Source organism: Xyrauchen texanus, chromosome 37 (assembly GCF_025860055.1).
Source record: "Xyrauchen texanus isolate HMW12.3.18 chromosome 37, RBS_HiC_50CHRs, whole genome shotgun sequence".
In the NCBI taxonomy this organism is placed as follows: domain Eukaryota; kingdom Metazoa; phylum Chordata; class Actinopteri; order Cypriniformes; family Catostomidae; genus Xyrauchen; species Xyrauchen texanus.
Window position 1 is genome coordinate 638456 of NC_068312.1, and position 131813 is coordinate 770268.

At 42.1% G+C, this 131813-nt stretch overlaps 2 protein-coding genes and 1 long non-coding RNA gene across 4 annotated transcripts; 1 reads left to right on the plus strand and 2 right to left on the minus strand.

Moving 5' to 3' along the window:
- Positions 1-40494: 40494 nt before the first annotated feature.
- On the minus strand, positions 40495-46243 carry LOC127630952 (ubiA prenyltransferase domain-containing protein 1-like). Its single transcript, XM_052108854.1, has 3 exons — positions 46123-46243; positions 44505-45103; positions 40495-41541 (listed from the first exon to the last, which is right to left on the minus strand). The coding sequence occupies exons 2-3, from the start codon at positions 45055-45057 to the stop codon at positions 41054-41056; spliced, it is 1041 nt and encodes a 346-aa protein (XP_051964814.1). The 5' UTR covers positions 45058-45103; positions 46123-46243; the 3' UTR covers positions 40495-41053.
- Positions 46244-49586: 3343 nt separating this feature from the next.
- Positions 49587-110152, plus strand: LOC127630625 (matrix metalloproteinase-23-like). 2 transcript variants are annotated; one of them, XM_052108249.1, is made up of 8 exons: positions 49587-49830; positions 77000-77139; positions 77814-77953; positions 80733-80900; positions 86022-86186; positions 86629-86739; positions 105398-105524; positions 109755-110152. In XM_052108249.1, the coding sequence occupies exons 1-8, from the start codon at positions 49705-49707 to the stop codon at positions 109927-109929; spliced, it is 1152 nt and encodes a 383-aa protein (XP_051964209.1). In that variant the 5' UTR covers positions 49587-49704; the 3' UTR covers positions 109930-110152. The 2 variants fall into 2 exon arrangements, with proteins under 2 accessions (XP_051964209.1, XP_051964210.1); XM_052108250.1 differs by having other exon boundaries at positions 49715-49830; positions 77004-77139.
- LOC127630626 (uncharacterized) lies at positions 100044-101393 on the minus strand. The gene is made up of 5 exons (XR_007968887.1): positions 101287-101393; positions 101104-101171; positions 100787-100876; positions 100501-100701; positions 100044-100412 (listed from the first exon to the last, which is right to left on the minus strand). It is a non-coding gene; the product is annotated as an uncharacterized LOC127630626 (long non-coding RNA).
- Positions 110153-131813: the final 21661 nt, after the last annotated feature.

Below are 131813 nucleotides of genomic sequence, written 5' to 3' on the forward strand. Positions count from 1 at the left end.
CCAATGGCGGACATTTTTGTATACGCGACTGTTCACATGGTCAGTGATGGCAACTTCACAGACACTGTATACAATATTTTGAAGTCAATTGGACCAATGGTTCCGTAGTTAAAGCCGCTTTCACATTTTTTCCTGTTATAGTGTGCTTCCAAGTGTGCAAGCCCTGCAACTTATTCTATCTGTTCTCAGATTGAGCTCTTATATAAGTGTGTCAAATTTGGTGAAAATAACTCATTCTGTTTAAGAGTTATATCCATTTACGTAAAAGCGGAGGCAACTTTTAAAACCTTTGGCCTGTTTTTTGGCCATTCGAATTGAAATTTTGCCATTCCTCCACATCAAAGAACTTGCTTACAGCTATTCTACTGGTGATGTTTTCATTCTGATCGGACGAACAGCCTAAAAGCAATTAGCTAAAGTAGATTTGGAACTAATTTTAAAATGGCAAGAGGCCATAAGGCGAAACATAGCAAATGTGGTATTGTTACATTCAGCAAGTCCTCAGGAACATAACAAGACCATACTCATGACAATAGAGCAGTGCCATTAAAAGTTATAAGCTCACAAAGTTATATTATTATATTTTTTGACCACTAGGTCCACCAGACCCAAACTTCTTAGACACCTTCAGGGAATGGTATTGATAACACATGCAAAGTTTCGTTATTATAGGCGATACCCAAAAATAGGGTATCGTTTGACTCTGTATGTAGCACTGAATGTAAACAGACAAGTTTCATGATTTTCGGCCAAACTATTCTAAAGTCATAAGCAAAAATATCATTTATCTCCTGACCCATAGGGGGGACTGCGCCGAAATGCTGCAGGTCACCTCAAGGCATTATGGCTATGACACATACCAAGGTGAGTGAAAAGTTTTGACTGTTGGTGGTGCTAGAGGGTTTGAGATAATGACTCCAAATATGCTATGGTATCACATCAGACTGTCCTCTACATGTATTTAAAATGTTTATAATTTTCCAGCCAATAATTCTTTGGGCTGCCATAGGAACCATATACAGAATAATAATAATAATAAATCTAGCCACAAGAGACTATTGTTGGGGGCCAAGCACATATGGCGAGATTACCAAAATAAAAAAATTTGACAGGAAAGATCCTGTGGATGCTGTGGACAGCTATTTTGGTGTGACATTTCACCTGCTTTGAGCACAGTTGCAAAAATTGTTTTTCTTAAGTTATAGCACCCCCAGCATCAAAAATGAATGAAACTCTGCATGTTACCTCTGACCTGCATGGAAGAGTGTTCTCTTGTCTAGGTGTACAAATTTTGTTAAGTTTGAAAATTACACTCACAAGATACAGTCTAATTAGTCATTATAGGCCATGCCCAAAACATATTTGCTTCTATCTTTGGAACGATTTGATGCATCATTCTTTTGATAACTTTTTGTCAGGAGGGTCTGTAGATGATATATACTAAGTTGTGTGATAATCGGGCAAATTGCCTAGGACGAGTTAGAAAAAGTACATTATGCAAATAAATCGAAATTGTAAAAAAAGCTTATTGTGGAAATGGAAAAGAAATTGATCATATGGTTGTGGGGCACTGGTGGATTCATAGAAGCTACAAATTTGTATTGTAGCCTATATGGTTCTGGAGTTATAAGAAAAAACATGAATAAGCTAATTATACCGCCACCTTGTGGCCATTCCTAATACGAGTTATAAGGTGCTGAGATGTGATTGGCCATTTTTCGAATCGATTTTTTAAAAGTATGTTAGCATTTGAACCAAAGAAGATGCATATTTAATTTGAACTTTTTTTATTGATCAAGAAGGAATTGTATCATTAATATCTTCCGAACGATTTGATGTATCAAAATTATTTTGATAGCTTTTTGTCAGGATGGCCTGTAGATGATGTATACAAAATTGCCAATTGGACTAATGGTCTAGGAGTTTGAAAAAGTATGTTTTTCCAAAAATTACAAATTACATTACAGTTTTATCTTCTGTTAATGCCTGATCTTCTGTAAAGCTGCTTTGAAATGTGTGTTGAGAAAAGTGCCATACAAATTAAAAAAAATACGTATGGCTTCAACAGAAGTATATACTAGGGATGTAAGTAATCGAGTAATAGGGTTCTTGTTCTGCACCAGCTGCTGGAGTGTTAAAAAATAAATTTTCCTTTCCCCATTTCTCTGCCATGAGTAGCACTGAATTGGACTGTTCTCCCTCTGAATCTCTCGCCAAATGTCATTGTTACATTTGAGTCCACTGGATGGGTTGTCAAGGTGCTGAATGAGAAGATGTGTAATGCCGTCTGTGCTTCTGAAGCAAAGTCAAGTTATTCTGTAATACTTTGATTTTGATTCTTTTTGAATTCTACTCTATTTGTATTTGGTTCATGTTGGAGTCATGCAAACCAACAGACTATGATCAGATTTTATTGTTGGAAAGGAAATGCAAGGTGGACTCAGAAGCGGATCAGACCAGTATGTGTGTTAAATCGCTTACCTTCATGCCGTCAGTATTGGTTTCTATGTAAGATATGGGTGAGCATATATTTTGAACTGTTATTTTTAAATATTTTTTGTTTTCCAATTTTATTATTGTTCATTTAATTTTTTTCTCAAAAGAAAAGTTTGTTGAAGTTGTCTTATTTTGAAACTGTACTTGGTCATGTTAGTGAATTAAACTAAATATAATATTCACGTATAGGAGTCATATGTTTTTATTTTATCATGCTTTTTAACTTCTGATCAATTTTACACACAAATATTAGGTAAATTGGTATATTATGCATTAGACTTAAGAAATCCTCAATATCTTTTCAATAGAATGAAATGTAAAATATTTATGTTTTTAGTAACTTTGAACTTTGATAATTATTTTCCCATTTATACATGTATTTTTCATCATTAGTGATGTTTTTTGCATTATAGTTATTAAAATACATATTATTAATATTACAGACCTGCAGTTCCAGACATTGACAAGAGAAGAGTATGTGTGTTCATGGAACATCTTTAAGCTAGCACAAGAACAGAGAACGGCGATACTATTGCACTTGTGGGCTGACATTACTGATACAGCTAAGAATAGGTGAGCCTTGGACAACAAATATTCATATATGTCCACTGAACAGTGCAAACAAAGAATGATGAATGGGTGTTTGGGAGATAACACAGCTCAATGGAAAGAGCAAACACACTACCCACAACTCCACTGCTTTAGCAACATGCAACACAGAAAGAGGTAAGAGTAAGTGAGTAAAAGAGTAAAAGTCCTTGTTCTCATAGCCGCAGGACTCAAACTGCATTAGGACATATTAACTGTCTTCGATTTGGCAACAATTTCATGAGCTGACCATTCATGAAAAATGGCCTGGCTGACCTTCTGCTACAAAACTGCTGTCCTTTCATTGGATGATTTGAAATTAAAAATGAAACAGACAAACACAAGGAACTGAAAGTGACAAAAATGCCCCATAATGAGTGTTATTCACAATATCTGATATAATTCATCTAGGCCTACAGCAGGTGCACATATTACTGCATTCAACATAAATACAGTATTTGACATTACTTTTTATATGATTAGGAAAAGGCATTTAAATCATATTTATCATTTTTAAAACTATACCAACTTAATACTAGTTAGTAGTTAAAACTCCCATTTGAACCTAGAAGTTCCCATTTTTCAAGAAACCAGATGCTAACAAACTTTAGGTCAAAGTGCCTTGGTAATACCATGCTTTATTGGACAGGTACATGGTAATACTATGGTATTCTTCGCAGTAACATGGAGAGCACTAGAAATGCCCCATATGTAGATATGATAATCAATCAGTAGCATGTTACAAATCAAAATACAGTATTAGCATCATCCATGTAATGTACCATGGTAACAACATACGTTTACCATAACATTAATATCTGATCCCATCACAAGAGAATTATCCATATGTGCTGCATAAATAAATAAACATAAAGATGTGAATGTGCATAGTGATATTCAGTAATGCGTTCATTATTAAAATGATTTACTGGCTGGCCGTGTGAGACCCGATCAAAATGTGCATGTTTAATATACTTCTTGGGAAGGAAAACATGCAAATCTATATGAATAATATCCACACAAAATAAACAGTCTGTCCTCACGGCCGCGACGGAATCAGACATCGGCCAAACACACGCACACATTCACCGTGTGGATCAGACTGAGATCGGTGCTTACCTGTCGACAACATTAATCCACCGGTAACCGATTAACGACGTTATACTGTGTTATTACGAGCGATTCTGCGACGCGCTGCGAGTGACAGACGCGCATGTGTCACCGCGAGCGTCAGACTAGCGCCATCGGACATCCATCACATCAGCGCTTCACGAACATTCCAAGCAAGCTCGCCACATTAGGTCTAAAACTAATTCCACAAAACGATAAAGAACTATAAATACGACATCGTGTTTCTGTGGACGGACATGAAAACAGAAGCCCTAGTTCTTGTGCTAGGAGGAGTGAGGGAAGTTCGTCTGGACACGCCCACTCTACGTCGCGTCACCGCCGCTGCAGCGCTTCAAAACTGCAGTGTATGTGTGTGTGTGTGTGTGTGTGTGTGTGTGTGTGTGTGTGTGTGTGTGTGTGTGTGCGTGCGTGTGCGTGTGGGTGGGTGCGTGAGTGTGCGTGAGTGTGCGTGTGTGTGCGTGTGCGTGTTACTGTGTATGCGCATGATTGCGTGTGTGGGTGCGTGAGTGTGTGTGTGTGTGTGTGTGTGTGTGTGTGTGTGTGTGTGTGTGTGTGTGTGTGCGTGTTACTGTGTATGCGCATGATTGCGTGTGTGTGTTTACGTGTGTGTTGTGTGCGTGTGTGTGTGGCTGTTTGTGTGGTTAGTTGTGTGTTTGTGTCATATTGAATTCCGAGTTTCCCACTTGAACTTCGCTAGGTCATTCATGTGCTAAGAACAAAATTTTCCGAATTCACTTGAAGGGCACATTAATGCTGCCTTCACCTGCTATCAAAATTACTGTAAATACAAGTTTATCATTCGGAAGTTGCACAAGAATACAGTAGGCCTAAATACAGTAGGCCTATGTATGAATGAACCTGGCGTCGTCCATGTTTGCTGTTCTTTCTGACAACAAAGCACTTGAACACGATGTACTCGCAATTACCAGTAACCTTTTTCCTGAATGCGGAATTGTTCCATGGTTAGCCTGTTTTCAATGTCCGGTCTCCAGTGTTTTCACCCACATCAGCGTTTATTATTAGCAGGTTCATTTGTGGGGGGTTCCTGGACACCATGCGAGAATTAGATGTGTGAACGGTGAGCTCTGTGTATGAAGAAGGCAGAGATATGGTGAAATTCCTTGACAAGCTCTTACCGAGTCTGCTCTAATAACAGGCCATAAACTGGAAATTGAGCGAGCTCACAGAGTCCCGGCTCGCAGATCTGCTGAGGGAGACAGGACCTGATCAATTCTGGCCAAATTTCTGAGATCCGATAAAGGTCTTGTGTTGCACCAGGCGAGGAGCAAAGGAAAGCTTTCTTGGAAGAATTCAAGAATTCTTGTTCTGGACTTTGCGAATTGGACAAGAGAGAAACGCGATCGGTTCAAGGAATGTAAGAATCTCTTACATCAACAGAAGGTCGCTTTTGCACTTATGTTTTTGGCCAAACTGAGAATAAGCACCAAGGACATCAGCAATGTATTAACATGTCCTAAACTAGCAATCTCCTTCATAAATACATTTGAGTGAGCAATTTGATGTTTCAATTTGATGACTCGCTGTTCAGTGACTCGATTGTCTGAGGTAGCTGGGCGCCATTTATGTTTCTTATTGCGTTGGCTCCACCAGGCAGCTGGAGTTTATTTTGTGGAATGACACTTTTGCATTGACATTGCATGCCTCCGGGATAAAGGTCGACTGCAGGGGATCGACCTTTATCCGAGAGACTCTCCCGCACGATCTCGCATAATTAGCCTAATACGGGACCGGGTGTGTAGGATCACGACCCGGCCCCGCCCTCCACCCTGCCACAGTAAGTTATGGTGTATTTTATATTTTTTGCACGGCCACCGAGTGAGTTTGGCTCATGATCATCAGAGGAACCGGGATGCCTGTTTTGTTTCTTTTTGTGATGGTTACGCTTAGTGGATGGAGCTTGTTTTGTGGAATTACACTGCTTTGGGACAGTTGTGGATGAATCTGTTTGATCTTTGTGCTTATGACTCATGTTGGCTGGAGTTGGTTTTTATTAAATATTTTTAAGGGACATTAGAATGATTTCATTATCTGCTGCACTCATACTGGCCGGCTCACTGAACAATTGTTTGTCTGTCCGAGGAAACTGAATGGCTTCATATCAGCTGGAGTTTGTTTTGTGGAGGAACACACCTTCGAGACAGTTCTGTAATTTTGACTCACAAAATTTGTATAGAAACTTGAGCAATCCGATGGGAAATTGTCTGGAGGGATCTAGTAGGCGCACATGGACCTTTTGAGTTTAGAGGGATTTACGCCGGTTGGAGTTGTCGTTCACAGGGTTAATGCACACGTTTTTCTTTTTTCTGTTAGTTTTGTATGTAATGTGAATGATTTGGGGCACCCCATAAAAAGAAGGAAGGTTATTCTTTTATTAAGCATATGAAATATGATATTGTGTTTCTTCAAGAAACACATCTTTCCCCACAGGAAGCTGAAAAATGTGGGAAGATATGGGGTGGACATGTTTTTTTTTTAGTGCTGGCTGAAGTGGGGAGTCATTAAACTGATAAGTAAACTTCTACAATTCAAATGTCTCAAACTAATTAAAGATAAAATAGGAAGAGTCATTAGTGTTTTAGGAGAAATTCATGGGGTTAGGTTGATTTTGGCTAATATTTACACACCTAACACTGATGATCAGGGCTTGGTAACATCTGAGCCTCAGATCACTCCCTGGTGAGTTTAGATGTGTTGTCACATATAGAGAAAAATGAATAACATAGTTGGCACTTTAATGTATCCCTTTTGCAAAATCCTGATTTCCAACAAATGTTAAATACTGAAATCAGTGTTTATTTGGAGATCAACTGGTCCTCAGTATCCTCTGTGGGCGTGGCTTGGGAAGCACTTAATAGGCACTTCGGATCATTCAGTGTGCCTCATTCACCAAAAAATCCAAAGCATAAGAACTTGTGGAGTTGAAAGGGAATATTAAAAGTGTCAAAGCAGAGCTAAAGCACAAAATGCCTTCTGATGGATTAAAATACAGATAGAGTCAGGTCCATAAATATTGGGACATGGACACAATTCTAATCTTTTTGGCTCTATACACCACCACAATGGATTTGAAATGAAACAGGTGAACGGTGTAGGAATTACAACAGTTTGTATATGTGCCTCCCACTTTTTAAGGGACCAAAAGTAATAGGACAATTGACTGCTCAGCTGTTCCATGGCCAGGTGTGTGTTATTCCCTCATTATCCCATTTACAAGGAGCAGATAAAAGGTCCAGAGTCCATTTCAAGTGTGCTATTTGCATTTGGAACCTGTTGCTGTCAACTCTCAATATGAGATCCAAAGAGCTGTCACTATCAGTGAAGCAAGCCATCATTAGGCTGAAAAATCAAAACAAACCCATCAGAGAGATAGCAAAAACATTAGTTGTGGCCAAATCAACTGTTTGGAACATTCTTAAAAAGATAGAACGCACCGGTGAGCTCAGCAACACCAAAAGACCCGGAAGACCACGGAAAACAACTTTGATGGATGACCAAAGAATTCTTTCCCTGGTGAAGAAAACACCCTTCACAACAGTTGGCCAGATCAAGAACACTCTCCAGGAGGTAGGTGTATGTGTCTCAAAGTCAACAATCAAGAGAATACTTCACCAGAGTGAATACAGAGGGTTCACCACAAGATGTAAACCATTGGTGAGCCTCAAAAACAGGAAGGCCAGATCAGAGTTTTCCAAACAACATCTAAAAAAGCCTTCACAGTTCTGGAACAACATCCTATGGACAGATGAGACAAAGATCAACTTGTACCAGAGTGATGGGAAAAGAAGAGTATGGAGAAGGAAAGGAACTGCTCATGATCCAAAGCATACCACCTCATCAGTGAAGCATGGTGGTGGTAGTGTCATGGCGTGGGCATGTATGGCTGCCAATGGAACTGGTTCTGTTCTATTTATTGATGATGTGACTGCTGACAAAAGCAGCAGGATGAATTCTGAAGTGTTTCGGGCAATATTATCTGCTCATATTCAGCCAAATGCTTCAAAACTCATTGGATGGCGCTTCACAGTACAGATGGACAATGACCCGAAGCATACTGCGAAAGCAACCAAAGAGTTTTTTAAGGGAAAGAAGTGGAATGTTATGCAATGGCCAAGTCAATCACCTGACCTGAATCTGATTGAGCATGCATTTCACTTGCTGAAGACAAAACTGAAGGGAAAATGCCCCAAGAACAAGCAGGAACTGAAAACAGTTGCAGTAGAGGCCTGGCAGAGCATCACCAGGGATGAAACCCAGACTTCAGGGTGTAATTGACTGCAAAGGATTTGCAACCAAGTATTAAAAAGTGAAAGTTTGATTTATGATTGTTAATCTGTCCCATTACTTTTGGTCCCTTAAAAAGTGGGAGGCACATATACAAACTGTTGTAATTCCTACACCTTTCACCTGATTTGGATGTAAATACCCTCACATTAAAGCTGAAAGTCTGCAGTTAAAGCACATCTTGTTCGTTTCATTTCAAATCCATTGTGGTGGTGTATAGAGCCAAAAAGATTAGAATTGTGTCGATGTCCCAATATTTATGGACATGACTGTATAAAGCTATTTAGTAGTGGAAGGTGGAGTTTTGGTTATTTAGGGGAAGACAGTCATACTTTGAAGCAGGGAAGCGTTTGGCTAGATATACAGGTGAAACTCGAAAAATTAGAATATCGTCCAAAAGTTCATTAATTTCAGTAATTCAACTTAAAAGGTGAAACTAATATATTATATAGACTCATTACAAGCAAAGTAAGATATTTCAAGCCTTTATTTGATATAATTTTGATGATTATGGCTTACAGCTTATGAAAACCCCAAATTCAGAATCTCAGAAAATTAGAATATTACATGAAATCAATAAAAAAAAAAGGATTTTAAATACAGAAATGTCGGCCCTCTGAAAAGTATAATCATGCATATGTACTCAGTACTTGGTTTGGGCCCCTTTTGCATTAATTACTGCCTCAATGCTGCGTGGCATGGATGCTATCAGCCTGTGGCACTGCTGAGGTGTTATGGAAGATCAAGATGCTTCAATAGCGGCCTTCAGCTCTTCTGCATTGTTTGGTCTCATGTCTCTCATCTTTCTCTTGGCAATGCCCCATAGATTCTCTATGGGGTTCAGGTCAGGCGAGTTTGCTGGCCAATCAAGCACAGTAATACCATGGTCATTGAACCAGGTTTTGGTACTTTTGGCAGTGTGGGCAGGTGCCAAGTCCTGCTGGAAAATGAAGTCAGCATCTCCATAAAGCTTGTCTGCTGAAGGAAGCATGAAGTGCTCTAATATGTCCCGGTAGATGGCTGCGTTGACTCTGGACTTAATAAAGCACAGTGGACCAACACCAGCCGATGACATGGCTCCCCAAACCAACACAGACTGTGGAAACTTCACACTGGACTTCAAGCATCTTGGATTGTGTGCCTCTCCATTCTTCCTCCAGACTCTGGGACCTTGGTTTCCAAATGAGATGCAAAATCTGCTCTCATCAGAAAAGAGGACTTTGGACCACTGAGCAACAGACCAGTTCTTTTTTTCTTTAGCCCAGGTAAGACGTTTGACATTTGAAGCCCATGTCCAGGACCCGTCTGTGTGTGGTGGCTCTTGATGCATAGATTCTCTATGGGGTTCAGGTCAGGTGAGTTTGCTGGCCAATCAAGCACAGTAATACCATGGTCATTGAACCAGGTTTTGCCTGGTCATCCCTGCTGCTTGTGCACCTTTTACTTCCACACTTTTCCCTTCCACTTAACTTTCTATTAATGTGTTTTGATACAGCACTTTGAGAACATCCAACTTCTTTTGCAATTACCTTTTGAGGCTTTCCCTCCTTGTGGAGCGTGTTAATGATGGTTTTCTGCACAACTGTCAGGTCAGCAGTCTTCCCCATGATTGTGAATTCAACTGAACCAGACTGAGAGACCATTTAAAGGCTCAGGAACCCTTTGCAGGTGTTTAGCTGATTAGAGTGTGACACTTTGAGCCTACAATACTGAACCTTTTCACAATATTCTAATTTTCTGAGATTCTGAATTTGGGGTTTTCATAAGCTGTAAGCCATAATCATCAAAATTATATCAAATAAAGGCTTGACATATCTTACTTTGCTTGTAATGAGTCTATATAATATATTAGTTTCACCTTTTAAGTTGAATTACTGAAATTAATGAACTTTTGCACGATATTCAAATTTTTCGAGTTTCACCTGTATAAAGCAGAGAGAGTCTTTTTCTACCATTCCCTCAGTGAAATCTGCTGGTGGTGAAATTTTCACCTCGGCCACTGATATTAATAATACTTTAATAAATTCTCTTGATTCTGAGATAACCTTGGAGGAGCTTGGCGAGGTAATTAAGGCCTTGCCTACAGGCAAGGCTCCAGGGCCAGATGGCTTTGCAGTTGAACTGGCTCCACTTTTGCCAGAAATTCATATGGAATCCGGAGCCCGAATCAATCTGATTCCTTAAAAAGGACAAAAATCCAAGCGAGTGTAAAAGTTATTATCCAATTTCCCTGATCCAACTAGATGTTAAAATGTTGTCACAAATTTTGGCTAACCAGTTAAGTAAAGTTATGACACCTCTTATACATATAGATCAGGTAGGGTTTATTTGGGGCCGCAGCTCTACTGATAACATTAGGTGTTTCATCAATATCATGTGATCAGTGGCAAATGATCAGACTCCGGTCGCTGCCATCTCTCTTGATGCCGAAAAGGCATTTGATATGGTAGAATGGGTTTATCTTTTTAAGATTTTGGAAATATACGGGTTTGGGAATACTTTTATTGTACGGATTAAGTTACTTTATAGACACCTGGTAGCAGCGGTACAAACAAATTGATTCATTTCAGATTATTTTACTCTGGATAGGGGCACTCAGCAGGGTTGCCCTCATTCACCATTATTGTTCTGTCTTGACCTGGAACCATTAACAGCCGTGATAAGAAAGGAGGATGATTTTCCAGGGGTGGTGGTGGGAGGTGTGGCTCATAACCTTTTGATTTTACGCAGATGATATTTTATTATTTGTCTCCGACCCTACTAGATCTATGCCTTGCCTCCACAGAATTATTAATTTATTTTCCAAGCTCTCAGGATATGTCAATTGGTCTATATCTGAAGTTTTAGCTCTGACAGCATACTACCCGGTAACAGCTTTTCAGCCAGGTTCATTTTGACCCCTTTATAAAAAAAGGTTTTTGAGTGATGTGGGCAGGTGAGCTTCATTACATTTATCTATGATTGGAAGGTTAATGTTATTAAAATGTATTGTATTCCAAAATTCAACAACCTGCTACAGTCACTCCCTATAGATCTCCCTCTCTCTTATTACAAGCAATTTGATAGCATAGCAAAGACCTTCATTTGGAATGGTAAGCATCCCAGACTACATTTCAACAAACTACATAGGCCTATTGTCAAAGGTGGGCTAGGCCTACCCAAGATTTTATTTATTATTATGTGTTTGGTCTCAGGCATTTGGCTCATTGGTCACTTCCACCTGAAAGAGCCCCTCCCTGGTTTTCCATTGAACAGGTTTTTCAATGAAACCCTATTTTTCCACTGCAAAGACTTTCTATCAAACTAACAGAAGTTAAATCACACCCTGTTATTTCACATTTGAATGTGATTTGGACAAGAATGGCCAGAGTATTTAATTCAGACATTTATTTAAATGTTTTCTCGAGCTTATGGCTGAACCCCAAATGATGTATCAACAAGTCCCCTTTCTGCTGGTCAGAGTGGATTGTGAGGGGGGTTTACTACACTCAGTGACCTACCTGTATGAGAGAGTGGAGACTTGAGATCTTTTGAGAATTTGGGTCATCATATTGGGATTTCCAGATCTTAGTTTTATAGGTATTTACAGCTGCGCCACATTCTCTGTACTGTTTTTGGGAGTAGCACACACACCCCTATGGTGGCAGGTGCTTTGGGATTGGTGATGGCTGCTTTTGGAAAAGGTCATGATTTATCAGTGTATTACTCCCTGCTAATTCAGAGTCTGGGGAACTTAAACTTCTATCAAGAGATTATGGGAGAAAGATTTTAATTTGGTATTGGAGGAGGAAGTGTGGATTAAGATTCTGAAAAATGTCAAATCTGCATTTAGAGATGCAAGGGTTCATTTTATGCCATTTAAGATCTTATAGGCTTGGTCTTAAAGACACACCACCTGCTGGCGATGCCAATCAGAATTTGGATACACTACCCATGTCTTTTTGGGATGTGTGATCCAATATTTTTGGTTAAAGGTTCAGAATTATTTGTGTGATGTTTTGAACTTTCAAATATTGCTTTGTCCCAGACTCTGTATTTTGGGTGATGTGGCATTCATGAATTTGGGGGATAATCACATACAAAATTGGGTTCTGACCAGTCTCATGATTGTCAGGCAAGTTATTTTAAGGGGTTGTAAGTCAAGTGGAGCACCCTCTTTTTCAGAGTGGTGTGTGGAAATGGGGAGGGTAGCTGCGTTTGAGGAAGCGGTAAGGAGAAGGCTGGGGTTTAGGGACTTGGGGTAAATATTTAGTTTTTTGGGGGACTCTCAGAGAGGAGACATGGTGTGTGTAGTTTAATTTAATCATGTATGTTTATTATTATTTTATTTTATTTATATCTTTTTTGTTTTATTTATTTTTATTGGATTGTGTGTGTTATTATGTTGGACCACAGGGGTGTTTCTTTGTGGGTCAGGGTGGTATTGTATTAGTGGGGTTTAAATATAAAATGTTGATTCTTTGTATATGTGTTGAGTTTTACTCAATAAAAATGTTAATTACAAAAAGTATAAAATTTGTAGTTGTCAAAAAACTTGTGGCTTTAAAGTGCCGATATTTAACAGAGTTGAGATGACTGTTTTTTTTGACAGTGCCTCACCTGAGTGTGTAGATATCATGAAGCGATGGTCTGAGGTTAATTATGTTGATAGTAGTTGACATTCACTACTTTGAGTTGTCATTTGAGTTGCCAATAACTGCACAAGTTGAGCATGAAATACATTTTTACTCCAAATAACACTTAAATGGTTGTTGTTCTCCGTCTATATCGCACATTTCGGTAGTTTTTACATAGTGTCTCGAGACCAGATACACAAAACATGCAATTAGAATCAACCTGGTGCCACGCAGTGGTTGCAGATAGATAGTGTGACCCTCTGGTTGCTAATGCAACAGATAAAGAGAGATTTTCAAATATATTAATAAAATCTAAATTGTTGAAGGATCGTAAATGAAAGACTGAACAGGGTCATATATTAATGTAACTCAGTGAAGGAGCGGAGGGGTGGAGTTGCTGTATTTGATAGTATTTCAGATGGAATGACTCAGATTCAATGATTAAATAGCTGCATCCAAAACAAAGTTCCTTTAAGGAAAGTCAGGTCAGTTGGCAGCAATGTTTGTAAGGCCTCTGGGCCGTCTATTTCTTATGGATGTAACTCCAGATTTCTTAGATGGGGAAATACACTACATACAATGGCAGCCAAAAGTTTGGAAAAATGTACAGATTTCTTATGGAAATATATTGGTACTTTTATTCACCAAAGCTGAATAAACATTCAACTGATCACAAAGTATAGTCAGGACATTAATAATGTGAAAAATTACTTTTACAATTAAATTCTTTTTTTTGTAAATTCTTTTTTTTTTAAATTCTTCTTAAACTACTTCAGAGAGTTCTCATCAAAAATCCTCCAAGTGCAGCAATGACAGCTTTGCAGATCCTTCATTATTCTAGCTGTTAGTTTGTCCAGATACTCAGGTGACCTTTCACCCCACACTTCCTGTAGCACTTGTCATAGATGTGTCTGTCTTGATGGGCACTTCTCATGCACCTTACAGTCTAACTGATCCCACAAAAACTCAATGGAGTTAAGATCCATAACACTCTTTTCCAATTATCTGTTGTCCCGTGTCTGTTTCTTTGCCCACTCGAACCTTTTCTTTTTGTTTTTCTGTTTCAAAAGTGTCTTTTTCTTTGCGATTCTTCCCATAAGGCCTGCACCCCTGAGTCTTCTCTTTACTGTTGTACATGAAACTGGTGTTGAGCGGGTAGAATTCAATGAAGCTGTCAGCTGAGGACATGTGAGGTGTCTATTTCTCAAACTGTAATTCTCCTCTTGTTTAGTTGTACATCTGGTCTTCCACATCTCTTTCTGTCCTTGTTAGAGACAGTTGTCCTTTGTCTTTGAAGACTGTAGTGAACATCTTTGTATGAAATCTTCAGTTTTTTGCAATTTCAAGCATTGTATAGCCTTCATTCCTCAAAACAATGATTGACTGATGAGTTTCTAGAGAAAGCTGTTTCTTTTTGCCATTTTTGATCTAATATTGAGCTTAAGACGTGCCAGTCTATTGCATACTGTGGCAACTCAAAAACAAACACAAAGACAATGTTAAGCATAATTTAATGAATCAAATATCTTTCAGCTGTGTTTGATATAATGGCAAGGGATTTTCTAGTACCAAATTATCAATTTAGATGATTACTTAATGAAAAGGTGTTGGAGTGAAGCTGCTGGCTAGATTTGATCAAAAATGACTTTTTTCAAATAGTGATGGTGCTGTTTTTTACATCAGTAATGTCCTGACTATACTTTGTGTTCAGTTGAATGACACTTTGATGAAAAAAGCACCAATTTCCTTCCGAAACAGCAAAATCTGTACATTATTCCAAACTTTTGGCCGTCAGTGTATGTTCACTCTTGCTTACAAACATGCAGAAACTATATTGTCTATAATCCTACACGGGAGGATTAAAGAGCTGCGAGAGATAGGATGTGTGAGACAGACAGAGCTCCATTTAACACATTTTACCATGTTTAAATACCTACTGCAGATTTTCCATCATAAAATGCAGAAAAATAAATTCAGCATATTACATTTGGGCCACCTGTAGGTAACATTCTCATCTAATCCAGGATTATTCTAATCCAAGTGACCCTCGGCAGACCGTGGCAGTACTGCAAGGTGTCCACCAATTATTGTTAATCTGAAATATGTCTTCAACAAAAATACTTCAACCAAAGATTAATGTTTCATTGTTCCTCCCACATTAAAGTGTATTAAACTTACAATGTAATGCACAAGTAGGGACGTCAAAAGTGGTCGGTACCACTTTGAAATAAAAATAAATAAATACAACACTACTGGTGCACGTGCACAGATGGATGCTTTCAAATGCTTTTTTGCACTGAAATGCTGCTGGTTCTCATGAAAGAGTTATCAATTGAGAAACAATCTCAGAAAAGATCGCTTGCACTGCAGCCATATGGAGTACTTTTATTTACCTTTTATGTGCTTTTTGGAGCTTCAAATTCTAGACACCATTCACTTGCATTGTATGGACCTACAGAGCTGAAATATCCTTCTAAAAATCTTCTTTTGTGTTCTGCTGAAGAAAGAAAGTCACACACATCTGTGATGGCATGAGGATGAATAAATGATGAGAGAATTTTCAGTTTTGGGTGAATTATGCCATTAAATTTAACTGAAACTGGGCAGAGGGTAAATGTTCAAATGAAGTGTTATATAATGTGTTTTTGTGCAAGATGAACTTAAAAGGGGATTTTAAGTTCTATAATCTTAAACTTGGGAGTTTATTAACCTATATTAACTTATATCAAATGATTGCCTCAAATTTTTTGAGTTCTGCTACTTACAGTAATAAGGTTTACAATGAGGTTTAACATGCAACACATTTTATACACATGTAATAGTGGGTCCCTTCTCCGTCTCTCTTTTCTCTAAAAAGAAAAGGAAACCTTGGCCTGAAAAACACTGAAGACCTCAATGAATGTTATTCTGTTATTTTATACTTATTACTATTGAACGTTATTAATACTTCAGTAGGGTAAAACGGGTCTTTTCTACACTTTTTTTGCCCAGAAATAGTAATTTTTTCCTTAAAATGCCCTTAACCCCATTGTACCCTGCTGTCGGAAGAGGGCGCTGTGTGCACATGGTCGTCTCTTCTTTGCCCATTGGATAGGCCATTACTAAACACTTTAATACACAATTAAAATAATATATGCTTATTCATGTTTATTCTTGTAGCAGTTTTTAATATAAACATGACAAACAGAATGAGATTTATTAAAGGCTATAAATATATCATTTAAATGAATTTCAATAACTTTTTAAAATAGCAACATTTCCACTTTGAAATAAATTCATAAAATGTTCTTGTAATTACATTTTTTTTATTGATTCGAAGATATATAACAAAGAAAAACACAACATATATACATTGAATCAACATTTATATTTAACCCCCACCATTACCTCTCCCCAAACACCAACCCCACCCTGACCCCATGAACACCCCTGTGGTCACATATAAGAACACACACACAAAAAAACAAAAAAGAAAATATAATAATCATAGTTAATTAAAACTAAAATTTTCTCTCCACAGCCCCTCCCCGAGAGTCCCCCAAACTTCTACTTAACACCTCCTTGAAAGCTGCCACCCTCCCAGTCTCCGCACACCACTCCAGAAATGATGGCACTCCATCTGATTTCCATCCCCTTTAAATAACTAGCCTACCAATCATAACACTGGTCAGAACCCAATTTGTTATGTGTTTATCAACCTATAGTGATGACCACGACATCTCCCAAAATATAGAGTCTGGAGCTTAATGAAATTTAAGTGCCCAAAATGTCCCAAATAAAACCCTGAACCTTCAACCAAAATTCTTGAACCTTAACACCCCCAAAAGTCATGGTTATGTCTCCATCTTCTGATTGGCATTGCCAGCAGGTGGGTGTGTCTTTAAGACCAAGCCTATATAAGCTAGAGGGGGTCCAATAGAATCTATGTAAAATCTTGAATTGCATAAAACGCACCCTTGCATCTCTAGATGCAGACTTGACGTTTTTTAGAATCCTAGACCACACTCCCTCCTCTAAAACCAAGTTGAAATATTTCTCCCATAATCTCTTAACACAAAGTCCCCCAGACTCTGAATTAGCAGGGAGAAATAAATACACTGATGAGCATTTCCAAAAGCAGTAATAACCTCTCCCAGAGTCTCTGCCGCTTTAGGCAGTGTATGCTACAATAAAGAGCAGGTAGTACAGCTATAAATACCTATCTTAAACATAAGATCTGGGAATCCCAAATGTTGAACCAAATTTTCAGAGGATCTCAACACTCCACTCTCATATAGGTCACAGACTGTATTAACCTCCCTCACAATCCACTCTGACCAGCAAAAAGGGGACTTGTCAATACGTAATTTGGGGTTCAGCCATGTGCTTGAGGCAACATTTAAATAAATGTCTGAATTAAACACTCTGGACACTTTTGTCCATACTGAGTGCAAATGCGAGATAACAGGGTGTAACTTAACTTTTCCAATTAGTATGATAGAAAGGCTTTGCAATGGTGAAATAGGGTCAAGTACTTCCTGTTCAATACAAAACCAGGGAGGGGCTCTCTCAGGTGGAAGTGACCAATGAGCCAAATGTCTGAGACCGAAAATCTTGTGTAGGCCTAGCCCACCTTTGTCAGTCGACCTATGCGTTTTACTGAAATGTAATCTGGGACACTTACCATTCCAAATGAAGGATTCACTATGCTATCAAATTGCTTGAAATAAGAGAGGGGAGAGATTTTAACAGGTAGTTACATTTGGAATACAATAAATTTTAATAACATTAACCTTCCCAATCATAGATAAATGTAATGAAGACCACATCGCTCGAAAAAGAAAAAAAAACTCTCAGAATTAACTCTCAGAATTATTAAATAATAATTCTGTTGAGGCAAGGCATAGACCTAGAAATGTTGGAGACAAATAATAAAATATCATCACCCCTGGAAACTCATCCTCCTTTCTCATCGCAGCTGCTAATGGTTCCAGGGTAAGACAGAACAATAATGGGGAAAGAGGGCAATTCTAACGGGTGCCACAATCCAGAGTAAAATAATCTGAAATTAATCAATTTGTTTGTACTGCTGCTACCAGGTGTCTATAAAGTAACTTAATCCATCCAATAAAATTATTCCCGAACCCATATATTTCCAAAATCTTAAAAAGATAAACCCATTCTACCTTATCAAATGCCTTTTCAGCATCAAGTGAGATGGCAGTGACCTGAGTCTGATCATTCGCCACTGATCACATGATATTGATGAAACACCTAATGTTATCAGAAGAGCTGCGGCCCCAAATAAACCCCACCTGATCTATATGTATAAGAGATGTCTTAACTTTACTCAATCAGTTTGAGTAAAAATTTACTCAATTTTTGACAATATTTTAACATCTAGCTGGATCAGGGAAATTGGACGGTAACACTTACACTCGCTTGAATCTTTTCCCTTTTTAAAAATCAGACTGATCCGGGCTCATGTCATGGTTGGCGGAAGCTTTCCATACTTTAATGATTTCGTATAAACTTCTAACAAAAGTGGAGCCAGTTCTGTAGCATAAGATCTTAAACATTCAGCAGCAAAGCCATCTAGCCCCGGAGGCATGCCTGTAGACAAGACCTTAATTACCTCACCAAGCTCCTCCAACGTTATCTCAGAATCAAGAGAATTTCTTTGCTCAGTTGTCAGTTTAGGGAGTTCTAATGTTTGCACACATTTTTGAATGTCTTCATCAGTAGACAAAGACATGGAACAATAGAGATCAAGATAGAATTCTTTAAAGGCATTATTAATATTAGTGGCTGAGGTAAAAATTTCACCACCAGCAGATTTCACTGAGGGAATGGTAGAAAAAGACTCTCTCTGCTTTATATATCTAGCCAAAAGCTTTGTCCCCCGACTCAAAGTATGACTGTTTTGCCCTGAATAACTAAAACTCCACCTTCCACTACAAAATAGCTAAAACTGCCTTAAGTGCCTCCCAAGCCACGCCCACAGAGGATATTGAGGACCAGTTGATCTCCATATAAACATTGATTTCAGCCTTTAACATTTGTTGGAATTCAGGATTTTGCAACAGGGATACATTAAAGCACCAACTATATGATTTATTTTTCTCCATATGTGGCAAAACCTCTAAACTCACCAGGGCATGATGTGAGACTAAAATGTTTCCAATTGAACAACACAACAGATGAAATGAGGGATTTAGATATTTAAAAAAAATGATTCTAGAATAAATCTTATGGACTGATGAATAAAATGTATAGTCCCTACCAGATTTATTCAAAAGTCTCCAAATATCTGTAAGATCAAGATGCTAATGTTGCTTTAGGGGGCTTAAACACTTTTGCTTCACTATGATCAAGGACTGAATCCATCAACAGATTAAAGTCTCCTTCCAATATTATATCATGAGGGGTGCCATCGGCTTGCAATATCCCTTCAAGATTTATAAAAAAGCCCTGATAATCAATGTTAGGTGTGTAAATATCAGCCTAAATCAACCTTTGCCCCTGAATTTTTGCTAAAACAATATTGAATCGTTCTAATTTATCATTAATATGTTTGAGACATTTGAATTGTAGATGTTTACTTATCAATGTAATGACTAACCTGCTCTTTCTTGAGCCAGCACTAAAGAAAACATGTCCACCCCATATCTTACGAAATTTTTCAGCTTCCTGCAGTGAAAGATGCGTTTCTTGAAGAAACACTATATAATATTTCTTACGTCTAAGAAAATAAATAACCTTTTTATGGTGTGCCCCAACCCATTCACATTCCACGTGAAGAGAGACAATCTACTCATATTAACATTTGACATTTTGACATATGTAGCGAACACACACACACAAGATGAGACAGTCACAATGTCGGATGAAACTGCTTTATTGATAGAAAGCAGTGCAGGCAAAAGTACAAAGGGCAAATCCAGTGAAGAGTTGTCGAGGGAAGCGTAGGGTCAAAAGCCGGGGAATCAAAGTATCGTAAGGGGCAAATCCGGGAGAGAGTGGGAAACGAGAGCGGGAGGTCGAAGCCGGTAAAACAGTTAACAATTAGGGCGAAGAACTAGACGGGACTAGCGGGATCAAAGACAGGGGAACAAGGGGAGCTGGCAAGCTAAGAGGTAAACAAGAGGAGGTCAGAACTAGACGAGACTAGCGGGGGGGTCAGAACTAGACAAGACTAGCGGGGGGCAAAGATACAGGAAACTAAACACAATAACAACACCCGTGAAACGGAAGTGCTGTGGTATTTATAGTGACGAGTGCAGGTGTAAACAATGAACAGGTGATGAGACTAGTGCAGGTGAAACTAATGTGCAGGAGGATTGGAAGCGCGTGAGAAACTCGAGGAAGGGAGATAACCTACGAGCATGTGAGCGAGTAGGAGCAAAGTGGGCGTGAGGGCTCGAGCGAGCAAAAAGAGCGTGAAAAGCCTCGAGGGGCGGAGTGAGGGAGTGTGCGTGTGTGTGCTAGACGATCGCGGGGAGAAGCAGAGGAGCGGGGTTCAGTGACAGTACTCCCCTCTGAATAGGACGGCTCCTGACGGCCGCGGGAGGCGGTGCAGGATGATCGGGGACAGACAAAGGGAAGTGAGACAGTCCATGGGCAGTTCAAGGTAAGGGGGAACATAGTGGACAGGCGGGTGGTCGGGAGATCTAGGGGGCAGCCATAGGGCAGAGACTGGGTCAGGGGGTCTGGAAGGCGACTGGAGGACAGGGACTGGGTCCGGGGGTCTGGAAGGTGACCACCGGACAGGAACAGGGTCAGGAGGCCAGGGAAGAGGCCACAGGACAGGGAGAGTGTCAGGGGGCCACCGGACAGGGTCAGGGGGCCAGGGAAGAGCCGTGAAAGGTGGAGCCGTGGAGGACTTGGGAGACGGAGCCTTGGAAGACGGAGCCGTGAGAGACTCGGCAGGCGGGGTACTGAGAGGCTGAGGTGGCGCCATGGGGAGCCCAAGAGACAGGGCAGAGGGAGGTGGTGCCACAGGAGGCTCTAGAGGCGGAGGCCTGGAAGGCTCCGGAGGTGGAGCCGAAGGAGGCTTTAGGGGCGAAGGCCTGGAAGGCTCAGGAGGCGGAGCCAATGACGGTGGCGCCGTGGGCGGCTCCAGCGAGGTAGGCCTGGAAGGCTCTGGAGGTGGAGCCGAAGGAGGCTTTGGGGTGAAGGCCTGGAAGGCTCAGGAGGTGGAGCCAAAGACGGTGGCGCCGTGGGAGGCTCTAGCGAGGTAGGCCTGGAAGGCTCTGGAGGTGGAGCCGAAGGAGGCTTTAGGGGCGAAGGCCTGGAAGGCTCAGGAGGCGGAGCCAATGACGGTGGCGCCATGGGCGGCTCCAGCGAGGTAGGCCTGGAAGGCTCTGGAGGTGGAGCCGAAGGAGGCTTTAGGGGCGAAGGCCTGGAAGGCTCAGGAGGTGGAGCCGATGACGGTGGCGCCGTGGGAGGCTCTAGCAAGGTAGGCCTGGAAGGCTCTGGAGGTGGAGCCAAGGGAGGTGGCGCCGTGGGAGGTCCCTGAGGCGACGACCTGGCAGGCCCTGTAGTCTCGGGGGGGTAGAGCCGTAGCAGACTCGAGGGGCGGAGCTCTAGAAAGCTCTGGAGTCTTTGGGATCAGAGCCGTGAGAGGCTCGGGAGGTGGAGCCGTGGGAGGCTCTGGAGGGGGAGCCGTAGGAGGCCCGAGAGGCAGAGCCGTAGAAAGCTCTGGAGTCTTTGGGAGCAGAGCCGTGGGAGGCTCTGGAGGGGGAGCCGTAGGAGGCCCGAGAGGCGGAGCCGTAGAAAGCTCTGGAGTCTTTGGGAGCAGAGCCGTGAGAGGCTCGGGAGGTGGAGCCGTGGGAGGCTCTGGAGGGGGAGCCGTAGGAGGCCCGGGAGGCGGAGCCGTAGGAGGCTCGGGAGGCGGAGCCGTAGGAGGCTCGGGAGGCGGAGCCGTAGGAAGCTCAGGAGTCTCTGGGAGTAGAGCCGTGAGAGGCTCGGGGAAAAAGGTCGTGGAAGACTCGAGAGGCTCCAGAGGTGGGGCCCTGGAAGGCTCGAGAGGCTCGAGGGGGGGAGCCATGAAAGACTCGAGAGACGAAGCCCTGAGAGGCTTGGAAGGGGGTGGAACCCTGAAAGACTCGAGAGGAGAAGCCCTGAGAGACTCGAGAGGGGAAGCCCTGAGAGGCTTGAGAGGGGGAGGAGCCCTGAGAGACTCGAGAGGCGAAGCCGTGAGAGGCTTGAGGGGTGGAGCCATGAAAGACTCAAGGGACGGAGCCCTGAGAGGCTCGAGGGGAGGAGGAGCCCTGAGAGGCTCGAGGGGAGGAGGAGCCCTGAAAGACTCGAGAGGGGAAGCCCTGAGAGGCTTGAGAGGGGGAGGAGCCCTGAGAGACTCGAGAGGCAAAGCCGTGAGAGGCTTGAGGGGTGGAGCCATGAAAGACTCGTGAGGAGAAGCCCTGGGAGGCTTGAGGGGAGGAGGAGCCCTGAAAGACTCGAGAGGGGAAGCCCTGAGAGGCTTGAGAGGGGGAGGAGCCCTGAGAGACTCGAGAGGCGAAGCCGTGAGAGGCTTGAGGGGTGGAGCCATGAAAGACTCGTGAGGAGAAGCCGTGAGAGGCTTGAGGGGTGGAGCCATGAAAGACTCGTGAGGAGAAGCCCTGGGAGGCTTGAGGGGTGGAGCCATGAAAGACTCGAGGGGAGAAGCCCTGAGAGGCGGCACTCTGGGAGGCTCGAGAGGAAGAGCTGTGGAAGACTCTGGGGGCGGAGCAGAACCCGGCAGAGCCGTGGAAGACTCTGGGGGCAGAGCAGAACCCGGCAGAGCCGTGGAAGACTCTGGGGGCGGAGCAGAACCCGGCAGAGCCGTGGAAGACTCTGGGGGCGGAGCAGAACCCGGCAGAGCCGTGGAAGACTCTGGGGGCGGAGCAGAACCCGGCAGAGCCGTGGAAGACTCTGGGGGCGGAGCAGAACCCGGCAGAGCCGTGGAAGACTCTGGGGGCGGAGCAGAACCCGGCAGAGCCGTGGAAGACTCTGGGGGCGGAGCAGAGGTCGGTAGAGCTGTGGAAGACTCTGAGGGAACCTCTGCGGTCTTGAGCACAAGACGAGACTGGGGAAAGGGGCCCTCTTCCTTCTCTTATGTCTTCGGCCAACAGGGGACGTGGCCATGGGGACGGTCGAGGCTACAGGCGCTGGCTCTGGCGCGGTCGAGGCTACAGGAGCTGGCTCGCTGACCGTGGCGGACATGGGCGCTGGCTCGTTGGCCGTGGCGGGCATGGGCGCTGGCTCGTTGGCCGTGGCGGGCATGGGCGCTGGCTCGTTGGCCGTGGCGGGCATGGGCGCTGGCTCGTGGGCGCTGGCTCGTTGGCAGTAGCAGGCATGGGCGTTGACTCGGTGGCCGTGCCAGGCTTCGAGGCTGGGGCCGCGACAGGCCTCGGGACTGGGGCCGTGTCTGGCTTCAAGACGGGGGCTGTGTCAGGCTTCAAAACGGGGGCCGTGGTAGGGAACGCTGGTTCAGTGTCTGCCTCCCCTACAGTAAACGAGGAACCAGCGTACAGTAGGGCGAGGTAAATAAACTGAGCCAGGTTAAGGGAGCAGCGACCACCAGGCATGAATGATGAGGCTGGCTCATTCAGTCCATGTTGAAAAATGGTTTTCAGAGCCACCTCATTAAAATTCACCTGGTTGGCCAGGGCACAAAAATCCACAACATAAACCTCCAAGGGTTGACTCCCCTGACGCAACCCCACGAGTCGGGCCGCTGGCTCCATAATGTCGAGGGCGGGGTTATGAGTTACACAACCGCTGCCTCGCATAAAAAACCCTTGGTCAGCGTCCGAAGAGCCATAAAACCTCTCCGGGGGTGGAGAGTGCACGGCGCTCAGAAATGCACTGGAGGCATAAACGGGCTCAGGGGCAGACACAGGAGAAATAGGGTGAAACAAATCAGAAATAGAGCATACCTGCTGCCCCTGGGCCGTGAGCGCGTGGTCATCTCTCCACACTGTAGCTCCTCGCGCCGAATGTGACGTGCTTCTCCGCTCTAGTGAGCTGCACGAATCCTTAGCGCAGGGCATTGTGACTGTCAACGGTGAGGTTGGTTATTCTGTAGCGAACACACACACACAAGATGAGACAGTCACAATGTCGGATGAAACTGCTTTATTGATAGAAAGCAGTGCAGGCAAAAGTACAAAGGGCAAATCCAGTGAAGAGTTGTCGAGGGAAGCGTAGGATCAAAAGCCGGGGAATCAAAGTATCGTAAGGGGCAAATCCGGGAGAGAGTGGGAAACGAGAGTGGGAGGTCGAAGCCGGGAAAACAGTTAACAATTAGGGCGAAGAGAGGACTTCCGGTTTGGCAATGTGAAGTACAGACGCGTGTCGGCAGAGCTCCCGACAGTTTCTGATAAAGTACACTTTAATATCGCAATATAAGAAGTCTAAATCGTTTTCATAAGTGTTGAAGTGGTGCTTATGACAATCGTACTGATACAGCAAGATGAATAAGAACAAAACGGCTTCAAATGCCCCACCAACAACGAGAACCAGTTTAGCTAGCAAGTTAGCTATGATAGCTAGCACAGAGAAATCTGAAGAAGCTCTTCCAGATAATGGCGGTGTCTCCATGAGCCAGCTAGTAACGGAGCTAACAAAGCAACGAGCTTCGATAAAAGAGGACATCTCCGCTCTGATCCAAGAGGCAATGGCGCCGCTTCAGGCATCGGTGAATGCTTTAACTGAGACTTTGGCAAGTTTCCAGTCTCGCTTGTGTGCTACTGAGACACTTGCGGGCGATAACTTCGCTGCGCTGACTGCGGCCGAAACAACTATCAAAACTCTGAAAGAGCAAAACGCAACACTTCTGGATCGAGTTGATGACTTGGAAAACCGGTCGCGGAGAGCAAACCTCAGGATCTTAAACGTCCCGGAGAACAGCGAGAAAGGCCAACCCACAATCAAGTTCGTGTCCGAGATGTTAATGGAAGTCATGGGTCCCGAAGTTTTTGAAAAGCCTCCTGAATTGGAACGAGCACACCGATCTTTGGGGCCAAAACCACAGGAAGTTCGGCATCCTCGCCCACTGGTTGTGTGTTTTCACAGATTCCAGGAGAAGGAAAAAGCGCTAAGATGGGCCAGACAAAATGAGGCAAAGTATAAGGATTCTACTTTGAGGATCTATCCTGACATCTCCGCCGATCTCGCCAGAAAACGCGCCGCTTTTAAAAACGTCAAACAGTTGCTGTATCAGAAGGATGTACGATTCCAGTTGCTTCATCCAGCTCGACTACGAGTTCGTTTTGAGGACGAAACACTGCTTTTCAATACACCTGATGAAGCTCAGCAGTTCTACGATCAGCGGATCACCAGACGTGAATAAACCTTTATATTATAGCAGCAATATTGCGAACTACAGAAGAGACATGTTGACTAGCTACATTATGTCGGGAGCTCTGGGAAATAACGGAAAAGGATATGGACTTGGATCATCGGGAGTTGAGGGATAGTTGTGAGCTGCGGTTTGTCTTTGTTCAACAGACAGATCTAGAATGTATTATAGTTTGGTTGGGTTTGTCAAAATGTACCATTTGCTGGGTTTTTTTTTTTTTTTTCTTCCCCTGCATTTTCCATGGGACGTCAACCACAGACAGAATATACATCTTTACGAGGGTATACGATATTTGGGCACACAGACAATTATTGATAAATAATGGTAATTACTGGTAATAAGGTGACAAATACTGGAGGGTCAGCTGTGCGCTTGGTTAGTTGGAATGTTAGAGGTTTAAACGAACCAGTGAAAAGAACTCGCATATTTACGCATTTGAAGAGATTAAATACAGAAATAGCCTTTCTACAAGAAATGCACCTACGTACTGAAGATCATAACCGACTGAGGAAAACTTGGGTCAGCCAGGTCTACCACTCGAATTTTAACCATAGGGCTAGGGGAGCAGCAATCATTATTCACAAAAGAATACAGTTTACTGCATCGGGAACGATTTCAGATCCCCAAGGACGGTACATTATTGTATCTGGCCATCTCTTCAATATTCCAGTAGTGCTGGTCAGTGTTTACGCACCCAATTGGGATGACGTTAACTTTGTTAAAAAAATATTTTCCTTGTTACCGGATTTAAACACTTACCATCTTATATTTGGTGGAGATATGAATTGTGTGATGGATACAACTATGGATCGTTCCAACCCTAAAACAATACCCCTTTTAAAAATGTCTCAGATTCTTGCGGGTTATATGACACAAATTGGTTGTGTGGATCCATGGAGGTTTTTATTTCCTGATAAAAAATAATTCTCATGCTTTTCACATGTCCACCAGACTTATTCAAGGATAGATTATTTTTTTACTGATAAAAGACTTATCCCCTCAATAAAAAAGGTAGAATACTCTGCTATTGTTGAATCAGACCATGCCCCATCATTCTTGATATTTGTTTTTCTTATAATTACCCATCGCAGCCTGTGTGGAGACTGAACACAACTTTAATTTCAGATGCAACCTTTTGCGAATTCATATCTAACGCGATTGACAACTTTCTACTAGTTAATAAAACAGACTCTATATCACCATCATTATTATGGGAGACATTCAAGGTTGTAACAAGGGGAGAAATAATATCGTACTCTGCCTCACGTAATAAAGTAAAGAAACAAACACAGGAGAAACTTATTGAATCTATACAGAAAATTGATCACCAATATGCTATGGCTCCAACACCAGAATTACATAGAGAAAAACTGAGCCTTAAGACACGATATGATTTATTATCAACAGAAAAAACAGAGCGTGATTTGGTTTTTGCCCATGCTAGGTTTTATGAACATGGAGAAAAGGCAGGTCGTCTTCTCGCCCAACAGTTAAAAATTAAATCAGCATCCCAGCTTATTCCCAAGATTAGGAAAACTTGCCAAGAAATTACATTGGATCCTCAAGAAATTAATTCTACTTTTCAAAAATTCTATTCAGATTTGTATACTTCCGAATTTCTACAGGACGACACTCTTATGTCAACATTCCTGGCTAATGTAAACTTACCTTCAGTTAAACAAGATCAAAAGAGTAATCTGGATAAACATTTACAACTTCAAGAGATAGAAGACTCAATCAAAGCCATGCAGAGCGGTAAAGCCCCGGGACCAGACGGATTTCCCGTCGAGTTTTATAAAAAATTCTCTTCAAAATTTTCTCTACTTCTCAGTATGTTCAATAATTCTCTCGAACAGTCAACATTGCCATCAAGTCTTACACAGGCCCATATCACAGTGCTCCTGAAACCAGATAAAGACCCCCTGGATTGTAGTTCCTATAGACCGATTTCCTTATTAAATGTGGATGTAAAAATTTTATCTAAAGTATTGGCCTCTAGAATAGAGCATATAATTCCAGACGTTATTTCACAAGAACAGACGGGCTTCATTAAGGGACGTCACTCTTTCATTAATATTCGAAAACTTCTTAATGTTGTGCATTCATCTGCATCGGAGGAAAGTCCTGAAGTGATTATTTCTCTGGACGCAGAGAAAGCATTTGATAGAGTTGAATGGAACTATCTATTTGCAGTATTAGACAAATTTGGATTCGGTTCAAAATTCACTTCTTGGATTCGCCTGCTTTATCATCAACCAAGGGCAGCTGTAGTCACAAATAAAATACGCTCACAATATTTCTCTCTGTCTAGAGGTACACGGCAAGGTTGTCCCCTTAGCCCTTTACTATTTGTTTTGGCTATAGAGCCACTATCATCAGTACTCAAAACCTCACAGTCTATTAGTGGTATTAAAAGAATGAATGTCGAGTATAAAGTTTCTTTATATGCTGACGATCTATTGTTATATATAACTAACCCGCTGTCATGTGCCTCTCAGATTGTGAAGATATTTAAAGACTACGGGGTCTTTTCAGGTTATAAACTAAACTTTTCTAAAAGTATATGCTTCCCTATAAACCATTTGGCAGATCAGATTATGGATACAGACTTGCCCTTTTGCATATCAAAATCAGGATTTAAATACTTAGGAATTAATATTACTCGTTCATACACTGATCTGTTTAAAGCAAATTACAGTCCCATACTTAAAAAACTTGAATCTGACTTCCAACGATGGAGTGTTATATATTTGTCTCTAGCTGGTAAAACCAATTGTGTTAAAATGAATGTGCTACCCAGATTATTGTATTTGTTTCAGAGTCTTCCAATTTTCCTGCCAAAATCCTTTTTTCAGTCAACTAATAGGTTGCTGTCTTCCTTTATTTGGGGTGGCAAAAACCAAGAATACGTAGAGAGCTTCTTGAGAGACCAAAAAGGATGGAGGATTGGCTCTCCGAATTTGTTAAATTATTATTGGGCAGCAAATTTACAAAAAGTCGTTTATTGGTTCCAGTCTCCATATACAGACTGGTGTGCAGCAGAAGCTAAATCATGCGAGTCAACATCACTTGCTGTGCTGATTACAATGAAGTTACCATTCTCACCATCCCAATTCTCCTCAAGTCCAGTTGTAATTTCGACTCTCAAAATATATAACCAGTTTAGACAAGCATTTCAACTCACAGATTTTTCCTTGGAAAGCCCCATATGTAATAATCATCTTTTCCCAGCTGCCAAGCTGGATTCTACTTTCAAGCAATGGCAGCACCTAGGCCTAGTTAAATGTAGTGACTTTTTTATTGATAATAATTTTGCTAGTTACAATGATCTTGTTAAAAAATGTAGTCTTCAAAACTCCGATTTTTTCGATTTCTTCAGGTTCGTCACTTTATCCAAGCCCACTGCTCTGTGTTTCCACAATTGCCCTCTGAGTCGCGTTTAGATTTAGTTCTGAGGGTCCCTTCACACCTTAAGGGATCCATTTCAAAAATATACAACCTGATCATGTCGTTCCAAAATGTATCAATAGAAAAGATCAAAACAGAATGGATAGGAGAGTTAGGAATCGACATATCTGAAGACACCTGGGTTAGAGCTGTTGATCGAGTAAATGGGACTTCATCTTGTGCAAGACTCAATCTGATTCAAATGAAAGTTCTCTACCGTATTCATTATAGTAAAACAAAATTGGCTAAAATGTACCCAAATATAGATGAAACGTGTGACCGCTGCAAGGCATCAAAGGGAGATCTAACCCATATGTTTTGGTCATGTCCTAAACTGAGACAATTTTGGATTTCAGTCTTTGAGATTTTAAACTCAGCTTTTAAATTAAAAATTCACCCTAACCCAATAATGGCTTTGTTTGGAGTTAGAGGCGACCACTTCCAAATAGCTAAAAATAAAGAGAATGCCCTGGCTTTTGCCACATTAATAGCTAGAAGAAGAATTCTCCTAGAGTGGAAATCACACAATCCACCTACTATGTCAGCATGGCTTAGTGATCTAATGATGTTTCTAAAAACTGAAAAAATTTAATATTTTCTCAGGGGATCAACCAGAACATTTTACAAAACATGGGACCCTTTAATAAACTATTTTGAGAAGAATATACTCCTCCCTCTTTAAAATAATTTGATTATTAAACAAACCCCCCTTTATTGATTTATTTTATTTTTTTATTTTTTTGGGGGGGGGGGAAGTTGTGTTGGGATGGGAATTTGTGGGTGAAAAATTTGAAAAAGCAAGGCCTTCAATAGTGTTTATGTCACTGTATACTTTCAGTGTACCTTGTTCTGATAAAAATAATTAAAAAAAAACAAAAAAACAATTAGGGCGAAGAACTAGACGGGACTAGCGGGATCAAAGACAGGGGAACAAGGGGAGCTGGCAAGCTAAGGGGTAAACAAGAGGAGGTCAGAACTAGACGAGACTAGCGGGGGGGTCAGAACTAGACGAGACTAGCGGGGGGCAAAGATACGGGAAACTAAACACAATAACCAACACCCGTGAAACGGATGTGCTGTGGTATTTATAGGGGAAGGTGCAGGTGTAAACAATGAAAGGTGATGAGACGAGTGCAGGTGAAACTAATGTGCAGGAGGATTGGAAGCGCGTGAGAAACTCCAGGTAGGGAGATAACCTACGAGCATGTGAGCGAGTAGAAGCAAAGTGGGCGTGAGGGCTCGAGCGAGCAAAAAGAGCGTGAAAAGCTCGAGGGGGCGGAGTGAGGGAGTGTGCGTGTGTGTGCTAGACGATGCGGGGAGAAGCAGAGGAGCGGGGTTCGTGACAACATATTAGAAAAAATAGATTGTGTAAAAATTTTTATTTTAACGACCACATTAGTGCAACAATCAAACCCCGAACCAAACAAACAGAAAAACGAAAAATGTGTGCATTAACCCTGCCAACGACAGCGCCAACTGGCGTCCATCCCTCTAAACTCAAACAGTCCATGCATGCCTACTAGAGCCCCCGTGACAACTTTGCCTTCGGATTGCTCAAGTCCGGTGCTTCTATACAAATTTTGTGAGACAGAATTACACAACAGAAAATAATCTATAAAACAAACTCCAGCCATAGGAGGAATAAGCACAAAGAACGTGTCGATTCATCCACATAACTTTTCCAAAGCAGAGGGGTTACCAGGATATCATGTTTGGGGGGGCATTTGACTTGTTTGGGGGGCAACATAAACAATTGAAAAAATCAGCGCAAAATTAAGCTATACTACACACAATCTGTTTTAGTGCATATCTTTTTCTAAGCCAGGAACCCAGAGATAGGCACAGGGCCCCTATTAGACTATAGGGCTTAAACTGGATTTTTGTTGTGTCAGACCTCACTCATCTGCTAGCGATGGAAAAATATGCACAAAACAATCCACTTTTAAATTGTAATTTATCATCAGATGCAGAGGCGTTTCCAGCATTGAAGGACATCCGGGGCTTAGCCCAGACAATTTTATTTTCACACTAGCAACCACTTCCCTGTAGTCCAAAGCTGGTGAGAGGGTATTCTTTGAGTTTTCCTCTGGCTGGGCCTGTTTCTACAGTTCCTAAATCTTCCACTCTAGTACTATCCTCGACTCATTCTCTCTCCTCCCCGAATCATCTGTGATGCAAAAGAACAGATACAGCACATAACTTATTGCAAATCAGCTTCAAACAACTAATTCATCAAGTGCTGCATATGTCAAATTGTAGACCAATACCATTGAAGTTCATTGACACACCATGGCATCGAACTGTATATAATTCTCATCATCTCTATGAGAATAATTCATCTGTCAAAATCCTTTCATTAGGATCATTGAGATAAACAATGTTTCACTTTTAACTTTCTCTAAAGTAAAGTGACTTACAGTTTTTTTTCAATCATTTACACGCAATTTTGAAAACCGGGTTCTTTTTTTCAAAATATAAGCACAATTATCAAAACACCACACTCAATTTGCATAATTCCTAGATTGTTTGCAAAATGACATACTTCAGTCAAAACATATACACATATTTGTGAAAAGGCTATTAGTTTTTATTTAACCAACACAGTCCTCAATGATCAGACACTATTGTAGCCAGTTTCACACTGCTGTGATAAATAAAAAACACATTTGTAAAAAACGAATTTTAGGAAATAGCATGTGCTAGATTTTTGGCCAGACATTGTTATGTAAGGGATAATTTAGATTGGAAAAAAATTGTGACAAACCCACAACATTCTTCATGATTAGTTTGAGATATAGGGAGAATGTACACAAATAGGCCTACTATAAACTGACCATGCACTGCACAACACTGATGCTGCTGACTGAACATTTCAAGTATTTATTTAAATACTTACAATATTTCTTACCATAATCAGTTACAGTAATCAACCTACAATGAAATCAATGAAACATAAAATCTGTAGACAAATAAAAATTACAGTACATACACTTTGACTCTGAAGAAAAGTAAAGTAAACAGAAATGACAGAAAACAACTGTCAAACCAACAAGAATACTGTAACTATTCATCTCTCCATCTGGCTGGATCAGGCCATAAGATTTCATCCACATCACAGGCTATGTCTTCATTGGCAAGGCACCGTTGGAAGAATCGCCTTGTGTGACGAATCCACCCCTGCACAGAAGCTGCTTCAATAAGATCACAGGCCTGCTCCATGGCCTGAATGAGGAGCAAGCGGTCATAGGGCCGCAGGTCGTATACCTTCCACCGCCACGCTGAAAAAAACTCTTCTATAGGATTCAGGAAGGGGGAGTATGGGGGAAGGTATAAGACTTCAAAATCAGGGTGATCATGGAACCAATTCTGGACCAGAGCAGCCCGATGGAATGAGACATTGTCCCAAACGACAATGTACCACATCTGGTCCACTTGGTGTAATGCTGTGACAATCTCATGCAATCGGTCAAGAAATGCAAGAATTAGATTTGCATTATAGGGTCCCAGATTTGCATGGTGGTGGAGGACCCCATTTTGTGTGATAGCAGCGCAAATGGTGATGTTACCCCCTCGCTGCCCTGGCACATTGGTGATTGCCCTGTGTCCAATTACATTTCTCCCTCTTGTTTTCGCAAGGTTAAATCCAGCCTCATCCACATATATAAATTCATGTTGAATTTCTGCTGCATCCATTTGCAAGACTCTCTGAAACACATTAAAGACAATAAGATGCTATTCAATATCTATTGCACAGTATTATTTTTTTGTGACAGAACATTATGAGCAGTGCACAATACCACACCATAGTAAGATGAACAATACATACCTCCACATACTCATTGCGCAGATGTTTCACTCTCTCTGAATTTCTGTCAAATGGTACCCGATACACTTGCTTCATGTATATTTGATTTTTCTTTAGGATTCAACCTAATGTTGACAGAGACTCGTTGGATGTTATTTAAAATATTGTCATCATTGATGATATTGGCTTGGATTTCTCGCAGCCTGATACAATTATTGGCCAAAACCACGTTCACAATGGCAGCCTTTTGTGCACGAGTGAACAGGGCCCCTTCCACCTTGGTGTCCTCTACCCTCAATCCTATGTAAAAAATACATATGCAGCCTACTGTCAAATGTCACAGTAAACATTATTGATGACAAGTACAGCAAGCTTCAGTTTCAATGTACTGTGTGGTTAGCTTACCCGTTTTCTCTATGAAATGTCCGAATTACTGACGCAACAGTATTTCTGCTGAGATTTGGTTGAACTCTTTGTCCAGCTTCCATCAGTGTCAGTCCATGGTTGATAACATGGTCAATAAGTGTTGCACGGATTTCTCGAGTCAAATTTGGTCCTCGTCTTCTTTGTTCAGGTTCTATCAACCCTTCAAGTCCTTCTCTACCTCTATCTCCTTCTCCTCTTCCTCTACCTCCTCCTTCTCTTCTTCTACCAAGGCCTCTTCCTCTATCTCCTTCTCTTCCTCGATCTCCTTCTCCTCTTCCTCTACCTACTTCTTCTCCTCTTCCTCTACCGCCTTCATCTCCTCTTTGAGCTCCCCCTCTCATTCTCACTCTTCTTCTTCTTCTAACTCCTTCCATTTTTGTTGAAGACAGGTGTACTCACTTGCTGCCTTTTATAGCACAACTGTGTGCTGCGTTTTCAAATTAGCACATGTGTGCTTCCACACCTGGTGGTTGTGATTATCCAATTCGTTCATTAGTGTGGTCATTGGCAATCCAGTGCTTTGTAATGACAAGGAAGTAACCTCACAATCCTTATCTGTGTCTAAGGTGTGAAAATGTGTTTAGAGTTTTACAAATCACTGTGTATAATGTTTTGCAAAAAGGGTGAAGCAGACATTGTGTGTAATGTTGTGCAAATCTGTGGAGGTGTTTTGCTCATTGGAGTAGAATTTTGCAAATTGTGTGGACATTTTTATTTTAGTGTGTAAACAATCGTAAAAAACTGTAATTGTTACCAGTTTCCATGCCTGATTCTGGCACAGCTGCTGCTCCTCAGTCTGTTGCTCATCTTTGCTACACTCTACAAAACCATTTAATCAAATCAAAGTGTATATTACCTACAAACTAATATCACAAAACAAGTCACACGTACATTTTATGTTAATGCTTATTGGTTATCCTTAGCGAAAACAACACCTGATAAACAAGAAAATTACACGTTAAACGGGGCTCGAACCGCAGTCTCCGGCGTGAGAGGCGACTGCGTTAACTCAGAGCTACCAAGCTGCGTCAATCTAAACAAGGAAGTTAGAGGCTACAACTCTTGAGGTTTAGCCTACTGTGGGTGAAAGCCAGCTAGATGATGATCTTAAGACTTTAAGGACAAAAACAAATGTGAATTCTTACCCACTGACTTCTTTCGGAAAAATCCCCAAAGCCTCATTTGCTTCATTTTTGCTGTCTTTCCTGCTAATTGCCGTTAACTCGCCACTAAGAAACGTTAGTTGATGTCAACAACTGTGCAAGCTCCTCCTCTACCTGCTGCATATTCAACAGAGAGGAAGAAACGGAGTCGCCCATAGGCTACCGACAGCAAAGGAACTTATTCTATAGGCTAGATTATGCCTATGTCTATTTTTACAGGCTGTATGCAGTATGTGCAAAGCCAAAGCACAATGAAATAAGGCAACTTATGATTTCGGGGGTTTACATAGGCTTTTCTCCGGTTTCATATTTGTCAGTCAACTATTCAAAATACATTCGGGGCTACACTCAAAACATTCGGGGCTGAAGCCCCGGCAAAATCGGCTGCCACCGCCTCTGATCAGATGGACAGATTATTTCTCAAATTCTCAGGGGAGGCAGAGCTTATGCTAGGGGAGGCACTGCCTCCCCCAGCCTCCCCCTAGACACGCCCCTGTTCCAAAGGTGTGTTTTTCCACAAAACAAATTCCAGCTGCTAGTGGTACCAGCACAAAAAGAAACACAAAAGGTGCTCAGCATCCTCGAACAGTCAAACAAATGTTCAGTGAGTCAGGCTCACTCGGCTGCATCGAAAGCATCACACAATTACTTACTCAGTCATTGACTTTATGAAGGACATTGCTTGATGTGGACATGTAAATATTTTATTGCCAACCTTAGTATCTATTCTCAATTTGATCAGGAATATCAGTGCAAATGTGACCTTCTGTTGACGTAAGAGTTTCTTGCATTCCTTGAATCGATCACGGTTCTCTCTTGTCGAATTCACGAAGTTGGGAACAAGAAAATGCTGTGGTTCTTCCAAGAAAGCCTTCCTTTACTCCTTGCCTCATGTAACACAAGATCTTTATTGGATGATCTCAGAAATTTGGCCAGAATTGATCAGGGCCTGTCTCTGTCCAAAGATGTCCGAGCCGGAACTCTGTTTGCTCACTCGATTTCCAGCTTATGGCCTGCTATGTTGAGCAGACTCGGAAAGAGCTCATCTAGGAATTTCACCTTATCTCGGCCTTCTTAATCCTTAGGAATTCCAACAATCCAGACATTGTTTCGCTGGTTACGATTCTCCATATCTTCCAACTTTCCCAGATGCACTCCAAGCCTGCCTTGGTCGCTAATGGGTTAACAGCTAATTCCCTCTCCGATACTCCAGATAATCGTTCCGTTTCTCAATATCCGTCATTCTTGTAACCAACTCAGTGAATTTTGTCACTATAGCAGTGATCGATTGACATATCACAGCAATATCTTCCAAGTCAGCAATGACCTTTGTCAGCATTGCCGACACGTTCATCAATTCACGATAAATTTCCTGCACTTCACTGTCCAAACTGACTCCCGGGCTTCTCAGGGTTATCAGCTTGAGCACGTAAGTGTCTTTTAATATCTCCAAAGCCCGAGGATTTTTAATTCTTTGACATATTCTCTTCCTAGAACATTTAAGAATCAGGGTGTATTGAATCTTTTTTGACACAAAAAGCATTAAAAAGTGCACAGAGCTCGCCATTCACACGTCCGAACCTCGCATGGCTACACGCGACTTCTAGTAGTAAAATGTTAATTTCATTCCATTTTTACTTTGTTCATCAAAATTATGACTTAAATTATTTTATTGGAAACTTTTATAATAAACCTCTATTTTTTTCAGTTTTGTAGTCCGTTTTGTCCCAGTACTTAAAAATATATGCCGCTTTTTTTTTTAAATAGCACACACATACAAGCACTTTGTTCCATTTGAAGCCAGAAAATTATAGAGGTGAAGTTGCTTTGTGCTGTTATTGATCTAACCTTGAAAAGAAAAATAGTCTTTCAGTTGTCTAAATTAGAGGCACATAGAACCACAATAAAAACATCACATTAGAAGTTCATTATAAACAATTTTGTAATAATATTTTGTAATAGATCACTAGTGATACTCATAATGTTTTTTATTTTCATAAAGCCTTGTCTTGAAGACTGTTCTGATAACCCTCCACACACAGTTCAGTACTGAAGGGCTGCTGTGAATGCAAAGGAGAGCAAAGTCATTGTTCACCCTATTTAAGAAGACAAATTAAGAAGAAATTACCATGTGTTCTTACAAACTGTGCAAATCAGGGGCATAACTACAGGGAGGGGAGCAGCTCAATGGCCCAGGCTGAGGAGAGATCTACCAAAAGTAACCATACAAATGACAGCGGGCCCGACAGGTGATGAAGAACAACAGAGGTCCCTCTTGGAGGGGGCCCAACAGGTTCTTTGCACTGGGGCGCGGAAGATCCAAGTTACACCACTGGTGCAACTCAAAAAGATTTACAACCTACATCACAGAAATAGGTCAGACTCTTTGAAAAAAAAAAAAAAAAAGTGATGTACAGGTCCTTCTCAAAAAATTAGCATATTGTGATAAAGGTCATTATTTTCCATAATGTCATGATAAAAATTAAACTTTCATATATTTTAGATTCATTGCACACCAACTGAAATATTTCAGGTCTTTTATTGTTTTAATACTGATGATTTTGGCATACAGCTCATGAAAACCCAAAATTCCTATCTCAAAAAATTAGCATATTTCATCCGACCAATAAAAGAAGTGTTTTTAATACCAAAAAAAAGTCAACCTTCAAATAATTATGTTATGCACTCAACACACAGTTATGCACTCAATACTTGGTCGGGAATCCTTTTGCAGAAATGACTGCTTCAATGCGGCGTGGCATGGAGGCAATCAGCCTGTGGCACTGCTGAGGTGTTATGGAGGCCCAGAATGCTTCGATAGCGGCCTTAAGCTCATCCAGAGTGTTGGGTCTTGCGTCTCTCAACTTTCTCTTCACAATATCCCACAGATTCTCTATGGGGTTCAGGTCAGGAGAGTTGGCAGGCCAATTGAGCACAGTAATACCATGGCCAGTAAACCATTTACCAGTGGTTTTGGCACTGTGAGCAGGTGCCAGGTCGTGCTGAAAAATGAAATCTTCATCTCCATAAAGCTTTTCAGCAGATGGAAGCATGAAGTGCTCCAAAATCTCCTGATAGCTAGCTGCATTGACCCTGCCCTTGATAAAACACAGTGGACCAACACCAGCAGCTGACATGGCACCCCAGACCATCACTGACTGTGGGTACTTGACACTGGACTTCAGGCATTTTGGCATTTCCTTCTCCCCAGTCTTCCTCCAGACTCTGGCACCTTGATTTCGAATGACATGCAAAATTTGCTTTCATCCGAAAAAAGTACTTTGGACCACTGAGCAACAGTCCAGTGCTGCTTCTCTGTAGCCCAGGTCAGGCGCTTCTGCCGCTGTTTCTGGTGCCTGTGCACGGTGGCTCTGGATGTTTCTACTCCAGACTCAGTCCACTGCTTCCGCAGGTCCCCAAGGTCTGGAATCGGTCCTTCTCCACAATCTTCCTCAGGGTCCGGTCACCTCTTCTCGTTGTGCAGCGTTTTTGCCACACTTTTTCCTTCCCACAGACTTCCCACTGAGGTGCCTTGATACAGCACTCTGGGAACAGCCTATTTGTTCAGAAATTTCTTTCTGTGTCTTACCCTCTTGCTTGAGGGTGTCAGTGATGGCCTTCTGGACAGCAGTCAGGTCGGCAGTCTTACCCATGATTGCGGTTTTGAGTAATGAAACAGGCTGGGAGTTTTTAAAAGCCTCAGGAATCTTTTGCAGGTGTTTAGAGTTAATTAGTTGATTCAGATGATTAGGTTAATAGCTCGTTTAGAGACCCTTTTCATGATATGCTAATTTTTTGAGATAGGAATTTTGGGTTTTCATGAGCTGTATGCCAAAATCATCAGTATTAAAACAATAAAAGACCTGAAATATTTCAGTTGGTGTGCAATGAATCTAAAATATATGAAAGTTTAATTTTTATCATTACATTATGGAAAATAATGAACTTTATCACAATATGCAAATTTTTTGAGAAGGACCTGTATGTGTGTTCTGTACTACAGTGTTATGCAATGTATTACTGGTCATTTGGTGGTAGTGGTGAATCCAGACCAATGCATACAAAGCATTTAATTCTATTATTTTAACACAGGGATGAAAAACATGAAAAATGAATAAGTACTATAAAAAAGTAATTGTAATTAATAAGATAAAATTAATTTTATTTAAAAAATGCAATCGATTGACATCCCTATGATATGTGATCATATGTAATACAGAAAGTATCTAATGTATCCTTAAGGCAGCAAATTCTGATGATCAGTTCTTTGTTTGTTGGAAACCTTGACATTATAAAATGGAAGAAAAAAATTTATTTGTTTGGAAAAAACGATAAATAAAAACTTCTTTCCCGTGGCTTTATTTTACTTGAGGTGCAGTAAACTGAAGGAGAACACACAGTAGTTGGTTTGGTATTTCCTATATTTGAAACTGTAAAAAGTATGTGGCCCTAAAATACATCTTTAAACATGAGATCCGGCTGAAAAGCATTCTACACTATCCTTTAAACTCTGCAAACTCATGAATCACAGACATGTTTTAAAGAATAACCTAAAAGCACCAACTCAGCCATTTTTAATTATTCAATTACAGAACATTTTGGAGTATTTTGGTGTGGCTTCCTTCCGTTTCACAAATTGAACCTGTTTTTCGTCTGCTTAGTTCAGTGACCACTTCTGGAGATGTCAAATGATTGTCTTCTGTGCTATGAGCGAGACATTCAATCATTTTGAGTCGTTCACAACTGAAAACTATCAAGAGATCTATCCTTTTCCATGACTTTTATCAGACAAGACAACAATAATATAATATGTCTAATATTAACAAGTATCAATAACGTCTTTACCTTTGTCACGTCTAGATGTGTTTTTGTTCATGTTTTGTGTTAATGTTATTATTTTGAAAGTGTTTCCATGTCATGTGATTATCCTGTTCCTATTGTTATTAGTTCTGTTATGTCATTGGTTCATGGTCATTGTCTTGTTATATTGTTTATTAGTTCAGTCTCGTGATTGGTTGTCTTGTTTACTTCTTACACATGTATCTGTATTTAAGCCCTCATGTTTGCCATTGTCGCTTGTCAGGTATAAAGTCAAGTTTATGTTTCGTTCATGTTTGGATTTCACGTTGGTAATAACTGCACTTTGGTTCTTCACATCATCTCATCTTCATCTGCTTGTCATTGCCAGCACATCGTAACAACCTTCTAAATGATAAAAATGACTTCAGTAGAATGTTTAAGCATTATAAGAACAAAGCAGATGTACTGTATCATGTTCCTACAGTATTTAAACTGCTGAGCACGACTTTTATCAGAAAAGACAACAATAATAGCATAATAATAATAATTTTGAATTTCAATAATGTCTTTCCTCATTGTAAAGTGCATTTCACATGAGTTGAACGCCAGGGTCAAGTGGCGCTTTGCCCTTCACATGACAAGCATGAGGAGATGTGCACAATAAACACTGAAACGTTCGATCTCTCTTAATAAATTTGGACAGTTTTGAAATAATTCTTGTAGATTTGCACTCTCAAAGACATAATTTGTGAGAGGTAAAACTGTGTGTGAAAAACACTTTGGTGTGAAGTCGGAGCCGTGGTTGTGCTGACACGTCACTTCATAGATTTTAATGTATTTGGCAAGTGAAAGCCCCTCAACGTGTAGAAGTATCAGTCACTTTCACACATTAATAGCTTTTCCGCTCTTTTTTTTCTCCGTGATGAACAACGTAGACTCGCATGTCGATGCTGAAGTAAATTGACAACATGCATCTCTCATTCTGTTGGTCAGTATTTTACTGAATGTCATGCAGTTGTTTCACGCTCAATTCCTGTCAGATGCAGATTCACTGTGCATGCGCTGCTGTAGTCAAGCACGCGATTGGCCGTAGCTGTTATCAAACACAAAGAAGTCCGACCCCTCCCTCTCCCCCAAAAACTCATCGGATCTGCATGAATCACAATGGTGACCAATTTTGGTTTCAAAATGGGAAATTATGCAGAAAGATTGAGGAGTTATCTCTGATTTACACATTAATTTTGTGAAAGGTTTTGGCAAAATGCAGCACTTAGTCAACGGCACTTAAACTAAATACTTCTGTACTGATAACGCTTCATCATGACGATACTAAGCAGACACCAATTATACTCCATACACTCTGGACCCTTTATTGTACACTGAGGCCGCATCCGTACTAATCCGTTAAAGTCTGACACCTCTGTTTTCAGTTTCCTAAAGCAATCATTTTTAAACTCTGAATATGGAAAGCATTTTTGAAATTCTCTGCTTTCTGTGGAGGAAAACCTCATTCTAGTGTGCATTAGAGGCATTAATGTAGAGGAATGAATGTGTTTTCCAAAGAAATGTATTAATGTCCACATAGACTTACACAGAACTCAAGGTTTGGTACTTGACATGAAATACGCTCTTCTTGGTGATTTTGTAAAATTACAAACCAATCATTAAAAAACATGTTCATGTTTAAAAACATAAAACAGGAAATAATGAGAAATGTCCTGAATATCTCTGAAACTGTTTATCACTAGTAAATTAGTTGTGAAAGCACAGATATCATTGTGTTTGTCTTTCACAATACTGATGATCTTGCTCACTCTGAAACATAAATAAAACAACAATAAATTCAAGTCTCAAAACTTTAGATCAAGATTTCTAAAATACAAAAAATGTTTTGAACAATCTAAACAAACAGATTGAAACAAACAGGACAAATGTTTTAAAAGAACTGAAAAAGTTCTCACAATAACGGCAAGCTCCCCTGTGGCGCCAATATAATCCCAAAAACGTAAAAGAGTCCCATGAGCAAATTGAGCTTTGCGGTGGACTGAGGGATCTTGGCGTAACACTGCCGGCGGAACTGCCTCTCCAGAGGGAAGGCCATGGGCAGCGTTAACAGCGGAAGAGCCATGCTAATTGTATAGTGTGTGGCTAAGATACAGAAAAGCAGATACGGTACAAAAAGCAGCAGATTGAAGATGACGTAAGACAGCGTGGGCCCCACCAGTATAGCCAGGGTGACGATGCCCGCCTGCTTGTCCGAGTCCAAGTCTCGGGTGTTGTTGCTGTGCAGGATGGCTTCAGTATTGAGCGCCAGCGGTATGGCATAGACCAGCGGCAAAACGGACAAGTAGCCCACCTGCACGGAGTGAGCAAACATGACGGCCAGAGGACCGAAGGTGATGAGGATGACCACGTCGCCCAGGGCAACATACTTCAGTCCTATACCTAGAATTAACACGCAAGAGAAACATGTGAGAATTCACAGCAATAAAACCAGAATCCATATTGCCATGAAACCTCGGGCTGGGTGCGGATCCAGATTTCCTGATTCTATTCAAATCTGATTCACAAGCTCATGATTCAATTCAATATTTCAGATACATTGTCCATTTTGCTCACATATGAAAGTAACTGTCTCTCAGCTACTGCAGTTAATTATACGAGGGACCTTTTAAATATATACATAATGAAAATATTTATTTGACTAATTTTCTTTTATCATTACCCGTAGTTTTTCATTATTTATCACGTTTGCTTTTTTAAAATAAACAAATCCATGTATTCCATCAATAAATATGATGTCTTGAAATTGCATATATGATATTGCATCATGTATACATATAATGAACATGTTTACTGTTTACATGCATAATTTGCAAGTATATTGATTTGTAGAACAAGTGCAGAACTGTCTCTTTAAGAACAGACTGAGTTCAGCGAGCGTCTCACAGAAGTGTTTTGGTTGAGCTCATATTAACAACTGGGGAGTCGAACGGCTTTACCGCATCTGCGCTATTTGTGATCAGAATGACATTTCTAATCTTAATGGTCATAATTGTAGGCCTTATTTTCTTATGACTCTTTTAAACCGGGTTAAAGAGATCCAGCTTTGTACACAACTATTTACACAAATTCGTCACTGATGCTCAAGAAGGCAACATGACTATATGATACTATAATTGATGTAATTATCTGTAATGTAGATTCTGAGGGGCAGTACTAAATAAATGAAAGGGGTGTGAACATTTATGAATGAATATTCTCAACTTATTAAACCTCTGATTAATGGGTTATTATCGGCTGTCTTTTCTATCTAAACAAAGCAAATATATGATTTGGCTCCGTAATGTTTCAGTTTAGGAGCCAATGGCACCCAATTCATTTTTTTAATCTGGAGCCCTGAAAATCAATGATTTAAACAACTGCAAATTATACACGAGTTTTAACAGAAGAATTAACGGAAGTACGTCTATAAAATTATAAACTTCACATTTCTGCATTTAAACCCTCCAAAAATTGACCCCATTGTCTTCCATTGTATGTGTCTCACTGGAACACACATTTGTGCTTTGTTTTTAAGAACAGGAGGAACAAAATTGTGCCTTTAATCAAAATAATTTTTTGGTAATCAACATTATGACACAAATGCTGTTGACTGAGCTTAACTTGCATTGAACCCGGGTATTCTTTAAGGTATTATGATTTTGTTTAATTTTACATTTTCAGTAAAAATGTTTCATCAGGTGTCTGCAGGTATCAGCATTTCAAATTGAACACTTTTAATTCCACTTTCAAGACCTTTTCAGAGAGGTTTAAGACCTGCAAAATATATCTATCAAATCTCAATATTTTCCAGGTTTTGATGATATATATATATATATATATATATATATATATACACAGTATATTTCTTAAAACTATGTATTTGCTCTGAAAAAGATTTGTTTTTGTTTTAAATCAGTGGAACCATTTCAACCAAAGCAACTTTTAATGCAAAAGTATATTAAATAAGTGACCGGACTGTGACAGCTATAGACAAACATGTGTCCACAGACTTCAGACATTGACGCTTTTCAACTGTCAATCATTGTGCTTGTTCTCATAGTGTTGTATTTGAAGCGGATCATTGAGGCTGTGATTCATAATGTTTGTCAGTTAAGGGCGCTATTGTGCCACTGATGAATTTGGCAGCCACAGAAACCAACAATGCTGCTCTTTTGCCTGGTTTGGTCTCCAAATGATCATTCGAGGGTGGGGTTTTGGAATGAGGGGGCATGGCTAATTCAACTGCACACTCACATGAAAACTTCAGAATGATAAAATCACTAACAGCACCTTTAATGCATGAACTAAAAATCGAGTTTTCACAACATGAACAAGAATAATATTTAATCATTTTCATTTAGATGCTCCCATACAACCATAAGGTAATACAAAGCAATGGAGGCCAGTAGAATTTGTATAATAATACAAAATTATACGGAATAATAATAATAATTTTTGGTGTAAAATAGTAAGATATTTATGTAGTTATGGTTTTAGATTTGTATGAGTTGTAGCAGTTACAGATGTTTGGAATTATGCTAATGTGAAAACCTGCAGCACTTTCTCAATGCATGTGAACCGCTGTGAGACACTTGAAGCATGCATGTACACCTGTTCACAAGGACTTGTCAATTGGGCAGAGAAACTCAATTTGGATTTTTACCTTTAAAATTTGAACTTAATTTGAATTTAGAAAATGTTTAAGTCAACTGATTTTTTAAATTGACGTTACTTCATTAGTCCACAAGTATATAGAATACATTTAACCAACAAGCGCTTCAATAGACAGTTTTGCGTTAACATAGTTTTACACAGTATATTTATACTACGACAGACTCAAACTTAATAATAACAGCGATACACCACAGTGATTCTCATGAAATACTGCTGTATGTAGGGTAGAAACCTCCACCTACTGTGAGGGGCTGTTCACACCGAACGCTTTTGCAAACATCCAATTTAAAATGTGTTTTTCTACATAAACACGCTAGAGGAACGTCTTTGCTTCTGTTTATTCAATGTCTTCATGCAGGAGCACTGTTTTTAGATGTCATGTCAAGTAAATTTCTAAGAGATCTTACATTACCCCATGTTGTCACAGTCCTTCTTGTCTAAATCGAAAGAGTGACATCAAATTTAAGCATGATCCTACGCAAACACTTGAAATCACGTTGTGCATCAGAGATCGCCAAATGAACAATTTCATTCAACTTTATGATTTAAAAAAACATGAATATCTCATGAAATGTAATTTAAGACTGTATCATGCTTTTTAATAACCCGTGGACACCCTGTTCATGGATTTTTGATAGCTCACCCAGCCCTAATATCCACATACTCACTAAACGGATTGCTATATTCACCTCCAGTATACAAAAATGAACTGGACAGTCCTCCAAAATAAATCAGAGCTAAATGCTCCAATTTCAGTGTGGAGAGGAAGTACAACAGAGTGGCACACAGACATCCGGCCGAGTACAACACCGCCCCGAACATCACCACGTCTTGTGGCTTCAAGATCTGATCAACTAAAGTCCTGTCATCACTCTTCTTATGGTCGATTCCCTTCGAGAAATCGTAGTAGGTGTTCACCAGGTTTCCCGCCCCATGGACCACCAGAACGGCCACAGCACAGACCAGCAGGACAAGGAGGTCCACGGAGCCCTCCAGTTTGTACGCCAGAGCGCTGCCCAGAGCCACAGGTGTGAGCGAGGCACTAAAACTCCATGGCCTCAAGGCAAACACATACGCCGCACATTTGTCCTGCACTTCCGAAGCCATCCTGGCCACTCGGGACAGCCAGCTGGTATGATTTCTCCACACGGCTGCAGCTCCGGCCGACTTCCCTCCATTCAGCACATTTGAACCTGAAAGCACGAAGGTCTCTCCGCTCGTCTGCATCAGGTCAGATGCCATCGTCACCCCAATCTACCCACAATTCAGAAAGATCAGGACGACACACCTGTTAAAGCACATGTGCACATGAGTGAAATGCATCAGAGAAGTTTGTCTTTAAATATTCACATGATTCAAAAATTAAACTATGATTAATATATGATTATCAACCAATAACTAAATAACTAAAGCAGTTTTTACACTGCTCAACATTGAATTGCTATTGGCTAGACTATAGACATGACATGTAAATTTTACACAACTAAAGACTGAAAAAATGATTAAACCGGACCTGGGGTGTGTTCACAGTATTCATATATTCAAACATGTACACAGAACTTCACACATTACATTTATAATATGTGATAGTGTCCGTTTCATTTTAAAATGATTATTCTTTTTTATCATTTTAAATCAAATATTTTTAAATGTACAGTTCCACATAATATTCATTTATATGCTAGTATGCGCACTAAAACACAAGGACATGCCACTAATAAAAAGTGCAATGTTATTTCAAGGTAAATCTCACGAAAAATGTCTGGGTCATTAAACTCCGAAATACAATTATATTTCTATATTTCATTTAGAGAATGTCTGCAGTATTTCAGGCTTATGAAGACTGTAACAGTATATTCATTTAAAACATCATTAAACAACAGTATTTTTTACAGTAATAAGAGTGGAAAAATACTGCATTGCTGTAATGAGTATCATTATTGAATATAATATGTAATTATTGACATGAAAATAATGCCACAATGTAAACGCACAACTGTCCCAACATTTTTTTTTGGATGAAAAAAAAAACCATGACAGATGAATGTCTCCCTAACACAGGTGTGTTGCCTCATACTATACATCCCATATAAATCATCAAAAACATGGTATAAAGTGTCGATCTGATACCAGAACAGCTGTAAAGAATCTAGAAGAATACCACTCGCCTTTAACCCCAAGCTGTTGATTTAAGACACGTGTACAGAGCATTATGAATGTATCTGTGTGCAGATAATTCAGCTGGACGCGCTGGACGCGTGAATGTAATGCAGAGATTGTGAAAGTGTGTGTGAGGTTCATATATACCGGCAGTGACACATCGTGATCTTCAGAAGGAGCCCCAGCGACACCTCAGAGGATTGTTCCCCGACATTATCTTCCGTCATTTCCGTCCAGCGCTTCGCATTCACGTCACAGCGCAACAGCATCTCCTGCACGGACAGAAACCAGCAGCAGCACATATTCATTCCGCCTCACAAACCACTCATGTATTCACCCCGTGCACACATCTCATCATATAATTATACTTCATGTACATCAAACAGATCTCTGATGTGTGTGTTTACATCTGGACACGTATTTCTGGGGCGCTTTCTCATCTGCAATACGACTACAAGACGTTTCCTCTCGGATAATTCAGAAGATTACTTTCAGAAGTTAATGATTTATAATGTAAATGGGATCTTTTTAACTCTTTAACTGACTTATCAATCGTACCGTTGACCTTAGAGGTAAAACAAGTTTTAAAGGATTCACCCCAAAATTAATATTCTCTCATAATTTATTCACCCTCATGCCATCTCAGATGTGTGTGACTTACTTTCTTCTGCTGAACTCAAATGAAGATTTTTAGAAGAATATTTAATCTCTGTAGATCCATACAATGCAATTGAATGGTGGCTAGAACTTTGAAGCTCTAAAAAGCACATAAAGGCATCGTAAAAGTAACTCATATGGTTTAATCCGAGTCTTCTGAAGCAATTCAATCAGTTTTGAGTGAGAACAGACCAAAATATAACTCCTTTTTCACTATACATCTGGCCATTGCAGTCTCTAGACACAATCAGTGTTGGGTAAGTTACTCTAAAAAGTAATTCATTACTAACTACTAATTACATCTTCTACAGTGTAATAAGATCAGTGTTGTAATTACTGTCTGAAAAGTAATTGCATTGCTTATTACTAATTACTTTCTAAGATCCTTATCAACCTCGACCAGATGAAAAATACAAGGATAGACATGAAACTGTTCTTTTAATTCTTTAAAATAAATAATATAAAATCAAATAAATTATTCATGAACTGGCCAAGGCGGCGTTAAATTTACTAAACATATATTTTACCATTAGATGTTACATTTCGATTTTAAATTCACTATTGTTTTATATAGAATTGTTCTATACAGTATTTAACGCAATTACATCAGAAGTAACTGTATTTAAATTACTGAAAAATTAAGTAATCCCTTACTTGACTTTTATCATTTAATTACAGTAATGAATTGCTTAGTAATGCATTACACCCACACTGGACACAGTCATGATTTCAAGATAGATGGCACTAAAGGAAGTGTAATCAAACTCGAGATCATGATCAGCAAGGAGACTGCCGTAGAGATTTATAGTGAAAATGAGTTATATTTTGGTCTGTTCTCACCCAAAACCGACTAGATCTGAGTTGGATTTGTCAGATTTGAGTTGAAATAATTTTATTAGCATACTTGTAGAGATCACACAGTGATCTGAGAAGCAGGAAAGATGGCTCGTAGAACATGGATGAGTGATCTGATAGGTGGAAGTGCGGTTGTTAAAGAGAAATATCAGACTGCCAGATAACGGCGTTGACCAATCAGAATCCAGTATTTCAGAGAGCCATGTAATAAAACATATATTTCTAATTCTGGCAGAAAATACAACAGCAGAGAGTTACAGTTTTTGTAGTACATTTCTCAAATGTATCTATTGCCTTGTGCAGCAGTCAAAATGGGCCCACTTTGCACATTCATCGCAACCAATCCATTCCAATGCAGTAATATCAAACAATTAGTGTGCCATTACAGTGTTACAGTGTTACAGTTTTCAGTGTTAAAGCCATGTAATGTTTTAGGAGTGAACTATATTCAGAAGGTCTTTTACATTAGGTGACTTTAGCCCCATTTTAAAATCATGAGATTCAACTTATTTAATAACATATAAGCTGTTCAAAACACTTTGTGTGTGTGAGTGTGTGTGTGTGTGTGTGTGTGTGTGTGTGTGTGTGTGGCGTGCGTGTGTATGTGTGCGTGCGTGTGTGTCTGTGTGTGTGCGTGCGTGTGTGTGTGTGCGTGCGCGTGTGTGTGTGTGCGTGCGTGTGTGTGAGCGTGTATTTATCACTTTGTGGGGACCAAATGTCCCCATAAGGATAGTAAAACCCGAAATTTTTGACCTTGTGGGGACATTTTGTCGGTCCCCATGAGGAAAACAGCTTATAAATCATACTAAATTATGTTTTTTGAAAAGGTAAAAATGCAGAAAGTTTTCTGTGAGGGTTAGGTTTAGGGGTAGGGTTAGGTTTAGGGGATAGAATATAAAGTTTGTACAGTATAAAAACCATTATGTCTATGGAAAGTCCCCATAAAACATGGAAACACAACATGTGTGTGTGTGTGTGTGTGTGTGTGCGCGCGTGCGTATGTGTGTGTGCTAGAGAACTGTATGGGATTTTAGGGGCTACATTTGAGAAAATTTTAAATATTTGATCATAAGTTTAAAAGCTCTTATAATAAGAAGTCTACATGAACATATAGTTGGGTAAACCTAGACTCTTAGGGTTAAAAAAAACTGAAAAGCATTTGTTGGCATGGCACAAAAATTACATTAAAAACATGTTTGTTTGTTTTTGAAATGAACAGTCAAACCATTCTTTCATTTTATAGTTGAAACATGTTATTTCACATTACATTTTAATCATGTTTTTATCAACTCACAGTGTTAACACACTCATTTGAATTGATATATTAAAGGGACAGTTCACCCAAAAATAAAAATTCTGTCATCATTTATGATGCCATCATGACTTTCTTTCTTCTACAGAACACAAATGAAGATTTTAAGAAGAATATTTCAGCTCTGTCGATCCATACAATACAGTGAATGGTGACCAGACATCCAGAATGGTGAGAAACAGAACAATATTTAAGTTTTAATATTTAAATGTATTTCAGTATTTTACCATCAATCTCAACTTTCACTTCCACTTTCTCCTTCTTGTGCAGGGAGCAGGGAGAAGATTCATAAATATGAATCTATTTCTCGTATTGTGTCTAAACACTGATTTAACCACTGGCGTCTACTTTTATGTTTCCTTTATGTCCTTTTTTCACCTTCAAAGTTCTGGTCACCATTCACTTGCATTGTGATGATCTGATCTACAGAGCTGAAATATTCTTCCGAAACTCTTCATTTGTGTTCTGCAGAAATTTTTTATTAAATTACTATTGTTGTATTCAGTTAGTAGAAAATGAGTTTGTATAGTTGAAGTGCAATAAAAATGATAATGCTCATGAACATTGCAAACAACTGTTCTTGATCTGATGTCGCAAAGAGTCAAATGTGTGTGTTAAAACAGAGGAATATTTACTTTTATTTTCAAGAATGCATTCAGAAGGCAAATCAAAAGCAGATGTTTAAAAGGATGATTAATGCTAGAAAAATGACAATGAAACGGTTAGTGTGTTGTACAATGTGTGCCGCTTGAGTGTTCAGAAGTGCAGTGCTCTTCATTGACGCTGCGAGACAGACTCTCTGTGCATCTGTCAAGCAGTGGCAGGACACTAACACAGAGGAAATCAATGGTGAGCTTTGTCACTACTATTTAAAGGGCAGATATTTCGACGGCGACGTCGCGAAGATGATGCGTGAAGTTGACAGCAGTGTGCGGAAGGAAGAGCACCTCGCGCGGCTTCTCCTGCTCGCGGTGGCGGCGTTTGTGCTCTTCGTGCATGAGGTCATGACTTTTCCTGCCGGGAGATTTGAGGTATGTTATTAGTTTTACATCTGAAAGGTTATTTCAGCAGCTTTTAGTCCTGTGGATAACTGTGTCCTTGCGTAACTAAAGACGCGCGTCAAAGCGGCTCAGGAGCGGCATGCATGGAGAAGAGTTATGAAACTAAAAGCGCCCGTTCACACGTGACGCGTTCTTGCGTTCACTGCTGGACGGAGCGCAAAGGAATAAAGGCGCAGTGCCCTCCAGACGCGACGCGACGGTGAAAGACGTCCGTCTGACGTATACACAAGAACACACGAATGGCCCCTAACATTTTCTCGTTTATCGTGTGCTAGTTTAGGTGTTTTTGTCTCGCATAATGTCATTTTGTGACCTTTGAGGATGCAGCTTTTGACATTTTCCAAATTAATTGATTACATTTGATTTTAAAAGACATGAAAACAAAATTGGAGTTTGTTTATTTTATTTGTTATAGACCGGTGTACTGCAAAAAGTAGACAAAATTGACTTTCAGCAAAGATACAAGACTGTGTATTTAACGTCTTTAATGACGGAATGAAGCATTGCATGACATAATTGAAGAAGGGAAAAAAAACAATGGAAATAAATAAACCTATGAAAATATTTGAGTATAATTGCAAACTATTTAGATAAATACCATCCATCAATCTTGAACCGCTTATCCGAAGTCGGGTTGCGGGGGCAGCTGCTCCAGCAGGGGGCCCCAAACTTCCCTATCCCGAGCCACATTAACCAGCTCTGACTGGGGGACCAGTCAGACCCGAGGCGTTCCCAGGCCAGTGTGGAGATGTAATCTCTCCACCTAATCCTGGGTCTTCCCCGAAGCCTCCTCCCAGCTGGACGTGCCTGAAACACCTCCCTAGGGAGGCGGCCAGGGGGCATCCTTACCAGATGCCCAAACCACCTCAACTGACTCCTTACGACGCAAAGGAGCAGCGGCTCTACTCCAAGCTCCTCATGGATGACTGAGCTCCTCACCCTATCTCTAAGGGAGAAGCCCGCCACCCTTCTGAGGAAGCCCATTTCGGCCGCTTGTACTCGCGACCTAGTTCTTTCGGTCATGACCCAACCTTCATGACCATAGGTGAGGGTAGGAACAAAAATTGACCAGTAGATCGAGAGCTTTGCCTTTCGGCTCAGCTCTCTTTTCGTGACAACGGTGCGGTAGAGCGAGTGCAATACCGCCCCCGCTGCCCCGATTCTCCGGCCAACCTCCCGCTCCATTGTCCCCTCACTCGTGAACAAGACCCCGAGGTACTTGAACTCCTTCACTTGGGGCAAAACCTCATTCCCTACCTGGAGTACGCACTCCATCGGTTTCCTGCTGAGAACCATGGCCTCAGATTTAGAGGTGCTAATCCTCATCCCAGCTGCTTCACACTCGACTGCCAAGCGATCCAGTGAGAGCTGAAGGTCACAGACCGATGATGACATGAAGACAACATCATCTGCAAAAAGCAGCGATGAGATCCCCAGCCCACTGAACCGCACACCTTCCCTACCCCGACTACGCCTCGATATCCTGTCCATGAATATCACAAACAGGATTGGTGACAAAGCGCAGCCTTGGCGGAGACCAACCCCCACATGGAATGAACTCGACTTCGTGCCGAGGATCCGGACACAGCTCTCGCTTTGGACGTACAGGGATTGGATCGCCCTAAGAAGGAACCCCCCCCACCCTGTACTCCCGCAGCACCTCCCACAGTCTCTCCCATACGCCTTCTCCAGATCCACAAAACACATGTAGACCGGATGGGCATACTCCCAGGCCCCCTCCAGGATCCTTGCGGGAGTAAAGATCTGGTCCGTCGTTCCACGGCCAGGACGAAAACCGCATTGTTCCTCTTCAATCCGAGGTTCGACAATCGGCCGAACCCTCCTCTCCAGCACCTTGGAGTAAACTTTACCAGGGAGGCTGAGAAGTGTGATACCCCTGTAGTTGGCACACACTCTCTGATCCCCCTTTTTGAAGAGAACGGGGTGTTCTGCCACTCCTTATGCACTGACCCAGATTTCCACGCAATGTTGAAGAGGCGTGTCATCCATGACACCCCCTCCACATCCAAAGCTTTCAGCATTTCTGGTCGGATCTCATCAATCTCTGGGGCTTTGCCACTGCGGAGTTGTTTGACTACCTCAGTGACCTCCCCCAGGGAAATAGAATCTGATCCCCCATCAGCCTCCGGCTCTGCCTCTAGCATAGAGGGCGTGTTAGATAAATACATACAAATAAATAAGTAGTCAGAGTGAAGGGATGTGACTGGATCCCATAATTCATACTGTTTTATGGCAGTGGGTGGAGCTGCAGAGCTCTTTTGGGGTGCTTTGTTTAATGTCATTCTCAGATTGGTGGATCTTTCTCTTCAGGATCATGGGTAGTGTAGATCTTCACCTGTAAATCTGCTATTAAAGATTTTCTTTTTTTTAAATGAAGTTGAAATAATGCTGACTGATGTCTTCAACAGAAGCATATACTCTCGATTAACAACTCAGAGCTCAAGGTATAGGTCTGTCTTTCAAGGTTTACGAGTTAGCGTTAGAAATCAATTTGTCTATGGAAAAAATTAATGGGATTTTTACTTCTAGAGCCGGACCGTTGCATCCTTCACTAGTGACTATCCTCAGCTGTGACCAGGGTGTCAAGAATTGGCTGGTTAGCAGGTCCCTGTTAGCACCTGCTGGTAGGTGCTAGACATTTCGTTCATTTGAGCAGAATTAAATTACAATTTTACATTTTCAATAGCCAAACCCCCCCAACATGTCTACTTATGCAAACTTTGATTATAGTCCCAATAAGGAAAATGAGAAAGAGAAATGATTAATTCACATCTTGATTCATCTTGTCCGAGTCATTCTTTCTTTTGGCGAAATATGCTATGTGCATAGCGTATACGGCTGTCACGTGACAAAAGAACGAAGGACTCGGACCAAAAGAGTTGAAAGGTGAACTAATCGTTTCTGTTTCCTGTACAGCGCCTATGTGGTTTTCACGTAACAAATGAATGGAGGTTGCGCAATGCACATGTGCGGCAAAATGAACGACCCATCACTAATGGACACTGGACACTGTTGCTCTCTATTAGGGATACACCGATCTTCAATATTGAAGTTTTTACCCAGATCGGGTATTGATCCGACAAGCCTGATGCTACATGTTGGTTTTAGTCATTACTATCAAGCTCAAAGAATAACATAAAAGAACCTTTAAAGGACCATTAAAGTGGTCCAAATAACTTGTGCATTTTGTTCAAAGACTCTTCGATAGCTCTGTGTAAAACCAAAGGCTGTGTTTAATAAAGAAATGCGCACCACACAAACTTAATCTGAGATGTAGATGCTCAGTAGTTCTGTTTGCTTATAACATGCATTGAGAATGGCACCGGATGCACATTTCACTGGATGTTGAATGAGAAGCGAATTAAACTAATACGAACTAGCGTACCAACAGACACTCTTCTGGAGTCTTCCTAGAGAGGTCCGTCAAAATAAAAGCCCAATTATATTACAACCGAAATGTATTTAATGATATATTTTCAATATTCTACAAATTGCAATAATCACAAATTACATTTGTAATTTAACAAATAATAAACAAATATATATATTAAGTTGACTGGGTTCCAAAAAAATGACTATGTGGTTTAAATGTTGGCTGATATTCTATTACAACTATGTATATGCCTACTGTCACGATGCCCTGTTGTCTGCCCTGTGTTTCTCACTTGTCATCTGTCCCGGGCTACACTTCCCATAATTCCCTGCCCTCATCACTGCCAGTTTCATTGTCCTCACCTGTGTTTAATTTACTCATCATCCCTGCATATTTAAGCCCTGTTGTTTGTTCATTTCTTGTCGGTTGTTAAATGTAATTGTTGTCCTTGACTGTGGTCCTGCCGTGCCCTCCGTGGATGTTTCTCTTGTTTATATTTTGGTTTTCCCCTCGTGGATGTTTTATTTGTTCCCTGTGTTGTTTTGTTATTTTGAGTTATCCTGTTCACCTTTTGTTCTTCCATTAAAAACTGCATTGAGATCCTCACTCCTCGTCTGGTCCATTACACCTACCATAGTAAGGAAAAAATAAGAAATTATTTTGACATTGAATAAATCAATTATAAAAACGATTGGCCGATTAATAGGTTATCGGACTTGCCGCACTATCTTAGATATATCGGCAAAATCCACTATCGGTCGACCACTAATATTTGAGGAGTTTGCATTTTTGCTGTTAGTTCACTTATTCTTTCACATTATTTACATTTACATTTATTCATTTGGCAGACGTTTTTATCCAAAGCGACTTACAAAAGAGGAGGAACATCAGCGAATCATCTTAGGGAGACAGTGGTACAAAAAGTGCCATTTTTTTTTTTTGGTGACCGGTTAAGTGCTTTTGAAAAAGATGTGTTTTTAGCCGTTTTATGAAGATAGAGAGTGAGTTAGCTTCCCGGATTGAGTTGGGAAGGTCATTCCACCACCGTGGTATGATGAAACTGAAAGTCCGGGAAAGTGTTTTGGTGCCTCTTTGTTTTGGTACGACAAGGCGACGTTCCTTAGCCGACCGCAGGCTTCTGGTGGGAACGTAGCTCTGCATAAATGTTTTTAGGTATGCTGGAGCAGACCCAGTGACTGTTTTATATGCCAGCATCAGGGCCTTGAATTGAATACGTGCATGAACCGGCAGCCAGTGGAGAGAGACAAAGAGTGGTGTAACATGTGCTCTCTTAGGTTCATTAAAGACCAGACGTGCTGCTGCATTCTGGATCATTTGGAGAGGTCTAATAGCACATGCAGGAAGGCCTGCAATGAGAGCGTTACAGTAGTCCAGTCTAGTTATGACAAGGGACTGAACGAGCAGTTGTGTGGCATGTACAGAGAGGAAGGGTCTTATCTTCCTGATATTGTAGAGTGTAAATCTACAAGATCTTGCAGTTTTTGAAATGTGGTCTGTGAAATTTAGCTCATCATCAATGGTTACCCCTAGATTTCTGACCGTTTTGGAAGGCGAAACTGTAGTTGGACCCAGCTGCACGGTGATGTTGTGTTCAACAGCCGGGTTGTGTTCAACAGACAAGGAGTTCGGTCTTGGCAGGGTTGAGTTGAAGGTGGTGTTCCTTCATCCAGGCTGAGATGTCTGCCAGAAAGGAAGCGATTCGAGCGGACACTGTGGTGTCGTTGGGCTGGAAAGACAAGTAGAGTTGCGTGTCATCAGCATAGCAGTGGTAAGAGAAACCATGTGACTGAATGATGGGTCCCAGTGATGTTGTGTATATGGAGAAGAGAAGTGGCCCAAGCACTGATCCCTGAGGTACCCCAGTAAGTAACTGGTGTGGCTTGGATACTTCCCCTCTCCATGCTACCTCAAAGGACCTTTCTGAGAGATAAGAGTTGAACCAGTCAAGCACAGTTCCAGTGATGCCCAGTTTAGAGAGGGTGGAGAGTAGGATCTGATGGTTGACTGTGTCAAAGGCAGCAGAAAGGTCCAGCAGAATCAGAACGGATGATCTGGATTCAGCTTTTGCCTGTCTCAGCGACTCGATGACAGACAGCAGGGCAGTCTCAGTGGAGTGTCCACTTTTGAAGCCTGACTGATTGTCATCCAGCAGCTTGTTCTGTGAGAGATAGGCAGAGATCTGATTGAAAACTGCCCTTTCAAGTGTTTTTGCCATGAATGGGATGAGAGAGACTGGTCTGTAGTGTTCTATCTGTGTGGGGTTAAGTGCAGGTTTTTTCAGCAGTGGGGTTACTCGAGCCTGCTTAAATGTAGTGGGAAAAGTGCCTGCAAGAAGGGATGTGTTAATTATGTGTGTAAGTGCCGGTAGGTTGGACGGAGAGATGGCCTGGAGAAGGTGTGATGGAATGGGGTCAAGGGAACAGGTTGTGGGGTGGTTGGAGAGGAGGAGTTTAGAGACCTCAGTGTTAGTTAAAGGAGAGAACATAGGGAAAGAAGGGTTGCATACAGGAGCCAGGTGTTTGACAGGGTGTGGTGCTGTGAATGTATTGCTGATGGCTGTAACCTTATCAGTAAAAAATGTGGCTAATATATCTGCTGTCAGTGATGTGTCAGGTGGTGGAGGGGGAGGGCAGAGAAGTGTGTTAAATGTTCTAAACAAGCTACGAGTGTCTGTGGTGCTGTTGATCTTGGTCTGGTAATATGAAGTTTTTGCAGTTTTAACGTTATTTGAAAAAGTTGCAAGCAGAAGCTTATATTTACCTAGATCAGCTGGATCTTTAGATTTCCGCCATCTCCTCTCAGCTGCCCTGAGATCAGTCCGATGTTCACGAAGGACGTCAGACAGCCAGGGGCTGGGTGATGTAGTCCGTGCTGGTCTAGAGGAGAGAGGACAGATGTTGTCTAGACAGGTTGTTAAAGTAGAGCTAAGTGTGTCTGTGGCAGTGTTTACATCAAGCATGGAAAATACATTTATTGTGGGAAGAGAGGCAGAGACATCAGTGGAAAGGCGAGAGGGTGAGAGGGAACGGAGGTTACGGCGAAAGGAAACCAAAGGTGGGGTCGGTTTTACAATGGATGGGAGAATAATGTTGAATTGAACAAAGTAGTGATCAGAGACATGTAAAGGTGTAACAAGAATATTAGAGGTGGTACAGTTACGTGTAAAAATGAGGTCCAGCTGGTTGCCCGACCTGTGAGTTGCTGTGGTGTGTAGTCTTTCCAAGTCGAATGATGCCAGAAGAGTATTCAGTTCAATGGCCTGGGGTTTGTCTTGGTGTATTTTGAAATCACCAAGAACCACAAGTGGCCTGCCATCCTCTGGCAAGGAGGACAGCAGGACATCCAATTCCTCAAAAAGCTTGTCAGCTGACCTGGAGGGCGATAGATGACAACAACATGTAATTTTGTGGGTTGCATTGTAGTAATAGCATGGAATTCAAAAGATGTATTGTTACATAGTGAAGCCTGTGGTGAAAAAGTCCAGTTATTATGAATGAGCAAACCTGCTCCCCCACCCCTACCAGTATGTCGAGGGGTGTGGGAGAAGGAGAAGTTGTTAGAGAGAGCAGCAGGTGTTGCTGTATCCTCAGGACGTATCCATGTCTCTGTCAGTGCCAGGATGCTGAGGGTGGACTGCGTGGCAAAAGCTGGAATGAAGGCAGCTTTGTCACAGCAGACTGGCAGTTCCAGAGTCCCACTGAGACCGAGAGTGGAGCAGGTGTTGGAGTGCAAAGCGGCCGTAGGTTGTGTTGGTTGCGTTTTGTCTTGCATCTGTATCTTGTGAACGGTCTACAACAGATAACAGGGATGTGCTTGAAGGCATGTGTTATTAGTAAACTAGACATGTTAGTATGTATGTATAAGTAAAATAATAAAAGATATAGAATAGAAAAATACTTAAGTGCTTTGGTGAGTGGCACCTTGTCAGTGTCCTTGCTCGGTGGACTCGCACAGGTAGACTCGCTGGTCTTTACCCAAGTAGGTCTTCACACGAGGAGGGCTTGACACGAGGGCCACCACTTCCGCTGCCGCTTCCGCGTCAGCATTAAGTCCAATAAATAACCACTTTTACGAATCCTGTGAGGATACAGTCTCACCATTTCCCAAATACACTGAATGCATTTCAAAGTCTATTTCCTTCTTAAAGTGATAGTTCACCTATAAATGAAAATTCTCTTGATATCCCAGATGTGTATGCCTTTATTTCTTCACCAGAACACAAATGAAGATTTTTTAGTAAAATATCTCAGCTCATTAGGTCCTTAAAATTCAAGTGAATGAAAATTTCTCAATTGAAGCTCCAAAAATCACCGACAGTCAGCATAAACGTCATCCATACGACTCCAGCGGTTCTAAGGTGTCTTCTAAAGCGACACGATTGTTTTTGATGTGAAAAAGATCAATATTTAAGTACTTTTTAACTATAAATCGTCGCTGGGTGCACATTCACGAGAGGGCGTAGTTGAAGCGGTCTCTCGTGAGACGTATTGGTGTTAAGTATATTTATGAGGAATGGGAACTGAATTTAGGAAGAAAACACTATGTTACGCAGCATCTGTAGTTCTTATAATTGATCATTTGTCCATCGTTGGGGACAGTGCTGAAATATTTGGGTTGGCAAGGACACTATGAATTTGCTCCTGTCTGGTCGGTTAACTCTTTCATGTGTTATTGACCCCTCAACTGTCTATGGGATTTGAACTCTTGCATTCCCAATTGTTTTCCCAGACTATTTCTGTTGGCATGGTTTGTGGAACTTGGCACTGTTTCGACTACGGCTCCAATATTCCTGTAGTTACTTTGGCATATTACTGCACTGCCATAATAAATCTGCATGTTACCAGATCCTCCTCACATCTTAGACTTTTCTATGTCACAGAAGACTTTGCCATCTCTGGATCCAGTAGTATCAACTCCTGACCTAGTGTTAAAATCAGTTCAAAAGCTGACAGAGGCCATGGAAGAATAGGTTCAAGTTGTTGAAACACTTTCTGTGTTGTATGAAAGATTTGATCATTCGGTCAGCACGAAGGATACTGGTGGTGAGTTGCTCAGATTCTCTGCAATATCAAATTTTCGCAACAGAAAGAGGCTGAAATGAGGCAGAACTGAAACCATGTATAGAGTAGGAATAAATAATACTTTGCCTGTAGGGATGTAAATCTGTCTTGAATGTTGCAGTAGATTCCTGTTAGAGCACAGAATCAGATTTGAGCCTGAAAGGGGGAATTAACAGTCTCACTTCATCCATGAAGTCTACAGGAGGGATCATGCCTGTACTAAGGTTAACGCTTGTCAAAAACATGTGTGTGTCCTCTAGGGTTGGGAAAGGATATTCAGTTTTTATTCAGAACCTGTTCCTTTTTATTTGACTTTTTTTTATTTGAACCAAATGATTTTGCATGACTTTCGGTTTCTTTAGTGGTTTTTGAACGTGAATTCTTCCTCTGATGTGGAAAGAAATACTCTGACAGTGTATCCTGCGCTACCATTTAGAGGCAGTGCAACACCGCTTCTGTAGTGTGTAGTCTGATTCCTGAACAACTGACTCTTGTGGGTCAGTGCAACTTAAAGTGACCTTATTAAAAAGTGTGTTTAAACAGACATTTTGCAAGAATCTGTTCTTTTAAAATATGAAATTATCATTTGGTAACAGGCTGCTGAGGGCAGTGAGTCCAATAAGAATTGCAGGATTTGTGAGCAGATAATCCACTGGATAGATGCTTCCTAATTTAGTAAGGACAAGGATAATTATCTTAAGACAAGGATGTGGCAGAATATGTACAAGAATTGCCTGTCTGTGATTAAAATCATCAAACTCCTGCCAAGCCATTGCTACTTCTCCAAGGCCCATGGTCAAACATTACTCTGGATTTCATGCACACATGCCAAAATCACAAGGAAGCAGTGCTTTCTTTGTATTCATGGACTGGCCTTCTAAAGAATCTTTATCTTTGGACCCTGTATTTGTAGACAAACCTGGGAGGCTCCATGTGTCAGATCCAGAAGGTCACAGAAAATCTGTTTGATGTTGACATCGGCAACCAACATCAAACCTCCTCAGCAAATTGTGTGGCTTCATGCCAGTCTGAGAAAATAAAACATTCTTCACAGGCTGGTCGCATATAATCATGTTACTATACCTGCATTTTTGCAAATTGATTTTGTTCATTTCTGTTGTAGGTACAACAATTAATTTTATTAACTTTCACACAAATCACGAGTGAAACGGCAGATTATCAGTTCATAAACACTTACTTATCACCCTGTTCCACACAGAATGTTATCTTATGATATCTGAACACTTTTACTAAAGCGCATGACTCATTTTAACATTTGCATTGCATAATCAACTACATATACAAGCTTGTTCGAGTGTGATTAAATTGTGTGTTAGCTCGACTGATGGATCGTTGCAATTGTGATGTAAAGGAGCGGGGTATGAGTCCTGAAGAACACGCCAGTCCACACGTGAACTCAAAGTGTCATAGAAGCAGCACAAAATGATGCAGTTGTGTTTTTCATCTCTCATTTGCTTTAATGACACTATTGGTTAGGTTTAGGTTTAAGGTTTAGGGTAGGGAGGATGGTTTATTTGAGCATTAATCTTAATCTCATCTGTTTGGAAGAACATTTAACTTTTAGTGCCACACAGTGGACATTTCACCTCAGAACTGCTGTGATACTGTATGTGTAATGAACCACGTAATGATGGGTTGCAAAATGTCGCCACAGTCACGTTATTTTCTTGAGATCAAGCTGATTCTTCAATGCCTTTAAAATGAGATTACACAACCAAACCTACTGTGTCTGCAGTTTTACATACCTCCATTAATATATTTTCATGTACTGTTGTTGAAACCTCACTAGATATCTATATTTAAATTTTCACTTGTTAAAAAAGTCGTCATGGTTACTGTTGTAACCTCTATTCTCCGATGGAAGGAACGAGACGTTTTGTCGATAGTAGTGACACAAGGGGTCTCTTCTGAGAGCATCGCGTACCTCTGAACTTGAGAAAAGGCCAATGTCAAGTTGGCAGACAGAATTTGCATGCCCCGCCCCCAGACATACAGGTATAAAGGGGAGCGGGCGAGCAAATGTCAGACAGGTTTTCACTGAGGAGCCGAGAATAAGGTTACGGAGCATTACAATGGTAGGGATAGTGACGTGGCAAGGGGAACACAATGTCTCGTTCCTTCCATCGGGGAACGGAGGTTACAACAGTAACCATTACATTCCCCTTTTGTCACTCACTCAACGTTGTGTCGATTGTAGTGACACAAGGGGTCCCACTTGAAAACGCCATGCACTACCCATCCAGGAAGTGAGAGCTTAGTGACTAACCTGGGAAAGAAGGTGCACTGGATCAACTTGGTGAAGGGCGCAAGGTGTAAGCGGAACACCTGGTCGGCGGTTCCGTATTACCGAGTTCTACCGGCTCGGACCTGACAAAACACGAGACGAGACCGACTCAACCCTGAGGTTGTAGAATCTAGCAAAGGTGTTGGGTGTTGCCCAGCCCGCTGTCTGCTAGGGAGGTGTCAGTGCCCATGAGGATGCCACACTTCTCATAGAGTGTGCTCGAACCCAAAGGGGGGTGTTACGGCTTGGGTGTGATAGGCTAGGGGATAGCATCAACAACCCAATGAGCTAACCTCTGTTTGGAGACGGCGTTCCCTTTCTGCTGTCCAACAAACCAGACAAAGAGCTGCTCAGAGCATCTAAAGCCCAGCATGCAGTCCACATGGATACGCAAAGCATGTACTGGACACAGCAACGAAGAGGCTGGGTCTGCCTCCTCCCGGAGCAGCTTCGCTTGCAGGTTCACGACCTAAACCCTGAATGGGGTCATAGGAACCTTGGGCACATAGACCGGTCATGGTATTAGGATGAGGTGAGTTAGGGAGTACCAGAGCAGGCAGTGGGAGTTGTCTTGGGAGGCAAAGAGATCTATCTGTGACCTGCCGAAGCGGCCCCAAATCAGCTGGAACACCTGGGGGTGGAGCCTCCACTCTCAGCTGAGGGAGATCTATCGCGACAGCGTTTCCGCCGCCATGTTGCGGTCGCCTGGGAAATGAGTGGCGAGCAGCGACCAGAGTCGCAGCTGACTCCAAAGGAGGAGATGGCGGGCAAGTTGTGACATGTGACGGGAGCATACGGCGACTTGGCGATTTATGTACGCTACCATGGCAGTGCTGTCTGAACGGATCAAGACGTGCTTGCCCTAAATCAGCGGGAGAGACCCCCGCAGGGCAAGGAGTACAGCCAACAACTCTACCCTGTCCAGGAGCCAGCGGTTGCATACCCGTAGCACACGGCACCCCAACACAGTTGAGAGGCATCTGTGGTGACCATGACACGTATGGACACCTGCTGTAGGGGGACTCCTGTCCGCAGAAAACAGAGGTCTGTCCAAGGGTTGAAAGTCTGATGGCAGGAAGGGGTGATTAACACACAGTATGTGCCGCAGCATCATGCCCATCTCGGGACTCGAGTCTGAAGCCAGTGCTGAAGCGGTCTCATATGCATCAACCTGAGCGGCGCGACCACGGCCGAGTATGCCATATGCCCCAGGAGCCTCTGGAACTGTTTGAAAGGAGCCGCTGTGTCTGGCTTGAAGCGAGCGAGCCACCTGAGCACTGACCATGCGTGCTCAGTTGTAAGGCATGCTGATATTGAGACTGAGTCTAACACCAAGCCAGGAAAAGAGATGCTCTGAACCGGAGAGAGCTTTCTTTTTTCCCAGTTAACCTGAAACGAGCACCTGGTCCCTGTGGGTGCATAGTAACTCTCAAGAGTGTGCTAGGATGAGCCAGGATGATATTTGTGTTTTTAATTGAACTGCATTGCTTTTACAAGCGTTTATTGAGTGGGTTACTGTGTTGCATTTAGATAGATCCATTTCTTTTTTTCCTGGGATTATCAATCTAAATGAATGCACTGAGAAATAAAGTAAATTGTTAAAAATCAAACTTGAGCATTTACTGGGGCACAGCAGATTTATATTTATATTGTTCAATAAAAGGGGTCTAGTGACACGCCTGCGCAGAGACTTAAAGGAATATTCCGGGTTCAATACAAGTTGAGCTCAATCGACAGCATTTGTGACATAATGTTGATTACCACAAACATTTATTTTGACTCGTTCCTCCTTTTCTTTAAAAGCACAAATGTGTGATCCAGTGAGACACTTCCAATGGAAGTCAATGGGGTTTAATCTGTAAACAATAAAATACTATAGTATTGTGTCTATACTATAATAAAAATTATAGTATAGACACAAGACATAAACAATATGTGTGTTAACATGATTTTACTGCAGTGTTTCCCAACCACTGAAATGAAAGATTGTCAGGTGTGCCATGGAAAATTATCAATTTCCACAAAATAAATACATTTTGAAAAAAAAAAGAAAACAAAATGTCAGGGATCCAAACTCTTCCAAAATATCCAGAATCCAAAATATTATCATACACTCCATGGTATTTATACACGTAAAGGGTCATCACATGACTCGCGTCAGCGCTGCAGAATACTTTGAAGTCTATGAAGTGAGTGACAGAGGTCGACCGATTAATCGGCCGGCCGATTTTTAGCATTTTTTAACATAATCGGCATCGGCCAATATCCAAGTATATCAAGCCGATTATTAGGCAGGCGCATCTGTGGGCAGCCTAGTGTTGTTGTGGAACACGTGTTGAACACGACGCATGCTGCCCCTAGAGTCATTTTCCAGCAGAGTGAGCAGACCTTATCCAGTGCCTAAGGAAGGAGCTAAGCTCCTTGGAGAAAATGGTAAGGATTACATTTGTATAACTTATTTATATTTAATTAAAAACTTTTGATATGTTACTGCCAACTTTGAGAAAAAACACGACATGACGTTCGGCTACTTTGGATATTGATAGGGTAGTTGAAGTTGCATTATCACAGCAGAAGGGTTGCTATCATGTCACAATAAGCAAGAATTTTGCAATTACAGACAGTGAATCTGAGACTTTTATTTGTTCTGTTTGTGTGTCTTATATTTGAGAGGGTTGTCACTCAATGCAGAGAAATAAGTAATAAAAAAGATACCAACGCAATATAGGCTAGTGAAGGACTGGCTTTGGTAAGCTTGAACGTTATCGGTTCTGCTGTCGGTACTGGAGAAATATACATTTATTATAATTTATTATAAGAAAATACATTTATTATTGCTATAAAGAGAAAGTTATTTTATCGCTGCAGAATACATTGAAGTCTATGAAGTGAGTGATATTTATACGTTTAAAGGGTCATCACATGACTCGCGTCAGCGCTGCAGAATACATTGAAGTCTATGAAGTGAGTGATATTTATACGTGTAAAGGGTCATCACATGACTCACGTCAGCGCTGCAGAATACATTGAAGTCTATGAAGTGAGTGATATTTATACGGGTAAAGGGTCATCACATGATTCGCGTCAGGGCTGCAGAATACATTGAAGTCTATGAAGTGAGTGATATTTATACGAGTAAAGGGTCATCACATGACTCGTGTCAGCGCTGCAGAATACATTGAAGTCTATGAAGTGAGTGATATTTATACGTTTAAAGGGTCATCACATGACTCGCGTCAGGGCTGCAGAATACATTGAAGTCTATGAAGTGAGTGATATTTATACGTTTAAAGGGTCATCACATGACTCGCGTCAGCGCTGCAGAATACACTGAAGTCTATGAAGTGAGTGATATTTATACGTTTAAAGGGTCATCACATGACTCGCGTCAGCGCTGCAGAATACATTGAAGTCTATGAAGCGAGTGATATTTATACGTGTAAAGGGTCATCACGTGACTCGCGTCAGCGCTGCAGAATACATTGAAGTCTATGAAGCGAGTGATATTTATACGTGTAAAGGGTCATCACGTGACTCGCGTCAGCGCTGAAGAACACATTGAAGTCTATGAAGCGAGTGATATTTATACGTGTAAAGGGTCATCACGTGACTCGCGTCAGCGCTGAAGAACACATTGAAGTCTATGAAGCGAGTGATATTTATACGTGTAAAGGGTCATCACGTGACTCGCGTCAGCGCTGCAGAATACATTGAAGTCTATGAAGTGAGTGATATTTATACGTGTGAAGGGTCATCACGTGACTCGCGTCAGCGCTGCAGAATACATTGAAGTCTATGAAGTGAGTGATATTTATACGTGTGAAGGGTCATCACGTGACTCGTGTCAGCGCTGCGGAATACATTGAAGTCTATGAAGTGAGTGATATTTATACGTGTAAAGGGTCATCACGTGACTCGCGTCAGCGCTGAAGAACACATTGAAGTCTATGAAGTGAGTGATATTTATACGTGTGAAGGGTCATCACATGACTCGCGTCAGCGCTGCAGAATACATTGAAGTCTATGAAGTGAGTGATATTTATACGAGTAAAGGGTCATCACATGACTCGCGTCAGCGCTGCAGAATACATTGAAGTCTATGAAGTGAGTGATATTTATACATGTAAAGGGTCAACACATGACTCGCGTCAGCGCTGCAGAATACATTGAAGTCTATGAAGTGAGTGATATTTATACGAGTAAAGGGTCATCACATGACTCGCGTCAGCGCTGCAGAATAAATTGAAGTCTATGAAGTGAGTGATATTTATACGAGTAAAGGGTCATCACATGACTCAGCGTCAGCCTGCAGAATACATTGAAGTCTATGAAGTGAGTGATATTTATACGAGTAAAGGGTCATCACATGACTCGCGTCAGCTGCAGAATACATTGAAGTCTATGAAGTGAGTGATATTTATACGTGTAAAGGGTCAACACATGACTCGCGTCAGCGCTGCAGAATACATTGAAGTCTATGAAGTGAGTGATATTTATACGAGTAAAGGGTCATCACATGACTCGTGTCAGCGCTGCAGAATACATTGAAGTCTATGAAGTGAGTGATATTTATACGTGTAAAGGGTCAACACATGACTCGTGTCAGCGCTGCAGAATACATTGAAGTCTATGAAGTGAGTGATATTTATACGAGTAAAGGGTCATCACTTGACTCGCGTCAGCGCTGCAGAATAAATTGAAGTCTATGAAGTGAGTGATATTTATATGTGTAAAGGGGTCATCACATGACTCGCGTCAGCGCTGCAGAATACATTGAAGTCTATGAAGTGACATCACACCAAAGTGTTTTTCACACACTTTCTGCTTCACCAATAATGTCTTTGAGAGTACTAAACAACAAGAAATATTTAAAAACTGTCCACATTTGTGAAGAGGCATTGAATGTCTCATTATTTCTGTTTTAATTAAATATTACCTTATAATTTACAAACATCAGAGACCCCAGTTAATGAACTCATTTCAATTCACCAAGAAAACGCTTTAACCTAAACGAGTCCTTTTATTACTTTCTGCTATCAAAGCAACTGCAAGCTTTTTTTCTCTCTTCCAAACACGTTTTCAATGTTTATTGTGCACACCTCACGCTTTTTTACGTGGCAAACTGGTAAAATCTGCCCTCTGTGCCGCTTTCTGCACCTCTTGTCATGTGGAGGGCGATGTGGCGCTTGACGCTGGGTTCAGCCTCCAGAACCAAATTAAAACTGCCACGAGAAGTCGTCTGTCCGAGGCAAATACACTAAATCTAATGACAATTGCCTCAGCATCAGTCTCCCATGATGCGTTTCATTACGCACAGGTGAGCACCCAGTTTAAGTCAATGCGGAGTTCTGTTCAGTTAATTTTTTACATGTTTTGTTCATATTGTAATCGTATTTGTTGTTTGCAGTATTGCATTGTTCATGTGTCGTGTTTTAGTGGCCTCCGCTGTCACTGCAGGAAAAAAAAATTCAGCAGCTTTGTGTCTCTGTTGTTGTCACGTTCCTCTGTTGTCTACCCTGTGTTCTGTGTCTCACTATTCATGTTCATGTCATGTTTCCTTGTCTGCTCCGTGTTTTCCATTTCACCCGTCACCGTTCATGCTCCATGTCACGTTTTCCTTGTTGTCCGCCCCGTGTTTCACTGTCCTTGTCTAAAACTACATTTCCCACTATCCACCTGCCATCAGCACTGCCATTTTGGTTCATTGTTCTCACCTGTGTCTAATCCAGTCATCACTCCCTGTGTATTTAAGCCCTGCTTTTTGTCCACTCCGTGTCGATTGTTGAATGTTCCTGTCTGGTTTCTTGATGTGCATTTGCCCTTGTTTCCTGCCCTTCGTGTTCATTCTTCCAGGTGTGTGTTCGTTTGTGTTTAGTTAAGTTTTTCCCATCGTGTACTGTTCTTTTGTTCTTGTGTTTGTTTATTTTGCTAGTTTGTTAATAAAAACCTGCTTTTGGATCCGCAACCCCTGTCTGCCTTCTCCTGCTTCCTACATTTGTAACAGTTGTTCATCTGTTCTCTTCATGAATAAATAAAAGCATAATCTTCTATATGCTCGTCCTGTAAATTCATGATTAAAAATGAAGATGTGAATGAAAATAAAACCTATTAAATGTGTTATTATCATTAAAATATGAAAATTAAAATGATGGGGAATAATAGATTATGACTGAATTTGTATGACCCCGTCTGTCAAAATGACGGATGATGAGAAAGTCTAACTCAAGTACTGTATGTACCTTCTTTTTTTTTTGCATGGCCGAATTTCAAACATTACAAGTAAACACGTGACTAAGACAGACAGAAAATGAAAAGGAAAAATATTGATGACAGTTAGCCGATGTGGGATCGTGGTGTGCCGTCGTAAAAAGGTTGGGAAACACTGTTTTACTGTCATAAAGTCACTCACTAACCACATCTGTGTAAAGATAGAGAACATTTTACAACTTCATTGCCATGACGATGTCAACAAACCCTAAAACCATAAAATGACTGTAAAAATGATGATTTAAACAACTTTACAGCTCAAATAATACATGATCTTTAGTAGAAGAATTCATGTAAGTGCTTTTATAAAATTATAATTCTCTCACTGTAACAGATTTGTGCTTTTTTTTTTAAAGAAAAGGAGACGAGTCTAAATAGATTTTTGTGGTAATCAACATTATGCCACAAATGATGTTGAATGAACTTGAACTGAACCCGGATATTCCTTTAAACATTGTTTGTTACTAGACCATGTGTCTTACTGTTGCATCCACCATGAGCAGGAAGTGTGAGAGGGATGATCAGAGTTATAGCTGACCATGACATTGTCTGATTTATTCAGGATTATTAAAAAATCAGTTAACTCAAAGTTAGGACACAGCTTAATTTTTTATGGAAAAAGTATTATTTAAAGTTAACTTTTTGTATTTCTTGATATCTAACAGATCCCTACCTGTCATTTCATTTACATTTATGAATTTGTTGCATGTTTAACCCTTGTGCGCTGTCCGTTATGGGTGCATTCTTGTGGTGTCCAAACAATAACTGTGTAATTTTGTACCGTAATCATAGAAACAAATGTGCTGGAAGAAATTGTTTTTTAAATTAAAACGATCTGAAATGACAACTATAAGCAGTAGATTGCGGCAGACATCCACTCACTTGCTTGGTTGTAGCAATAATATCTTATCACATGTATGTAGACTTCAATGTTTAGCTGTTTTTGTTGTTGTTTTGAAGTGTCAGCTTTTGCGATGATGCCACATTATGATTACAAACCATGATGTTACAAAGAAAAGACTTACAGTAAGATTTTTGTTACATTTCATTTATTTCAAACACCCCTACTCAGTAACTCAATTAATAAAACCAACAGCAATTAACAGTTAAATGACCAGGAATGAACAGTGATAATCAATTTTGTGTACAAACATAAGACTTGGAATATTTTGCTCCCACCCCTGTGTACACTTTCTCACAGTGGAAACAAATCAACTGCATCAAGCTCATTCTGGATGTGTTATGTTCTCACAACTTCATTTCTGTGTATTCTGCATTGGGGCTGATTATATTTGACAAATTCTATTAAAAAAATGCTTTCTGTTATAGTCTCACCTATTTATTCCTGTGTGTGTGTGTGCGTGTGTGTTGTAGTATCAACCCTTCATTTCTGTGTTTGTATTCTGCATTGTGGCTGATTTATTGATTTGTATATGACAAATAAAACAATCTTAGTTTTTATCGCCTCACCCGTAAATTTCGGCATCGTTCGCCCGGTTATCCACTAAAGCTAAGTGGGGTTGAGCCTGTTCAGTATCTGGATGGGAGACTGGGGAGTCCCCTGTTAACTGTGTAATCTCTAAAGTCAGAAGTTTACATGCACCTTTGCTAAATACATTTAAACTCCACAATTCCTGACATTTAATCATTGAAATCATTTCTTTTTATAGGTCAGTTAGGATCACTATTTTATTTTAAGAATGTGAAATGTCAGAATAATTGTAGTGTTGTGTGCTACATTCAGGAGCAGATTTAGCTATTAACAATAATGAATCATTTTCAAAGTTAATTATTAATTATTAAAATTAATAGAACATTGATTAGAATCCATGTTAGCTTTTTAACCCTTTAAATCAACAATCATCAAAGATAACCATCAATTAACAAATTCAATAGAATATTAATTATTAGCAAAGACAATCATTAATTATTAAAATCAATGGAATATTTATTAGAATTAACACTAGCTTATTGATCCTCCAAATCAACAATCATCAAAGATAATTATCAATGATCAAATCAGTTGAATATTAATAAGGATTAATATCACCGGGGCACCACCTTAGAATCAGGGACTAGTAACCAGACAGTATAACAGTTTCAATATAGGACTGTTCTCTTTGGAAGGTCGACGTCTGGAGAATATCGACATTAAAAAGGAAAACAATGACATCCCCTGCCAGCCCTTGGCACAGGTGAATGCAAAACAATTCAAAACAATTCCCCCTTTAAAGTAGAACAAAGTTTATTGATGCAGTAATATCAATTAATAATCAATATGGGAGGCCGTTTATTCACTCTGTCGGTGCGCGGTATGACTGCTGATTCTTAGCGGGCTGGTGGAGAAATAAGTGACGTCGACTCGGTTGAAGAGGGAAAAGACATCTTCTTTCTTCACTCCTGCAGGCAAATGGGTGAAGATGCGGATTGCTCTGCTGTCTCCTTTGGATCCGTTAGCGTGTTCGGTGGAACATAGAGAAATCTAAACACGTCAAGCGAGATGGATATTGTATGGCCACAGTTTCAAGTCACATTACTTCCTTGTGCAGCGAGGCTACACCTGAGTGCAGCAGAGCTATGTCTAGGCACGGCACGTATTGTTGCTGGAAGCAATGCCCAGAAAGATGTCAGAGGTATTTCTACTCCCGATGATGTCATGGATGAGGGCGCGTTCTGTCATGAGCCCCATTCAATTGAAGTTGAGTGATCGATCACTTCTCACAATAAGTTGCTGGAATTTTTGCCCATTCCTCCAGACAGAACTGGTGTAACTGAGTCAGGTTTATAGACCTCCTTGCTCACACACGCCTTTCCAGTTCAGCCCACAAATGTTTTATCACATTCCTATACCTTGATAATATATTCCTATATTCCAATACCTTGAATTTGTCCTTAAGCCATTTTGCCCTTGAGGGTATGCTTGGGGTCATTGTCCATTTGGAAGAGCCATTTGCGACCGAGCTTTAACTTCCTGGCTGATGTCTTGAGATGTTGCTTCAATATATCCATAAAAGTTTCCTTCCTCATGATGCCATCTATTTTTGATGCACCAGTGCACCAGTCCTTCCTTTAGCAAAGCACCCCCACAACAATTGTGATGGTGTTCTTCGGTTTGCAAGCCCACCTTTTTTCCTCCAAACATAATGATGGTCATTATGGCCAAAGTTTTGTTTCATCAGACCAGAAGGCATTTCTCCAAATTGTAAGATCTTTGTCCCCATGTGCACATGCAAACTGTAGTCTGGCTTATTTATGGTGGTTTTGGAGCAGTGGCTTCTTTCTTGCTGAGCAGCCTTTCAGGTTATGTCGATATAGGACTTGTTTTGCTGTGGATATAGATACTCGTCTACCTGTTTCCTCCAGCATCTTCACAAGGTCCTGTGCTGTTGTTCTGGGATTGATTTGCACTTTTTGGACCAAACTACATTCATCTCTAGGAGACAGAATGCGTCTCCTTCCTGAGCGGTATGATGGCTGTGCGGTCCCATGGTGTTTAAACTTGCATACTACTGTTTGTACAGATGAACGTGGTACCTTCAGGTGTTTGGAAATTGCTCCCATGGATGAACCAAACTAAACAACTTGCCAAAACTATAGTTTGCTAATATGAAATCTTCAACCTGCATGTAAACTTCTGACTTCAACTGTAAATGCAACATTCATTCATTCATTTCCTATGTGGTCAAATTTGACCCCGAACACAAAGTGTGTGGTTTTTTTTTTGTTTTGTTTTTTTGTCACATCACCAGAATCCATCCCAATTTTTTTTGTATGTGTATAGATAACAAATGTAGGAAACCATGTTTTTTTTAAAGAAGCAAAGTCATTTTGACACCAAAGCTGCAAAAGCGTTAAATAATTCATTTTTTAAGTAAAATTCTAACGTGGTGCCGCAGATGGCCGCCTCGGTGTGGAGCTCTTCAATTCTTTTGTTGTTTTTGTTAGTTTGTCCTGTGTTTAGCAATCTTTTACCAATCAGTTTTACCAGGGACGAACTGCTGAACATTCGGCAGCACATACCAGATCATCTTTTCCCGGTTTTTCAATATTCAGACGTTTTGCTGGACATTTTAGTTGGAGGCGCTGCTGTGTTGTTTAGATGCTTACTGAGACGCAGGCGAGGGAGACGAGCTGGCGCGCTGGTTAAACTCCCTCAGCGCGGCGTTAGAACAGCACTGCCGAGCATTCATCTCGCAAATCTCCGCTCTCTTCCCAACAAAACGGAGGAACTACATCTCCTCACACATACTAATAAGGACTTTTCAAACTCTGCTGCACTGTGCTTCACTGAAACCTGGCTGAGTGAAGCCATTCCGGACAGCGCATTACATCTGCCGGGCTTCCAGCTGTTCAGAGCGGATCGCATCGCGGAGTTAATGGGGAAAACGAGAGGCAGTGGAACATGCTTTTACATCAACGAAAGTTGGTGTACAGATGAAACAACATTAAAGAGGATGTGCTGTCCTAATCTGGAAGCGCTCTTTATTAACTGTAAGCTGTTCTACTCGCCGCGGGAGTTTTCTTCGTTTATTCTGGTGAGTGTTTACATTCCTCCTAACGCGTCTGGGAACTTAGCGCTGCAACAGCTGGCTGATCAAATCTCAGACACAGAACAACAGTACCCGGACTCAGTTATTATTATTCTTGGGGACTTTAACAAAACAAATCTCACATGCGAACTGCCCAAATACAGACAGCACATTACATGCCCCACCAGAGACAGGAATATATTGGATCACTGCTATACAACATTAAAGGATGCATATCGCTCTGTCCCACGTGCAGCTTTGGGACTCTCTGATCACTGTCTGGGTCATCTTCTCCCGACCTACAGGCAGAAATTAAAATTAACAAAGCCAGTTGTAAGGACTATAAGGAGATGGACTATTGAAGCAGAGCTGGAACTACAAGCCTGCTGTGACTGCACTGATTGGAGTGCTTTTGAAGCTGCAGCTACAGACCTGGACGAGCTCACAGATACTGTTACATCATACATCAGTTTCTGTGAGGATATGTGCATCCCTACTAGGACATTTTTGTCATTCAACAATGATAAACCATGGTTCACAGGAAAACTCAGACAGCTTCGTCATGCCAAAGAGGAGGCTTACAGGGGTGGGGATAGAGTCTTGTATAATCAGGCCAGGAACACACTTAATAAGGAAATCAGAGTGGCTAAAAGAAGCTACTCTGAGAAGCTGAAAAGCAAGTTTTCAGCTAACGACCCTGCATCAGTGTGGAGTGGCCTGAAACAACTTACTAATTACAGGACTCCTACCCCCAACCCTGTGGCGGACCAACGACTGGCTGACGACCTGAATGTGTTTTTACTGCAGATTTGAAAGGCCCGATTTCACACCCCACATGCACTCGGACCTTCATTTCACACAACCATTAACACCTCCTGCAACCCCCCCTCCTGCTACACTACCTGCACTCAAGATCTGTGAGGACGATGTGTGCCGTGTCTTTCGGAAGCAAAGGACAAGGAAGGCTCCAGGACCAGATGGCATCTCACCAGCTTGCCTTCATTCCTGTGCTAACCAACTGGCCCCCATCTTCACTCAGATCTTCAATAGATCACTGGATCAGTGTGAAGTCCCATGCTGCTTCAAACGCTCAGTCATTATCCCCGTCCCTAAGAAACCTAAAATCACAGGACTTAATGACTACAGACCTGTCGCCCTGACATCTGTGGTCATGAATTCATTTGAGAGACTGGTGTTGGCCCACCTGAAGGACATCACTGGACCCTTTCTGGACCCCCTTCAATTTGCTTATCGAGCAAACAGGTCTGTGGATGATGCAGTCAACATGGGTTTGCATCATATCCTGCAACATCTGGACAGACCGGGGACATACGTAGGATCCTTTTGTGGACTTCAGCTCGGCTTTCAACACAATCATACCAGATATACTCGGAATAAGTTAAACCAACTCCCTGTTCCCACCTCTACCTGTCAGTGGATTACCAGCTTTCTGACGGACAGGCAGCAGCTTGTGAGGCAGGGAAAATTCACTTCCACCACCTGTACCATCAGCACTGGTGCCCCCCAGGGATGTGTGCTCTCCCCACTACTCTTCTCCCTGTACACCAATGACTGCACCACCAAGGACCCCTTTGTCAAGCTCCTGAAGTTTGCAGACGACACCACTGTCATCGGCCTCATCCGAGATGATGATGAGTCTGCATATAGAAAGGAGGTTGAACGTCTGGCTGTCTGGTGCAGTCAAAACAACCTGGAGCTGAACACGCTCAAAACAGTGGAGATGATTGTGGACTTTAGGAGGAACACCCCAACATTGTCCCCCCTCACCATTCTAAACTGCACTGTGGCAGCAGTGGAGTCATTCAGGTTCCTGGGCACTACCATCTCACAGGACCTGAAGTGGGAGATACACATCGACTCCATTGTGAAAAAGGCCCAGCAGAGGTTGTACTTCCTTCGCCAGCTGAGGAATTTCAACCTGCCACCAGTGCTGCTGAAACAGTTCTACTCAGCAGTCATTGAGTCTGTCCTCTGCACTTCAATAACTGTCTGGTTTGGTGCAGCTACGAAATCAGACATCAGAAGACTACAAAGGACAGTTTGGTCTGCTGAGAGGATTATTGGTTGCCCCCTGCCCCCCCTTCAAGAACTGTAACACACTTCCAGAGTGAGGAAAAAGGCTGGTAAAATCACTCTGGACCCCACTCACCCTGCCCACTACCTTTTTGAACTGTTGCCTTCTGGCTGGCGCTTCAGAGCTCTGAACACCAGAACCGTCAGACACAGGAACAGTTTTTTCCCTCAGGCCATCCATCTAATGAACAATTAAATTGCCCCATTGAGCAATAATGATGTGCAATACACAGTTTAATTTTAATTTAAATTTATATTATCCAACTTATCCACTTCTGCCATTACTTACATTGCTCTGTACATAATATACAGGTTTTTGTTCTTTATATAACAGATTGTATTAGATTTGCACTACATGTGTGTATGTGGGGTATGTATGACGGTGAGTGTATGTACGTATATGTATAATTATTTATATTGTGTTCTTTTTTGTTTTTAATTACCTATGTCTTGCTGCTGTTTTTGGTATTGTTTGTATTGTTGTTGACTGGAAGCTCCTGTCACCTTGACAAATTCCTTGTATGTGTAAGCATACTTGGCAGTAAAGCTGATTCTGATTCTGATTCTGATTTTTCAGTTTGAAATCGTGACCTCTTGCTGAGGACAGACTAAGTTACACGTGCTTCCAAGTATACAGAGCATGCATTTTAAAGAATTCTAATGAAATTATTTTAAAAGATATCTAATAAATGCCCTGAGTATACACACATTTCCTTTTTCTTTTCCACTATATTTATCATTTTGAATTTCTTGATGTTTAACATAAAGATGACTTTTGTTTGTAAGACATGTTTTGTACCTAATCTCAAGAATCAGTGACTTACTATAAAATGATAATTTGTGATATCAATAATTATGTACATTCTTATCAACAATTGTAAACATGTTAGATTCAATATTTCAAATGTCTATAAATGGTTTTCAGATATCAATAAATTGAAAAATAATTCAAGATATTTTAAAAGGCTTTCTTACTAGTAACAACAACATTATAGGTATCTGAAATTAACATTGCCACTTAAAAAACTAATTACAAATATCAAACATTTGAATTTTTACTAGTTGCAATGCAATTCAATTCAATATCAGGAATGGACATTCGCAAAAGTAACAGTTGCATTATTCATAAAAAAATGGATAATTATTACTACTAGTAATTCCATTTTAACTCATGAAAATGGAATATTTGATACATACAGTATCATTTATGCCATGCACGCGATTACATTTCAAAAGGGCCATTGTGTTTCTGTTTTTTGGCCTTTGGGATGTTCTGAATACATTGTTAGATATTCCTGCTACTATTAACTTTGGGTTATAGTTGCACTACCTCAAGAATCCTACAAAGGATCCTACCCAGACCATTTCTTGTTATGAGACCAAGAGTAGCTGAACACACTTCATATGATCAAACAGAGCGGGCGACAGTGAGATCCCCCCAAATACACTCATTTGAAGGTTCCACTCTGTCATCTTGGATCTAAAATACCTTTTTCCATTTTCAATGATTTTCCACAGGAAAAGAATTAAAGTCCTGCTGGCCATGAGTGAAGCTTAGGAAACCATGTCTGCTTGTAAATACTTGTGATATAAAGGCAGGATACACAGTTTGTTCTGAGACCGTCTGTTCAGGAATGTCCCCTCTGCCCTGTTGGACCAAAATAGTCTCCATTTCCACTAGCAATAACTATCTTTACTTCACTGTCATTATCAGTGTTGACATGTCGAGGAGTCTGCCAGCTCTGTTACTTTGACCGATTTGTCCATTTTCCTGAAGATTACATTGGAATCCCTGTCAAAGGATGTTTCAGCCAATGTAGAAATCATCCGTGTTAGTCCTCGCAGTGAGCCAGCTTTAAGATTGTACATCCTGTGTAAAACAGAGGAGCCAAGCTTCATGCAAACACTGTAAATGTCTAACCCAGAGACTCATTGTCTCTCTCGTGTGTTTGTGTGTGAGACACTAGTTCAAGGTCACATAACCAGTGCTGTGGAAGAATTTTGACAGCTTGATAAAATCCACAGATCACTCAACACATTAATGTCTGAGGTCAAATTCAAGTCGCATACCTTCTGGGATTAGAATAGCAAAATAGACAGATCTCATTCAAATAACTGCACACTATTGTGTTGGTCAGTGCTGGGCTATACTGAAAAAACAGAAGAAATCAGCAGAAACGTGTGTGGTTTCATAATCCGAAAATCTGCCCATACAAAGTAATATTTACAGATATTTTCACAGACATAACACAGAAAACAAAGCAGAATATGCAGCTCTGTGTGTGGATATCTAGTTTATTCACTACTAAGTGCCCTTGTCTGAGATGCCCTGTAACTGCAACAGACCAATTCATGACACATACAAATTTGTAAGACATTTGTTTCACGTGGAACACTTAAGGAATTGTTGTCAAAATGTCAAAGCTTCTTTATTGTATACAATGAACATGTGTTGATCACTGGCTGTCAAGTATCATTTCAGTTTTGCTTGGAATAAAAAAAAGTTATAAAGTCAGGTGGGATCTGCACTCTTGCCCAACAGGTCTTGCATGTTCAAAAACTGTTTAAAGTATTTTAGTCATGCATCATCTATAGATGAAGTTACTGTTTCCAAATAAAAACTCAGCTTCTGCTCCTCCTCGGCACTTCCAGGTTCTTTTGGCACCTCGGAAAAGAACTGCATTCAATTGGAGCATTTCTCAAATTAAGATGAAAATCCTCTAAAAAAGTGCAGTTCGAGGGATTAAAACACCCATTCACGAAAGATTATTGGAGATTTGGGCTTCTTTAAATTTCCATCAGGATTGGTTGATCAGGACAAACTGAGGATTTGACATAAATGATAATATATCATGGATCACTGTCATTGTTTTCGCATCTGCTCTAATAAGACCCATTTGTCCTGTAGCTACTGTTAGGAGATTTTAACTTTTCACTAATTAATCGCACAAACTCTGATAGCAAACAACTGTTTTTAATTTCCAAAGTGCTGTGATCAATAATATGGTCAAATATGATCCAGTGATGATCTTATACCACTATAAGGGGTAACGGGACGAACGGGACCACATCTCCACCACATAGATTATGTTAGGTTAGACTAACCCTAACCGTTGCATTTTATTATTTGCATTAGCATTGCATCAGAACAGACCTGCGACCCACCAATGGAGAAACACGTAGAGCAGACTGGATTAAAGATAAAGAGACATGTCTTTCTTCTTACCAACTTCAAATCAACTTTCTTTTCCACTCTGAAATTATTATATAAGTCCTCCATAAGATCTTTAAAGGCCTTCTGAAAATGTGTCTGTGCTTCGCTCTTGACTAATCAGCACAAGATGTGTTCCTGGCTTTACAAACCATTGATTAGATATCACACCATCTGGAGCAAACGGAGCACGGGCCTTCATGGAAAATCCTCATCACAATTAAACACTCAACTAATCAGAGACTCTTTTTGTCTAAGGAAGAAACTCTCATGTCTGGAGTTTTAATCGTTGGAATTCGTAAAGATGCCCGCTCCCATGTGCTTCACCTTTCCAGAAACAAACGCTACACACTCACTCCAGAGAAACTTCAATGGGACCAATTCAAGCTCACCTACAAGTAAGAATCTTTTTCTGTTTTTCATTTTTACAACGACTTGCGCATGTCACAACCCTCTCAGGAACTGCACGTCTGCTTTGTTGTTATTTTCAAACCATATTTACATTTTTCTCATGTTTGCCCGTGCCAGGAAGTTCTAGTTTTATGAAACAGTTTACATGGTGAATATGAAAAGAAAAATGGTTACAGAATTAGTTTCTTTCATGCAGTATGTTTGTCATTTATTTGTCTTGGATCTTTGTTACAAGTGCTCAGGGCAAAGAATAAATGGATGTTTTTCTTACTGCTGAAGTGTGTAATTTCTGCACCACCAATAGAATTGCAAAAATAAACAATGTTTTCAAACAGCTTTCACGAATACGCCCCATCTGCAATTGATCGAACAAACAGATGGTCCCGCCCCGAACTCACACCATTGGATGAGTCAGTGTTGTTGTGTCTGGCCACTCTAAACAAACAGAGCATTTGTAATTGCTCCACAGAGACACAGTGTTTACAGTGTTTACAGTTTTCCAGGAAATCAACATACAAATGACTTATAGTTGTCTCTGCATATTCAACTTAGTATTTTAAAGTCATTTGAAAGGTTACACACTTCAGCTTTAACTAGTCCACATTTGAATAGATATGTTCAAGGTATTCTGTGGCGTTTATTCGCTGTCATGTTTGTGCAGACTGCTGTCATTCCCAAGGAATCTGTTGAATGCCAGTGACACGAGAAAAGGCATATCTAAAGCCTTCTCTATGTGGAGTGATGTCTCGGCCTTCAGTTTTCGGGAGGTTCCTTCTGACCAGGATGCTGACATAAAAATCGGTACGTCACATAGAGCAAATATTCCAGTGTATATTTATTTGTGTAAATTTTTGTCTTTTGATGACAATATTTCATCATGTCATGTTCATTAATTTTAGTCAATTGTACTTAAATGGCATATCATTTTAGCCGACAAAAATAAAATTTTGCTTGATGATAATTATTTAAACATGTATCAGACATATTAAAGATGAATATGTTTAATATGCTCGATTAAAGCCGATCTCCTGAAATAAACACATATAATAAATCTTCTGAAGTATGAGCGATTTAGAAGTGACTCTATTGTGAATTATTCTTTGTGTTTACACAGTTTAGGATATTGTGTTACATAAAGTGTAAGTTTAATTTAGTTCAAGTTCAGCTGTTCATTCTCTTCACTGTCTGTTCAGATATCAGTTGTAATATGAGATTTATGTTGTGGATATAGTGATTGATGTCACATATATAAGATGTGTTTCAGTGAGGTAATTCATCTGTTAGTAAAGTTCATTGCACAGCTGTTCAGCAGGTCACTGCGTGCCAGTGAAAATGAAAGATTAAGTTCCCCTTCTGTCACTCACTCGACGTTGTGCCGATGTAGTGACACTGGGGGTCACTCCTGGGAGCCCAAGAACACCTTCAAATATTTGAGAAAAAGCCAATGAGAATTGGCGAGTAGAATTTGCATGCCATTTCCCCGGACATATGGGTATAAAGAGTTTTTATATTTATAGAATAATTTTTTCTTCTGAGCCGAGCGGTTGTGTATCAGTGAGCTGAATCCACTGCTGTTCCAATTCACCTCTAAAGAAGCATTTGCTGTTGGATATACGGCGCATTTCAGGTTCTTACTCTCTCTATCTGCATGCGTATTGCATAGCAACACCCCTGGGCACTTTGACAGCACTTAAAGAGTGTATTTCTCCTCTAAAGAGTAATATTTCCTCTATTAGAAAAAACACATTTACACATTTATGTCTTTTTAAAGACTCATCTTTTTAAAGATGCCTTTCTGTCTCTGTGTAGTTCCAGGGTGCGGTCGTCACCTCTCCGCCTCTGGCGGCCATGATCGCTGCCTTACGTGTCTGGGCAGTAATCATGTTGAGGAAGCATTCGTGGATGGTTCATGTTCCCACTGCGAGAACATGACCATGTCAATGTTGCAGTCGCGGCTTTCCTTCTTCCAGGGAAAAGCCACTTCAGCTGTCCCCTCCACTGGTCCTTCTACCTACAGGTATGAGGCCGCCCCGTTTGATGCTGAATGTGATTCGGGGGCCACGCCCCCTCCAGTTCCCTTCGTCCTGGAGGTGTATGACGACCTGGCGAGGTCGTGGAAGGCTCCTTTCACTCCCTGAACCCGATCCTTCAGCTCGCCCACTATAACTACCCTTGACGGCGAAGTGGCCGAGGGTTATGCCGCGATTCCCCAGGTGGATAAGGCAATCGCGGCACAACTGTGCCCGCTGCATGCCGCCACCTGGCGGAGTCGCCCGGCACTCCATTTTCGAGCCCGTTGGACTACGTCATCTCTGGTGACCAAAGCCTACAGCGCTGCCAGTAAGGCCGCCTCCGACCTGCACGCCATGGCCCTCTTACAGGCCCATCAGGCCAAGGTGCTAAAAGAGCTGCACAAGGGTAGTTCTGATCCCGATGTGCTACAAGAACTGTGCTACAAGAACTGTGCTCGGCGACCGATCTCGCCCTCTGTGTGCCGAAGGTCACGGCGCGTGCTCTCAAGCAGACGATGTCCGCTCTCGTGGTCCAAGAGGAACACCTCTGGCTGACATTTGTTGAGATGAGGGACGTGGACAAGGTATGTTTCCTGAATGCGCCCATCTCCAGGTTGGCCTTTTTGGCGACACCATCGAGGACTTCGCCCAGCAGTTCTCTGCGGTGAAGCAACAGACCGAGACCATCCAGCGCATCTTACCCAAGCACGGTTCAAGAATGCGCACCCCGTCTGTTCGCAGAGAACGTTCCCCTGTGGCGACACATTCCAAGCAGCTCTGCCCCATCCTGAACAAGCTCTCGGCCCCGGCGTAGAGCCCTCCGCTGGAGTGCGATGCATCCCGCCTCTCGGCCCACAGCTAAGACCCCCAATGAGACGGGAGACTTGAGGAAGGAGACGACTGCCGGAACTCTGGAGCTGGAAAGCAGATCTTTTGTTTGCCCCACACGGGCTGCGGAACCCACATAGTCAAAAAAAGAGCAGTTTCCTCTCTCTACCACCGGTGCCCATGGCTAGGGCCTTACAAACGTGGCTCTCCGCCTTCACGTGCCCCGCTGCACCACATAAACCACACCCCGGCCACCTGCAGTGGTAAACATGATCGCTCAGGCCGGGGTTCCTTCTACAAGGCAGCTGTATACCCTGAAGTGGCATGTGTTTGCTAAGTGGTGTTCTTCCTGATGCATCTCTGTGTGTATCTTCCGCGGCACGGTCTCCCTTTTGTAGACCCGCATCTCCCTTAGGCAGAGCCCTCTATGCCACGGTCCCTGTGTTTGTAGAGCCATATGTCCGGGGCAGTGGCATGGGAGTGGCGGGGGAGACACCAAATCTCATTGGCCTTTTCTCAAAGATTTGAAGGTGTTTTTGGGCTCCCAGGAGTGACCTCCAGTGTCACTACATCGACACAATGTCTCGTTCCATCCATCAGGGAACTGAGGTTACGCCAGTAACCGAGACGTTCTTGGGCATGAAACAGACAATGTCCTGAATGTAGTTATTTCATGATTAAAGGTAAGTTGTGTGCTTTATGAATGTGCATTGTGTTGATACTGTTGAGACTTTCGTCAGGTTTCTACTCCGTAAACCACACTGACTGTCTGCAGTCATATCTGCACCACTGTTTTGACGGCATCACCGGTGAACTAGCGCATGCTTTCTTCCCCCCCACTGGAGAGATCCACTTTGACGATGATGAGTACTGGATTCTAGGAAACATGCGTTTCAGCTGGAATAAAGGCAAGTGCCGTGTGCTTTTCTCAATGAGGGAAATGATCTGTACTGTAATTTTAGACAAGTATGATAGAGAGTGTTGGAGAAACTACTTTGAAATTGTAGCTACCCAAGGTATAATCAAATCAGAACAATAAAAACAATAATAAAAAGAGGTTTAGCTGCACAACAAGCTACTAACCAAAGCAGCGAACTACATTGAAGCTATTTAAAGAGCAGCATATTTTAAGTGTTTTGCAGTTATGACCGCAAGTGACATTAAACAAATTAGGGTGACAATATTACAGTATATTAAACAAAACCATTTAGAATAAATATAAACTAATAAAACTAGAAAGCATTATTGAGTAGAAAAACTGTATAGAGATAAATAGCAGCAATTAGCTAAATATAAAAAAAAGAATACAATGAAGGCAAAGTCCCTCTAAGGGTGTGTGGAGCGGAGGGGGGCGCTCTCTCTCTCTTTCTCTCTCTCTCGAACCATCGTCACCGGCCGCCTTTATCCCTCGCGCGCCTCATCAGGCGGATTGGGGACCGGGCACGTGATATTCCGACCCGGCCCCGCCCCCCTCTGCTCCACAGGGTGAAAGTGAATCAGTGAATCATTTATGTGAACTAGTTCATTTATATGAACCAATGAGAATTATAAGGGAATCGTTTGTTTGAACTGATTTTCATTTATTTGAACTGTCTGAAAGAACCGATTCACTTTCCGAGCACTTCATGAGAGAGAGGACTGTTCAGGTGAGTGTTTGATTATGCCCTCGACTCCATTGCCGATTGTGATTTAACTCACATTTAGTGTGCTATCTTAAAAAACTTAAAAGTATTGCACAAATGTTATTTATTTTTGAATATTTTTCACAAGAATAGTGTCAGGGTTCATCCACTTATGTTAGTTGCATTTTTATTGTCATTGTATCTGAACTCTGACACTCATGTTTTGATCACTCTTGTCTAATCTGTGTCTTGTGTGAGAATACATGGCTCGCCTTATTGGCATTGACATGCGTTCTCTTGTCTTGTTGTTTATTGGCATGAGCGCTTTTGTCATCCTTGCGGCATGCACTTGTGTGAACTGTTTGAATCTGTCACTCCCAACCTCAAGCATCACTTTGTTGGCATTAACGTGCATTCTCTTGTTTCATATGTTGTTTGGCATGAGCACATGTTGCCTTGTAGATTCTGGCGATCCGCGCTCGTATCATTCGTGTGGTTATGTCTTTGAGAGCACTTGGCTTTGTTTTGTTTTCGTATTGCAATGTGTCTCAATGTCTTGCGTCATACCCCTCCTCCTTGTCTGCTTATTATTTGTTAATTTATTGCACCTGCCCTCTTTGTTAACCTGTTTGAGTTCTGTCCCTATTTAGTCTCCTCATGTGCACTGTCTTGTGTGAGTTCATCTAGTTAACTCACCAGTCTGTTTATTTCTATGTTCTCCTGTCTTGTATACCTGTTGGTTTTGTTAGTTTTTATTGGATTAAATAAACCCAATCTCTGCATTTTTTTGTCCTGCCCTCTTCCTTGACAAATATCAGATAATTTGCATTAGAATGGAATGGGTGCATATACGTGTGTGTGTGTGTGTGTGTATATATATATATATATATATATATATATATATATATATATATGCAAATACATTCCTGAAGCAAGCAAAATTGCATCATTAGCGTAATTTACGTCACGCAGTTAGACGATCTTGGGAGTCGGGAGTTTATCACACTGAGCATCTACTATGGCACAAGCACCTGTAGCCCTGGTAGGCAGAAATTTCTATTTTAAAAGAAAATCAGATGGCACTCTGGACAAACGTAAAGTTCTGTGCAAACACTGCAATGAAGAACTGGCCTATCATCTAAGCTCATTGAGTTTGAAGTACCATTTAAGTGCAAACCACAGTTTCTACTAGCAAACCGACAAGAAGAATGCAACAGCCCACACTGGATCATTGAATACGGGGTGTGAGTAGTCAAACTTCAGCTAGGCTTACTACTGCCATATCAAAGTGGATTGCCAAGGACTGCCATCCAATCAACATCGTTGCAGACAAGGGCATGAAAGAAGTGATCAGGATTGCCACTTCCGATCCATCATTCAAGTTACCGTCAAGATCAACAATCATATCCAGGATTCACAAACTGTACATTAACGAAAAGAAATGCAAAGCGGAGCTGCTATCACAAACATTGAGTGTTGCATTGACTGGGGACCACTGGACATCAGTAAGCGTTCACAATTACTCGGGTACAACTGTGCATCTCATCGTTAAAGACTGGCATATGCATTCATTTGCATTTACTGTGCTGAAAACTGAAGGAAGGCATTTTGCTGATGCCTGCACTGAACAGTTCATGAAAGTGGCGAAGGAGTGGGAGATAGAGAGCAAGATCACTACTGTTGGTACGGACAGTGCAAGGAACATGATTGCTGCATCTAGGTTGCTTCCTTTCGAGCATATGCCTTGTGTAGCACACATTATACAGAGGGTAATCGTCATGGCTCTTCGTGAAGGTGGCTTTGATGGCGTTTTAGTGAAATGTAATAAATGAGTCTGACATTTGAAGCATAGCCCCTCTAAATTTAACAGAGCTGAAAGCACAGCAAATTGCTCATGGCCTGGGTGACGATTCTCTAGTGCAAGGTGTTCCCACAAGACGGCATTCCACCCTCGAGATGGTCAGCCGGATACTATGCAACAAAGTCCCCCTGATGGCAAAATTGGCGCAGCAAAATATAGCACAAGCTATATATTCCAACATCTGCAGAGTTTGATAAACTTGCCAGGCTGGTGAAACTACTGGAACCATGCAGGTTGGTACTTCAGTTTATTTGGTGATATGTTATTTTTAGCCAGTATTTATTGATTTGTCCTGTATATATTTAGACTAGCTCATGTCAAATGTAGCGTGTGTATGAGAGGACCAGGAAAGAAAGTTAAGCAGGAGGGTAACACTTTACAATATGGTCCTATTCATTAAAATTAATGCAACTAATGTGAACTATTAGCAAATTTAGCTAACTATTACTTAGTGTTTATTAATCTTTTTCATAGTTTAGAAAGCATTTACTAATACTAATACCATTCATTTTAAAAATGTATTAGTAAATGTTGAAATTAAAATGAACTAAAATGAATAATTGCTGTAGGAGCATTGTTCATTGTTTGTTCATGTTAACTAATGTTAACAGATGGAACCTTGTGTAAAGTGTTACTGTAGAGAGAATGTATTTTCTGGCTTGTGTGTACTGTAGGGACTTGATTAAATAAAGCAAATGCAATCTATTAATTGGATGTGTGTTTTTGTGTATTTATTACACAGATATGTCATGGAACTTCTTGCGGGTGAAAAATATGTTTCCTGTTCTGTTGTTACCTGCACTTTGCCACTTGTCCCAGAAGATGGCTGTCTCTGAAGATGACCCTGCTTACGCTGTGCGTTTTAAGGATGCATTCAAAGGGGATTTGGCAAAGCGCATGGAAACACAAACATTGCTTATCTCAAAATAGCAACAGCTCTTGATCCCAGATTCAAAAACTTGAAATGCATTCCTAAAGCAGAAAGAGCTGAAGTTTGGGAACAAGTTTAGACAAGTTTATGGAGTGGTGGTGGCGTAGTGGCTAAAGCACAGGGCTGTTAATCAGAAGGTTACTGGTTCGAACCCCACAGCCACCACCATTGTGTCCTTGAGCAAGGCACTTAACTCCAGGTTGTTCCGGGGGGATTGTCCCTGTAATAAGTGCACTGTAAGTCGCTTTGGATAAAAGCGTCTGCCAAATGCATAAATGTAAATGTAGACAAGATGCTAAAAGAGGCTCCACATCACTCAGATGCTGAATCAGAGCCACCAAAAAAGAAAATTGGTCTCCTCTTTTTGGGCTCTGATACAGAGTCAGATGATGAAACATCACTGGAATCCAGCCCTCTTGCTAGATACAGAGCATTGCCCAGCATAAGCCTTGAACAATGCCCTCTACGATGGTGGTCTTCACAAAGCAGAGGTCATGACAAGCTTGCGACTCTTGTGCAGAAATATCTAGCAACTCCCGCTTCAACTGTGCTGTTTGAGAGACATTTTCACTCGCAGGACACATAGTGCACAAGAAGAGGGCTGCTCTGGCACCTGAAAATGATTACAAACTTGTATGCCTTAGCAGCTGGTTAAATGTTGATTAGGAAAATAAGCTGACCTTACATGTCAGAATGAGTTGTGCTGTGTCTTAGTTTTGGCAATCAAAGGAAATTAGTGAAATTGTTCAATCTGATGGGTCACTTTGGTGGATATAGCAAATGATGACAAATAATCCTGTTAAACATGATAAATGCTTTATTTCACGATCAGTGTGCTGTGGGATTAATCGCGATTAAAATTTGTATCTATTGACAGCCTTAACATATATATATAAACAATTGTACCTATATTTTTATTTTGATGAAATTATAATGTTGCTTTTACTTTCATTTACTTTATGTAGTTTTTTATTTTTTTTTACTTTTTGTTTGACCCCGTTATGTTTGGCTGAGCAGGACATTTACTTTTTAAATATAAAGGTTTGATCTCTCTGACATCATATTTAAGGGCATAACATCATACAGTTTTTTGAGCATAAGGTTCATAGGAAAATTTCTGTTACAGTCTTTATCTGCATCACTTATATCAGCCTTGTCGAGGACAACAGTTCATCTCTGACATTTTGAAAATATCAGAAATGGCATAAAAGAAAAATGTCATGGGTTTTAATATTTTTTCATTGTCATTTATTAAGGCACACCAAAACTAAGAGATACTACCAGAATTGGCTCACAAATGCTCCTGAAATGTTCTGGCACAAATGGCATTGTTTCCTGAGAATGACCAAGGACATCTAAAAACAAAGGCTGTTGATTTAATGCCATGTTAATTTAATGCAATTAATTCTATACATATAACAATTATCCATGCCCCCTGATTCCGTAATAAGGAATTTTCCTTGCCAGCAGTGAAACTTGTACAGTATTTGATTCAAGCTTGTTGCACCTCCTCCAGTCTTAGTCAGCAGGGGGCAGTCGGTTAAGTGGCCAATTATATATTGTATTAGTTGTATGAGAGTTTAACCTGTACGTGTCACTTTGTGTGTTTGCTCAGGAGTTTGGCTGACTGATCTAGTTCATGTCGCAGCTCACGAGATCGGTCATGCACTGGGTTTGATGCATTCCCAGAATCCCAAAGCTTTAATGCACCTCAACGCAACACTGACGGGCCGTAAACTCATCACTCAGGATGAGGTCTGGGGATTACATCGACTCTACGGTACGTCATTTATAAACACAAATTAACACCAAAGAAATTAAACTGATTAACCTATAATAACTAAACAATAGTCAGTGGTGTTTCCGGAGGCAAGCATCTCTAGTACTGTTGCTCTGTTTGTGTAGTTAGAGCCATGAATGAAACCTCAAAATCATGTGGCTTGTTCAGGAGAGGTGTGCTGTTAGTTACTAAGTGATCATACTTTCATTTTCACCTGGAAGATGCTAAAAAGTGTGAAAACCTCCCATAGACTTACAATGAAGGAAGAATTTTTATCTAGAGACCACAGTATCGTATATAGACTAGGGATGAGCTCTTTTGACCTGAGCCAGTAATCACCCACTTAGCGACCACTCAGAATACCCTACACAGAGGACATTTAACAGCTTGCATCTACATGCATTCCTTTTCATTCTACGTTGTCTTCTCCTCCTCACATCAGGCTGTTTGGATCGTTTCTTCATCTGTCCAGCGTGGGCGAGGAAGGGTTACTGTGACAGTAAGAGGAGACTCATGCAGAAACACTGTCCCTCCAGCTGTGACTTCTGTTACGGTAAAGAGTTTAAACTGCACATGTCAAGGTCATTGAAATATAATCTTTGAATCAATGCAGGTTTCACACATTTTTGACAAATATTTATAGAATTTTCTAAAAAAATATATATTTAATGACTTTTGAAATGTCATGTGGTGTAATCGTCAAGTAAAATAATTTACTTACACTTTAAATAAATACAATTATTTTTTACAATTATCATGAATTAAAAATAAATTATGATTAACATTTTTATTAAAACACAGAAAAGAAAAACATTAATACACAGAATCATCTGTGTATTTAACACAGCCCCAACCCCACCCGACCCTTACAAACACCCCAGTGGTCATACATGAGCACATACAAAAGAAAACAACTAATAAAATAAAAAAATATAAAAATCACACTCGTTTATAACTACCCTTCTCTCTTCACTGTTCCACCCTGAGAACCCTCCAAGAACGCTGAGTATATACCCCATTTCCCAACAAGCAAATTCAAATTCCCAAATCTTCTATATGACCCTTCTTCTAAAGCTGCAACCCTCCCCATCTCCAAGCACCACTCCTGAGATGGGAGCACTCCATCTGACTTCCAACCCCTCAAAATCACCTGTCTGGTGACCATAACACCGGTTAGGACCCAATCCTCCACATGTATATTCTCCACATTGATGACTGCCCCATCTCCCCAATTACAGAGTCTGGGGCAAAATGAAATCCTCTGATTGGCATCACCAGCAGGTGGGTGTGTATTTAAGACCAAGCCTATAATATCTAGAGGGGGTTCAATAGAATCTATGTAAAATCTTGAATTGCATAAGGCGCACCCTTGCATCACTAGATACAGACTTGACATTTTTTATAATCCGAGCCTACACTCCCTCCTACAAAACCAAGTTGAAATCTTTCACCTATAATCTCAATAGAAGTTAGAGCACCATCCCTCAAACTCTGAATTAACAGTGAGTAATACTCATAACCTAATTGCCGCGTAACTAGTGAGTAATGCCTCAGGACCTATTCCAAAAGCAGTAATAACCTCTCCCAGAGTATCTGCCACTTTAGGGGGGTGTATGCTACTCCCAAAAACAATACAGAGCAGGTGGTGCAGCTGTAAATACCTAAAGAACTGAGATCTGTGAATCCCAAAATGTTGAACCAAACGATCTCAACACTCCACTCTCATATAGGTCACCGAGTGTAGTAACACCCCTCACAATCCACTCTGACCAGCAGAAAGGGGTTATCAATACATAATTTTTGGTTCAGCCATATGCTCGAGACAACATTAAAATACATTAATGTCTGAATTAAACACTCTGGACACTTTTGTCCATACCGAGTGCAAATGCGAGATAACAGGGTGTAACTTAACCTCTCCGATTAGTTTAATAGAAAAGCTTTTCAGTGGCGAAATAGGCCCAAGAACTTCCTGTTCAATACAGAACCAGGGAGGGTCGAAGAGACCAATGAGCCAAATATCTAAGATCAAATGCATAATAATAAAACAAAATATTGGGATGGCCTAGCCCACCTTTGTCAATCGGTCTATGTTACTTATTAAAATTTAATCTAGGACACTTACATTTTCCAAATGAAGGGCTTCACTATGCTATCAAATAGCTTGAAATAAGAGAGGGGGACATCTGCAGGGAGAGATTGAAGTAGGCAGTTGAATTTTGGAATACAGTTCATTTTAAAAACATTAACCTTCCCAATCATAGATAAATGTAATGAAGCCCACCTGCCCACATCGCTCAAAAACCTTTTTATTAAGGGTCCAAATTAACTCTAACTAAATCAGACAAATTTGCTGGGAATAAAATGCCCAATACTTAATGCCCTGATTGGGCCACCGGAAGGCTCCCGGCTGGAATGCTGTTACTGGGCAGTACGTTGTCAGAGCTTCAGATTTAGACCAATTAACTCTGTATCCTGAGAATTTAGAAAATAAATTAATAATTCTGTGGAGGCAAGTAATTTAGTAAAATGATAAATAATAAACGAATAATAAAATATCATCTGCATAAAGCAAAAGCTTATGTGCCTCCTGCCATCAACCCTGGAAAATCTTCTTCCCTTCTTATCACGGCTGCTAATGGTTCCAGGTCAAGACAGAACAATAATGGGGGAAGAGGGCAACTCTGCCAGGTGCCCCTATCCAGAGTAAAATAATCTGAAATTAATCAATTTGTTTGCACCGCTGCTACCGTGTGTCTATAAAGTAACTTAATCCATCATATAAAAGTATTCTCGAACCCGTATATTTCCAAAATCTTAAAAAGATAATCCCATTCTACTATATCAAACGCCTTTTCAGCGTCAAGTGAGATGGCTGCGACGGGAGTCTGATAATTCGCCACTGACCACATGATAATGATGAGATGCCATCATTATCAGAAGAGCTGCATCCCTGAATAAACCCCACCTGATCTATATGTATAATAGATGTCATAACTTTAATCTGTTAGCCAAATTTTTGACAATATTTTATAAATACGTAAATGTAAATTTTAATGTCTAGCTGGATCAGGGAAATTAGACTATAACTGTTACACTCACTTGGATCTTTGTCTTTTTAAAGAATTAGACTGATCCGGGCTCATGTCATGCTTGGTGGAAGCATTCCATTCTGTAATGATTCTGTATACATTTCTAACAAAGTGGAGCCAGTTCTGTAGCATAAGATCTTAAACATTCAGCAGCAAAACCATTTGCTGTAGGCAAGGCCTTAATTACCTCACTAAGCTCCTTCAAGGTTATCTCAGAATCAAGAGAATTTATTTGCTTGGTCATCAGTTTAGGGAGTTCTAATGTTACACAAAATTTCTAATAACCTCATCAGTAGACGAAGATGTCGAACTATTGAGATCAAGATATAATTCTTTAAAAGCATTATTTATATCAATAGCTGAGGAAAAACATTTCACCACCTGCAAATTTCACTGAGGGAATGGTAGAAAAAGACTCTCTCTGCTTTATATATCTAGCCAAATTTTCCCTGCTTTAAGTCAAGTGTCAAGTGGTTTTTATTGTCAATAAACCATATACAGTTAGTACAGTACACAGCGAAATGAGACAACGTTCCTCCAGGACCATGGTGCTACATAAATCAACATAGAACAAACACAGAACCACATGAGATTACACAGACTGAATAACTTACCTATATAAAGTGAACGTGCAAACGTGTGCAAAAAGTATGGGACAGTACAAAATAAATTACTAAAAGGAACAGGACAATAAGCACAGTAAACGACAGTGCAGCGCCGACCTGTACACATTTGTAATCGAGTAGTGCAAAAAGATGACACTTTCTAAAATGCTAAATGTAAACATAACATACTATGAAATGTATGGACATAGCAGTTATTGAGGTAGCAGCCAGATATAAAGTGACAATTAATTAAAGTGCAACTCTGGACATGTGTAAAAGTTGGATGGTGTACAGTCCCTGAGTATTTAGGAGTCTGATGGCTTGGGGGAAGAAGCTGTTACACAGTCTGGCTGTGAGGGCCCGAATGCTTCGGTACCTCTTGCCAGATGGCAGGAGGGTGAAGGGTTTGTGTGAGGGGTGTGTGGGGTCATCCACAATGCTGGTTGCTTTGCGGATGCAGCATTTTATATAAATGTCTTTGATGGAGGGAAGAGAGACCCTGATGATCTCAGCTGTCCTCATTATCCTCTGCAGGGCTTTGCGGTCCGAAACGGTGCAAGTCCCAAACCAGGCAGTGATGCAGCTGCTCAGGATGCTCTCAATAGTCCCTCTATAGAATGTAGTGAGGGTGGGGGTGGGAGATGTGCTTTTCTCAGCCTTCGAAGAAAGTAGAGATGCTGCTGGGCTTTCTTGGTAATAGAGCTGGTGTTGAGGGACCAGGTGAGGTTCTCCGCCAGGTGAACACCAAGAAATTTGGTGCTTTTGATGATCTCCACAGAGGAAACGTCGATGTCGTTGTAACCTGACTCAGTATGACTGTCTTGCCCTGAATAACCAAAACTCTGCCTTCTGTGACAAAATAGTATTATATCTGTATTTTAATCAGGTCAATTCTCTGAGGCCATCAGATGACATTCGGCACTTCAGCTCTGCCTCAGCACTTTTAATATTCCCTTCCAACTCCACAAGTTCTTGTGCTTTGGATTTTTTGATGAATGAGGCATACTGTATGATCCGACTGTAAGTGCCTCCCAAGCCATGCCCACAGAGGATACTGATGACCAGTTAGTCTCTACATATAAACATTGATTTCACTCTTTAACATTTGTTGGAAATCAGGATTTTGCAAAAGGGATACATTAAAGTGCCAAAACCTCTATAACTCGCCTTCTCTTACACGAGCCAGCACTAAAGAAAACATCCACCCCATATCTTCCCAAATATTTCAGCTTCCTGCGGGGAAAGATGCATTTCTTATACTATATCATATTTCTTACGTTAAAGAAAATAAGTAACATTCCTTCTTTTTATGGGGTGCCCCAACCCATTCACATTCCATGTGGAGAGAGACAATCCACTCATATTAACATTTTGCTTTTTGACATATTGATTGTGTGTCAAAAACAGAAAAAAGAAAAAGAGCATATTAACCCTGTGCACGGCAGAGCCAACTATGCCTCTAAACTCAAACAGTCCATGTACGCCTACGAGAGTCCCCATGATAACTTTGCCATCAGATTGCTCAAGTCTGGTGTTTTTATAACATTTTTGGAGGCAGAATTACATAACTGAAAATAATCTATAAATCCAACTCCTGCCAATAGGCAGAATGAACACAAATAATGTAGATTCATTCGCATTCGAAGATATGGGGTGGATGTGTTTTCTTTAGTGCTGGCTCAAGTAAGAGCAGGCGAGTCATTACATTGATAACATTTACAATTCAAATGTCTGAAACAGATTCATGATAAATTAGAAAGAGTCATTCGTTTTAGCAGAAATTCAGGGACAAATGTTGATTTTGGCTAACATTTACTGTCAGCACCCTGCCTCCTGTTGTTTGTCTCCGGGCCTCTAGAGGTCACCTGTGTTCCCCTCTGCCTTAGTTTTTCCTTGTGTGTCCTTGTTAGTGTTATCCAGGTCACCTGTGCCTTGTTTCCCCTAGAGTAAATTAGCTGTGTTTTTTCCCCTTGTTCCTCACTCGGTTTTTGAGTCTTGGCAATGTGTCTCCTGCTGTGTCCCACCGAGTCCTTCCAAGTTATCCAAGCTATCCCAAGTAAGCTGTTCTTAGTTATTTGATTTTGTTTTTCTCCCCTCATGGAGTTAATTTATTTTTCTCCTGTTATTGTTTGCATTATCTCTAAGATAATGGCTAAGTGGTAGAACGTGGCTATGTGGTAGAACACTCAACTCTCCACATCTGAGACCCGAGTTTGAGCCCAGCTTGTGACAATTTACGCACCTAACGTTGATGATCAGGGCTTTTTATAGATCTTGAAGGGATGTTACAAGCCACTGGCACCCCTCGTGGTATAATATTGGGTGGAGATTTTAATCTTTTGATGGACATTTTTGGGGGATTCTAGGAGATGGACTAGGGAGAGAGAGGCGTAGTTTTAGATGTGTATGATTATTAAATTGTTATATTTTTATTTTCTCTGTGTGTGTACTTATGTGAGACCATGAGGTTGTTCGTTGGGGGTCGGGTGGGGTTGTTGATTGAGGAGGGGGAGATGTAGTAGTGGGAGTTAAATGTTGATTCTTTGTATATATGTTTAGTTTTTTTGTCTTCTTAGAATCAATAAAATGTTAATCTTAAAAAGATAAGTCAGACCTTTAAGGTGAAGCCCCAAGTTTCCTGTGTCCTCCTTTCCCTCCTGTCATTGAAATGTTACACTGGTGCCGAAACCCGTGAGAGTTGGAGGAAATTTGCCTGCACGGAGTCCTCGCAGTTGGCAGAAGTCATCAAGTCTTTTCAACCAACCAGCCAGTATGCACCACATGCAACAACCGGCTCTGCATGTGCTATGCCAGGAACAGGTTTGCCGATTCCAGGAGGTGCTCCAAGCTCTAGCAGAGGACCGGCACGCGATCTGGAGCCTACTATGCTAGGTGAAAGCCCCGGACCCAGCAGCCCCCATGCCCCAGGTAGCCCTCATGAAGATGGGGGCAGAAGATGATCCCAAGGCCTTCCTGATTCTGTTTGAGAGGACAGCTGAGATCTGTGGCCAGACTCATCCCGCTGTTGTCCGGGGAAGCTCAACTCACGGCGCAACAACTACCAGTGGCAAGTCTCCTGATGTATGATGATCTGAGGAAGACCATCCTGCAGCGGGTCGGTTGAAGCCCTGAGCAATACCAACAACTTTTCCTGGTCGATGAAGATGGATGAATGTGGCTGCCCATTTGCCTTCACTCAACAGCTCCTGGATGCCTGCCAGAAGTGGCTGCTGGCTGAGGACTGTGACGCCGAGGGAGTCATCGATCTTGTGGTGCTGAAGCAGCTTATCTGTCATCTACCGAAAGGAATGGTGGAGTGGGTACAGCGCCACCACCCTGGAAACTTGGGAGCAGCTCCAAATTACTCACCAAGTGGAAAGGGCCTTTTGAGGTCACACAACAAGTGGGAGATCTCGATTATGAGGTAAAACGAACAGATAGAGGTGATGCACATCAAATATACCATCTCAACCTCCTGAAATTATGGAGGGAGGCGGTCCCTGTGACGTTGGCAAGGGTAATTCCTGAGAGGGCGGAGCTCAGACCAGAGGTGAACATAAAAGCCAATCATGTCACCCCAGACATTTGTGGAGACCACAGAGGTTTCCAAGTTGCAGAAAGAATTTCCAGATGTGTTTTCTCCTCTGCTGGGTCATACAAACCTCAGTCATCACCACATCGAGACAGTGCCCAGGGTATTGGTACGTAGCCATCCCCACTGACTGCCCGAGCACAAAAATAAAATAGTTTGGGAAGAATTAGATGAATATAGGAGTAATAGAGGAATCCCACATTGGTCCAGCCTGGTTGTTCTAGCTCCTAACAGAAACGGGTCTGTACAGTTCTGTGTGGAATATAGGAAAGTCAATGCAGTGTCTAAATTTGACACATTCCCAGTGCCTCCTATTGATGTGTTGCTTGATCATTTTGGGCACAGCTTGCTTTTATTCAACACTAGATTTGCAAATGGTAATTGGCAGATCCTCCACACTCTGCTTACACCACTGCCTATCTGGATGACATCATTATATACAGCATGAATCACCCGTTGGTATCTGGCTCTTCAGCCGTTTAGGTTTGAGGTGTTCCACAGACCAGGGCCACAGATGACTGTCGTGGACTTCCTTTCCAGAAGTAGGGGGGAGTGGTTGGCAGAACGGATGACTCCCCAGCCTGAGACAGGCAGTGGGTATATGTGGCGGCGGGGGCATGGTCGAGTTTTCGTGTGAGAAAAAGTGGTAAGGGTGCACACACCTGAGTGCCATAATGTATAACACCTGTTTCTGATTTCAGTAAGCACTGGGGAGAGTGATAAAATGGGACGATGCCAGAGACAAGGGAGAGAGCTACCCATTAGAAAGAGACTGTGTTGAGTTTGATCTAAATAGTGTTATGCTGAAAGGCTGTTTTTAGTTTGTTTATTAAAATCTTTAGAGTTGAATCACCAAGTTTCCTGTGTCCTCCTTTCCCTCCCATCACTGAAATATTACATAGCTGTAGACAGGATAGACTCAATGATGGCTGAGTAGAACTAAGTCAGCAGCTCCAGTGGCAGGTTGAACTTCCTCAGCTGGTGAAGGAAGTACAACCTCTGCTGTGCCTTCTTCACAATGGAATCTATGTTGGTCTCCCAATTCAGGTCCTTAGAGATGGTAGAGTCCAGAAACCTGAATGACTTCACTGCTGCCACAGTGTTGTTCAGGATGGTGGGGTGGATGGGTGTGTGCAGGGGGATTTCTCCTGAAGTCCACTATCATCTCCACTGCTTTGATCGTGTTCAGCTCAAGGTTGTTTTGACCACACCAGAAAGCCAGTTGTTCAACCTCCTGCCTGTATGCAGGCTCATCAATGTCATGGATTAGTCCAATGACCATGGTGTCATCTGTGAATGTTAGGAACTTGACTGAGGGGTCCTTTGCAATGCAGTCATTCGTGTACAGGGAGAAGAGCAGTGGAGAGAGAACGCATCCCTGAAGAGCACCAGTGCTAATAGTGAGAATCCCGGATGTGATTTTCCCCAGTCTCGCTAGCTGCAGCCTATTTGTCAGAAAGCTACTGATCCACCAACAGATTGTGGTAGGCAGGGAGAGCCATGTCAGTTTGGTTGAAAAAATCAGGCATGATGTTATTGATGGCTGAACTGAAGTCTACAAATAGGATCCTTGCAGGATTCAGGTCTGTCGAGGTGTTGCAGGATATAATGCAGTCCCATGTTGACAGTAGCACAGACCTGTTTACTTGGTAGCAGGGGTCCAGTTATGTCCTTCAGGTAGGCTAAAACCAGTCTTTCAAATGACTTGACAAGAGACGTGAGAGGGACATGTCTGTAGTCATTAAGTCCTGTGATTTTGTTTTTTTTAGGGACTGGAATGATGGTGGAGCATTTGAAACAGCAGAGAATTTCACACTGCTCCAGTAATCTATTAAAGATCTGTGTGAAGATGGGGGTCAGTTGGTCAGCACAGACATTCAGACAGGCTGGTGAGACACCGTCTGGGCCTAAAGTTTTCCTAGTCTTTTTTCCGGAAGTCCTGTCACACATCCTCCTCACAGACCATAAGTGCAGGTTAAGTAGCAGGAGGGGGGAGGAGGGGGGTTTCAGGAGGTGTTGGTGTGTGTGTGAAGTGAAGATCAGAGGGAGGGAATGGGTGTAAGTCTGGGCTTTTCAAACCTGCAGTAAAACACATTTAGTTCATCAGCCATTTTTTTGATTCTCTTCAGAGTGAGGGGGAGGTGTCATATACTTGGTAATGCAGTCTTTATAGTCCTTACTACAGGCTTAGCTGGTTTTAGTTTCTGCTTGTAGGGCAGGAGAAGATGAACCAGACATCGATCAGAGAGTCCTAATGTTATGATCCCTTGTTGTCTGCCCCGTGTTTTCTGTTTCACTCGTCACTGCTCACATTCCATGTCACGTTTTCCTTGTTGTCCACCCCGTGTTTCACTGTCTTTGTATTAAAACTACATTTCCCATCATTCCCGGCCCTCACTGCCAGCACAGTGTTATTGTCCACACCTGTTCGTTATTTTGTTATCACCGTGTCTGTGTATTTAAGCCCCGCTGTTTTCCCTTTCCACTGTCAATCGTTATCGTTCCATGTTCGTGCCTATGTCAGTGTGTGCGTCCGAGGATTACCCTGCTGTTCATGCTCCCTGCTGTTAGTTCGTTCGAGGTATCCCTGCCCTTTGTGGATGTTTGTTAACTTGTGTTCACCCGTGTGTTAGTTTGTGTTTAAGTAAAATTTTTCCCATCGTGGACTTTTCTTTTGTTCCTGTGTTTGTTTATTTGTCATTGCTTGCTAATAAATACCGCACAATAGATCCAGCGGTTCAGCGAGCCAACGCCTGTAGCCTCGACTGTCCCAGAGCCAGCGCCAGTAGCCATGACCGTCCAAGAGCCAGCACCAGTAGCCATGACCGTCCAAGAGCCAGCGCCTCTGGAGCCTTCCAAGGCTCTGCCTCTCGAGCCTCCCGAGCCTTCTAGGGCTCCGCCTCCCGAGCCTCCCAGGGCTCCACCTCTCAAGTCTCTCGAGCCTCCCAGGGCTCCGCCTCTCGAGTCTCTCGAGCCTCCCAGGGCTCCGCCTCCTGAGCCTCCCTAGGCTCTGCCTCCAGAGCCTCCCTCAGCTCCGCCTTCTGAACCTCCCACGGCTCCGTCAACCACGGCTCCGCCCCCGGAGCCTCCATCGGCCCTGCCTACAGAGCCTTCTATGGTTCCGCCAACCACGGCTCCGCCTCCAGAGCCTCCCGAGCCTCTCCCGGCTCCGCCTTTAGAGCCTTCTACGCCCTCGCCTCCTTCGGCTCCGCCTCCTGAACTTCCCTCAGCACCGCCTCCAGAGTCTCCTTCAGCTCCACCTCCTGAGCCTCCCTCGGCTCCGCCTCCAGTGGCTCTCTCAGCTCCGCCTTCTGAGCCTTCTACGCCATTGCCTCCCTCGGCTCCGGCTCCCGAGCCTCCCTCGGCTCCGCCTCCCAAGCCGTCTCTTGAGCCACCTTCGTCCCCGTCTCCAGAGCCCGCCATGGCTCAGCCTGCCTCTGCTATGCCCTCAGTGTCTACCATGGCTCTGCCTGTCTCTGCTCTGCCCCCAGGGTCTCCTGCGGCCTTGCCTATGCCTCCTTCGGCGCCACCACCCAAGTCTTCGACTGCTCCACCTCAGAAGTCCTCCTTGGCTCTGCCAGCTCCCCCAGTGGCCACTCCTCCTCCCAGGCCCCCTGAACCGGCCCTTGCCCTATGGCCACCTCCTAGGCCACCTAAACCTGTCCCTGTCCTGTGGCCACCTCCCAGACCTCCTGAACCGGTCCTTGCCTTGTGGCCACCTCCCTGGCCTCCTAAACCTGTCCCTACCCGGTGGACGCCCCCCAGGCCACCTGACCCTGGCCCCGTCTCACACCCCTATAGACTGCCTGCCTGCCCTCTCGGCCTCCCTGGTCTACCTGTCTGCCCCTTGTGCCTCCGTGGACTGCCTGTCTGCCCCCTCGGCCTCCCTGGTCTGCCTGTCTGCCCCTTGTGCCTCCGTGGACTGCCTAATTGCCCCTTGTGCCTCCTTGGACTGTCTCTGTGTCCCTTGTGCCCCCTTTTGTCTGTCGGTTCTCCCCCTGTTCTAGCCACTCTCTCTTTGAACATGTTAGTTGTTGTTTTGTCGTTTTTGTTATTGTTTCGTTCTTTAGGACCGTCTGGAATCCGGTCCTTTTGTAGGGGGGCTATGGTATGATCCCTTGTTGTCCGCCCCGTGTTTCACTGTCTTTGTATTAAACCTACATTTCCCATCATTCCCGGCCCTCACTGCCAGCACAGTGTTATTGTCCGCACCTGTTCGTTATTTTGTTATCACCGTGTCTGTGTATTTAAGCCCCGCTGTTTTCCCTTTCCGCTGTCAATCGTTATCGTTCCATGTTCGTGCCTATGTCAGTGTGTGCGCTATCTCCAATCGTGTTCGTCCGAGGATTACCCTGCTGTTCATGTTCCCTGCTGTTAGTTCGTTCGAGGTATCCCTGCCCTTCGTGGATGTTTGTTAACTTGGGTTCACCCGTGTGTTAGTTTGTGTTTAAGTTTAATTTTTCCCATCGTGGACTTTTCTTTTGTTCCTGTGTTTGTTTGTTTATTTGTCATTGCTTGCTAATAAAAACCGCACTTGGAACCGAACCTCCCGTCTGCCTTCTCCTGCTTCCCAATTCATAACACCTAAAGCTGCACGTGGGACAGAGTGATATGCATCCTTTACATTGGTGTAGCAGTGGTCTAGTATATATCTTTCTCTGGTGCGGCATGTGATGTGTTGTTTGTATTTTGGCAGTTCGCTGGTGAGGTTAGCTTTATTTAAATCTCCCAGAATAATGATAAGAGAGTACAGGTTTTGTTGCTCCGTGTCTGTGATGTGATCAGCCAGCTGTTGCAGCACTGCGTTCATGCATGCTTGTGGTGGGATGTAAAAATTCACCAGAATAAACGTGGAAAACTACCACGGCGACTAGAAAGGCATACAGTTGATGAAGAGCGCTTCTAAATTAGGACAGCACATCTTCAATGCTGTTACATCTGTGCACCAACTTTCATTGATGTAAAAGCATGTTCCACTGCCTCTCGATTTCCCCGATATTTCCACAGCACGATCCACTCTGAACAGCCGGAAGGCCAGCAGATGTAGCATGCTGTTTGGGATGGCCATAAAACACAGAGCAGCGGAGTTCGAAAATTCCTTATTTGTTTGAGTGAGCAGAAGCAGTTCATTAATTTTGTTGGGGAGGGATGTGACATTCGCCAGATGAATTCGCAGCAGTGGAGTCCTAAAGCCGCATTGACAAAGCTTCACAAGCTTGCTCACTCTTATACTTGGGACACTTGTAGAACACCACTGCACCTCCAACTAAGTTGTCTAATAAAACGTCAGAATAATGAAAGCATCATTTGCCCCACAGAGATGTGCGTATCCGATATGAGAAGCATATTTACTGTGTGCTGAACATGATATAAATACAATAAAGTTTGATTCAGCTGCAGCCATCTGCCGATTTCTATCCGTATTTGATGGGTTGGCAGTTAAAGAGCATCTCTAATGGTTTTGAAATATAACACACTACATAATAGGTGCTCTTAATTTCAAGCCCTGAACATGTAGGTAGCGCAGCCACATAAGGGATGAATATTTATATCGCTGTTAATTACCCTAATTATGCTTGTAAGACAGCTGTTATGTTCTAACTATTCTTCCTGTGTTTATTGCCAAGATAAGTGTTTGAGATCCCGTTTTACTCACGCTGAGAGTTCTGTCGCGTAGCTCAAGGAATTCCCAGTGGCGTCACTCCAAATCAGCTGGGTGACTTTTTCTTCCCTTTAAATGGAGCCGGAAACCGGCGTTCAGGACGATTCATGTTGATGCTCAAGCGATCGATCGCATGAAAAACCTCCACCAAGGCTGTTACAGACTGTGCACAGAAAGACACTGTGGGATTATCTTTTTGTTGATTTTTCACCTTTGGATTTCGTCACAGAATAGCGCTGCTTCACATCGAGCTCACGGACTTAACACAACCTCCGGTGAGGCCGATTCAACGCACACACACACAAATAAACAGGACATTGTACGGGACTCATAGTCATTTCATCTACTTTTCATTTATTATTTATTTTTTGCTTTCTTGTTTGTCTTTTGTACATTTATATATATATGTCTGGATTCACTTTGATGTTTTTTTTATTGTAAATACACCTTGGGTTTAAATTGAATTGTTGTCTTCCTAGCCTTCTTTTTATATATAAACTTCATCACCTTACAAACTTAGGGTCAAGACCAGTATTATTTTTGTGTATCATCTCCTATAAATCTAGGCTGAGCGTTACATATTGGTGGCCCGTCACGGGGACCCTTTATTATTATTATTGTGTTTGTTTGGGGTGTGGTTCTTTTCTCTATCTCTCTTTTTTACAATTTGCAAAATGGATGTGACAAATGTTGATTTGGTGGAAGTTCCTGATGAAAATATTGATAACTCTGTGAAATCTGGAAATGTCCAAAATGATATTGAACAAACAGAGGTGGATTTTACCACAGGTTCATTTGTAACCAGGCGTAATCCGCCTGAAGAAATAACTTCAATGATTAGTTCATTATACATGTCTGACACTGAACAATCTGATGATGATGATGATGAAGGTAGCATACTGAATATAGGCATGGTACAATTGATGCATACTGACTTGACTCAATGTAAAGGTAATTTATTGGCTCTAAATCAAAAATTACATACTTTGGAACAAGATTTCAAACAGTCAATGGACAGTACATTGAATAGGGAAGCAAGCTTTAGGCAGGCCGTGGACTCTAGCTTGGCAGGGTTGGAGGAGTACTTCATTAAGGCACTGGAAAAATTAGAAAAGGCTGTAACAGATTGTTTTCTGAGGAGAGATGCAAAATGGGAAAGTCAAATGAGAAAAATGAGGCTCACTAGCACTCCCACACTCTCCAGATTACAAGCCTATTCACCAGATTTCTCCCATTTTTCCACTGTCCGTCAACCACTGACCCCAGCTCTAGTATCTAGAGAGAAAATTTCCACTCATAAATCGATCAGTGATACTTATGTTGTTCAACCTCAAGTGCTTGCTCACCATCCTAATGTGCTTACCTCCTCTGTAGTGGCAGGTGCATCCTCATTCTGTGCCCGTCCGCCTATCCGCATAGAGTTCCCCTCTTTCGGAGACTCCTGTGAGACGGCGGAGGTGCTCAACTTCATCGAGCAATGTGAGAACTTCCTGGAGATCCGGCCCCTTCTCTGTGCTGAACTACTAGAAACCTTAAGTACGGTACTGAAGGGACCCGCTCTGAGCTGGTGGAAGGCAGAGAAGGTCAAGGTAACGGATTGGAGGTCCTTCAAAAAGGCATTCATGGCTGCTTTTCTCCCAGACGATTACCTCTCAGAAGTGGAGGAAAAACTGAGGACGATGGTACAGCAGCCACGGCAACGCCTGAGGGACTTTGCATATGACTACCGGGCCTTATGTCTGAAATGGAAGCCAGAGATCTCTGAAGAGGAGCTAGTAAATCGTATACTGAACAACATCAACCCCAGAGTCGCCGGGTGTATGAGGGGAACAGTTAACTCTGTTGAACACCTGGTGAAAATCGGATCCATGGTGGAAAAGGACTATATGGGAGCTAAAGACTACTGGCAGAATGTGGGAACTCAGAGCAGCAAAGAAAAGACCAACAAGAAATCTGCTGAATGTACCTTCAATAAAAACCTGGCCGGAGTAACACTAGCTCAACCCCATCCAGTGTCATCTCTCCTTGTGGTGCCTGTAAAGGTAAATGGCAAAGAAGTGAAGGCAGTGTTAGACACAGGTAGCACTTACACTTTAATGCAAGAAAACCTGTGGAAACAGTTGAGAGGTGAGATTCCATCAGTTGTTACCTTCAGCCCACAGAGGTTCATTATGGCAGACGGAACAATTCACCAGTCCAGAGACCTGCAAAGGATTAGGTTTCAATGGCATGACCACGAATGCAGTATGGATACTTATATCCTAAAAGACACTCACCTCGCCTTTCCTCTTATTGCTGGTCTGGATTTCCTGAGGGCCACGGGAGCAGTCCTGGAAGTGGGACGTGGCCGATATGGGTTAAGATCTGGCAAAGGATACACCTATTACCCTTTCTTGCTGTCACAGATTCCAACAGGTCCAGCCAACCCGTCTGGTCCAGTTCTTTCTCATATGGCTGCAAAGCTGAATTTATACTATGCCTTACCCTCAACTGGTAGACTTCCCAAACTCATGTCTGTTTCCACCGAGATCACCGAGTGGGACTCTGACAATCAGGAGGAGTTAATGAAGTTGATCTCTGTCTGGCCACGCACCACTTCAAACACCCTGGGTAAGACCTCAATAGTACAACACAAAATCACATTATCGGATGACATACCTCTCAAATCTCGAGCATACAGAGTTTCTCCTCTTAAGAAGCAGATCATTGAGGAGCAAATAGATCAGATGCTGCGAGATGATATCATTGAACCATCCTTCTCGCCTTGGTCTTCACCTGTAGTCCTGGTCCCCAAACCTGATGGCTCTTACAGGTTCTGCGTGGATTACAGGAAGCTGAACAGCAAGACAGTACCAGACGCTTACCCAATGCTGTTGATTCACGACATCCTTGAATCCCTGGAAGGAGCTTCCTGGTTTAGTTCCTTGGATCTGCAGTCTGGGTACTGGCAAGTGGAGATGGATGACCAGAGTAAGGAGAAAACTGCTTTTATCTCAACCAAGGGGCTATTTCAATTCAAATCGATGCCGTATGGGCTCAGAAATGCCGCTGCTACCTTCCAACGGTTGATGGAGAGAGTACTGTCTGATTTGAGGGGGACAATTTGTTTTGTGTATATTGACGACATAATAATCTATTCAAAGTCAATAGAACAACACATTGAACATTTCAGCATGGTTCTACATAGACTTACCCAAGCCAACCTGACGCTGAACATGAAGAAATGCCACTTCTTCAAGCGACAGCTCAAATTCCTCGGCCATATAGTCTCTGAGAGGGGAGTGGAGATTGACCGAGAGAAGACCAGAGCCGTTGCAGAGTTCGCCCCACTGCAAGATCTGAAAGCCTTGCAACGATTTCTGGGACTGGCAGGGTGGTATCATAAGTTTATTTCCCACTTTGCTGACATTGCTGCCCCATTGAACCACCTCAAAAAGAAAGGAGTTAAGTGGGAGTGGACGCCAGAGTGTCAGTCTAGTATGGATGCACTTATACAAGCTTTACAAAACTCACCAGTGTTGATACAACCTGACATTAACCAACCCTTCCAGGTTCATACGGACGCAAGTGAGGTAGGAATGGGTGCCATCCTCACTCAGCATTCAGAGGAGGGAGAAAAGGTGGTAGCATATGCATCACGGACCCTAACTGGAGCAGAGAAAAATTACAGCACTTCTGAAAAGGAATGTCTAGCAGTGGTTTGGGCTGTTGAAAAGTGGAGACATTACCTGGAGGGAAGACCCTTCGACGTCTTCACGGACCATGCGGCTCTCGCCTGGGCGTTCAACTGCACTAAAACATCCTCACGCCTTACCCGCTGGACACTCCGCCTGCAACAGTTCAGTTTTCAAGTTCATCACAGGAAAGCTTGCCTCAATCAGGGACCTGACGCATTGTCCCGGGTCCTGGAGAAACCTATTGCTGATGATGCTCCTTGCCTGATCACGTCTTCACACAGTGCATCTACATTACCTCACTCTCTGGAAGAAATAATAAAAGCTCAAAGTTTGGATGATACCATCTCTCACCTGCAGTCTAACATGAACCCTCGAACAGTCAAAGACCAACCCATCACCTTTGAAGACCTCCAAGGGGTGTGGTATCGCAGAGTTCCTATGAAAAATCAAGGAGTGAAATATCAACTGGTAGTACCACAATCCTTAACATCTGATTTCATGCATTACTATCATGATAATCCACTTGGAGGTCATCTTGGACGGTTGAAAACTCTGCTGAAGATCCTAGACGTGGCATGGTGGCCGTCCGTCCGGAAGGACGTCTGCCAATACATTAAAACCTGTAAGATATGCCAGAAATATAAGCCCAGCAATTCCAAACCATCGGGATTGATGCAGAGCACATTGATCACAGAACCTGGACACACGTTAGGGGTGGACCTTATGGGACCCTTCCCCAACAGTAAAAAACAGAACACGTACCTCCTTGTCATTGTGGATTATTTCACAAAGTGGGTAGAAATGTTCCCACTCAGAGACAGTAAGACCCAGAAAATAGTGAAGATTCTGCGGGAGGAGATATTCACTCGTTGGAGGTACCCAAATACCTGGTGTCCGATAGGGGCCCCCAATTCACTTCCAGCCTTCTGGGTGATCTGTGCAAAACATGGGGATGTGTTCAGAAACTCACCACGAGTTATCATCCACAGGCAAACCTAACAGAGAGGATCAACCGAACCGTAAAAACTATGATTGCTGCCTATGTGGGACAACAACATCAGTCCTGGGACCAGTGGCTACCTGAATTCCGCTGTGCCATTAACACCGCCCAGCAAGAAACCACAGGAAAGTCTCCTACAGAGCTCATGCTGGGTAGGCAAATTCTAGGACCACTGGAACGTCTTATCCACCAACCACCTTCACCAGATCAAGCTGCTTATTCCCTGGTAGAGCGACAAAACATCATGATGGAGGAAGTGAGGAACAGAATGAGGATGTGCCAAGCCAAACAAGCTAGGTATTATAATAACCGTAGGAAAAATGCGCAGTTTCAAGCGGGTGACCTAGTTTGGATTAAAACTCATCCTCTCTCTAGTTCCTCAAACAAATTCTCTGCCAAGCTAAGCCCAAGTGGGAGGGTCCAGCTGAAATAAAAAGTAAAACAGGGCCAATAAATTACACTGTGTGCTGGGGCAACCCACAAAGAACAGATATATTAAATGTGGTAAACCTGAAGCTATTATGGACGCTCTCCTCCGATGCAGCTGGCTGGGGGGGATTATGTAGCGCAGCCACATAAGGGATGAATATTTATATCGCTGTTAATTACCCTAATTATGCTTGTAAGACAGCTGTTATGTTCTAACTATTCTTCCTGTGTTTATTGCCAAGATAAGTGTTTGAGATCCCGTTTTACTCATGCGAGAGTTCTGTCGCGTAGCTCCAAGGAATTCCCAGTGACGTCACTCCAAATCAGCTGGGTGACTTTTTCTTCCCTTTAAATGGAGCCGGGAAACCGGCGTTCAGGACGACACGTTGATGCTCAAGCGATCGATCGCGCGAAAAACCTCCGCCAAGGCTGTTACAGACTGTGCACAGAAAGACACTGTGGGATTATCTTTTTTGTTGATTTTTCACCTTTGGATTTTGTCACAGAACTGCGCTGCTTCACATCAAGCTCACGGACTTAACACAAACTCCGGTGAGGCCGATTCAACGCACACACACACAAATAAACAGGACATTGTACGGGACTCATAGTCATTTCATCTACTTTTCATTTATTATTTATTTTTTGCTTTCTTGTTTGTCTTTTGTACATTTATATATATATATATGTCTGGATTCACTTTGATGTTTTTTTTTTATTGTAAATACACCTTGGGTTTAAATTGAATTGTTGTCTTCCTAGCCTTCTTTTTTTTATATAAACTTCATCACCTTACAAACTTAGGGTCAAGACCGTATTAATTTTTGTGTATCATCTCCTATAAATCTAGGCTGAGCGTTACAGTAGTGCCAGTTTATGTTAATTTAATAAAGATTATGGCAATAAAAGCAAAGGGGCAATAAGATACGTGTTTAAGCTCATGTGGGTGAATTTGGCTATCAGCTTTCACATCCTAGTTAAAAAGCCTCCTCAAAAGTGTGTGCCGGCGGTGTTTCTGAAGTGGAGTTCTCCACAATCCTATACTGAAATATGTCACATCACAGAAGTACAGTGAATGCCATTTCATGCCCTCTTTAAAAGAGTATAAATGTCACACCTGTATCCATGCAGTATGGATTTCTTCTTTCAAACAGAATTCCCATTTCCCATTGTCCCGCCAACCGCAACACCCCCACGGACAAAACACAAGTTTGTTGCAGAGGGCAAGAACCTGACATTCCGCTGTGGTAAGAAGATAGCAGCAAAGAAAGGCAAAATCCAGTGAGTTCTGGTTTTTACATACACAGGTAGATTACTATAGTAACTCAGACTGTTTTCAGCCTTCAATGGTCTTTCTGAAAGCATGTTGCAGCTATACATGATGTGGATAGATCAGGAAAAACTCTCAATATTTACATAACTTTACATATAATGTATGGAAACTGTGTGAATTGTCTGAATCTCAGGAAACCTTTCAAAAGTCTGTCATATTTCACCCCAAAATCAAAAGAAAAAAGTAATTATATTTTTCATAGAGAAAACAAAGCCTACTTTTTGCTTGGCAAATTAATTTACAATGACAAGTAAGCACATATGCCCCACATATTTTCATTAATGTAATTCAAAAAGAGAAATCTTATTTAAATTGTAAAATATTTATACATCATAAAAGTAAAAAAAAAAAAAATCAAAAGTTGTTTATACGGTTTCTTAGGTGTGTTACTGCAAAGTACTTCAATCAAAAACAATCTGTCATTATTACAGTTACAGCAGCCACAATTATGCTATGAAAACATGAAGATTCCAGCATTGCATATAAGTCTACCCGTGTTGCATCAAAGGTTTATTTATTTATGTTTTTGCAACGGTTGAGTAAATGGTAAATGGTCTGCACTTATATAGCGCTTTTTTAACCTTAGAGGTTACCAAAGCGCTTTACACTGTGCCCCAATCACCCATTCACACTCACACTCATACACCAATTCACCAGAGTACCAGAGTATTCTGACCAATCCTAGACATATCCGTTGAGCAATGAATCGGCAGTGGTCAATCAGGGACACTTAAATAAGTCTGTTATTGCAAGCTCATGTAATCATGTGCAGTATATGAATTATAGATATTTAACGTAAAATGTTCACTCGTTTAAATGGAATTACTAATAGTGAAAGTGCTAACTGTTGATAACAGTAATAACATTTGCACTACAAAAAAGTTCATTCTTGATATAAAAAAAAATACATAATTAGGCTTGATAACTATACTGGAATTTCAATTAGTAAAAGCTGTATTGCATTTTCACTAGTACAATTTCTCAATAATCTCTCATTCATTCCTGTTCAAAACACAATTACAGAAATCTTTTATTTATTTCTTACTAGTAAATTCGAATGCACACAACAGTCATGTACAACTTAATAGTAATAATTATAATTTTTGATAACAATAATTACATTGTTACTAAAGTAAATGTCAATTCCTGATAATGATAACTGAAATACTAGTAAAAATGCTTATTTTTTATAAATCTGTAATTTTTTTTTTCTAGAGGTAATATTATGTGTAATGAATGTGATTGTAACTAATATGAAACGGTCCGTGTTCATTCGTTGGGAAATTAAAAAAACAAAAAATCAATTGTGCTTTGAATGTTGTTTTTTCATGTCAAAAGAAATAGGCAAAAAACTAAAAACGGCTTGTTTTTTACAATTCGTTTCTTGTTAAAAAAAAAATAAAAAGCAATAAATTAGATAATTTCTATTATTTATTGGTCATGGATATAAAATTTATATACAGATTGAATATTTGATTGTATATACTATTTGACTTGTAGGTGGGTCTGAAACGCGATTGGTCAACCTGCACTGTCAAACCCATCAGAATTCTTCCAAACGTTAGACAGTTGCATATTTATTACAATTCTGCTGTCGCTTGTTAAGCAACCTAACAATGGATTTATCCAGCAACTTACGCAACAATAACTAGCTAAGATGTCATAGCTTCGGTTTTAATATGCAGAGTATAGATTATTATACAAATGTTGTGATGCAAATTACCAAATATAAACACAAATTTCTATACAATATAAATAACTACACTTCCATTAGTGAGTTAATAGCCTACTGGTTAATGCTGTTTTTAAAATTTGTGCACTCACTTGGTTGTTTTCTGCTTAATGAATAGCATCTGAAATTGTAAAATATGATGGCAAATGGATATGCCCTTTACACAATACAGATGTGGCCTTTGAGAAAACAAAAACAAAACAAACATGTTTGCATCACATGGCATTAGGTGATGAAGAACAGACATGATCAGTAGAAGAGAGGAAAGTTTCATTCTTTGAACAACAATTGCAAATGGTTAGTAAGTCCATACTGTCTAAAATAGTCATGTTGTCAGTGGAAAACCGTAATACAAAGCTATCTGTAATCACAAAAATATATAGCAAGCGATTATTGAGCCAAATCAGCAACAGCTGCACTGTTAGCTATAACATTTCAGTTACTGACTGAACCTCCATTCCCTGATGGAGGGAACGAGACGTTGTGACACTAGGGGTCTCTCTTGAGAGCCTCAGTTACTAATCTTTGAGGAAAGGCCAAACAGAATTTGCATGCCCCCTGGACATACGGGTATAAAAGGAGGGAATCGTGCATCTGTTCAGACAGATTTTGAGCTGAGGAGCCAAGAGTAAGATCCCGGCCCTTTCAGCGGCTTAGTACAGTGTTGTGGCAAGAGATGCACAACGTCTCGTTCCCTCCATCAGGGAACGGAGGTTACGACAGTAACCTAGATGTTCCCCTTTTGTCACTCACTCGACTTTGTGTCGATGTAGTGACACTAGGGGTCCCTATTTAAAAACACCACAACACTGAACATGTTACGGGGACTGCTAATGCAGGTGAAAGAAAGCTGTTGCGTGCGAAATAGCAAGTGCATCAGACTGCACGTAACCTTCCCCAAAGCTCCAAGAGACGTCATGTAGTTCCCCAGATCCCTGATGGAGGGAGGTGACGTAACTAGCCTGGGAGCAGTGCCAGCCACGGCCTTTTCTCTCTCTATGTTTTCTCTCCATAGAATGTTAGATGAAGCTGGGGCCATCTAACGCTATAACACGCATTGGGGAAGGCGTTCTTTTCCAATCCTATTCTTTCAGGGGGAAAGACCCCGCAGAGACCACATTCTGCCCATCAGAGGCTTACCAGCCACACATGGAAGTGGCACGGTGGAAGTTCCTGCCTCGATGGGGAGGAGCTCTCCAAACACAGCGACCGGGGGCAGAGGGAGCTCTGCCCAAGGGAGACACGGGTCCGCCAACAGGGGGATCGTACCATGGAAAATACATCACAGGGGATATTGGAATAATCAGAACCTGTGGTGCACCTGTTAGGCACCAACCAGCACAGGCAAGTTGGTGCCTGTTGTCTAATCGAATTAACACGTGCTTGCCACGGATCAACGGCAGAAATCTGCGCAGGGAAAGAAATACAGCCAGTAACTCTAGGCAGTTGACGTGCCAAACCAGCCAGGGCCCCATCCAGGAGCCAGCGGCTGCTTTCCCATTGCACACAGCATCCCTGCCCAACTGGGAGGCATCTGTAGTAACTACGACACATCTGAACACCTGCTGTAGGGGGACTCCGGTCCATAGAAATCAGAGGTCTGTCCAAGGGCTGAATATGTGATGGCAAGAAGGGGTGAGGGTCACACGGTATGTGCCGTGGCGCCGTGCCCATCTCGGGACACGAGTCTGAGGCCAGTGCTGAAGTGGTCTCATATTCATCAACCTGAGTGGCACGACTGTTGCTGAGGATGCCATATGGCCCAGCCTCTGAAATTATTTCAGTGGAACCACTGTGACCGGTTTGAACAACCTCAGCTCGCTCGTGAGGCGTGCTGTCATTGAGACTAAGTCTTACTCCATGCCAAGAAAAGAGATGCTCTGAACCGAGGAGCAAAACAAAGCTCTTTTTCCATTTTGTCTATTGCTTTTGAAATGAAAAAACTAAATTCAAAGCATGATTAATTTTTTTGTTTTTTAATAGTTTTTTAAAAACACAGACCTGAAAGACTTGCAAGAAAGCTTAATAACTCTTTAATTTAATTATTTTTGAAATCCATTTCCAAATATTTCACATTTTAAAATGTAAAATTAATCAACACTAATAATCGCGATTACAAAATCAAGGGTAGTAATCGACAATTATGATTTTTGTCATATTCGTGCAGCCCTATGAGAATCACCATACAGAAAGAAAACTTTAAGATGCAAATTGGTAATGAGAATTTGAGATTTTCTAAAATGTCATGAAATGTCTCTTTCTTAAAAAAATTTAACTGGTCCTAAAATAGATTTATTTTTCTGAAATTAAATTCCATTCTATTATTTTTCTTTATTTTAAATATAATTGTTTGTTTTCTTTTGATTTTGTGGTGAAACATGACTTGTTAAATTCACAAGTATTTGTTACTAAAATTCTAACCTCAATCATTTTCTTATATTGATAGCTGGTATAAAGACGGTGAGTTGCTGAAGTTTTCTCACCCCGGTTACATTTCCCTGAAGGATGACCACATCAGTATTGTGGCAAACGCCATCAATGAGGGCACGTACACCTGTGTTGTGCGCAAGAAGAGCAAGGTGCTCACCACGTACTCTTGGAGGGTACGGGTGCGCTTCTGAGGGTGCACCATATAGCCAAACCATTAATGCAAACACACTGGATAAACCACATCCAAATCGGCTGTGTCCTGATTGGAAGAGAGGGCTCTGACATCACTCTTCTCAGACTTACGTTTGAAGAAACACAGAAATAATGATACTTGCTTAAAGAGCAATGTTAAAGTTCACCACCTTACAGTGGACCCTCGCTCACGTGGGCACATGTTCATAAACAAAATTTCAAAATGTGATTAATATCTTGTATGTTGTAAATATATTTCTTATTTGCTAAATAAAACAATTTATTATGTGATTTATTTGTTGTGATGAGAAGCATTTAATTGACAAAGTTTAATTGAAAGGAGGAGGCGAGAACCGGCTTAACAATATTAGATAGTTTAATAACAAACTTAAACAAAAAGACAAACACAAACAGGTATCAAACAGTTGGCCTTCAAACAGGTTAAGACTTTGTTTTAAGATGGTTTTTTTATACCTTCTGCATCATAAGGAAGTAGTGTAAATTAATGTGTCGATATGAAACATACATTTTAGATTTCTAAACATTCCTTTTTAAAATAGTAGTTACCTTACGACTTCAGTCCACTTGACATTGCGTTTACTAACGCATATGGGGAGTGCCTTCATACATGACCTATTTGAAACCTCTCTACAATAACGCCAATATTCTAATATTGGCTATGGTGTTTGAGCCCCACCTGTTCATATGGGTAGTGTATGAAGGCACTCCCCATATGCGTTAGTAAACGCATTGTCTCGTTCCCTTCAGGGAACCACGGTTACGTACGTAACCGAGACATTCTGCAACAGATGGTCTGGATCTCAACATCAAGTCTCAGATTACATGAAAAGACAGAAACAATTGAGACACACACCTAAATACATAGAACAGTGGCAAGTTCCTTGAAAATATGTGCGCAAGTGTACCCAGGAGAATTGGTGCTGTTTTAAAAGAATAGGGTACTCACACCAAATATTTATTTAGTTTTTAATGCGACTCCATCTGTACAGAAAACACACTGCATCAAACCAATTAGAACAGCACAGTCTTCCACAGATGATGTCCTCTTGTGCTCAAAGACAGCTGGACCGAACACAACAGAATACAGGGATCTCCAGACATGTTTTAAAACATTTCAAACTATGCTTAACTTGTCACAGTGTCCTAAAAACACAGCATTTATGACTAGAGACGCTCCAAACATGTCTGTCTGATGCATGAGCACAAAGACCAACAATTAAAAATAGCTGAGTGAAGTCAATAATAGAGTCATGTTCAATGATATGGAAATAAAACAAACAATATTTTTACTTAAAGTCAAAAGATATGCTTATGATGTAATGTTTCTGAATTATAATATTTGTTATATAATATATTTATAACTATTTTAATGACTAAATTATCTATAGTTGGGGGCCTTTCTTAGCAAATTTTGAAGTGTGATTAATTGATCGTCACATCATGCTATTAATATTGTTTATTATTATTATTATTATTATTATTATTATTATTATTGGCTGTTGACCCTGCAGCTAGACTAAAAAGCACTGGTGGAGGAGCAGCAGGTAGTAATGCCCAGAAGGTTTTGACAGATACCTGTGCACCTTATTAGTATTCTGGGAAATCCAAGTTCAGTTGGAAAACAGGAAAGACAGGGGGACAATCAGAAAAGACTGTCTGACTGCAGAAAAATCTGCACAGGGGTGGGCATACTAGTTACCTTACCCAAAAGTCCACATACGGGGATAATGTGAGGAAAACAGCCCAGTAGTCCTCAGAGAGGTGGTATGGAAGATGGACCAATTAGGATGGACTTTATGAATGGAATGGAAATGGCTAATGAGCAAAGGATGCTGCTCAGGAAATGTAGATGTGGGTGGATGAGGGTAATGACTTTCAAAAGCCTGCAGATTCTTTAAGGATGAAATTTGGCGGGAACAGCCAGATACAACCTTGTGCTGCAGCAGCAGGTCTGACAGGAAGGATACAGAGACCGGTTGAGCAACACAGCGCTACTGAATTCACTGTTCCGGAGTAACACAATGATGAGTAATACCGCCAGCAGGATGATCAGGACCTGTGCTCCACCTCAGAGAATTTAGTGGAAGGGTGGACGCCAACCTAAACATGACATTGTTTTTGAAGAATGTATAGGCGGATTTGGTGAAGTATTTGTAAGGAAAATGTGTCCCAGGGTAATGGGTAGGAGAGAGAAAGAGATACTCCAGCTGGTTAATGAGTGGAGACTGCTTCGCAAGGCATGGAGAAGGGCAGAGGAGCATGAGAAGGATGGCTTAATGTTGTTGTAGGATGGCATAAGGACTAGTTTAGCGGTTGAGGAAGTTCATCAAGAACCATTTCAGGTTTTACAGAAACCTGCTTGAAGAGAAGAGGAGTGAGAGGCTGGTGATGGCTAAAGTGGGATTAGAGAACCACATGAAACAACAACTTAATTATCCTATAAACATCCCACTCAGCTCCCCCAAATATGTTTTACATTTAGAGGAGCCAGTAATGGAATTTGAGGTAGCTCTGCAAAAGTTCAGTGAAATCAAGCAGATGGTAGAAAGAGCCAGAGCAACTTCAGTCCCACGCCCAAATGGAATACCACATAGGCTGTATAAGTGCCCCACAGTCCTTTAACAGTTATGGAGCTCTGAGAGTTGCCTGGAGGAAGCAGTGCATACCCTTGGAAAGGCGAAGGGCAGTGGCCATCATTATAATCAAGAAACAGGATTCAACAGTGCTGTATTAAAAGTGGAGGGAATTAGCAAGAAGGTGGTCTAACTACCTCTTAAAGAATTGATACACAGACACAAGCTAATAGAAGGCAGGCGTACCAGGTTTTTTGTGTGTGTGGAGCACGCGTCAACAATTTGGGAACAGATCACTCCACGCAGTCTGGCTGGACCTGGCAAGTGCCTATGAATCGGTTTCACACCAGCTTGTCAGCTATGCATTTGAGTTTTTTTTCATGTGCCAAAGTTTCATATGTTTGATAGACAGTTACTATAGGGACCTGAAGGTATGTCATACAACACAGGAGTACACAACTGGTTGTCAGCAGCTGGAAAAGGAATTGCCATTGGATGTTCTATCTCTCCCATCCTTTTCACAGCCGTGTTTGTTGTCATCCTAATTTTGGCATGACAAATTACCTGAGGAATCCATGCACAGTCTGGGGTGAAACTGCCAGCATCTTCCAGACAACTGGATGTACAAGCAGACTCTTGAAAAGGCTGGAAGGGCTATTGGAATAGGCATTAAGCCAGCAAAACCACATTGCCTTTCTATTTGTAAGAGAGTTCAGATATAGTTTGAAGTAGATGGCAAAGAATCGCGGTGCTGGCAGAGCAGCCTATTCAATGTTTAGGGAGATAATTCACTGCAGAGCTCTCAGAAGAACACATGTCAGGGTTGGTCCTGAAGCAACAGAAAGAGGTCCTGGATAAGATAACTAATTCTAATCACCCAGGCAAATGTATACAGTACCAAAGCCTGATGTTGTCACACCACGGTCCGTCCAGCAGAGGGGAACCTAGAGCACAAGTCCTTCTACAACTTCCTCCTGATTTCCTGTTCATTATTTGCTCAATGATATCATATCTTTTGCTTTGAAAGATCTTTGGTAAATGCCTGTTCAACCTAATTTTGATTACATTGACAGACGTTCTCCCATATCTTTTGACCTGCTTGTTTGGGAAGTTTGTTCTATGCTTTTGGAACTGTTTTGCCAGCACCAAGGCATTGAGGATCTGTACTTTCTTCAGCCCTGCTTTTGATGATTGATCTTTTGTATTTATTAAAGAAGAACATTAAGTAAAGACAGTTTGTTTTCCCCAAGTCCTGCCTCTTTTGATTCTCTGCAGTTTGGATCCACAGAGCTCCATAGTGTAGCGGTAAGTGCTCTGGGTTGCCAGCAGGGGTCGACCCCCGGTCCTGACAGATGTGGCTGCTAAAAATATGTGAACTAACTCTAGTGTCAGTGGTAAAGATGGATAGTAGGGATAATGGCTTCATATGGAAGTGGCTGGGCTTGCTGCATTGTATTTCAGATGTAGCGTTGTTTGGAAGAAATACCTTACATCTGCCATCACCCTGGGCTACAAGCAGTAAAGGCCAGGCTGGTCTTAGAGCTATGGGAATAGACAGACCTATCTGTGAGGGCTGGTCAAGCCAGGTCAGAAATGGCCGCACTAGGAAGGTGGAAGAGGTTGTAAACCAGGCAGTTTCAGGGATATTTGGAAGAACCCAGTCAGGAAGATGAGGCCGTTGATGGGGGTTGGCTACCAAACTGTAGGCCTCCAGAAAGCAGAGGAAAGCGATGGTAGATACAGAAGTATCTAGGAAGGAAGAAGAATGGTATATGATTGGAGCAGTCAGCCAGCAGCAGCAAGGGTTCTGGACAATACGGGATGGTAAATCTGATGGAACTTTAGGGTGGGCTGACCTGTGGAATTTACCGCAGGCCAGGCTAAGCTTTTTAGTTATATCCACATATGATGTGAATCAAGGCATAGTAACATGAAGGGGAGGCCACAGACTGATAAGATTTAAAATAAATTATAAATGTTTATTACAAAAAAAAATTATAACAATAAATCTAAAAGGAACACAAAAGCAGATCCAAGTGCTGCTGAGAGGAGAGGCCAAAACACTGGGGAGAAAGGGGCTGCTCATTCCAGCTCTCATCTCAGATAATTCAGAACACCTTCTCCTAAACTCCACCCTGGAAGAGACACTGCCATCTGGTGGATTAGCATCAACACCCATGGCAGTAACCCCTGCCTTAAAACATAGGCTCCTCATAGAAGGACTCTGTAACCTTGAATACTTACAGAAAATAAAAACTAAATATCTTTAGTGGTCAAAAGAATAGTTCTACCTGAAAGATAGCTTGGTGTAGATTGAGTAACAGCTGATTGCAGCATACAAGAGACGAGGTAACCGGTCTGAAACCGAACGGATGTACCACAAATTTGTGTAATCAAAATGGTGTGGAGAAGGCCATTTTTTAAGGGACATCGGCATTAAGGGGATCTGCCAATAATCCTTTGTCAAATCCAGGGTTGTGTAAAAGCAAGAGGTGCCCAACCGATCGAGCAACTGGTCAATACGAGGCATTGGGTATGCGTGAAATTTTGACACTGCATTGACTTTTCTATAATCCACACAGAACCGAACTGACTAGTCGATCTTAGGGACTAGAATGACCCAGCTGGACCAATCACTGTCGGATTCTTCTATTACTCCCATATCGAACATTGCATCAAGTTCTTCCCAAACTATTGTGCTCAGGAAGTTGGTAGGGACGAGTACGTACAACTACCCTGGGCGGTGTCTTGAGATGGTGTTCGATGAGGTTTGTACAACCAGGCAGAGGCAAGAAATTCTTCTGCAAACTCTTTCTGTAACTTAGCAACCTCTACTTATATATAAAATATGGATATAAAAAGTCAACACACCCCTGTTAAAATGCCAGATTCTTGTGATGTAAAAGAATGAGACAAAGATAAATCATGTCAGAACTTTTTTCACCTTTAATGTGACCTATAATGTGAACAATTCAATTGAAAAACAAACTGAAATCTTTGAGGGGAAAAAAAAAACCTGGTTGTGTGCACACCCTTAAACTAATACTTTGTTGAAGCACCTTTTGATTATATTACAGCACTCAGTCTTTTTGGGTAGGAGTCTATTAGCATATCACACCTTGACGTGGCAATATTTGCCCACTCTTCTTTGCCAAAGCGCTCTAAATCTGTCAGATTGCAAGGACATCTCCTGTGCACAGCCCTCTTCAGATCACCCCACAGATGTTCAATTGGATTCAGGTCTGGGCACTGGCTGGGCCATTCCAAAATGTTTATCTTCTTCTGGTGAAGCCATGCTTTTGTGGATTTGGATGTGTGCTTTGGGTCGTTGTCATGCATTTTGTGCCAAAATTGCCTGGTATTTGGAACTGTTCATTATTCCCTCCACCCTGACTAAGGCCCCGGTTCCAGCTGAAGAAAAACAGCCCCAAAGCATGATGCTGCCACCACCATGCTTCACTGTGGGTATGGTGTTCTTTGAGTGATGTGCAGTGTTGTGCCAAATATACCTTTTGGAATTATGGCCAAAAAGTTCAACCTTGGTTTCATCAGACCATAACACATTTTCCCATGCACTTTTGGGAGACTTGATGTTTGTTTTTGCAAACTTCAGCCAGGCTTGGATGTTTTGTCTTGCCACCTACCCCATAGATTGTTGTCACATGTAGCACATAGCCAGTACTTGCCAGAAATTCCTACAGTTCCTTTAATGTTGCTGTAGGCCTCTTGGAAGCCTCTCTGACCAGTTCTCTTACGAGAGGTTCTCTCGTATTGCGTAAGCTAGCTTACGCTACGGGAAAGATGAATCTTTTCTGAGATATTGAAGCCAAAAAATTATCCTTAATTTTGTATCATTTGTCAACGCAGTGCAGCAACTGCAGACCTTGAGCGGGCTTGCTAGCGAGCTCATTGGTTGCTCTGCGGCAACTGCTGCAGCCTATAGATCGAACTTGGCGAACTCGCGTCCAATGAGAGGTGTCACGCGCTTACTGCATCAAAGCCCGCCAAAATGGGCGTGGCTAGAGTGCATATAAGCATAGTTCGTAGGCTGGAACCCTGATTTTCATCTCTTCAGCGAAGCTCTTCGCATCTCTGAACTGGAAGCCGCGTCGCCATTTGAGGGGCATCTAGCAAGCTTGGACAGCGCTCGAAGAAGCCGGCCGTCTCTGCCACCTTCAGCCATCCTGCGAGCTACGCCATCCGGTGACGTATCCTTTTTTAGAGCAAGCTAGTTCTTAACGAACTTCACAAAAGAGTAACGAGCGTCTTTTTTAAGATGCCTAGCACCACTTGCGCTTCATGCCGCGCCCCTCTCAGCGCCGGAGACCGCCACATCATCTGCGCTCTCTGCCTGGGACTGGGGCATGCAGAGCTCGCCCTCACTGAAGGAGCCTCTCCCTCGAGCATCGCTGTCACCCTCCCCGCCCCCCCGGGATGCGCAGTTGCTGCCCAGCGGCCGCACTGCTGCCATCTCGGAGGACGAGGCAGAGGATAAGGGCTGTTCCATCATGGCTTCGGACAGCGAGGAGTGGTCAGGCTCCCACGCCTGCTCCTCGGCCCAGGAAACCAGCAGGACCCGCGCCGGAGTCGAAGGGGAACTAACACACCTCCTCACACAGGCCGTCGACCGCCTCGGGCTCGAGTGGTCACCGCCCCCTGAGCAGGCTCCCAACAGACTCGACGGCTGCTTTCTTCAGAGCTGTCGCCGCGCAACACCCGTAGCCCGGGCCGCTCCCTTCCTGCCGGAACTCCACACTGAGCTTGCAAAGTCATGGAACGCGCCTTTCTCAGCCAGGATCTAAGAAGCGCGACGGACCTCGCCCTTCACACCACCAAAGCTGCAGCCCAAGCTCTAGGGAAGTGCATGGCCTCGCTGACTGTGACCGAGAGACGCCTGTGGCTAACGCTAGCCGACATGGCAGAAGCAGAGCGCTCCACGTTCCTCAACGCACCGCTCTCTCCGACCAGTCTCTTCGGCTCTGTGGTGAGTGGCATTGTTGACCGCTTTTCAGAAGTCCAGAAAGCCACCCAAGCCATGAACCTCTTCCTGCCGCGTCACGCTAGCTCCTCTGCAGGCCGCCCACGTGACCAGCCTCCTGCACGAGCCTCTTCACAGCGCCCAGCTCAACAAAGTCAGACTTCTCAGCGTCGACAGGGCGGCCGCCCTCGATCGCGCTCAGACAGCCGCCGCAGACCGCCGCCCCCCCGCGGGCCTCGGTCTAAGGTTGCACTGAAACCTGAGCAACCGAAGTCCTCCTAGCCTTGTTGAAAAAAAACGGCGGCCGGACCACCGTCAAAGCTTCGCCCCCTGTCAGTCCCCCTCTCTCAGGCTACTACAGTGGTGGATTCAGCAGCCAACAATCCAGTGATACTGCCCATTTGCCTGCACTCAAACGCCGTTTTCACGGCGACCCAAAGAAATCTTGTAAAGAGCAAACATGCCTTATGTGTAGAAAATGTGCCCACAATCCAGTGTTCACCCCTACACACAAGCATTACACTTCCCGTGTTCCTATCAGAGCCCACTCACATAAAGCGGACACAGCCCGCTCGAGTGTTAGAGTCAATAAGCGCCCCACGAATCCGTGCACGCGCCCCTTCTCTGGCCGCTCTGTCACACGACCAGCCTTATGTGTAGAAAATGTGCCCACAATCCAGTGTTCACCTCTACACACAAGCATTACACTTCCGTGTCCCGATCAGAGCCCACTCACATAAAGCGGACACAAACCGCTCGAGTGTTAGAGTCAATAAACGCGCTCACGAATACGTCGTGCGCCCATTCTCTGCCCGCTCTGTCACACGGCCAGCAAACACTTCTCTGTATGTAAGTCCCGTGCCCGTGACTATGCTCGTGCATCACTTAACAGATGTGACTCTTTCCCCATTCACCTCAATCGGAAGTCACTCACAGAACAGCCTGTCCCTGCTGTCTGCGTGCAGTCATGCATAAGCACAGTAAGCGGCTCACACATTCTGTTCAGCTGCTGTGTGCGGCAATCAGGGCGATTTGGCCATTCACCCTCTAGCGTTACGCTTCAAAGCGTGGGAAGCTATCCCAGGGATATCCAAATGGGTGTTAAGCACAATAAAACAGGGCTATTTGCTACAGTTCGATCACCACCCTCCCCGCTTCAGAGCGCGGCTCGAAACTATTGTGAACACGGAAGCAGCCTGCATGCTTCGTTCAGAAATAGCAAACCTTCTGTGCAAAAGGGCCATAGAGAAAGTGCCGCCTTCGCTGAGCGAGTCGGGGTTTTACAGCCGTTATTTTCTTGTTCCCAAGAAAGACAGCGGCCTCAGACCAATATTAGATCTCAGGGTTTTGAACAAGGTGCTTGCAAAAAGACCGTTCAAAATGCTTACAATCAGGAAACTCTGTCAGTGTATTGAAGGACGGTGTATTGATAAACCTGGCCGTCGAAGGCGAATCTCAAGAATGGCCTGTGACGGGGACTGGTTTATCTCTCTCGATCTGAAAGATGCCTACTTTCAGATTCAGATAAATCCCCGTCACAGGCCATTCTTGAGATTCAGCCGACGGCCAGGTTTATCAATACACCGTCCTTCCGTTCGGCCTGTCTTTAGCACCCGTACTTTCACGAAGTGCATGGATGCGGTGCTCGCACCCCTCGCGAGTCAGGGCTTGCGAATTCTGAACTATTTGGACGACTGGCTGATTATGGCACAGTCACATACGGAGCTTCTGTCTCACAGAACAGTACTCCTCAGCCATCTGAACAGTTTGGGTCTTGCAGTCAATTGGACCAAGAGCTCACTACAGCCCAGTCAGGCAATTTCCTTCCTTGGAATAGAACTAGACTCCGTGGCTATGGCGGCTCACTTATCTACACAGCGGCGTGCCGTGTTCAGCGACTAGCAGCGTCCTTTCAGATGAACAGCCTCACGCCTCTGAAAAAATTTCAGAGAGTGCTAGGTTACATGGCCTCAGCCGCAGCAGTACTTCAGCTGGGTTTACTGCGCATCGCCCGCTTCAGCATTGGCTAAACACCAGCGCTCTCGCCAGGCTTGGGCCACAGGCCGCCAGCCGATCAAGGTGACTCAGACCTGTATTTCAGCTCTGCAGCCCTGGACAGTGGCCGAATGGTATCAGCGGGGAGTGGCGATGGGAGCTGTATCTCGCCAAAAGTCATCTCGACAGGCAGCGTCCAACAAGGGTTGGAGCGCGGTCTCGCGAGGGCTCTCCGGTTTTTGGACTATGGTCAGTTCAGGAAAAGCTCCTTCACATAAATTGTCTGGAAATGATAGCGGTAGAGTGCGCGCATGCGCTTTCTCCGGTCATTCAGGGTCACCACGTCCTGGTCCGTTCGGACAACAGATCTGTGGTATCCTACCTAAACCGTCAGGGCGGTGTCAGATCCAGGAACCTCTTCCATCTGGCGAAATGCATACTGAGTTGGTCCCAGTGCCACCTGCGCTCGCTGAGGGCGACGCGCGTGCCAGGCCACCTGAGCGGCGGTCCAGACAGACTGTCCAGAGACAATATTCCTCCAGGGGAATGGTCCCTGCACGCTCAAACAGTCCAGAAGTTATGGCGCATATTCGGCAGAGCAGAGATAGACCTCTTTGCGGCAGAAGAGAACTCTCACTGCCCAATATTTTTCTCGAAACGCGAGGATGCGCTGGCCCAGGACTGGCCCAACCGCCCGCTTTACGCCTTCCCTCCCGTCTCGCTATTGCCACAGGTAATGCAGAGGATCAGGAAGCAGCGTCACTCGGTGCTCCTCATAGCCCCGCGTTGGGAGAATCAGACATGGTTCCTGGAGCTTACGCAGCTGTCACTGACAGCGCCATGGCCCATCCCAGTGAGAGCAGATCTCCTCTCTCAAGCTCGCGGCATGATCTGGCATCCCCACCCAGAGCGCTGGGCGCTGCACGCGTGGGTGATCAGCGACTACCCGTCGCTCTGCCAGAAGGGGTAATAAACACCATCATACATGCTAGAGCCCCTTCCACGAGAAGACTCTATGCGTCAAAATGGTCTGTGTTTTCAAAATGGTGCACCGACAGAGACCTGGACCCACGGACATGTGGGGTGTCGTCACTGCTCGTGTTTTTACAAGAGCTGCTGGATAAGGGCAGATCCCCATCCACGCTCAAAGTGTATGTGGCGGCCGTCGCGGCGTTACGCTGAACCCTGCACGGCCAGTCACTGGGAAAAAAGCGAGCTGGTCATCCGGCTTCCTCATGGGAGCTAGAAGGATGAACCCCAGCGCCCCCATCGGTTCCTATCTGGGATCTTTCTATAGTTCTCGAAACTATGAAAGCCCCCTTTCGAACCGCTTCAATCCGTGGATTTGAAATACCTTTCACTCAAAACCGTTTTCTGACTGCCCTGTCATCAGTCAAGCGTGTGGGAGACCTTCACGCGCTGTCTGTCAGCTGCGTGTCTTGAGTTTGGACCAAGTGACTCCAAGGTCATTTTAAAGCCTAGACACGGCTATGTTCCCAAGGTGATCGGTACTCCTTTCAGAGCACAGGTCATTTCCCTATCGGCGCTGCCAGCATCCGATAGCGAACGCGACGCCAATCTCCTTTGCCCAGTCAGAGCACTGAGATTGTATACTGCACGCTCCGCCTCTTTCAGGCGCTCTGAGCAGCTTTTCGTTTCGATTCGGGCGCACCAAAGGTCTCGCCGCCTCGAAACAGACACTGTCTAGATGGATAGTGGGCGCTATTGCTGCCGCATACGGCGTCAAAAGACCTGCCATGCCCGTTAGGCATTAGGGCTCACTCCACTAGAGGCATGGCCTCATCGTGGGCATGGTCCAGCGGGATTTCCATTCACGACATATGTGTGGCAGCGGGCTGGGCTTCCCCTTCCACCTTTGTCAGATTTTACAATCTGGAAGTGCCCGCCCTGCAGGCAAAACTACTAGCGGTTTAATACACTACAGCTCCCTGGTGAGCTGCACTGATGGGACTCATTCCACACAGACCGGCACCGCCTCTTTCGTTCCTTCCCACTATGTGCTTATGTATTACACACACACTGGCCCGCACTCTTGCCAGCCAAATATTATTTCCCCACTCACAAGGGCTCCCCGGGTCCCCCACCCCAGGGGCTCATGCAGTGGATGCTTGGCGCGACGGCGTTGACAATGGGTTCCCGTAGCGTAAGCTAGCTTACGCATATCTGAGAGAACCTCTCGTAAGAGAACGAATCGGTTACCTAGCGTAACCTCGGTTCTCTCTAGATGAGGGAACGAGTATTGCGTAGCCGGCCGTGCTCGTGCCACGAGCGACTTTCGCTTCATTCAATGAAAACCAGGGTTTCAGCCTACGAACTACGCTTATATGCACTCTAACCACGCCCATTTTGGCGGGCTTTGATGCAGTAAGCACGCGGACGCCTCTCATTGGACGCGAGTTCACCCAAGTTTGTCTATAGGCTGCAGCAGTTGCCGCAGAGCAACCAATGAGCTCGCTAGCTAGCCCGCTCAAGGTCTGCAGTTGCTGCACTGCGTTGACAAATGATACAAAATTAAGGATAATTTTTTGGCTTCAATATCTCAGAAAAGATGAATCTTTCCCGTAGCGTAAGCTAGCTTACGCAATACTCGTTCCCTCATCTAGAGAGAACCGAGGTTACGTTAGGTAACCGATTCGTTTTCTTCTCGTCTTTTCATAAATTTTGGAGGGACGTCCTGTTCTTGGTACTTTCTCTGTTGTGCCATCTCTTCTCCACTTGATGATGACTGTCTTCACTGTGTTCGATGGTATATCTAATACTTTGGAAATTCTTTTGTACCCTTCTCCTGACTGATATCTTTCAACAATGAGATCCCTCTGATGCTTTGGAAGCTCTCTGCAGACTATGGCTTTTGCTCTGAGATGCAACTAAGAAAATGTCAGGGAAATCCTACTAGAACAGCTGAACTTTATTTGCGATTAATCAGAGTCACTTTAAATGATGGCAGGTGTGTAATGACTTCTATTTAACATGAGTTTGAATGTGATTGGTTAATTCTGAACACAGCCACATCCCCAGTTATAAGAGGGTCTGCACACTTATGCAACCAGGTTATTGTAAGGTTTTTCATTTTCATTTTTTCCCCCATGAAGATTTCAGTTTGTTTTTCAATTGAATTGTTCACATTATAGGTCACATTAAAAGTGGAAAAAGTTCTGACATGATTTATCTTTGTCTCATTCTTTTACATCACAAAAACCTGGCATTTTAACAGGGGTGTGTTGACTTTTTATATCCGCTGTATATGCTGGGATGGTGAGAGGTGATCTCCACAAGTGACCAGGGTGATTTTATTGGCTTTTAGATTCACCTCCGGCCCTAGCTTCTCCCTCTCTAGCACCACCATCGCCAATGTTATAGGGACTGGCTCCCTCCATAATTTAAGGATGTTGAGATGGTATATCTGACGTGCATTGCCTCTGAGCATTTAACCTCATAATCGAGATCTCGTACTCATTGTGTGACCTCAAAGGGCCCTTGCCACTTGGCGAGTAGTTTGGAGCACAATGTTGGGAGTAATACAAGCACTTTATCTACCATTGCAAATTCCCATAACCAAGTGCCCCTGTCATACAGTCAGCTTTGACATTCCTGAGCTTGGAGAAAATTCTCCTGTGTTAGTTGACCCAAAGTGTGTAGTTTTGCTCCAAGATCAAGAACGTAATTAATTTTGTTTTTACTGTTTGAAGGTCCCTCCTCCAAAGCTTCCCACATGGCACGCAGTTGATGTCCATACAGTAGCTCGAAGGGGGAAATCCCTGTGGAGGATTGTGGGACCTCTCGAACTGCAAAGAACAGGGGTTCGAGCCACTTATCCCAATTTCTAGTGTCCTCTTGTACGAACTTACAAATAATTTTACAGGGTTTAATTAAATTGTTCCACCAACCCATCTGTTTGTGGGTGGTAAATACTGGTGCAATTCAATTTAATTTGTACAGTTCCCATTGTGTTCGTGACATAAATGTAGTGCCCTGATCAGTGAGGATTTCTTCCGATATCCCCACTCGGGAAATTATTCTGAAGAGTACCTCCGCAACACTGCATGCTGAAATGTTGTGGAGAGGCACTGCTTCTGGATATCATATTGCATACTCCACCTGATCCAATACAAAGTGATCTCCACGAGCATTCCACTCTAATGGACTACTGAGGTCCATGCCAATTCTCTCGAAGGGGACCTTGTTTAACGACGGTACAATAGCGCTTTTGGGGTGACCAGTGGATTCACCAACTGACATTCACGGCATGCCGCACACCACCTTCCAACATCTCCATGAATGCCCAGCCAATAGAAATGGTCCATTAGGCAGTTTAGAGTTTTTCTCACATTAAGTGAACCACCATTGGATGGGGATGAGCCGTCTGGAATAGTCTTTCCCGACGGCTCTTCGGTATCAACAGCTGGGTTGTATCTTCTGCTGTCTGAGTGTCCTGAGTCACTCGATACAACCTATCTTTAATAATTGAAAAATAAGTTTATGTGAGTGTAACATCTGGCTGGAGATGTTGACCATCAACCTTTTTCACTTGATCAAAGGCATGCCTAAGGGTCTTGTCTTGTGACTGCTCCAGAGGGAAATCCCCAGCAGGGAATCCTCTAAGGGCTGGGGAAGCTAAGACTTCCACCTCCTTTACGTCATCTGGACGTTGAGTTGCTGTAGACAGCCCTGGCTCCTCCTCACCAGCCAGTGAGTCACACACCACACACTGAGATGCTTTGTCACAGGACCATCCATGCATATTCCCTTTAATAGAGTCTCAAAATCTTGCCAATTAGTTCATAAAATGAGTGGATGGGTGAGGCGGAAACTAACCTCAGACTCCACTCTATTCTTTTGCCCCCGAAATTTAATAATAAGTGTAACTACAGGATAATTGTAAATATCCCCATGCACACACCTCAACCTCACCCTTTTACCTGTGCCCAAAGCCTTGTCTTGAAACAAACATTGGTTTATAGTGGTCTGGTTGTAGCCAGTATCCACCAAGGCTTGATGTTTAGTCCCCTTGACACTCACCAATATTCTGTACACTCCGGCTTAATCAGGGGCAGCCCATGGAGTGCCAGGGTTCCCCGCAACTCCAGCAGGCAAGCCCAGGCATTATGTTTTGATGGGGAGTGTGAAGTGACATAGTGAGCAGCTACAGCAGGGAAAACCCCTGCGAACGGGGAGCCTGCTTTGGTGGTACATTCCCGTGCCTCCAGGAACCGGGATGGGCTGTTAAAAAGCGTCAGAGTGAGAGGGGCGAGAAGGGGGACATAGAGAGGAATATCAGTGTATCAGAGGGCTCATCCACCCTCTGATACACTGACATATGGTTCCACCAGTTAGATGGCCTCCTCCAGCGATGTCGGGAGGTGGCACTGGACCCGCTCTGCTGTTCTGTTCGTCAGACAATGGATAAACTGTTTCAGCACCACAAGATCGATGACTCCCTCTGCATCTCGGTCCTCAGCCAGCAGCCACTTCCGGCAGGTGTCATGGAGCTGTTAAGTGAAGGCAAACGGAAGGCCACGCACATCCATCTTCATCGAACATATGTGTTGTCGGTGCTGTTCGGGGCTGTGACTGACCCACTGCAGGATGGTCATCTTCAAATCGTCATACACCAGACTCTCTCTCCCTGTTTCTGCTGTGGTTACTCCATATATCGCTCTCCCCATTGCTCACTGTAGTCAGAAACAGGTGTTAGACATCTAGTGCTCAGGTGTGTGCACCCTTACCGCTTTCTCTCCGGATGAATGTTCCCACTCATCCTATACACATCCTATACACACCCCCACTGCCACAGCAAGATACAAACATGTCTGGAAAGATTTTCACACTTTTATCAGACTCAGTTGAGAGAAATGGGATAGTTTTGACAGCAGAAGGTGATAGGACACCACACCACACACGTCCTCCGGCCAAATTATTTCCCCAAAAAAGGTCAAGGTAAAGAACAGGTCATAGAGCAATCTCAACTTCTCCCTGTACGAGATCTGATTTATGAATGGGTACAGAAAATATTTGTAACCCAATCCCTTGAATCAAATCACTGCCTGCACTCGACTTACAGGTAATTTTGACTCCAATATAAAGGATTCTGAGGACCCTGTATCACACAATATTCTAAGAGGTACTTTGTTAGAACAATTCAACCATGGAAACAAACCCGGTAGTGATGAAAGGACCATAGTCTCGATGTGACACTGCTTGTTCAGCACTGCACTGACCAGCTCAGTCATCACAACAGCTGATGATTGTTCACCAGAAATGGATGCAGATACACTTACATGACTGCACACAGGCCAGGAAACAATAACTACTGGCCTTGCTGTAACAGACATATGCTTACCTTTAAGCACTGGACTTCCAATTACCCTTTTCCAGAGAGTAGTTATTGGTAGAATTTGGATACATTTTTTCTATCTGCTATAGACACTGCAATAAAAGCCTTGTGCTTTACCCTTAAAAACTATTTAAAATAAGAGAGTGCATCATCCCATGCCCTATCATCAGCCACATTTTCAAATAAAGAAAAAAACACGTCTGGATATTTTCGTTAAATTTGGGCAATAATTTAATCATACTCATGATATTCGATAATCGGCCAACATTTGAACTTGACTGGTCACCTGAGGAATCAATGCCCCCACTTGGAATTTTTCCCCTTTTGTGCCTCTCCTTCTGGTGCCAATTTAGTTTCTTGAATTCTTTGAAGAGATTTAAACTTAAAATTGGCGATCCAATTCATGTTCAATTCAATTCAATTTATGGTAACATAAAATATAAATGTTTATTCATTATTCAAACAAATGACAATAAATCCAAAAAGAACACAACAAGCAGATCCATATGCTGGTGAGATGAGAGGCCAGCACAATGGGGAGAGGCGCCTTTTTATGGGCTGCTCATTCCAGCTCTCTACTCAGGTCATTAAGATCACCTGCTCCTAAACTCCAACCTGGAAGAGACACCGCCATCTGTTGGACAACAATTAGCATCAACACCCAGGGCCATAACATACGGAGATGGAATAGTTGCATATTAACATACAAATGGAAAGAGATTCACAAATAGAAAGTTGGTTCACAAATACAATGAATGAGATTGAAAAATAAATGTATGGAGTTTCACAAAAATTGTATTAATTCACAAATAAAAAGAACGAGATTTATAAATATATGTAAGGAGTTTCTCAAAAATAAAGTGAATTCACAAATAAATAAAATGAGATTTGCTAATAAAAAATTATTTACAAATATATATTTTTTTATCTCACAAACACAACTGTATCCAGCTTTCATTTGTGAATCGCTTACTGTGCATTTTCAGATCGCTACACGCATTTGTTGATTTTTAAACAAATCTAGCTTCAAGACGTGCACACAACTCTACAAATAGGGGGACTCCTCCCATCGTCTAGTCAAGCCAATCAGATAATGGCCACATTACTCTGACCAATCTTAGCACTTTCTATCTTCAACCAATCACGCTTCGTTTTACTATCAGGTTGGGACCAGAGTCGCAGAGCTCTCATGAGCATGGAATCAAGCATATACAGATAAGCTCCAAGACTGCAAACTTTTAAAGAAATGGACATCATCAGAGGAAAACTGTGACTAAAGGTTCGTATAATTTTCTCTTAGTTATAAACGTGTAGTGTCTTGTTAAATGTCGACAGATGAAAATTGCCCATTTGTTGTATTCTGATCATTAGCTTTATAGCTAACCTGCCTGATGTATGAGTCTGCTATTTAAATTTTAACCAAGTTTCTTGACTGAAATGTGTCGTGAAAACCTTTACTCTTAATGTTCTGGCAGATCCAAACAGACACACTACTAGCCACTATAAAAGATCAGTAGTACAGATTGTGTCTTAATAAAACACAAATCATATTAGATGTTATAAGTTTTACACCAGATGCCCTTCTTGACGCAACCCCCAGTGGCTGGGGGACTCACTCACACACATATGCGGGGCAATTTAGAGTCTCCAATTCACTAAACCTGCAATATTTTTGGACTTGTGGGGATAACCAGAGCACTTGGAGCAAACCGACACAAACATGCAAACTGTACACAGAAAGGCCCTAGTTGAGCCAGGACTCAAACCCAGGACCTTCTTGTTGTGAGGTGACAGTGCTAACTACTGAGCCACCGTGCCTGTGACAATTTTTATTGATTGAACTTGAAACTCTTCCCTCCGAACAGTCCCACCCCTACCCTAAACAAATGCGCACCTCAGAGGTCTGATAATAAATTAATAATGACACATAATTAAACAATAAATCATATAGAAACAAAAACAAAACAAAAAACAATAAGAATGCACACACGCATTTAACATTGACTATCTCCCTCCACTGTCTCCCCCCGACAGCCCTCCAAAAAAATATAAATAACTGCCCCAATTTTTATTAAATAAACCCATGCCTTGCCCAGCCTTCTATGTATCGTCCCCTCAAATGCCGCCACCCTGCCCAATTCCATGCACCAAAACGAGTGCCCACCACCTGCCCAAATCACTCGAAAACCTTTTTATTAAAGGGTCAAAATTAAGTCAAATAAAACTACACAAATTTGCCTTGTTTGTGCCACTGGAAGGCACCGGCTGAAAAGCCGTTATAGGGCAGTATGCTATCAGAGCCAAAGCTTCAGATTTAGACCAGTTGACTGTATCCTGAGAGTTTGGAAAAGGAATGAATAATTCTGTGGAGGATCTAGTAGGGTCGGATCTAGTAGGCTTGGATCTAGTAGGGTCGGAGACGAATTATAAAATATCATCTGTGTAAATATCATCTGGAAAACCATCTTCCCTTCTTATCGCGGCTGCTAATGGTTCCAGGGCAAGACAGAACAATAATGGGGAAAGAAGGCAACCCTGCCGGTGCCCCTATCCAGAGTAAAATAATCTGAAATTATCCATTAGTTTATTCTGCCATTACCGGGTGTCTATAAAGTAAAGTAAATGAATCCATTAATCCCATTCTACTATATCAAATGCCTTTTTGGCAAGTGAGATGGCAGCGACCGGAGTCTGATCATTCGCCACTGACCACATGATATTGATGAAACGATTAATGTTATCAGAAGAGCTGCGGCCCCGAATAAACCCCACCTGATCTATATGTATAAGAGATGTCATAACTTTACTCAATCAGTTATCCAGAATTTTTGCCTCTAGCTGGATCAGGGAAATTGGACGGTAACTCTTACACTCGCTTGGCTCATTGTCCTTTTTAAGTATCAGACTGATCCGGGCTCATGTCATAGTTGCCGGAAGTTTTCTATTCTTTAATGATTCCATATAAACTTCTAACAAAAGTGGAGCCAGTTCTGGTTCTTGGTGCCAGGGTTGGGGAGTAACGAAATACATGTAATGGGAATACGTATTCAAAATTCTAAATATAAGTAACTGTACAATTTAAATCATTGGTATTTAGAATACAGTTACATTCAAAATTATTTACATTACTGAACAGATTACTTTGCAGTTTATTGTCATTTGTTTCATTTCATATTTAGTGCTTTCAGATGAAAAGATTTATACATTTAAATGATGTGATTCAAAATGCATTTGAACAGCGGTGAAACACTTTCTGATGATGTGTTCATTCATACGAGCAGACAGAGAAGTATGTTTGAAGTCAGTTAGGAGCAGAAGAAATAGAATTAAACCTTGTGTAAATTGTCAGCTTTACGCTAAGCTAAAATGCTATTTCTAGCCATTTTACATGCACATGTTACCAGACAGGATCATATTTTATCAAGAAAATTAATGTTGTGTAATAATACATTTCTAGTAAGACCTTTGATATTAGGACAAAAATCATATTCTTGATAACAATTGTTTTATTGTTTTCCTGTAAAAATATCTAAAAATCCTTAAAACAAGATCAGTTTGATTGATCTTGTTTTCGAAACAACACTGCATAAGATATTTGGGTTTTTCAGAGAATGTATTTTTAACATGTGTATTTTGTCTTACTGTACTGACAGAGATTTTATAGTCAAAACAAGTGAAACAATCTTCCAGTGCTGAAGAAGTAATCCAAAGTATTTAGAATATGTTACTGACCTTGAGTAATCTAATGGAATATGTTACAAATGATATTTTACAGTATGTATTCTGTAATCTGTAGTGGAATACATTTCAAAAGTAACCCTCACAACCCTGTCTGTAGCATAAGATCTCAAATATTCAGCGGCAAAGCCATATGGCCCGGGAGACTTGCCTGTAGGTAAGGCCTTATTTACCTCGCCCAGCTCCTCCAAGGTTATCTCAGAATCAAGATAAGTATTTGCTCAGTCGTCAGTTTAGGAAGTTCTAATCGTTCCACAAAGTTTCTAATATCTTTATCATCAGACGAAGACATGGAACTATAGAGATCAAGATAGTATTCTTTAAAAGCATTATTAATATCAATGGCTGAGGTAAATATTTCACCACCAGCAGATTTCACTGAGGGAATGGTAGAAAAAGACTCTCTCTGTTTTATATTTGTATCTAACCAAAAGCTTCCCTGCTTTCTCCTCCGACTCAAAGTATGACTGTCATCTACCTTCTGTGACAAAATAGTATTATATCTGTATTTCAATCAGGTAAATTCTCTGAGGCCATCAGATGACTTTCGGTGCTTCAGCTCTGCCTCGGCACTTATAATATTCCCTTCCAGTTCCACGAGTTCTTGTGATTTTGTTTTTTTGGTGAATGAGGCATACTGTATGATCCAACTCCTAAGAATCACCTTAAGTGCCTCCCAAGCCATGCCCACAGAGGATATTGAGGACCAGTTGATCTCCATATAAACATTGATTTCAGCCTTTAACATTTGTTGGAATTCAGGATTTTGCAAAAGGGATACATTAAAGCACCAACTATATGATTTCCTTTGTATTTGTATCAAATGTTGATTCAATGTACTTATGTTATGCTTTTCATGGAGGGGATTATTAGGAGGCCATGATTGATAGGGAATATGGCCAGGGCATCAGGGTTACATCCATACTCTTTTCAAGATGTGTCCTGGGATTTTTAATGACCACAGATAGTCAGGACCTCAGTTTGACGTCTCATCTGAAGAGAGTGCCTTTTTAGTGCCCCCGTCACTACACTGGGGCATTAGGACCTACATAGGCAACAGGGTGAGCACCCCTGCTGGCCTCACTAACACCTCTTCCAGCAGCAACCTTAGTTTCCCCCAGGAGGTCTCCCATCCAGAAACTGAACAGGCTCAACCCCGCTTAGCTTTAGTGGATAACCAGTCTTGAGCTACAGGGTAGGCTGCTGGCCATATCATGGGTAGTGCAGTTCTTCACCAAGAATCCCTCTACTTAAAATGATTGATAAAAAACCACAGACTGATGGTTTTCATGGAGTCATTTTTCTTCTATTAATGATCAGACCTCATGGTCTGTATAAAGATTTACAGGTGACTCAAAAATCAATGGGATTTTAGTTCCAGAACCAGACTGTTATGCACTATAAAATCATTTGCAACTGTCAAGGATATTGGTACAGGCTTATTCCAATTTGTGGTTTAAATTACGCCGTATTTTTGTCAAGAACAGTCATGCGAGCAAACGATATACTTCCAAATTCCCCATTAAAGCTGAAAACAAGTGATTACAAACCTTATTTAGAATAAATGGGGGTATGAGAATGACATTAAAAAAAACATCCATTCACCTTTTTCCTGAATGTGAAAGTGTTCTGGAAAACAAAAATTTCAGTCACCAAATCATTATACCGCCCAGTGGTTGGTCAGGAAAACTGTGGCTATAAATAAATAATTAGTTTTTCCTTAGTCTTAACTGTCCTTTAAAAGCAAGTTTTCATGCATGCTTAACGTCCTCCATAAGTATTCCATTACTACAGATAGTCCTGCACACATTCACGCCATCTTTAAGGAAAATAATTTTTTTAATGAAAATTGTCAATTTACTCACCCTCATGTCATTCCAAACCTGTATAAGACGTATTTGAAACAAGACGTTTTCATGAATATTGTGTCCCATTTTTTCAGTACAATATCAGTGGATTGTCCCTCACAATAACATTTAAAAAAAAGGACCCAATAGTATCACAAAAGTAACCATTGTGACTGTCATTCCTGCTTTCATCTTCTACAGGCATATACATTCGTAAGCACTAAGAGAAGCTTGGTAACATTTATTTGTACTTCAGTACTTTTTTTAACAGCTTTAAAAGTTTTTAAGTTTTCAGTAAGCTATTAAAAATTAAAGTATGACTGACTGGGAGTGAGAGATGCATTGCTGAAACAACTGCGTAAAACCCAACGTTAAA

Coding starts and splice junctions, on each gene's coding strand:
- LOC127630952 (XM_052108854.1), bottom strand. CDS start 45,057: ATGGCATCTGACCTGATGCAGACGAGCGGAGAGACCTTCGTGCTTTCA. Junction 41,542..44,504: donor TTCATTTTTGTATACTGGAG/GTGAATATAGCA, acceptor TGTTAATTCTAG/GTATAGGACTGAAGTATGTT.
- LOC127630625 (XM_052108249.1), top strand. CDS start 49,705: ATGATGCGTGAAGTTGACAGCAGTGTGCGGAAGGAAGAGCACCTCGCG. Junction 49,831..76,999: donor TTCCTGCCGGGAGATTTGAG/GTATGTTATTAG, acceptor TTTTTGTCTAAG/GAAGAAACTCTCATGTCTGG. Junction 105,525..109,754: donor GCAAAGAAAGGCAAAATCCA/GTGAGTTCTGGT, acceptor TTATATTGATAG/CTGGTATAAAGACGGTGAGT.